General features: G+C 44.4%; 2 long non-coding RNA genes across 2 annotated transcripts in view; both read right to left on the bottom strand.

Annotated features, from left to right (window-relative positions):
* Positions 1–4451: 4451 nt before the first annotated feature.
* On the bottom strand, positions 4452–78213 carry LOC148056945 (uncharacterized). Its single transcript, XR_015702158.1, has 3 exons — positions 78131–78213; positions 5804–5907; positions 4452–4680 (listed from the first exon to the last, which is right to left on the bottom strand). It is a non-coding gene; the product is annotated as an uncharacterized LOC148056945 (long non-coding RNA).
* A 42678-nt stretch (positions 78214–120891) lies between these two features.
* Positions 120892–121896, bottom strand: part of LOC148056944 (uncharacterized) — a 20893-nt gene continuing 19888 nt past the window's right edge. Inside the window, exon 5 of the long non-coding RNA XR_015702203.1 lies at positions 120892–121896. This exon is cut by the window's right edge and continues 954 nt beyond it. This is a non-coding gene — a long non-coding RNA (uncharacterized LOC148056944).

Below are 121896 nucleotides of genomic sequence, written 5' to 3'. Positions count from 1 at the left end.
ATTACAAATGTTTTGCTCAACACATCCTGAAGAGAGGAAATTTTAAAGAACTTTGGAGGATTTGGGTATTTAAGATACATTTAGTGATAAAATTTCATGACAGCGTCAGTTTTATTCCGTCTAAAACCTACTTTGGTCCCTGGGAAAGCCAGCTAAGTACAGCCCCAGCTGTTTTCACCCTGAAAATCAGATCAAGACATCAAAGCAGAGGAAAGGAAGGCTGTTGCAGCCTCGCTGGGAAGGACAAGATATTCGCAGAAATGTATTTCCATTATCAGCAAAACAGGGTCAATGTGGCAAAACTCAAGGAATATTTTTTTTCCCATTTTGTAAATGTGAAGTGGGGCCAGGGGCCGGTGGCTGAATTTCGGTGCATGGAGGGGTCGGACACACACCAGAGACCCCAGGGGCAGACGATGCAGGGATGGTGCCTTCCAGGCACCTGCCCAGCATTAAATAAAACAGCAGCCATCTCCAAAAGGGATTCCTTTGTGAACGGCTTTCTCTCCCCATACCTCATCTGACATTATACAGCTGCCCTCACAAAAAAATGCTGCATGGAGTGAGAATATATATGATGCCTTGATATATAAGGTGTTTACAGAGAGTAGCTCTTTTAATTAAAAGCGATTGCTTGCTTTAAGCACATTATTTTAATAGATTTGCTCAAGGTGTGGGGCGCCGCTTTTCAAACTGCTGAGAAATACTGCATGTTCCCTTTTCACTGTCAGAAAATAAATTGATTTTATTTGTTTTTCTCTTAAATGAAACATAATTAAAGAGTGGGAATGTTCCCAGTCAAGGAAAAAAACCCAACATTCAATTAAAAAACAATCTACTTTATTAAGTTACAATTCAATTTCAGGTTTTCATTACATGCAGCTGCATTGAAGTACAATGCCGATAGTTTACATCTGCTCCGAGATATTTGGATCCTACTTTGCTTTTGTAGATGTAAATTCCTTAGTCTTCAGAGAAAAAGGGTAGACTTTGAAATGTAATTTTATCACCCAATCCATTCTGCGTTGTAACCTCTATCAGCAATTAATGACCTGAAACATAAAAGCAAAATGATGAGCCTATAATGAATTATACCTTATGATGACACTTTCATTATGGAGAACACTACATATATTTACTGCAGACCTTTTGCATTTGTTGGTAGTTGGTATTTCATCAAATTAAGTTCAAATAGTACGCAGGGCTGTACGGTACATTAACTTTTTTTGGTCTTAAAATGCATTAATGCTTTGTGTGTGCATCTGTTGAGCATTTGTGAGAAGTACCGCAGAGCCTTTTTATCGCAGTGAGGAAGGTGGAGAGGAATGTCTTCTCAGGGTGAGAGTTTCCAGCAATGAAGGACTGCTCTACAGACCCTGCTCAAATTATTATAAAGGTGACTTTAAGTTAATTCATTTAATACCTCCTGAGTTCCCAAGTCCAAGGAACATATACACCTTGACGCCACTGCGACCAGGAGCTCAGAGCCTGGATGGGCTTCAAGAAACCAAACAAATCTGTTGCTTCAGACTCAGCACAGGTACGTAGCTGTAAGTTTACTAAAAATAGTGGAGTCTGCATGCACTTCTACATAAAGTACAAGGTGGGATTTATCCATTTTGACTTTCTTCACCAAAAACTAAGCATCTGGTCAAAGTTATTCAACAAACAGGTGGTGGTAAACAGAAGGAGAGAGGCAGCTTCAAAAGGCAACTCATCCCATGCTACAAGAGGATAGCGCAGCATCCCAGGCAGTGCCACGTCATTTCTGCTGACCACCGCAGGGGCTGATGACAAGAGTAGACAGGAGCCACACACAGCTGTATGTTGGGTTAAGCGGGATGAGCGTCTCCCTTGTAGAGTCTCTCCATTTCTTTAATCGCATCCTCTACTCCAAGAAGATACAGAAGATTAATCCCTTCCTAAGGGTCAGTTTTACACTGGTGTAAGCAGCAGCAGCTTCACTGACTTCTGAAACCGAAGCTGATAAAGTCAGCTCAGTATGAAATGATGCAGAGGAGCTTTGGGAAGACAGAGCAGGAGAAAAGCCTTCAGGCTGTAATTCTGTATTTATTTATAGGTGGAAGTCTCTCTCAACCTGTCAGCAGTGCACAGGTTGTTTCGCACCAGAGCTGAAAAACGAAAGGAGGGATTAAAGAGTGAGGTAAAGCTAAAACAAGATTATTTTGCATAGGTTTTAGCCAGAAGAGATGTCAGTAGATGCCTGCGAGCAAAGCTGAAGTATTGGTAAGGATTGGGTGTAGGTAGAAAAGACTGGAGTCACCTTCAAAGCAACGAGGTTTGACCACAGTTGTGGTAGTCACAGAGGGACGTTATTGCCTATTTCAATAAATTGATTGAAACATCTTAACAGAACAGAATGAAACAACTGACAGAGAGATGTAGCAGTCTAAAACAGGTAGAAGAGTAGATACTAATGGCAAAACAGACCTCTGTCATTGAAGGACAATGCTTCTTCAGACCTTTTTTCAAGTACATTAGCAAAATGCTGGATAAACGGATAAAAGCTCCTGACACTCAGGGTCTAAGTCACTATCTACTTTCTAGGCTTGACACAGAAACTTCCCCTAGGGAAAATCTTCCCACACCTGTTTAAGGAAGGTCTCTTTTGGCCATTCCCAAGGCAGCATGCAGGTTGCCAGCAGTCCCTGAGAGGACACAAGCAGGATGGTCCCCATGGTGGTCCCAGCTGCTGTTCCCAGATCTGCATGCTCCCCTGCCAGTGGTCAAAAACCCAACACAAAACCCCTTCTTCATCTGCCCCAAATCACCCAGTACTGGGAACAGCAACCTTCTCTCGGAGCAGCTTCTTAGGAAGTGTTACCGCTAAGAAATGGTAAAATTGGGTATTTCTTTCTCCAAACCTCTGCTCAAAAGCTCACTCTATCACTGGGCTCTTGCAAACCACCAGACATTAACACTGCATTGACTACAGGCTGTGGAGAAGCCACCGAAAAGGTGTGAAATGAGAGAACACACAGACACTAGCATCAAATGTTGCTTTCGGTTGAAAAAAATAATTCAACCAAGAAAAACATGCACAGTTCTTTCGATGGAGAGATGAGAGTCACATTGGGATGGGATAACATGATAACTCTCTGAACTGTCCCAGGGGTAGAAGTTATTGTGGATGATGCTAAGGGGCAAAACAAAGCAAAACAGTATGAAATAAAGCTATGAAAAGTTTAGGCTGATAGGGGGAAAAACCCTCTTCCTGACAGAGATTTATTAGATTAAGGAACAGGCTCCTAAGGGAAATAATAGCAGCACTCACCATTGCTTGGGATATTTAAAGCTCTGCTGTAGGAAAAAAAGGAGCACTGGGAAATGCAGAGCTGGAAAACACAGAGCTGAAGAAAGAAACTAGGCAGGGAACAGTCTATTTGATTAATTTTGCCTCTTTCAGCAGTGGAAAGCACACGAGCAACCTGCAGTTTCTTTGCATGGATTCGTTATTCAAATGCATTCGATGGATAGTCCTTCAAACACACTGCCTCATGGGTCAGTTGCGAATATCCTGAGCAGAAGCTGTGCCTCCCTGGATTTCTGGTACCATCCCAAGGAGCAGTGAAGAAGTTTCCAGGCTGCCTTTTTTGGAGTTGGTGGGTAATGGCCTCGAAAGGCCATCACAGCAGCATCGCAGCCTGTGCCCTCCCTAATTTTGCAAGCTCTCCTACAAGGCAGCCCCAAACGCCCTCCCTGCTCCACCGCGTGGGGCAGAACTGATGGGTTTGTCCCCAGTCTCACTGCATGGGGTAAAACCCAAAAGCCACGCGCTGGGTTCACTGGTTGCTGACAGTGGTGCCTTTTTGAGGAGAGCTACTCATATTAATGATTTAGCCAGCTTCACTAAAGGCATTGTGTTCTTGACATCGGTGGCATTAGCAATTCATTGCATTTCATTTTATGCTCTGTAGGTTGAGAGAATACTGTTGTAAATTGAATTAATGCTTGGTTTTCCTTTGAAATAGTAATACCAAATAAATAATTTAGTCCATGCACAGAGAAAAAAAAAAAAAAAGATAATAGGAAGAAATTGAAGTCAGCTTTAATATGCATTACAAAAAAGGGTGTTCACTTCAGCATTCCTAACTGTGAAAATGTTTTGTGGACTTAATTCAAAGGAAATTAAAACTTTGTCCACAGTAAAAATGTTGTGTTAAAGATATTAAAAGTTTATGCTGTTAAAACAATGTACCATTTAGCCTTCAGTTACAGCATTGGGAAGACAGGAATATTGCTGTGCAGTGGACTGGAGAGAACTTGAATTAGTTCAGTCAATTAAGTCATGATTAATTTATGTTAGATCTTGTTCTCTTGAGTCTATAAAAACAAAGACTTTAGTTAACTGGCAGCATTTAGTTTAATAAAAGTAAAGTCTTTAAAGATTACTTCAGGAGGGGAAAAAAAAACACTGCTGACAAAATCAATAGACAGCAGATCCCTGTTTAATTTGTGTCAATGCAAGTTAAAATAACTTCACAGACTAATACAAAAGGGATACTCCCTTCAAATGGAGAACCAGATTCTCCAGATCTTGATTAGTGCAGCTAATCCAGCAGCTCCACTGGTATGTGTGACAAATCACAAATGCAGAAAACTCCCGCAGCTGCTTTCTTTTCACCGTTCCTCTGACTTTCCTGTTGGGTCACCTGTCTCCTGATTTGGGCAGAGAAAGATGAGTTTCAGTACTAGCAAAATCACACTAACGCAACCCTACACCCATACCCAGGCTGTGATTACCCTAGTGATCCTTCTCTAATGCAGGTAAGTGCATTCTGCACATTTAATTACTCTAAACCAGAGAGTCTTCTGAGAGCCAGATACTGTCTGGTGATTGCTGGAACTGTGCAGATGAAGTCAAGGGGGAAAAAAAACCCTCCATTGCCATCTCTGTAAGCACGGAAAAGATACATATATGTGTGTAAACATATATGTTTATGTATAGATGACAGTATCAATAAAGATTTCAGTATCTCAGGTGAGGACATGGGGATTATGCTGGAGGGGGGCATCAAACCAGATGCCAAGTCCATTCTCCTCACTTAACCGTCTCAGAGGTGGGCATGATCAGCTCTGCCCACGGTGCACAGGTCACCTCCCCAGGTATCAGGGCACCCATCACTTTCTGCAGGCATGTCCAAGAGGTTGGCCTCTGCCTAGTGCAACAGGCACCACTCAGGATTGCTGCCCAAAGACACATCCAAGGCAGAGCACACCACCAGGCTGAGTTTGGAAAGCCATCAAAAAAGTCTCTCTTCCACTCAACAGACAAGAGGTGACATGAGACCTCTGTTCACAGGTTGTTCAGAACCACAGAAGTTTGATTCCAGTTGAAATCAACTGGACTTGAACTCACATACGTGCATATCTCTAAAATCCTCCCCCATGTAGTCTGACCCAGTCTGTAGGCTGAGTGTTAGCCCTTCAGCAAGTCTGTTGCTGCTGTAGGATTAGTGCATACCCTTCAGAAGCCATTGCCAGGAGATGTTCCATCATTACGATGTGGACCATTAAATATCTTTGTATTTAATTGCTATCATTTTGGGTCCACCTTCAAATTAGACAGACAGCAGCAGCGCAGGATTAAATAAACTGAGCAGTCTTAAATTTACACCTGTACTCCAACAACCAAGGATTCAGGGCATGACTCGGGATTTTTCATGCTGGCTATCATTTTGCTCTTGATTAGGGTCCTGCCTCCCTCCCAAGACCAGACAAAGTATCTGCTCCCAGGGAACAAGAGGAAAGCAACATCCTCCACGATATTTACTGCACTCACATTTGTGCTATCCCTTGTGAAGCCCACGCTCCAGGCACGGAGGAAGCCGCGCTCCGTCTTCATGACATGTCTCTTTTCAGCTGCTGGCATGAAAGATTTCCTCCCTGAAAGTCAGCCAGCAGAAAATGATGCAGTAGCTCAAATTACATTATTTTTCAGCAGTAATTGCCACAATTTCCAGTGGTCCAGAAACTCAACAACTTTTTTTTGCCCAGCACATTCAAGCATGAGGCAAACTGCTCCGTAGCGTTGAACAGGTACCTAAAACAGCATGAGGGCTGAAAAGACGAAGCAGGCTTAAGTGGCAAATTCTCAGCCTGAAAGACTTCAGAGTCAGAACAACAGCACAATGAGCTTTGGCTGGTTCACAAGGACTTGAAAGAAAACACAGGCAGGAGCTCAAACATGAGCTGCTGGAGAAAGGGAAATCAGGCTGCCAACAGCAGAGCGAGACAGTGAGAGTCAACAAGCTCACAAGGCCACGCATGCTGAGACAAGCAGGAGGCTGGAGGGAAATTTGGGTGGTCAGTCCCCCACGGTGATCGCAGGTTTTGGCTTTGGTGAGAAAAGCCCACGTCCTGCTCAACAATGGAAATTTCTTGCTTCATCCCACATCTGTGTCTATCCACCCTCCTTTGGGAAGTCTTGTCCCATTGCACAGCATCAGTGAAGGTTTGGGAAATTGTCCTGGTTTCAGCTGGGACAGAGTTAATTTTCTTCTTAGTAGCTGGTATAGTGCTGTGTTTTGGGTTTAGGATGAGAATAATGTTGATAGCACACTGATGTTTTGGTTCTTGCTAAGTAGTGCTTACACCAGTCAAGGACTTTTCAGCTTCCCATGCTCTGCCCAGTGCACAAGAAGCTGGGAGGGGGCACAGCCAGGACAGCTGGCCCAGACTGGCCAAAGGGCTAGTCCATGCCATATGGTGTCATACCCAGTATATAAACTGGGGGAAGAAGGAGGAAGAAGAGGACATTGAGTGACGGCGTTTGTCTTCCCAAGTAACCATTACATGTGATGGAGCCCTGCTTTCCTGGGGATGGCTGAGCACCTGCCTGCCCATGGGAAGTAGTGAATGAATTCCTTGCTTTGCTTTGCTTGTGCATGCGGCTTTTGCTTTCCCTATTAAACTGCCTTTATCTCAGCCCACGAGTTTTCTCACTTTTACTTTTCTGATTCTCTCCCCCATCCCACCGGGGAGGAGTGAGCGAGCGGCTGGGTGGGGCTTAGTTGTTGGCTGGGGTTAAACCACGACAGAAATGTGTACCAGCAGAGCCAATTCTGCAGTCTCAAGGAGCATATCTGTTCCCCTAACTCCGCTTGTCCTCATTACCATTATCCTGAGGGCACCAACAGGGCCTTCATGGTCCTGACCAGCCTCACTGGGACCCCCAATCCAAGCACCCTCTGCTTGGGCACCCAGACCTTGCCGGAGCTGCTCCCTAGGTGTGCCTGTGCCTATCCCTGTCTCCTGGCTTATGGACTGGATTTCCCTGGAGGAATCCCTATGCTGCAGGCAGCTTTTCTGCAGGCCCATCTCCTCTGTTAGCACCACATCTCTCTACTACAAACACTGATTTATGCAATGTGTCACACCTCCAGCTGATTCCTCATCAGTTTTTTTCCTTATCAAAGGGAAAGCTGAGCTGCACCTCTACCACTCGCCTCATATCTCCACTGAGACAGGTTGAATTCCTCAAGTAAAGGTCCAAAATATCCTCCTGCTTCCCCTCCTTGTATCAGCTCAGGCAGCATTTGGCTATCAGCATTACAGGACTCTGAAAACGGTGTTCCCCTCCGCAGTATCTCCAATAAATCATTAGCTAGTAAGAGGTTAATTGTGGGTCATTGCTATTCCGGCTGTGAAGAAGCAGCGAGTGCTTTCCCTGGAGTCAGGGAAGAACAAGGAGCTCGGGCCATTCCTGCACACCAACTGCAGAGCCCTGCACGCTGCCAGCTGCTGCTGACTTCTCCTGACCCCACAAATGCAAATGGTTTTCCTTCCAGAAACCACAGCTGCACCTGCCCTGCACAGCTGGACCGGCAGCAGAGATGCTCAAAGTAGTAGAGAATACAATCAAGGTGAAAAAATATGGTGTGGCATCAACACAACTGGGCTGACCCCAAGATAGCGCACCTCCCCACATCTCCCCTGCCCCACAGGAGTGCCCAAAACACCTCCCAGCCACAGGAGAGAAGCTTCTGCTTGAAGGTGGATGACCACACAGCGGTGAAGAATAATTCAGTTAAAATAAAGGCTCTATACGTCCTATTACTGTGTGCCAGGCTTTAAAAACTTGAATGTTTAAGCCAGTTATTCTCAGAGCAAAATAGTTCATTATTCAGAAGCAGCAGCTAGAGGACTTCTATCTATTTCCAGTTACCTGGCCATGCAGAGCATTTAATTTTGTGACATATCAATCAGAGATATAGTATGAGGTATCAATTATACATCCAGAGGGGGAGGAAGTAAACCGAACAAGCCATGTAATTTGAAATGTAAGGTCAGAGAGGAGAGATTTTTAGGAAAAAACTGAATGGCAGCTCGCCTAGGCTTCTTGTGGGACTTCAGGGAAGCTACAAGCCCAAGGCTTGGGCATCCAGGCACCTAATGCGGATGCTGAGAAACCCGTGGTATCTCCAGCCAGCAGCAGGATTTCTTTATAAATGCCTTTGGACATATTTTTTTTTCTCTGTATGCATTTGGGCATCTATGTCTGCCAACTCAGAAGACCCCAGAAATGGGCAGAGAACCCTGCACTGAATATGTGCTGCCGTGGTGGGTCCCCGTCCCATGCCTGTCCCGCTGCCTCTCCTGCCTGCCTCTGACTGCACAGCTGAGTCACCAGAATAAACACAACCAGGTTCCCTCCCGTTTGCCCACGTTACAGTTTATTTGTTACCAAAACATCTTTACGCTCTCTGCACTAAAATCAATACTTCCCACCTGTGCCCACACAGCAGAGTCTGGTTTTGTGAATAACTGTAAAGAAATTCAGTCTAAACAAATTAAAACACAAATAAACTAGCATTTTCTTCCCAAACATATAGCACAAATCATCTTTATGTGCTTATAAACTAGCCCTTACACAAGGATTTACAAACAAATGTCAACATTTAGTGACTACTTTCTCCCACTGAGTCTCCTGCATCACTCGTTCCTCATTAAGAAAAATTCCTTTCCAAAGAGATGCATCTGAAACACAGTGCTCAGCTGGCTTCTGGCACATTTTGAGCTCCTCTGCACCACCCCGTATTTGAGTGCTCCTCAGAACTCCAGGGAGTCTGAACCACGGGTGTTTTCACATCTGTAAAATTCAGATCTATGCTTTCAGGACTGGTTAAAAATATTCTTTTATTTTCTTAGGGCACCATTGCTTTTCATGCTTATGGTAAAAATGCTTTGCACCCCTAAAAACTGGGGTAAGAGGAGACTGACCTAGGCGCTGTACAAAACATACCAAAAAGTTTGTTCCTTCTCCAAGCATCAGGATAAAACAAGGTGGACACAGACAGAGAAGAGGGCTTTCGCCCCCCTATTACAGGGCAATATTGGCCTCTCCTTTTGCGCAGAGACAGTGGTACCTCCTCCCTACCCAAAACACACAAAGCCTGAACAGCAGTACTGAAGAACAATAAATGAGATTTAAAAGTCCATACCCAAGGGAAGGAGTTGTTATTAAGCAGCAATGCACACAGTTAAATGCAAAACATAACAATGGCTCCAAGGGCTTGCAGAGACGCTGGTTCTTCCATGACAAAAAAATCACAAGGGTCACTGTGCCCCCTGACAGGCTAACAGAGATGGAGGAAAAAGGCTGGGTGTAAAAGAGGCTTGATCCCTGCACTACACAAGGAGAGCTGGTGGCAGCTCCTGCACAAAACTTAGTGAAGAAGCAATAAACAAAAGCCTGACAGCTTCAATGGGAAACCAAATCCGCAGGGACCCCCTGACTTGCTGATTTAACCAACTTCTCAGGCTCGTTAGAACAAAGCTGTATTCACAGGAGAGGGGTACGATTGCACACAGGTGACAAATCACAGCCCTCCCAAACTTCCCAGGTCTTAAAGAGCAAGGCATGAGCACCAGCAGCAGAAACCTCACTGCATCCTAGCCAGGAGCTCGAGCAACAAAGCACTGGGGAAATTTACTGTAAAGATGTTGATGTCTGTAAGTTTTATTCATAGTAAGGGAGTTATGCACTAGCACCAAAGTTTGAAGTAGGTTGTTTTTTTTTTTTTCCTCTCTTACCTCTCTTCTTTGCTTCTCAGTCTAAACTTTGATACAGAATGCAAAATTCCAGTGTTTTTGAGCCAAGATGTCTTGCAGGTGCACGTGCCCCAGTGTTACCAGTGCAGCAATTAAGGATAAGTACTTTTTAAACAGTTCACTTCTGTTCACAAAGTCCCATCCTCTGCCATCACCACTGGTGGGATTATCTACCCCATAAATAGCCATTCTGGGTCAGACCCAAGATCAGAGCCATCTAACCCAAAATCCTGTCCCTAAAACCAGGCTAATGAAACAGAGGCTTCTGCAATTACTGGATAAAATAGGGCAGGTAGAGACCATCCCTGCTTCTGGCCATCTCCTCCCACAATATTCAATCAATACTCTCAAGAAAACATCTTTGAGGGACATAATATTCCCTCTCTGCCTGTGCCTTTTGACTTTATCTATCCAAAAAGAAACTTTCAGAGGAATCTGCTCAACCCCCAACATCAGCCTTCACCAAGTGCCTACTCAGATTATTTCACACCAGCCTCCTCTCCAGGCCTTTTCTCTTTCTGCTTGGTTCAGTCCCACCAGCCCATTCCTCCTGCAAAGAGGTCACCTTGCTTCTCACGCCTTCTCCTTCAAAAGAAGTTGTGATCTCTGCTTGTAAAAGGTGATGGTATGTGTGAAATAGCCAGCGAAAAGGGCAGAAAGAGGACGCGAGGTCAAATTAGTGCCTTTGTTAACCTGCATGGCCTCAGGCACCAGGAGCTACAGCTGGAGGTCCCACCAAGGATTCACCTCCACCTGAGGTGGTCTCTAGAGTCACCTCACGTCAGCAAGGTGGAATGGGCACCCCTGGGACATGCTTAATTGTAGCTTCGCATACATCTGCAAGAGATTGCTGCTCTCTGAGACCTGCATGAGGTGCCCAAGATGAATCTTTGCCCCTTAATGACACGAGTAGCTGATACATTTCACAAGTGCAAGCCATGGACCAAACCAAGTAAGTGTTGCCACAGGAACAGCCTCCTTCATCCCAAATTTGTGCTTCTGGGTCAGACCCTAGGAGGTGCAATACAGAGGAGGAATGCCGTGAATTCAAACCAACAGCTTAAGCAATCATTTGTCCTACCACTTTTCTTTTCCACATAAAAGGCTGAGAGCAATTAGTAAAATCCAAGACCTGCAGCCCAATGTCACCTTGTGACAACTTTCAGGTCTCCAGCAAGACATCCAGATGGCTGCTGGCCCCTCTACTGAGAAGAGGTTTGCCTCTTCAGAAGAAGATTGATGTGACTCAGGATGTTCGGGGGTGAAATGCAGCTGTGTTTGCCTCTTTGCAGTAATACCAACGCAAAGCATATATTCTTTGCTCTCTGCTGCAGTTGAACTCCAGAAGCCTTGCAGGATAATCTCATTGACAGCAGAAACTGAGTGATGGAATTATGCTTAATGAAAGTATATGGGTTATTAAACAAAAGGATTCCTCCAAAACAGGATTATTTCAGATTCAAAAGTGCTGCTTTATTTTCTCCTTCTGCCTTGCTAACTGTCAAGGTCTTTATGAAGCCAGGAGCTGTGCAATACCTGGCTACAGGAATCATTTATAGCAGATTGCTTTTTTGGTTAAGGTAAAAGAATTGGAAAGGGGTTTTATGTATTTATTACATGCTGTCTGGGGGAATAAGAGAAAATATGCTACCTGGTATTACCCTAGACTTGACTTACAGACTTAGTTGTTAAAAGAAGGGATATTATACTTATATTAAAAAAAAAAAAAAAAAGAAAGAAAAAAGAAAGTATGGCATAAAACTCAACATCTCCAACCCCACTCCTAGATTTACTGAATTCACAGGAACAATTTGAAATGCAACAATGAATTAGAACCTGTCTATCATGTCCAAATTCTTGTCTGTGGCTGTGTCAAAAGCCAGATGCTTGGAAAGAATTTATAAAAATTCTGCAGTTGGCAAATGAAGAATAATCACTCTCCATATACATCCTTGTCCAATATCCTAAAAGCAGAGAAACAGCCTGTACAAGCTATGCTAAATAGAGTCTAGTGTATGCCAAATATGCAAAGTAAATTGTACTCAGGACTGCAATTTAAATTTTAATGAAGGATTTTTTTGAAAAATACATATTGCAAAGACAAAACATGAAATATTTACACAGAAGATTCGAACCTGAAACAGCAGGAAATAATAGCCAGAAGGTTCTTTGGGTTTTAAATCTTTCCAGGAAGAAAGGAAAGACGGAAGAGTAGGAAAAGGTACGTATTAATTCAATTATTCTTAACCTTATGTATTTTGTAAATTTTCAGATACTTTTTATAAGTATGAAACAAATCTGGGTATTTATAGCAAAAATATATCACTTGCTTTACAAAACAGAAGTTGCCAGTGTGACCTTTGCACAGTTTAAATGTGTCAGAGTTGCTACCTACCACACTGCAAGCATGCTCCATAACGATGAACGTATTGCATTACAAGAAATAGCACTTCTTATATTGATATCATCATATCAAATAAAGTCATTACAGTAAGCTACGCTCCAAACAAGGTGTGCAATTTACAAAGCTGTAACAGATGCTCAACCACAATAGAAATGTTTTCCTTGAAGGATGACAGATAAGTGATACACATTTTCAGATGCTGCCCTGCAGGGAATGATAAAGCAAACTGGGGTATAGAATCATAGAACAGAATTGTTTAGGTTGGAAAAGACCTTTAAGATCATCGAGTCCAACTGTTAATCCAGCACTGCCAAGCCCATCACTAAACCATGTCCTCAAGCACCTCTTCTACCCATCTTTTAAATACCTCCAGGGATGGAGACTCCACCACTTCCCTGGGCAGCCTGTGCCAGGGCCTGACAGCCCTTTCGGGGAAGAAGTTTTTCCTAATATCCAACCTAAACCTCCCCTGGCGCAGCTTGAGGCCATTTCCTCTTGTCCTATTGCTTGTTACTTGGGAGAAGAGACCAACCCCCACCTCACTACAACCTCCTTTGAGGTAGTTGAATTAATATGTAGTATGAATTAGTATGTAGTATGTCATTAGTATGAATTAATGCATCTGTGTTACCCTTGTTTTTACCAACAGACAGTCCCAGGGGATTTGGGAGGCAGATGGCAGCACCAAGGTGCACAGGCTGATGGTGCCCAACTTGGTACCCAAGACCAGGGGTCTGTGAAGGGCACTTGGCCTTTGGGAGACAAAACCATCCACCCTCATAATTTGGGATCTGCACTGCTGGATGCATCTTATCTTTGCAAGCTGACACCTTTCATTTATGAAGCTGAACTACCTGGGTTCAGGTATAACGTCACTGGTGTTTTATTTAAGTAACAGGAAGCCCGTAACTGCCCAGGTAGGGCAACACTCAGCAATTCCAATAACTGCATGAGCTTAATTGCTCTTGTTCATGATGCATTGGGGGGTACCAGGCTGCCCATCGCAGGCAGGGGACCACCACCATGCAGTCATATTTCTTAACCAACTTGACTGGCAGGTCCTTGCCAGGCTCTAGAGCCACCCAGAGATCAGCTCATACCTCCCCATCTGTCAAAGTTTTCTCTTGTACAAAACCAAAATGTATTTTTGAGAAATGGATCAGGGACAAGCCTTCAGTTTCTGACTCTTCCTTAATCCAAAACTGCAGACCTTGTGCCCATCACACCACATGCCATTGCCAAACTACTAACGCTCCCAGCTCTAGAGGAGCTGTGCTAGTGTATCGTTCCCCAAACCTGGTTCAGGATCACCTTATGGCTCTAGGGCATGATAGGCATTGGTAGGGGAAGGGGGGGGGGGGGAAAGATAATTGAAGGATATTTCACCTCTCCCTAAGTGAAAGTGCATTGGTACTGGCTCCTCATCTCTCCAAATTACTTCAGTTTTTGTCCAGATTATAAAGTGAGTCTCCTGCTCCATAAAAAAGTTCTCTTTTCTAAGGCACAAATTAATGAAAATTACACTCAGTGATGTATATTACAGTCTCCCTTTTGAACAGAAAGAATTGTTTAAAGGTTTCCATTAGAAATGATTGGTTTCTCTGCGTGGTGGAGCTAACATTTTTTGTGAAGCTAATAAATCAACATAATGATAATTTGACAAAGATTCAAGTTATCTGTAAGACTTCCTAGAAATTAAAATCTATTCAATTGGAGGAGAAAATTAAGTTAGTGACCTAGGTACAAAAGAAGAGTATTTCAGATATCTATTCTTTAGTTTTCTTTTCTTGCTATTCATAGTTTCTTTCATTGGCTCTTAACTCCCTTAGTTACAAAGCAAAGCAGGGGCACATAGGCACACCTTCTTACATATATATTGGCATGTATTTGTATGTTTGAGAATATGCATATGATCAATCTTAACTAATTAAATTAATTACAGCTCATTCAAGAAATGAAAATAAAATGCAAGACAAAAGTCTAACTTGCAATAATTTCTTTCTCAGCAAATAAATCCCTTTGCACGAACATGTCCATCTGAAACCCATGCACAAAAGAGGGCACTTTTAGAATTTTTTTTGGCAATCTAATATTTGGGCTGGCAGAGTTTGTTTTCTATAAGACCCAACATAAGTTTAAGCACAGGACGTATGCAATTCAAGCAAACTTTGTTCTCAAAACACCAGAAAAATTCAGTGATATTTTCCTTCTTGTGTTAGAAAAGTCAGAACATAAATTTTCCTCCACTTGAGTATCTAGCAAGGTGATTATTTTAGTTTAGTTGTTTGGACATGATGTTGGAGAGTGTCTGGGCAGGAAAAAGCAAAATACTAATTCCACAGAAAAAAGTCTAGGATAAGAATAAATGAAGGACAACACTGGGAGAAATCTTACCCATGGGAAGGATGGCTTTGGGCAAGGGCTAGAGCAAAGGCAGGGAAAAGGAGAGGTGCATGGGATCTTCTGGGAGAAGACAGCCAACCCAGACTGCTCCCTCCCTTGACCCAAAATTACTTCTCCAGCAGCTGCAGCTGAAAAACTCACGACTCAGCAGCATCCACCCTCACCCCGTGCAAGCCTCAAGCGTGGCTCTGCACCACAGACCTTCCCACGTGCTGCTGATAGCGGGGCCTTTGCAAACCCACAGCACACCGTGAATCTGCCCAGGACTTCAGGTGCTACCTGATAAGTCTTATCAAAGTCAAGCGTCCCTGAGCATGGGTGATTTTACCTGCAGATCTTCACGCTAGACGTTGTTAACTGAAATGGCCTGCCACAGTGATTACGGATCATCTTCCCTGTGTGCCACACGGACAAGGAGAGGGAGAAGGAAACTGTTCTTCACAATTACATTCTTTTCCAGATCATCTCCTCTGGGATGGGTCAGAGGAGCATTTCACCCCAATAAACCTCTGCTTCAGCACTTGGTCTTGCTCACTAATTAAAGTATGTGGTCAGCTTCTAGCCAAAAATGGCCACGTACACGAACGCTATACAGGAAAGAAAAATAGCTATACGTAAAGTAGGATTAAATTCAGTGTTTTGCAGAGAAGCAAAAGGTTATCTCAAGTCCCCATCAAACGTAGTTCATAAGCGATATGACTCTTTTGCTACCGTCCCTTTCTGTACATGCATCTGGGTGTTTGCAAGGCTTTGATATCCATAGCAAGAAATGCTCCCAATTATCAACAAATTCTTATCCTCAAGTGTAATTAACCTCACTATCCTTCCATTTACAATGACACTGAAATCAGAGGCGGGCTGCTGGAGTTCAGCAGCCAAGGTCTCGGTCTATCTGTGATCAAAGCACTCAGAATATTATTTCTGTGATTGTTCTAAATCTCTACCTGCACTCTTACAAGTGATTTGCAGAGAGGGGGTGGACACCAATATGAACAGATTGCTAAAAATTGGGCTATAGGTCCAGTTTACAAAAACATGCAGAGCTACAGCTGGTCTTACATCTCCTGCTATGAGAAAATCAAATAATTCAACATTAAGTTTCCACCGAAATTGAAATAATGAGTCAGAATCTCAACTTTACGGTGAAATGAAGTACTCTGAAAACAGTTTGGTATTGTCCTTATGCTTTCATTTTTTATGAGGTCAGAACATTTCTTGTAGGTCAAAATTTTTAAAGCTTAATTTCATTCTGCTTTTTGCCTTGGCTTTATCATCTTGACTTTTACATAATGCACAGCATCCCTGAAGAGTTAAAATAACAAAGTTGAAGTAAAACATCCTGATGATGCCCTTAGGCACTCTCACAGAATACGAATTTAAAAGCACAGCATCAAAAAATCCTCCATCAGAAAACTGCCAGCCCAGCCCTGCTCACCGGCAGCAGCTCCCAGTAATATTCGCTCAGCTTCACTCATCTGCCACCGTGGGCCTGGTGTTCTCTTGAAAAATTACTAAAAGAAAAATTACTAAAGAAAGAGTTTCTGGAAATCCAGCTTTTTAATGCACTGTGCTGAAACACAGTCTAACGAAGAAAAATCATCTGTTTGAGGAGCAGGTCTAAATAAAAGCAATCAATTATTTCTCTTGTACTTAATAGCATAGATGTCAAAGCAGTACTAACAAGCTCTTAGTATGGCATAAAAAAATAAAAACCACCATATACTAAGGACAATTAGAGCAGCAATGCAAAACTTGGCTGCAATTCAATTTATTTAAAGTTATAAATCCTTGTCTCATGCATGCCCCAACAGTAGAGCTCTAAATTATTTACGGGTGAAATTAAGCACTCTTATCTTTATTTTACATATGGGAAACTGAGCCAGGCATAATTAAAGAGCCAGAAGGCTGGAGGTCAGGGGGGAATCAAGGTTTCCCGAGTCCTAAGTCAGGACTCTGTCCATCAGGAACGGTCTCTCAAGCTGAAAAGGAAGGATGCCCGTAAAACCATGCAGGCTTAAATAACAGGTCTATAGGTGACTACAGGGTCTTTGTGGTCTCTCTCTCTCTTTTTCTATCTCTTTCTTTTTCAATTTTATTTCACAAGAAGAATAAAACTTAAAAATATTCATGTTCCTACAAGGCTCTTCATTACAGTCACATCACAAGACCATTTTTTTGAGAGAAATGCTTAAGAAGCAAGTGCCAGAGAAGAGATATAGAGAAAATGTGGGGAGTTAGTCTGTATTTTATTCTGCCGTATTTTATGCCTTATACCCCACTACACAGACAAATTTCTGTTTCCACGCTCCCAGAGGCTCACTCAGATCCCAAAAATACATGAAGGCAAACTCTCTTGCCTCTATTTTATCATAGTGGTCCACCTCATTTCTGCCGACGTGGCCCAGTTAAGATCAACCTATTTTCTGGAGCTGCCTAAAGCCAGACCTGAATGAGGTGGCACCAGAGATGGTACAAAGCAGTTCAAAAGCCTCTCAAAAGAACAGGGTCTTCTTTCTTTAGCTGAAAGTAGGGAAAAGGGCTGGAAGAGACCATCAGGATCACTGAATTTTCCTGCCATCCAGGCCACGTATTTAGTGCAGAAGATTCTTCAGGAAAATCAGCATCCAGCAGTGAGGAGGTCCTTGGTCTCCATATAGCAGCGCTTAGCAGCATAAAACCAAGCCTCTATCACCCAACAGAGCAGAGTAAAACACAGGTCTGGAAACAAGCAGGACCAGTGGTGACGACATGAAGGGTTGGGTTAGGCTCCCTGTTAAAGCTTGGGAAAGTTGGGATTTGGTGAAGCTGCTGCAGCCCAGGGGTTGGGGATGGGCCACCTCGTCCCCCTTCCAGGCTGCCACATGCCCTGCAGCTCTGAAGACAACGCCATGACCAGGGCCACCAGCAGCGCTGATGGGAAGGAGGTGCATAAGGACAAGGCTATTTTTGGAATAGCCAGGAGGACTGTGAGGAGTTTGCAGATTAAGGCTTGATGTGCAAACAAGATAAAATCTCTGATCAAAAACAATTTAGGGGAGAGTTGTAACATGGCAAGAACTGGCAGCTTAGTGCAGAACTGCATCTCCGCGGGGAAGAAGGCTGACCCCACCTGTGGGTCCTGACCCCTTTATGTTCAGAAAGGCACTTCAGCCCTCTTCAGCCTTCTCTTTGCTGCTATGGAAAATGCTGCAAACGTGTGAAAACACCAGCCACAGATGTTATATCTAAAAGGAACATAATTGTGAGTCTTAGCCACATCAGCCGCTGCTCCTGGTTTGCCTTCCAAGCCATTACTCTTCATTAATCCTGCTGCCCTGTTCATCAGGCTGAGAACTCCTCCAGAGGATTTGAATTAAGTAGGTGGTCTCCTTTAAGGATGGAGTTGGAACTGAATAAATTGAGAAAATGCATTACAAGAGCAGGACCGATGCACAGCGCACCATCCCCATTTATCTGATTCAAAGTTTGTTTAGTGTTTTTTTTTACAGGAGACTCAGCTGTTTAATTCTTTCCCGTGGGCAAACTCCAGAGGTAATGCACAAAATGCCAGAGTGAACACAGAAAAATGATGACATCCCCCAGCAGAATAAATACATTTCTTAAAAAACTAAAGAAATAAATACAATTAGGAATGGCTCTGCAGGCTGCAGACTGGCTCAGCCACCCGAGTGGAAGCAGGCTGGGAATGCTGCACAAAACCTCTCCAGGAGCCAAAAAGCAAGAGTAACAAATGAGTTTGCAGTAGGAAAATCTTTCTGATGCAGCACAATTTTACAGGCATTGACTGTATGTGCGGGATGGGATGGGATAGGATAGAGGAGAGTGTTTTTATAAAGCTCTTTCTGGTGCACCAAAGCACTGGGGAAATGCAGAGGATGCTCTGCCTGTGCCAACACCATACACAGAGCATCGGCATGGGCAATGAGAGGGGAAAAAATGGGGAGGTTATTGCCACAAGGACTTGTACTGCCCCAGGGCACAGGGTGGGTAATTGCCCCAGGCAGATGCGGGGACCTGGGTATGAACAGTGCAAGGATCAGTGCCCAAGGGACACCGGTGCCAATGGCCCTGCCTTGCTGTCACTTGGGGGGGTGGAAGCAGCCCCGTATTCCTGGTGCTCCGTGCAGATGGAATAAGATTACTCCGCCACCCATCACGCTCCTTCACTGAGCTTCCCTGCGTGCAGGATGGATCAAATCAAGCTTGGCTCAGTTTCACACACCTCCCCTGGGTTGTGCGCGGGATGCGCAGAAGGTAGTCCCACCCCCAGGGCACCTGGAGGTCGCTAAATGCTTTAGTGCAATGGGAGGCTGAAAGCCAGCTCCTTCCTGATCCACTCGCACCAACGAGGGGAGGCAGCTCCTGACTGTGGGTCCTTGACTAAACAGCAAGACCCAAAGATGGACACTAAAGCTGCAGATTGAGGGGAAATCAGTGGAAATCAGTGTTTGGGGCTGCGGACGACTCACAAGAGGCAGTGACTCCTTAAGCGTGGAAGCTTGGAAGTCAGAAGTGCCAACCTTTCCAAAAACCACACAGCAGCTCTGCAGGAAAATATGGCCGCAATGCAAAATTTGTGAGTGCAAGTTCATGGCCTCTTTCTTCTATAGAAAGAAGCAAAAATTAACAGATCAAAAGGCAGGGGTTTTCTGAACATGGTGGAAATGGCCACAGAGCAGGGCCAAAGCAGCAGCCAGAAACATCGCTGTCGTTACAAGGAAGGTCTGCACTCTTGCTATCACACTTTCCCTGAGCTCTTGCTATGACAGTTTCCCATCAGGATTGGGATGCTTATGTTTAAGAGCTCTTGGTCCACCCACTCTCTTGACTCCTGGCTCTTGTCCCAGAGCTCAAATACCAAGAAGGAATGACCGAAAAGGGATGCTCTGTGCTCAGCAGCGCGGAACAGAAAACATTGGACTAAAAAACAAACAAAAACTACTGAAAGCATAAGAGATGGCCAACCATTTCTGCATGATGGAGTGCCTAAGTGGAAAGGCTGCTCATACAAGCCTCTGACTAAACCTTAGCCTGAGCCTTAGCAGAAAATAACTTGGATAACTACTGGGTGGGGATGGGGGGAAGGGGAGGGGGTTCTTTCCCCTCTGTAAGGCAAATATATGGGAGCAATCACAGTGACCCCCTCCTGCATTGCTTGGACCATCTTAGACGTCGATTCCTGCCTTGCTCCTCACCACAGAGCCCCTTTTATAGGTCCTGCCCTTTTCAGCTCTCCTGACCCATCTGGCTCCCTCGAGCTGGCTCCTCTAGCCTGCAAGCGAGCAACCCACATTCATACCAGGTCAGTGCAGAGGGAGACCAGAGACTTGCATGGGTGATGGAAAATCACCCAAGCAGCTCTTTGGAGCCCCAGCCCCAGTGCTTGCGGCACAGGGAAGCAGGTTTCACTGGGAAAATACTTTTATATTGTTGTATACAGCGGGTCACTGGTGAACCTTCAGCTTGGTAGGCTATTGCCTGTAAAGCAGTAACTATATTCTTCACAATACTGGGAACCAGGCCATGATTGTTAGGTGATTGGAGAAGCAATTTGCAACCAAAACTGAACATTGCAAATAAATTGGGTAGGGGGCTACAAAGCCAAGGCTCTTCTGGGTAATCTTAATGAGGATGCAGTTACAGCAGGTGAGTGTAGGAATTTTATTTTCCAAGAGCATTTCATTTTCCAAGGATAGCAGACCACAGAGCTGCCTTCCAGATAACAAAGCCGATGCAAATGTCCAGGGGACAGATTTCTAAGGGATGAGGGATCTGACTAAGAGGAAGCACGAGGCAAAAAGTAAAAGAAGCCCTGAGCCACAAGGCCAGATGATGAATCATTCAAAAACTACCTGTTAAAAGCCCAGAGGATGTGTTTACCTGCTGTTCCTGAGAGTTATATAGTGATGTCACCTTGAACTCGGAGGAAACAAGCTACATTAGCAAAAAAAAAAACCCCTTGTTATTTGTCACTGTTAGGTACATCCAGCCTCATCGCTCTGTTCATACCTTTACTTTTACTTTGTAAGATCTAACAGTGCAGACTGCTTAACCAGGTTTTTATTCCCTTCGAATTCCGAGTCTGTGGCACCCAAGAGTCTGACCAAGGTCTCATCTCCCGCGCCGCCCCCTCCGGCACACCTTGGCCATGCTCTGGGGCTGCAGCCACACACGCTCTCCCAGTGTCCTGCTGAGCATTAAGTACCTGCAATTTAAAATCACAAACTGAGGAGTAACAGTACTACGGTGTTGGAAGAGAGTAATTTAAAATACAATGTAGAAAAGCATCCACGTTGTACTGTCTTGTCACACTGCCCATTGGAATTAAATCATTATTTTTATTCCATAGATCATGTACTATTTTACTAAAGCTTTCTGTAAATAAGCCTTTACAAATTCACAGGGAGAGGTCTTATCTTCATTCCTTAAATTAAAAAGAAACAATCTAATGTTATGGCAAACAATGGATAGCTAGTGAAGGAGTTCACTTGTGTAGAGACAGAGACTAATTGGAAACCTCTCCCTTCCAGTTCTGCTTTGCGTGCTAATCAGGATCATAACTCCATACGAGCACGGCTACAGATGAAGAGTGGCTGTGGGATCAGGGCACAAAAGGTTAATTAAAACACTCAGACAAGAATGAGGAAGATGATTGTAAAGCAACCCCAAGCAGCAGAACTACCTTTAGCTGTACGGGATATTCTACAGCTGATCTTTGCTAAATGAAACACTATTTTTACATTGCCATAAATGGCATTTAATTGCTTTGTTCGCCGCAGGATTTGCTGCATTACTGTCTTCTTTCCATTCCAAATTTCACTGGACTTTCTCTAAATTCCTTGCAATGTCTTTTGTTTTTTCCCCTTTTTTGGCTGAGTTTTGCTGAGCTGAATCACTGCAGGGACTATGCCAGCCGCTCACTTTGTGTTTATGGCTACATGCCTCCTACTAAGGACACTGGGCATATTTTGAGATCCTCTTTCAAAAGCCCTAACCAGCTGTCATCTCCGCATTTCTCTTCTCCAACCGATCTCCTTCTCTACCTCCAGACACACAAATTCTCAGACAATCTGTTATAAAACTGTCTCTTGCTCCTCAGCTGCACAGTCCCCATCCCCATCATAGGAAGATGCCACAGTGATGAAAGAAGCTTTTGTTTGATTTTGGTTTACTTTTTCTTTTTTTGCCTTTTTTTTTTTTTTGTTTAATGTTAAAGGCTGTGTAGAAAGCCTGTGACACCCTGGGCTCTCTGCTAACAAAGGGGCCATCACGCTCTCACCATGCCTGGCCAGCACAGGGTGCCAGGGGAGGATCGCACCGACCCTGCGCAGCTGTGTGCCAATCACTTTCAGATGTTTCTCTTTGGGGGTCTCCTTTTTTTTGGCCATCCTGAACCTTAATTTCAGCAACAAAAAGCATAAGCCTTATCACAATTGCACGGTCCCAAAAGAGAAACCTGAAGTGTTTCAGGCACCCAAAAATCAAGTGCTCCATAAGCCACCATTGAATATTGGGATTTAATTACTCCCAGAGTACTGACACCCTACCTAAACCCTGAAGGAATGAGAATTCCCTACACTTATGTTTAATTATGGTATCACTTTTATTGTGTCACGTGAAATTTCCTATGTATAGACACAAACTCAATCCAACAACCAGAAATGTATTGCCTTTACTTTAAGCTATAAACAGGCTTTATTTTTCAATAAAATCGTATGTTGCGATCTGTTGTTAAGCAGGACCTCCCTCTAGACCACATGCAAACAATGCTAAAAAATCTCAATATATCTAAAAATCCCAACATAGCTTGTTTTCAGAAGGAGCGAGAGTCTCTGTGGGATCCCTTCAGCCAGAGGGAGACAGCTACCGTGTGGGCTGAGCCGGGCAGCGAGACTCCAGCAGTGTGGGAGGAATGAGTCCCTTCCAGCACACAGCCCATCTCCACCTGGAGCAGGCATCCAAAGCGGACCAGGTGAATCGTAACCCCAAAACACCTATTCTCTGCTACTGGCATGAAAGGAGCTGGGGCCATCTCAGTGTGGCAGGGAAGTCTGCAGCCCGCGGTTCTGCCAGACACATCCTATGCTCTGGGACAAATTCTTCCTGCTGAATGAAAGCACTAAAGGAGACCACTCCCCAGGTCCACATGGAGCAACAGGGATGCACCGAACCCGCCCACTACAGGATGCTCACACACCTTCGGTGCACCAGTCCAAAAGATGTTTCCTTTTGCTATGCCAACACGTTAGCCAGGGAACAGTAACAAAACCAGAAAAACAGCTAAATACCACGTAAACGGTTCATTCAGCTCCTGCTTTCCAGTGACAGCTACCTGCGTACATTGCGTACGCTGAAATAATTCTACACTTCACTGAATAATGCAAAGGAGGTGTCACAGGGCCAGAGGCAGAGCACTGGGTGATACAGAACAGACTCCAGGAGCAGAAGGAAACCCCATGAAATGCAAACGCATCTGGATCCTAAAGCTCAGAGGGGGTTCAAGCTGATGGGGACCCCCGTGAACTGGGCTGAGGACCAGCCATTTGGCTTTCACTCCCCCGCAGCAGCAGTAACCTTCTTTTCCCCTGAATCCCGCTTCCCCTGAACGCCGAGCAACAGAGGAAACACTTTGCCTTTCTCAGCTTGTCAATGCTGTAAGCACTTCTCCATTTGTCAGAATTTAAAGTTAATCAAAAGATTTTACTCCCTTTTATTTCTTTAAACTGCAGTATCTATTTATAGCTGGCTGGGGTTTTTTGGGTAGGAAAATATGAACCCTTCAACACGTACTTTTCACTTTGATCTTTCCTGATCGATACAAATCCCCTCAGGCCTTACCTCTCTGTTTTGAACAATTCATCACATTCATCATTAAGGCCAAGTCTTATGACATCAACCTGGTTATCCCAGTTGACTTCCTCAACTTTGTCAAAAGCAAACCAACCTGTCAAAGATACCACAAGCATGGTCCTATGCCATGGCAAGTCTGACAAATTACCTTGGCCGAGGTGTTCGGAAGATAAATAGATACGTTATTTTTTCGTGAATGTTTGAACTGCCCTTTTGTTGTCAGAAACCCAAAGCCTTTTCCGATAGGTATACCTGTTTTTTTCCCATCTGCTGGTTAGGAGGACCCTGATGTCCCCAACAACTTCTGTGCTATACAAGGAGCAATTATAGATTATGAAAGGCAATCTCTGAGTGAATTAGGGGGTCGTGGTGATGTGGAGGTTACAAATCAGCTTCTAAACAATGCAGAAGGGTGACTTTGGTACTTCAGGGGAGTGCGGTAGCACGGGCCTCTGTCAATACATCCTTCCTCACCTCCTGCAGTGGGTAAGTACACCCTAATTTGGGGGTAGGAGGAAGGGGGCCTGAAATACCCTCCTGCACCTCCTCATCGATGGTCTGATGTTGACTTCTGTAGAGACCTGCAATTATTTTTGTCTTGTTTGCCATTGTCCCTTTAGCAAAACTTAATCTAGAGACTGGGTAAATCAATCCAGATAGGTCATGTAACCCACATGAGATCATGCAGCAAATCAGCATAAGAACTGGGATTAGGGCTTTTGCTCTCCCACTTTCATATCTAAAAGTGCCTAAAGATAGAGGCTCCACATCAAGCACACTTTTCCGGGGGAACAGGGTCATGATGGTCATATTCATTCCTCAGCTTTCATTTGTATTTCATGGGAGTTTTCCTCTCATTAAAAACAGCGCTGGCATTTTCTTAAACTAACTGAAGTTGTCTTCATTAATAACATAGTCACATCCATGGAGTATCAAGATATGCTACTTGCTCCGTTATTGTCAGTATTGTTTGTTTCATTTGTATGAAAATGTCCATAATTGGCAATATTTCCATAAATTAGTTGATATCGTGCTAACAAAATGTTACAGCTTGGCACAAATGAAAAGATTTATGTCTACAAAGTCTCAATTCATCTTGAAGTTTAATTATAAAAATTTATTGTTAACTTTCTGGGCTTTTTCCTTAGTAAATGCCCCAAGACAAGAAATAATTATCATAAAATGCGAACATGGCTCCCGGAGGTAACCAGCACAAGGGTTATTTATCAGCTAATAGGGTATCTTAGCGTCTGATAGCATGCAAATCCCTCATCATTATGGAGATTTAATTTACATCTTTCATTTCTTTTTCTTTTAGTAATGCTTTACTAAATCCATTTCAGATCCTGAGTGTTATCCGTTATCACAATAATTGTACCTCTGATTTATTCCTTTTTGGACATGTGGTATTGCCAAGAAAATAGCTTATCACTTAATGATATGAAAAGTCCAGGGTTTTGCAATGCTTTCCTGCAATTCAAAAGCCATATTAAATAATAGTTTCCATGACTGAACCATTCTTTCTTGGGCATTTTGATATTTGTGTGAGGGTCTCTGCAGATTATCAGTTCTCACCCCTCCTTCCAGCAGTTCAAAAATCACAGGCTATCAGTTCTCCTTCCCTTGGAGATGGTGCAAAATCCCTGTTCTTCCCTTGCCAACATCATTAACCCCTCCAAGCTGCATAACAGCAATCCCCTTGATATTAGCTGTGGGACTCCCAAAACCCCAAGTAAACTACCCTGAAACTGTGTACCTCGCGTTCTTTTACACCTGAGGACTGAAATGAGGCAACAGGCGTGAAAGCAATCATCTCAGCATGGATTGCCAAAGCCAATCAAAAGATTATTGGGGTTTTGCACTGGCTGATGGCATGAGCATTTCTTCCTTCCCCTATTTCTTCACAGGGAACATTTGGAAAACAGAAAACAGGATGATAATTCAGCTTTAAACAAAAAAAGTCAGCTTTCTCTTCCAGCACATGGCAAGCCTTGCTAAACCCTCACTCATTTGCACCAAAACAGTGATCCCATATGAGCAAATACTGCTCAGTGTGATCATGGTTATATCCCGACCACTGCCAATATGTCACTTAGGAAGACCTGACCTAACTTCGCACCGGTCCAAAATCCCTAAGAGAAACTGAGCTCTGTGCTCACTGCTCGTTGGACCTGCCCAAGCCAAGCAGAGCTAGCTCACGAACATCTGCAGGAGCTTCAGATCCAGCTTTGCTGTGGGCACAGGCAGCACACCAGACTATATGGACCATGAATGGAAGTCTTTCCAGTGCCCAACATGCAAAACCCTGCTTACAGTTCACAAACAGTGCAAGGAAATTCGCGTTGGAGATGAAACTGTTCCCAATGCAGCTCCTCCCCAACTTCTCCCCTCCACATATCCCAGATCATATATATCCAACATTTCCCACTGCCACGTGGAACCTCCACACGGCATCGGCCGATAGAGAAACCAGATGTCCATGGGTAACACACACCACAAACAGCTCGGCCTTTCCCAATATAAAGCTAGTGCCGTTTACATAATTATGTAATAATTATGTATTATAATTATGTAATTATTATGTAATAATTATGTATTATATTAATAATTATTTACATAATTATTTCCAGTCCTTGACCAGAATTAGCTGCAGACGTAAGCGGTACATGCCTCCCATCGGCCATTTTCTAGTTGTGGCGCAGCTGCTCGGACCATATTGTTGTCAGTACAGTTCCCCATCCTGATATTGTATCCTAATGAAGCATATAATGTGCCAATTTACAGTGTGGACGGGCTGACATCTTCATAAGGAGCAGGGCTGCACACCACGGTGCCTGCAACACCGGCCTATGTGCTGACTTGCTGCTCAAAGAGGGGTTTCTTTTCCATTTTTCTCACCAAAAGAGACGGAGCATCCCCCAGGAAGCCCTTGGGACTGCATTTGCCACATCCCAAAGGAGTTTGCCTCACACCTTCCAGTCCACACCAGCAGCACACAGCAGATCAACGCTGCTGTGTTTGCTCTTCAAAACTCTCTTTTAACTGCCGTCTTCAGCAAACCATCCCAGTTATGAACAGACTTTGCTGATGCTTCACTTTTCTGCAGCTGAAGGACATTTTACTACACGTAGCGAGAAGAAATGTGGCTACGGGTTTAACATCAAGAATAGAGGTCAGGACTCCTGGATTTCTATTTCCAGCTCTTACAGAAATTCAGGGTATGCCCTAACCAAGTCATTTGGACCTGATTGTCTGAGAGCCCACACGGGTTCCAAGAGACTTGCGGAGGCTCAGCACTTCTGAAAATCATAACCTTGCTTTGTGCCTCAGTTAATCCAGCCGCACAAGGGCATTGTGCTGCCTCAGCAGGAACACAGAGAGCCTTTTCAAGGCTTGTAAAGCTCCAAGATCATCTTTAAAAAAAGGTGGCATAGAAGTGCAAAGCACTGCTAAGAGCACAGTCGTACTTGCACACTGTATAACCTCCTCAGCACCTTTTTCACATGCTTTCACACTTGGCTCTGCTGTCTAATGCCAACCACAAAGCCATAACGCGGTAGCCACAATCACAAAATACCAATGGTAACTCTATTACTTTTTTTTTTTTTTTTCTGCTTACAAAGCTGAGCAAGTGCTTTTTAATCATGAATGAATATTCATGTCAAATACGGAGGAGTGCCTAGCATTCATGGGTATAATTTTTACGGGATGACAAAGACAACCCTGTGATGGTGATTCATTTTGACACGACTGTAAGTGCACCGCCGGCAGCACCCAAGTTTGGCTTTTGCTAACGCAGAAATGATTCATATTTTTGACGTCGCTATCAGATAGAGGGATATAAGCTTATGCTGTAGGAGAATAAATAGCATGAGTCATCCTTTTGTCTTTCTTTTAGAGGCATTTGTTCAGTGCTTTTAACCTAATTGTGCCTGTATTTCTACGAGTAGTATTCAGAAAGACAGACAGAAGAATTATATTCTCGGAAGAGTAACGCTCTGTCAGTAATGCCTGTGGCTCCTGCCGTGGTGAACTGGAAATGGCACAAGCATGAAACCTACGGGCAGGACAGCGGCTTCTCCTCGAATTTTGTACTTTCATCAGTTCCCTGTACATCTAATGACCTTATATAGCTTAACACTCAAAAATCAATCATCTGTGCCATTTATTCTAGACACCATCACACCACAAAAAATCACTATATGGGAATGTTTGACAAAGCTCTTTTGGGACTGTTGTAAAGACTCCTAAAAACTTAGGATTTTCCACAGTGGGGTTTTTTTCAGGTAGGAGACTGTGGATGGGAAGGTGTAGGTGTACAGCAGAGGCACAGACCTGCCCTGTGTGGGCCTGTGCACTCCACTTTATAGCAGTGTAATTATGCTGCCCGCTTCAGAATAAAGGCTCAGCTCAATGGCCACTGAAACGGACCCGCGGAAACCCCTGTCTCTGCATGTCTGGATGCTCAGACACCTCTGCTTCCAAAAAATACTCAAAACGCAGGAACCAATCCCTTGCAAAGATGTACAGCAGTGCTAGAAGCATCAAACACAGGGAGTAAATCAAGGGAAATGCAAACTACCTAAATGACTCCTTTAGACACTTTTTCTCCAGCCCTAAATTTTCATAACCCAGCGAACAGCAACTCATGCCAGCACTTCCATTAAAAGAGATATCATAAACAAATTTTTGTTTGAGGAAGGTTTTCTCTTTTCTTTCCCTTCTATTTCACTATGATCACTATTCATAGCCCACTTCTCACCTTCAAAGCACATTAATTCTCTGAATATTCTTGTGATGTAAGTGATTATTAGTCTCATTTTATGGATGAGGAAAATGAGGCAGAGAGGTTAACTGACTTGCCCATAGGCCCAGCTCTATAGATACATAAAGAAAGATATAGAGAGATGTTTTACATTTATTAGTTTTAATATCCTCTCAATCCTGCAGAGTTGGACTTGCAGTAATTAAGGCAACTGGCTTTAACAGGCAGTGATGTGCAAGGTAAGGAACTAAGGCAGTTCTTTAAAACTGCTATAAAACACTTCTGAAATAACTTTCTTGTGCTGTACAGGCATGTGCAGGGTGGGAAGCTTTATATCCCTGCTCATTTTGGATTGTGGATACAATCTGCCTGGGTGCTCAGGACCAGCCTCCAACAGGCTTTCTGCAGAGGACGTGGGACAGCTCTGCTCCCTCATGGGAGCCCTGCAGGGAAGCATCTCCTGCACTTCTCAAATGCAAGGGAATGCTCCCCAAAGCAACACTTTTCTGCAGCACTTAGAGATATCTCACCTTATAATTCAGTTAATTCATGTTGTCCCATCCCGAGCTGCGTTGTGTCAGCTAAACCTTGCCATATGAAAAAAATCAGAATTTGCTGCACAGTCTAGTGAGTGAGAGAGAGAGAGAGAGAGAGAGAGAGTGTGTGAGTGTGTGTGTGTGTGTGTGAGCACCTCTACCAAAAAGCACCTGAAGAGCTTCTTAACTTCAGACTCTTAAGAAACAAATTTGTGTTTTAACGTAGAAATTCCCAGAAGGGCAATTGAACAGAGATAACTTCTAAAAAATCAAACTAATCATAAGCTAAAATCAAGTTGTCTTTATGGCTAATTTTCTCCAGCTGCAACCAGTGCATGAGAAATATCATAGAAGACGACTCTGGTTGTTAAAACAACCCATAAACCTCTAACAGTGTCTTTCAGATCCTTGTAATCTTTGGTAAGTATCTCTATGAATACCACTACAACATCGTGCTGGGCCTGCATAAGAAGCCAGGTAGGACACTCAGACCACTACAAATGGATCACTGGGTTGTGGTGTGGTCCTTTACCTTCCTGGGACATGGTTTTTGGACAATTTCAGAAGTGGCACCCCCTCCTGAGCAGGGGAGCTTTGTACATGGTATTGTGTGCACGGTGCTGTACATATTCCCAGGGACACCAGCTGTCCCTTGGAGAGGCACAACTATGTCAACTCTTCACTCCCTCCAGGCAAAAAAGTCACTAGAGAGATCACTTAGTTATTTGTTGTGGTTTAATCCCAGCCAGCAGCTAAGCCCCACACAGCCGCTTGACCACTCCCCTCCGGTGGGATGAGGGAGACAATCAGAAAAATAAAAACGAGAAAACTCATGGGCTGAGATAGACAGTTTAATACATAAAGAAAAAGCCGGGCACACAAGCAAAGCAAAGCAAGGAATTCATTCACTACTTCCCATCAGCAGGCAGGTGCTCAGCCATCCCCAGGAAAGAAGGGCTCCATCACGTGTAACAGTGACTTGGGAAGACAAACGCCATCACTCTAAACATCCCCCCCTTCCTTCTTCTTCCCCAGCTTTATATGCTGAGCATGACACTGTACAGCATGGAATAGCCCTTTGGTCAGCTGGGGTCAGCTGTCCCAGCTGTGTCCCCTCCCAACTTCTTGTGCACCCCCAACCTCCTTGCTGGCAGGGCAGTATGAGAAGCTGAAAACTCCTTGACTTAGTGTAAACACTGCTCAGCAACAACTAAAGCATCAGTGTGCTATCAACATTATTCTCATCCTAAATCCAAAACACGGTACTATACCAGCTACTAGGAAGAAAACTAACTTTATTTCAGCCAAAACCAGGACATTATTAAACACCCAGACACCAATCTTGGGTCAGGAAAGGCCCAAGCAGCAAATTTCTGAAGTCTGGGATAGTATTTGGAGGATACATTTCTACCTGCTTGCCTTATTTCTTTATTCCTGGGGCTCTGCTTTTGATCGCTGTCAGAAACAGGACACTAGGAAAGACTAATTTTTTTCTAATCAGGTGTGTCTGATCTGCTGCTTTTATGTTATATATTACAAAGTCAGTCTGCAAACAGACACCATAAGACACACAAATGGGCAGCCAATGCGTTTGCCACCCATGCTGTATCACCCAAAAATGCTATCACTAGCAAAACCCTTGCTTCAAAAGGAAGAGTTGAAAGTGGCATTCAGACTGAAAAAAATGTAAACTTTCTGAACAAAGCAACCAAAAGCCCTAGGAATAACTGTTCTGGAAAAGCACATGACCCATTTCACCTCCTCTCATGAACACCCTGCATCTCTTCTTGCATGAATAACACAACACGACTGGAGAAACTTGCAGCCTGCCTCTCATCTTTATATTCAGAAACCAAAGTAAAGGATGTGGTGCTTTGCCTCTTCTTAAGCATAGAAATGAAATACAGCTCTCATGTACAGATAATAAGCTACTTGAACTCAGCAACAGCCTCCTGCTGCTCCCCAGACCTCTAAAGCAAAAGCCTGACTGTCCACTGGTGCTAAACAAGTATTTCTGTTACATATCTCTGTTCAAGCCCGTCAAAGGCAAAGTGCCTCTAATTGGACTGCATGACGGAGTTTTAAACACACAATCCCAATAAGATCTGAAGATATCCAAGTGGAAGGAGAATGTCTTCCTCGGGGAGGTCATGTAAGGAAGCATCTTGCACCAGACTAGGTAGCTCAAAGTGACCACAGACAGGATATCACATAAAAGTAGCAGTTTCCTGCAAATGGTCTTGTAAGCCATACTTTTATAATTACGTGGTTTCTAATATACTGCCATCTGATTTCTCAATGCAAGCTCTGGAATAAATTAATTACAAAGTGCTTGACCCACAGCTGCTGGTTTAATCACCCCAATGTCAGCGCTCCCTTGTATTTTGAAGAGGTAGTTGCCATTTGATAAGGATCCTGCTCCCCACTAACTGTCCCTTGTAATAAGCTTTCATGAAATTTAATTTCTTTAATGCATTTCTCTGAACCGGCTGATTTGGACAGTCTGACACTTGGCTTCATGTCAGCATTTATTAGAATGCCTGCTCTGCTTGGCGGTTTCCCTTTTAAAAATAAAAGTAGTAGTAATGTTCAAATGCATATACGACATCGATGAAAACGGTTTGGAGCAAGTCTATAAGAGAGTGACAAATCGGAGTGGGCTCAGTTTGGAGCAAAGCCCTTCTCCACCACAACAGAAGCACTTTTCCAAAACATTCCCACAGCGTACCCCATCTAACCTGACAGATTTGGTTTGCAGTAGATGCAATGATGTCATCGATTAGCACATAGCGTATTAATTAAGCATGTTTCTCCATCTACCTGGCCACGCCGAGCCCCTCTGCTGCATCTCCCGCAATGCCCTGACCACCCAATCGACCCCTGCATCAGCCTGTCCTGTCACACCCCTCATCCCATCAGCACCATCGTTTCATTCACTAGACAAACCAAGGCGGTGAATGCAGAATCCGAGCACTAGATTTGCATTTATACTTTAACTGGAGTGCAGACATGGGGTTGATCGGGTCTGCCAGGTTTCTTTTGGAGCACAAGGGCAGCACGTCTGCCAAGCAGGAGCTTTAGCCTGCCTGCCAGAATACATGACTTTCAAAGACTGTATTTGCTTGAGTCTTAAATTATTAATCCATTCTCTTCAGGTTTGCTATCAAATCATCTCAATTGTTTTGCAGTTTATTAAAAATGTCCTGCACATCTGGTCTAATCAGCCAGAGAAGAATCACCCAATTTGATTGTCAATAGCAATCCCAGGATATCAGCTTGGTAATCACAGCATTTTCCACCTCACCAACTCCTGGGACGGGTGGTTTAATCACCGCTGACGTGGAAAGGACTCTCAAGTGCTATAGGTGCAGCCCAAGCAATCGTGCTGCTCTCTGTAGCACGAAAGCCAGCCTTTTGGGGTGGAAAATATGGCACAGCAGATAGAGCAGCGATCACCATCATCAGCAGTGCCCAAATAAAAGTCCACCCACATCTGCCATCACAGATCAACCCCGGCTCCTCTTCTGGACCGTGGGGTATCGGACAACGCAAGTTGTGGCACTACCTTTCCTACACACCACGAAACGCCTCTGAGTCTGGTGTTTCACGCGCTTACATCTGAAGTCAGACAAGCCCTACAAAGACAGCAACCCAAGACAGCATGTGCCAAGGGTGAGCCATCCCAAGGGGACTTCTCCTGCCCCTTTTCACACCTTAAATGTATGTTAGCACATGGAAAATATGAAAAGGTTATAGCAATACTGGAAAGGTTTGAAACCTTCTGTTCCTTGCTATGCCAGTCTGAGCTGGAAGGAGAGATTTGATGTGGAATGAAGAGCCTAGTCTCTGTACACTCTCTTTGTATTTCTACGTACACTATCTTTGTATTTCTATATATATGTTTACATACACAAATCCTTGAAACTGAGGAGTTTGTAAGAAGTTTAAGAATAATCACTCACACAACCTGCAGCTATTCACAGGAAAGAGGAAAAATAACAGGTTAAAGATATCAGCAAGAAGATTTACTTGTTGTTGTTGTTAGAAGTGCCTCCACCTCTCCAGCAAAACGTATGGGGAAAGCCAGAGCCTCACCATCAACAGCAGAATATTTATCAGCCCATTCTTGAGCCTGCCAGTGCTCCAGCCACCAGTCATTCAGAGCATGGAAACACTCCATCAGTAAACATCCCTAAATGGGTCATAGCCTGTACGTATCTTTTCTTCTCATCTGGGACAACCTTATCTTTTGTTGCATCTTCTCAACCGGTTTCCATATTCAAGAAAAGTTTCCTTGATGCTTTGAAGAGTTCATTTGTGCATTTGCAGGTATAAGGAGTTTTCCCTAGGGAAAATATAAGGGGACATGGTATTCCTGCTTGATGCATTCATGTAGAAACCGAACCACATTACAGTACACGATCCACCTCCCCACGGGAGCTGCAAGTGCGCTGCCTCTGTATGTACCATAGAAAAAGACCTTATTAACGTTTTTGAGAGGCAATGAGTTATCTGTCTGAGGGAACTGAAGCCTTAACAAAGAAATATTAAGAGACATTTGCTTTCTAGTTCAACAAGGAGAAATACAAAGTGCTGCACCGGGGGAAGAACCGTGCCATGCACCAATATATGCTGGGGGCCACCCAGCTGGAAAGCAGCTTGGCAGAAAAGGACCTGGGGATGCTGGTGGACACCAGGCTGAACATGGGCCTGCAATGTGCGCTTGCTGCAAAGAAGAACGATACCCTCAGCTGCATTAGGCAAAGTATTGCCAGCGGGTCAAGACAGGTGATCCTTCCCCTTTATTCAGCACTGGTGAGGCCACACCTGGAGTGCTGTGTCCAGTTCTGGGCTCCCCAGGGCAAGGGAGACATGGGCTTACTGGAGAGATTCCAATGGAGGGCTGCAAAGATGATTAAGGGTCTGGAGCATCTCTCCTATGAGGAAAAGCTGAGAGAGCTGAGACAGTTTAGCCTGGAGAAGAGAAGGCTCAGGGGGATCTTATCAATGTATATAAATACGTGAAGGAGGGTGCAGAGAGGACGGACCCAGGCTCTTTTCAGCGGTGCCCAGTGGCAGGACCAGATGCAACAGGCACAAACTGAAACGTAGGAGGTTCCCTCTGAACTTCAGAAAAAGTTTTTTTACAGAGAGGGGGACTGAGCAATGGAACAGGTTGCCAGAGAGGTTGCAGAGTCTCCATCCTTGCAGATATTCAAAAACCACCTAGACACAGTCCTGGGCAACTGGCTCTAGGTGGCCTTACTTGAGCAGGAGGGTTGGACCAGATGACTTCCAGAGGTCTCTTCCAGCCTCAGCCAGCTGGTAATTCTGTGATTCCACATATGTTTTTGTTGTTAACATGCACAGCAGTTATTCTGCAATAGAGTTAGCATCCAGACAGCTGCACGGGACAGACAAATCAGATGTAGCAAGCACAAAGCAAAAGCAGTGAAGCTTAGAGAAAGCACATGCAGGAGCTGCTCACACCCTGTGCTGATGAAGGGCTACCAGCATCACAAGCAGCCAGTAAGTACCTACAAGTCAGAAATGGGTCATTATTTTTAATGAACAATTTAATTCATTAAACACAGCATTTCCCTTTCTGTTGCTGAATGCTCTGCGATCAGATGATGATGCTTTTAAACATGATTGCTGTTTACGATTGTCCAGAAAGCCTGTTGCTCCTGCACTCCACATTTCTCATTATTTTCCCCGTGCGAGACTCACTTACTGGCAGGGTTATTTTCCCCAGCTGCATATTTTGAGAAAGAGGATTTGTAAAGCACCAAAGACTGGCAATTATGAGCAATTGTAAGGATCTGTTCTAGATCTAAGGTGTAATAAGAGCTGCAAAAATGGCCATAAAAACATATTCAAAGTGACACCTCCTGTGTTATTAAAAGGGCTTTTCTGCAACAGAAAACGTCCCTCACCTGAGCTGTATTTTCCAGGGTCTTTGTACTCCCAGCACAGGGTGAGGGAGCTCGGGGACTAGGGAGGGCGGTGACAGAGACTGCTTAGAGAGGTGGATGAAGAGCTGGTGTCACGCCTGGTGATCTTGAGCTGAGGGATCGGTGTCCATGAGAAGATATCAGAGAGAGCGCCAAGGACTTGATAGGAACAGGGAGACAAGTCTGGACTACAGAGATAGGTGGTCTGAATCAGCATTAAGAGATCTAATGTGCACTGGACAATCATAATTCAGGAACTCATGATCAGAGATCAGCAACACAACCCTCTGAAGACCCAGAAGGAGAAAGATGAGGTCGTGTAGACTCTCAGAGGTATTTGAGAGGCAGAAAGGAAACTGGGAGAGGAAAGTGTCCTGAAAGCAAGGAAAACTTTCAAGAACGACAATCCCCATGCCTTGTGGTCAATCCAGATCTCTCTGTGCTAGGTACTGCAAGGGCTGTCAGAGCTGAGGCAATTCTTGTGCTTTTAGGGTTTTCCTCAGAGTCCCAGACCCAGGTATCACCTAACGCTTAGAAGACCTCCATTGAGCTGGACCAACAGGCAGACTGACCATTGCTGAGAGCGCCCTGTAAAAGCAATCTAAGTGCACTCCAAAGAAAATAGGAAGGCTCTGACATTTATTTGGTGATTATTTTTTTTTTTTTTAACTCTCATTTTTTTCAAAGCAAAGTAGTGACTCAGACGGCCTGAGTAGCTCCCAAATGAAAATTTGACCAGGAACTGAATTTAAGAAATCTAATTAATCAATGGGGATCTTCTGGATTTCTTCAGCTTCTTTGGCTTTGGCCTTCAGAGAACTTATGCTTGTACAAAGTACTTATAAATCAAAGTGAAGGTTGCGAGTACAAAATACCTCTGTCCTCAGCATGTCACCTGTGTCAGGGACAGCCAGGCTGGTAACAGAGACCGGGCCTATCAACTCCAGTCCTTTTAAGGGATTATTCTTTGCAAATTATATCAGATATCCTAGGGGACTGTATGATGAGTAGCCTACCTTAGCAGGGCACAGGGCTCTGACTCAGGAGGTCATTTCCATGAATTTATCTTTTACATTAAGCCAATTAATCATCCACTAAGAATTGCAGCTGCATGCGAGTTGAAAGCACATAGAAAATACTATGGGCAATACAGTCTTTAAAAGAGCACAGGGAGGGCTGAGCTTTTCAGTGCTGCATGCAGGCGCTGAAGAGCAGTGTCATTTTTTGATGAGTGGTATTAAACACTGCACTTCCAATTTGTGGGATTTGGGGTGGGGGAGCAACAGGACAGGATAATCCCACCTGTGCCCTTTGCCTGGTAGAAGCTAGTTCATTCCTCCATACCCAGAGAATCAAATGAGCTCAGCCATATAAGCAAGAGATAATTATCACTTTGCATGATCCAGTGCTTGGACAAGACCAAAAGGAAAAGTTTTCTGGCTCATTTTCAATTAAGGGTGAGGAGCGAAGTTGCACACTGGAAACAGTCAAGCCCTACACTAGATTTCTGTATAATCATTTTTAATTATAATTTCATAACAGCCACCTTGCAAAACAGACCCATCATTCCATCCAAGCACATAAATGTTCCAGTAATGAAGATAAAACTAAGACCCTTAATCCATTTCTTCCTCTTCTCACTGCTGCCCATCCCACCCCCCCCCCCAGGGCTGGAAGTCTGCAGGAGCAGAGGCGGCAGAGTGTTTCGTGGCAGTCTGTCACTTGCTGCTAATCTTCCAATGCTGAAAATCATTTTAAATCCATTCCTGTCTTTTTGCATTTGCATAACTGTCTAGAAAGAAAACTCTAAAAAGGCAGAGTCTGATTTAGTGTGAATGAACATGTCATAAAACATTTCCGACTGTGCAGCACTTGTGTAAATCTTTCATGATTTAAAAGTTGCCACGTTACCAATACCATGAGTATTACAAAGTACTGGGCTGCAGGCTCAGTGTACGCACAAACGACAATTTCAAGTTAGGCTTCCTTTCTCAGGAGCTAAGTTTCCTTCTGAAAGCAAAGATGATATACACCAAAATTATTTATCTTCAGTGCCAAAATAGACTTTGGGAAGGTTAAACATCTGCTGACAGTGTTGGTGAAGAATAAAGATAGTCAAAGTATTTTTCTGTTTGGAGAGGGCTAAGGTTAAAAAAACTTATTTTCTTTTGGTGCATTTAAATCATCTTAAAAACGTGTCTACACTTTCCTCTCCTGAAGGCCCCTGGGTCGCTCTAATGCATGTGGGCAGCCCAGCCTAAGGATGGGGTCACAGCCAGCTGCTGGCCACCATGAGAAGGACCCAAAGCTCTCCTCAACCACAGGTGTCAAAAAAGAAATCCAACTACAAACTAGCATGCAACATCTGTGAATCCTAGCTTGGTTTCCCCTGTTTACCAGGGTCAAGACAGAGTGCTGCACAGCATGCAGGAGAGCCATGCTGCAAGCAAACCTGGACGTATTTACATCACCCAAAGATTCCCCCTGCATGTACCTATGGATCCTAAACACTGAGCAATCCTCACCCTGCAGCAAACCGCACTGGTGCCCATTAAATGCCCAAGTACTGGCACAGAGTGCTACGAATAGAGCAAAACTCAACTTATTGAGTTGGCCTTCCAGCCACAGGCACCCGCCCATGCTGAACATCACACATGACCGTTCAGAGGTGCTGCACACTGTGAACGAGGGGATCTGCTTCACACCACCCCCAAAAGCAAACCCATCTCTATCCCTGAAAGCTTGTAAAAGCATGTTGGCAAACGAGCTCCCTCCCCACCTGGAGGCCAGGAGCAGCCTATTGCCTGAAACAAGAGCCTTAATCTTTCTCCTCATAAACAGAATCACTCAGTATGTTTTATTTCTTATCGCTCTCCGCATTATAGAGGGCTTTTTTCATGTTTACACATACAAGTTTTTCCTCAATGTTCCTCACATTGAGATACTTGCTGCAGGATTTATCAGAACTATTCTTTTCCCTCAGACTGGCAGAAAAGCTGAGAGATCTCAGAAACTGATTTTTCAATGAGATTTTCCATAGCAAGAAATACCTCTGCTCCTGAATGATCACAGTCCCCAAAGTTTCTCTCAGCACTTGCAGCGTGAGTGATAATAGACATTTTTGCTTCATATGCCAGCACAGTAATATCACAAAAATCACTGTAGTCCCCTCTAAGAGAAAAATGTAAACTGCCAGCACTGTTTGTTTCCATTAGCTTTGGAACATTGTCATCGTAGGTCCATCAAACCCCATCACAGGTTTCTAACCCAAACGGCGTTACAGCCTAAAAATCCCCACTCCTCACCCAACACGCATTGAGATGTGCAGAATATCTGCTTTATACCTCTAAAGATTTATTGGACAGACAAGGTTTTCAGAAAGAAGCAGTATCTCGGATTAAATCAACTGGATGCAGCTGAAAGTATAATGAGCACACTCGCAGGCACAGGAGCTTCTTTTCAAGTGTGACACACAAGCTGAAAACCTCAAGCTAAGCACAGATTAAGAACAACTGCTCCAGGTTTAAGTTAATTATATTAACCAATTAGACAATCTGAGGGAAAATGCACCTGTAGTGCACAGAGATGAAGATCATCCTTTTTGTGTTACAGAAACAAAGGCAAGAAGTTAGCATAGGTGAGGGGCAGCAAAAAGCATGCAGTGGGGAAAAAAGAATAGTGTCTTGAAGCCAATATCTCACTTGAATTTAGGACTTTTTATATTCAGAGCTATAAATTTTTACCTTTCTGGCTGCCGTTAGAAGGTTTTATAAGTCGTCTTTGAAGAATGAGTTGCAAGTCCTAGTGTTTGTCTTTCTCTTGTAGGTATTCAGGCTGAATGGGGGTCATCGGGAGGTTTAGTTTAATTTTTATCATACTGTTTTCCAGCACTGTACTGAAGGGAGTCTCTAAATGATGATTCTCTAAGCCTGCTCTTAACGACCTCCCAGCACCTCATGGGAGCGATATGAACCCAGCTGACCGTGCCATGGCATAGGAGGATGGACCAGAGGACTCCGTGCCCCTTCCAGCACTTCCCATTTGCGGGTTTAAGTACTCAGCTGAGAATAGCCATGAGTTTGTTTACTACACGAATGTACACCTCAATTCAGTGCGGTTTAAATATAACCTATAATGTATTTTTTCCACCTGTTGTCAACCTAACAAAGTTCTGTGAAATTCTCCAGGGATTTCTCATATTATAAGTTTATTGACTTTGTGCCAGAAGCACCAGTGAAAACAGAGAGCGGGCTCTGTTTAAGTGAGACAGATTTCACAGCAGAGCTGCTAAAAATAAAACCCAGAGTATGAAACCGAAGTGTTTTTATCAAAAAGGAGTAGGCTTGTTATAAGTATGTTTGAAGGAGGATCCTCTTCACAGCCTGCACTTTGCCTGCTCCCCAGGAGAGTAATTGCAGCATGGACTGGGCTGTGGTTCAGTCCTACAAGGGATCACTCCTCACGAGCAGAGCACTCCGTGAAATGTGATGATCAGCAGCGGCTGCTGCATTTGCTCTGGTGGTACCTGCTCCATGAATAGGCTATGGATACTCCAACCCTGGAGAGCAAGGCTCTTTCTTATAAGTTACCTTTATGGTTTTTTGACAGTATTGCTTTATTCACTTTAAAAAGCCAAGGACTTTAATGCGACAATATAGGCAACTACATCAGCATGCGCAGACAGGACTTGATTTCCCCCAGCATCCCCATCAAGGGCTACATTAAAGACACATTTCCCAGAGCATCGCATCAAGTGAGGTGTGCATTTGCTCCTATTTGCATGTCCTGCTGTCCAATAAAACTGGACTGTTTCAAATTGGGGATCTGCTAGGACCTTGCAAAGCCAGCCTCAGGCATGTGCCACCTCTGCCCTCAGTACATGGTATTTTTATGTGTGGACATAGTCCTGTTAGTGCCGTCCGTGTGCTCGCCTGGTCCCATCACACAAACAGGATCCAGGCTAAGCTGTGGGCAGGCAGGACACTACAGACCATGCTGCTGCCCTGAGGAGGTGCCAGCTATCCTTCTCCAGGGCCAGCTTCTTGTGATGGGTTGGAAAATATTAGGGTTTCAACACCGGGCTCAACAGCACAAGCTCGGCATTTCCTCCTCTCCTTTCCAACAATGAATCAGTGCGCTGCTGGTGCAACAACAAATCGGTGTAATGCAAAAAATTAAGATAAAAAAGGATTCAATAGAACTAGGAAAGGACAAATTCTAACACACAATTCTGGTTTTCTTTTGTAGCTCACAGAAACCAGTGTAAGATCAATAATTATATGTGCTGGCTTAAAGACAGCAGAGCATCACATAGAGTTGTACCCACAGCACTCTTACCCTCCCTCAGAGGTTACCAGCAGCAAAGCTGAGCAGCTGCTGGTCCTTCAAAGCTCCACAGATGCTTTTCTATGTCTCTCCCCCCACCTTAATCCTCCCTCAAGTCTGGCTGCTGCCCGGGTCTCTTCCTTCAGCCATTCCCTTGCTGCTGACCCTGCCATCCTGTTTGCTCCCCCAGAGACTCCTTGCAGACACCCCAATAACCACTGACCCTTCCCAGTTCCCAAACCTCCCAAGCACCACCCTCACTTCCAGCTCATAATCTGTTCTGCCACCATCATAAATTTAATTTTGCTGCCCAAAAGTTTTTAAGTGGACAAAATGCAATTTCCTGATGCTGAGAGGAAACCTTGAGGTGACTCTGAACATACTACCAGATACTATCAGATTCCCAAGACAGGAACAGCCTGGGTTTTAGATATGCCCACACAACACAAGTTAATATGGTACTATTACATGTTGCATTAACAATGATGTAGATACAAACATAGAATTTGGCACAGGTTTGAATCAGCTTCCCTGATTAAGAACTGCAAAGGAAAAAAGAAAAAAGCAGCAGCAATTTTTCCAGCCAAAGGGCAACAGCCAATGCCTGTACTTTCATAATAGGCCTGTTTCTTGTTATATTACATTACTATGGCTGCATGCTGAGACATGTCACATTATATTAAAAACAACAAAACTTGCAATCTGTTTCCAGATCAGACATCAATAAAAACAGCCGCAACAATCGGCACTCCGGGTACCTGTGAGAAAACTGATAATTTAATACCTCCAAGAGCTCTTTCCATTACACGGACACGGTAAAAACAAACAGCATCTCTGAACGTACGCATTTCTGAAAGCCTGTCACAGTACACATGGACAAGACTGACTGAACGGGACTGGAAAGATGGGTGCCAGCCACTGTCCCTGCCAAAGGCATGACAGCCAGCAAGGAAGCAAGCTGTAAGGATGCTGTCGCATTCTTCCAAGTCCTTTCTGAAGGCAGCAGCAGGGAGGTTTTCATTGAGCCACCCTACAAACCTGAGTGCAGGTTCCTCCCCCACCACCATCCAGACCCTGTTGGCTTCAGAAGTACAAAATGGGCTCATGGAGGATGTGCCCCATCATGCCCTATAAGGGGGACTAGGACAGGCCAAGTGAACTGGGTTTACACTGATAAAGGCAACTCAATAACTAGCCCATACTCATACACAATATTGCCTGTACCTAAAGGCAAGCGAAGAGGACCTCTGTCCTACCTCTCAGTCTATCTCCTACCTAACAAGTATTTTCCTGATCAAATTCACTACTTTTGGCCCTTCTGCTGCTCAGCTCACTGCAGATGTCTGCAACGGAGCTACCCAGGTGCCAGTTCTTCTCCAGCAAAGAGTTGTAACAGATCAGCACGGCCACACTGACATAGGTGCAATATGGGATTAGTGCCCTGAAGAAGAAAAAAAGGGGAGGAACAAAAAAAAACCCTTTCATCTCTCAGACTTGGAGCCACACTGGAGAATGATGCTGCAGGAAGTCTCTCATCCATTGGCACCTACCTCAAGGGGACAAAGTTACAAAGACAGAGGATGTCCATTCGATTTGCTGTAGTGTGAGGTGTGATTTACACCTGCCTCAACTCAGTACAGCTCTTCAGAGAGAACATGAGCATGGAGCAATGACACTGCTGCTGGTTGCGATCTATTCCCAGCTGGCCTTCCCATCCTAAAACTTAACCTTTCCTCTTTCAAAGCCATGCAACTCAAAACATTGGGCATTTCCACACTGTTAGTATGCTCCAGGAGGTTCCTTCACAAGTCTTTGATATGCGGCAGTGATAAAGTTCAATATCTAATTGTAAAAGTGTTTCAGCAAGGCAGGCTTACCATGCCCCCACACTCTTATTCTCTTTGCATTACATCCTGATGGGAGAGCTGAAACCTGGACCATGGATAAGAAGTTATCCCCGATAAGACATGGAATGGTTTCCTTCCAGGAACCTCCACACCAATACCCTGAGAAAAGCAGCCTTTCTCCTCCAAGCACATACTGTCCTCCAAACTTTTGGGCCAGAGGCTAATGAACTCAGCTTTCTCAATGGTTAGCACATGAGCTAGCCAGAGTAAAGACCAGGGTAGGCAAAAGCTGAATCCCCTCAACCCAGAGCAGGTATCCTGTGGTCAGGAAGGGCTGCTTCACCACCACCCCTTTGGCTAATGGCTCACGGAGTCCTGTTTTAGCAACTAATTCAAGGCCACATTTGTGCTAATAGCCCTAACCCCAGACACAGGTTTAATTTGTTTAACATTAAATTTAGAGCTTCAGGGGCCATTATAATGAATTTCATTAAACAGAAAAATTCTATAATGTAGTATTTTATGATTAATTAACTGTGCATAAAAATGGTAATTATAATTATGCTCATAATTCCACTCTTGTGTCATTATCATAATAATTGATCAAAATGCTTTACCCCACAAGCATTTTAAAAACTGCAGTGCAAGAGAGAAAAACCCTCTTAAGCCCACACCAAACAGCTTTTGCCGGCAATCCCCGGATACTGTCTCTCCATCCCACGACTTCTAATGCAGAAACCTTTTGAACAGCCAACGCAACTTTACCAACAAAGCTGTTTGTTGGGGGGGGGGGGGGGGGGGAGATAAAAGTCCATTTGTAGACGGAAAAAGTGTCTTTCTGATCAGAACACAGTCAAGGAACAGACCGTAGCTTCGCTTTGAAAATGGCCAGCTGCCCTACTTTCCTGCTTTCTGTGCATGGCTTCTGATCACAGGCTGCATCAAAAGCACCTATCGCCTGGTTTTGAAGATAACGGAGATTAGACTAGTGAGATCAAACAGATTAGATAGGCAGCTGAATAATTATCCCCCCACCATTATGTCTGCATCATATCACAGCCAAGGATTGGAAAGTGCTTTGAAAAGGTGTCAAAGTATTACTGACCCAAACTGCCAGTAGCTCTAGCTCTGGAATAGAGGGATTAGACAACTGCCTATGGCAGCCAAAACCTAAATCTCCTCATTTCAGCTCTCCAAGCCACATAAAAGGTAATGCTCTTGAAGATCTCTGCTGCCCCTGCTCTGGTCCTGGCTCTCAGCAATATTCCCTGACAAGTTTTGATCACGTCATGCTTTCCTTGTGTCCTTCCATACTTCTGCTGGCATCTCTGCTGCCTCTCTGGATGATTTTTACCTGGAAATCCATAATGTTCCCCAGCATCCTTCCCATGGCTTCAGTGGCATGGGTCAGCTGTTCCCTAATTTCCACCAGAGCTCTGGTAACAGAGATGAGGACACTGTATTCACTGGTTTAAATAATCCACAACAGGCAGCAGCACGCTGCAAAAATCCAAATGATGGACATTCACCCTGGGTGACCATAAATACACTAGAAAATAGGCCATTTTTGTGTCCTGACAACCACAGCTTGTTAGGAGCACATAGCATTTTAATTGCATGTTTTGCAGCCAGTGTGATGGCCACTTCAACAAATCCCTTGCTACAGACACAGAAAAGCAAGTTTTGCAAAGCCCACGAGCACCAGCAAAAGCTGAGAGTCATCCAAAACAATCATCAGTGACATCATAGGCCTCTGTGTGGGAGTGGGCCGTGTCACAGGAGCAGACTTGTGCCTGCCAAAGGCTTTGAGAGCAAGCAGAGGAGGCAGGGGGAGCTGATCCGAAGGGGCCACACTCTGAGTGTGCCTCAAAAGCCACGCAGCTTGGCCAGGCATGCCAGGAAGATGTTGCCCTCACGAGCTACCTATTGGCCAGGGAAACTGGGACAAAAAACACAGTGACACACAGCAGGACTTTTTATCTCACTACGTCTTCCTTACTTTGCTTTTCTACTCCTCTCCCTCAGGTATCTGTTTTTCCTCTGACCAGGGCTTTGTATCTCCATCCATCCCAACAGCCAGCTGTGCCAGCCTTGCATTTTCTCCCCCATCTCCCTGGACCTGTCCTCCCTTCCTCTTCTCTAAGCACTCTTTTAGGATCACTCAAACATTTGGGGAGTGCAGTGTAAAAGGGCTGCTCTCCATCACGTTGGTCACCCTTCCAGCCCTGCTCCAAACCACTTACACAGCTCCCCCTCCCACTGGCTTCCAGCGAGCTCTCAGATCACTCTACGATGCTGTGGCTCTTCCCAAAGCCCTCTGCCCATCCCACACCAAAGAGCAACAAAATTGGTGGGATAAACTTCCTCACTGTCTCCGACACATGGCAGAGGTTTGGGATGGGTTCAGCTGCTGGGGTCCCTGTGCAGATCTCATTGGTAAAACCAACCTCCGCAGGTTCAGCTCAGAAAAGGCTTCTTCACCTCCACCATTAGTCACGCTCGTCAACCTCCCTCATCCCCAGCTAATGCCAAGGCACGGGGTGCATTTATATCACTTTCTGGTACGGAGCACGGCTGCCTGCTCGGGAAGGGAGCAAGTCCTCTTTCCAGCACTAACGTGATTGATGAAGCCTCTCTATAGGCTCCAGCTATGCGTGGATAGGACCAACTTATATTTTACCTTTGGTTCAGCTTGGGCAGGGAAATATTAACTGCATTGGTGGGACAGAGAGGCTCAGACACACACCACTGCCCATGCTCAGCGCAACACGGTGCAAAGAGTGCTTTTGTGAAGTCCTGTTCAGGAGTGAGCAAGTTCGTGGTCCTGGATATCAAACTGAAAGAGGAGCCTGAATTTCAGCAAAGGGACAGAATATCACAAGCCCTCACCAATTACAGATTTAACAGTTCTTCTCATATCAACCTTCTCCTGTACTTCCGAATTTACCTCTCCCTCAATGCAGAGTCTACCTTTTCAAAAATAGCTCCCAGACACTTACGTGGGTATCCCAGTTAATTTAGGTCCTGCTGTAGGATCATGGCTCCTTCCATCCACATGCTGAAGTTGATGTGAGTGCTGAGCACTCCTGAAAAGTCAGCCTTCCCCAGCAAGGACACTGCTGGTGGACACTGGGGAACAACTCACCAGTCTCCTACTAGCAGTGTTTTCAATCATAATCTTAAAAGACCAAGCAACGGGATGTGCCTGAGGAATTGCAGGGCCCTGCATGCACTACTGAGACCACAGATGCACTGTGAGCCTCCCTGCAGTTCCTAGTAATGTCAACTCAGCACTAAAGGGGCCATTTCATGTGCATCTGATATAACCCCCCACCACCGCCGCCTTGGCTGCCTCTCGAGGAACTGCAAGAGACGGTAGATTAGCCAGCAAATCTTGCTGCCTTGAGCGCACTCTGATATTTCCCAGAATTAAGGTATCTTCAAATGCACGGGGACTGCAACTGAAAGCCAATGCATCTATCTGCCTCCAGACTTTCTTACCCCTACAAAGCAGTAACCTGCCTTGTCCTGGCAGTTTTCTCAGCAGAGAACCAAGTGGGGCAACTGGCTGTAAGGCAACAGCAAGCTTGATGATTCAGATCTCTGCTCGCACTTTAGGTCAAGCCCTTATGGCAAGTAAATTGTTAAAGTCCAAAATTCAGGCTTTGGTTTTCCCAGATCTGCCTTCAAGACATGTTGTTCCCATCTTCCCCAGCGGTTACACCATCACCTCAGTCTGGAGGGGGATCTTCAGTGGCCTGGGGGCAAGCTGCTCACGGGGAGCAGGCTGGGAGCTTCTCCCACATCCCTGGGGCCTGTTTGCACCAAGATAGCACCTAATCCTTGGCATCACAGCTCACAAATTATCAGATCAATTTTAAAAAGTCTCTACTTTAAAATAATTGTCAGCACGTAGCTGGAAATCAGCAGCAAGGGCCCCTCCTGAGGCTACGCCTGGGGCAGCACCACTAGATTATGTTCATCCATGCTCCAGTAGTCCAAGGCTCAGGAACAGCTTCAGTCAGAGGCAACAACTCTGCATTCAGGCTTTAGCTGAGGCTTCCCTTTATTTTCAATTAAATGTTGGGTGATGCAGGTGCACAAGAGATCACAGGCATACACGGCTGCTGACAGCAGTCCACTAGTCCAACACATTTGGCAGCTATGTCCATAAAGCCTTCTAATGTTTGGATGAATAAGGAATGAGCTGGACAGCCAGAGCTGCCCCCTGCACTGCCAGGACAGCAGTGCCTTTCCTCCCTCACAGGGCAGACCCAAACACTTACCCACAGAGCTCTACTGCTGTGTTAGACTCCCAGAACAATTCTAAGATGTCCAAGACCTTGTTATCCCTGTGAAACTGCCTGAATCAAATACCTGTGGTGGGCTGCATGAAACAAGATATTAATCACTCACCAGGAATTACCAGAATATCTGTCAAGTGGATTGCAAAGGAGTACGGCATGCCGGGACAATCAGCCGGTAACGGTAGCAGATGCTGTAGCTGTGCTCTGCAAGCGCATCTGGCTGTTGTAATCCTCCAGGAGCTGTCAGATTTCAAGAACTAAACTGCAGATTGATTCCAGCCACCATTCAAGAGTATTCAGCAATTTGTTAATATTTTATGTGGCAAAGCTCCCTGCTCCGCGTGTTCACTGCAATTTCTGAAGTGTGACATATCGTTAAAAAACGACAGTTAATACAGAAATATAGAAAGCAAGAACAGTTTAACAGGACTGAAGAACAACCCAGTGCCATGCTGAAGGCAGCAGTTTTGCTCCAGTAAATGTGCTAGGAAAGCTCTCTACTTGTATAACAGGAAAGCAGCCCAAAATGCAGATGCTCATAATCCTTGTACAGCCACTACAAAACCAAAAAGGAGCAAAAACTTTGTATTGACATGAGTTTTCAACCATCAAGTCCTCTTGGTTCCTACAGATTTGCTGTGGGCATGTCCAGGACTACCAGGACTTTGGCAGGACTGAGCAGTTCAGCACGTTCCTGAGCAATGCACAACTAGGGAGGAAGCTGCAGCATCTTCTCCCTCTCTTTCTTGAGCTAATTGCTGCTCTTGCTTAGCCCAGAGCTCAGAGTCAGAGCGCTCTCAGGGAGCTCATCAAAATGGGTTCATTTTCTGGGGCAGCCAGGATTTGCTTCTTCCTCATCACCATGTAAGCATCCTAGGTATTCCAGGGACTGGACTTTCCCCTGCTTTTTTGGAACTGCTGAACCCTTTCTGCTTCACCTAGTTAACCTGGAAGCCTTACACTGAGGGTCTGGCCCAGTGACTTGGGCAGTCATTTAGGCAGGAGGAGACCCTCCCTCTAGTTTCTATATCAATAAATGTCAAAAGAGTTAACACTGGGTAAGTTTAAACAGCTCCTTTCAGCGTGTGTGTCAGTGCCTCATTCAAGGCACTGAATTCCTCAGGATCACAAGGCTGATAAGAGGAGCATCTTCTGCACCTCATGTCCCTGCCTACAAAGGGCAGACCTGTCCTCTATCTGTGCAGGGTGCCAAGAGGGTCACCAAGGAGGGCAAGGCACTCGGGCAACCCAGAGCATCTCTCGCAGATAAATGCTAATCCAAGTCAGACTCCTGGCAAGGCTCCGCCTGCCTGCAATTGACAGGTCTAATTTCTGTTAATGTCTCACAACTACAGCTCTGGAGGGTATTTAAAGATTCAAGGCCTGAAACTCACCCCTCCTCCAATGCAAAGCTAATTTTAGGCCTGAGAAACCGGAGCAAGGTGCCCAGCACAGATGGAAGATGCCCCAAAAGCTCAGTGAGGTACCAGATGGGTGGGAGGGGACAGATACTGAACGTTGAGACTAATGCACATAGTGTCTCCCGTGAGCTTTGATCAGGTGTTTGTAGGAGAGACGCTACACACCACTATTCTGTGTTGCATATAGATTCAACAGCATCATCATGGGCACATCAAATCCATCCGACACTAATCCGGCACGACAGCTGTGCTCAAAGCCAGCAATTCCTCATGCCCGCATAGTCCCTGGCAAATCCACTGGCCAGCACGAACAGGAAATCAGCCGGCGGGTGACTGCCACAAGTGTGTCAGGAACATCATGAATTGCAACCTTCAAGTCTTGAAAAAATAAGTTAAATCAAAATTAGAAAGCTGCTCACTTTTGAGACAGCCTGTTCCAAATAAACAGCAACGTGCTCACGTGCTGCAGAGGAAAACGTGATGAAAGCCAAAGCACAACGCTGCCCTGCCTGGGAAGCCTCACGTCTGGCGAAGAGCTTGCAGCATTGACTGCACAGAGCCCGAAGCAGATGCTGTATGAAAATTGGGGTTTGCATTGTTAAACATCTTCTAGGCCTCCTTATTCCAATTTAAAAGATTGTCTTCTACCTTTTCTTTGTATAACTACACTCAAAACATGAATTGAAATATATCATCTACAGAACAAAACACTGAGGAGGGCAGCTTCCAAAATACCTCCTCTGCCCTCCTCACCCTTGCAGGCGCAGGACAAGTGGGAGAAAACATGCATGTAGGTTGTCAAAGTGTTTTGTTGGCTAACCCAATGCAACTACAGAGAAGGGTCTGCAGTGGAGTTGAGTTGTACAATTGACCGTACAGTTTGACTCCTGCCTGTAGGCTTCCTACTGCATGGGAAGGTACAATTGTTTCCTATCAAGACACAGAGACATCCTATAGACATCTTACTTCAGACTCATTCCATCCATCTTAAATTTTGTACCAGGTCTCTTTGGACTTTGGGGATACAGTTATGTCACCTGGGAAAAATCCCTCCTTGTTCCCCAAACTGCTATGAATACTTACTATAACCTCTCTGGAATGAGGATCACCAGCTCCCCACTTGGCCAACATGAAAACTGGCCTTCTTTCCTGCTGAAGCTACTGGTGGCAGATGAGGCCCAGCTTCAACCCCGGCAAGTAGCAGGCATCCTTGGAAAAGGTGAAGGACTGTCCTACACAGTGCCTTGACATACCAGGATATAGGGGGAGCAACCTCTGAAACAGGCCAGCATGCTTTGTAGTCTGCCCATGGAGATGTGAAACAGGTCATATTTTAGATCCTATAACTGAAGATACCACGAAAATCTCTAAATGACCACAGATAAATTACTGTTCTGAAACCATAAACTTTAGTACATGTAAGTAAATACGCTATTTGACTCGTTCCACAGGCTACTTTCATGAGTAAAGTCAAGTCCAAAATTGAATTCTTGAAAGAGTAAAGATTTATATACTCTTTTTTTCCTCTCCATTAGTCTTACCAACTGTCAAAGTGAGTGACAATTTTAGTGTAGTACAGTATTTGAAACCTGGATGAGCAATAAAAGCCACCAAAGCACTAATACAGCCAGAATTAGTTGAGGGGTTTAGGTCTGAAAGGCATCCTGGACTACAGCTGCAGATTCTCTGAGACTTTGTACCCCCTGACAAGCTGAAAAGAAACAAAAGACACCTCAAACTCATTGCTTTGGGTTAGTCTAACAGCACCCATGCAGGAATGCCCTGCTTTAGGTCAAGTACCATCTAACACATCCATGCTCATCACTGCAGCTGCATTGATTCAACTGTCAGCTTTTCAAGCCATGGAGAAGCTGCAAATCTTACAGTCAAATCTTGATCACATTAGAGGTTAATTGGCTCATTTTGGTTTACTTCTGGTTTGTAAGCTGTGAGAGCTTCTCTACTCAGGGCAGGCACCAATGCCAGATGCTGGCACTCCAGCGGATGCGTGGGAGCGAATGCCTGGGTTTTTGTAATCACTGTGAGTCTGATTGTTTGAAATGGATTTATTTATATCCTATAGTCAATGTATTTCCTGAAATGGGCAGAGGCTTGATAGCTGGGTAACAGTATTGTCTCTGTCAGCAACTCAGATCAAACACAAGACACTTTGAGAAGTACTTGAACTTTAAGAAACCTCTGAAAAAGATTTTGCTGGCATCATTAAGCAACAGGACATTGCCTCTGCTTCTGCCTCATATGCGGGACAGAGCTGGCCAGGAGACCATTAGAGAGGACCTCAGCAACTCAAGCGTATGTGTCTCAGATCAAAAGAAGTGCTATATTTTAGTTGAATACCTGATTCTGTGCCTAATGAGATATTATTTATTGAGATGCCAAAGTCTCACCTCTGCCTCATTTTAACTATAAACCACCACAAATGTTTCTATTGCTTTTCATTATAAAACAGGCAGCCTCGACAAAATCAAAACACCACTAACGGAAAAAAAAAAAAGTATATTTAAAGTATAGAGTGATTCTGGCATAAAAACAAATGGGACAAAATTGACTGTGAATATAGCTAGGCTGGAAATTAAAAGAAAGTTTCTAACCATTAAAGCAGTGAAAATCTGGAACAGCCTTTCTGTGAAGAGTAGTAGAGTCTTAAACTACAGAGCTTGATATTTTTCTGAAAAGGATTATGTGACAGTCTCCTTGGCAGAGATACTGGAGTCAGTGGTCCAGAAGGGAGGGATGTTCCCACGACTTCCCTCTGAATCCCTCCACAGGCAAATGCCAAGTTCATGACAACCATAGGACCAATAGCTGTGCTAAGGCCGCCCGTCAGCCCTACACACTGCATATAAGCAGATATACACAGTATATTATATTTACTCTGTATATCTAACCAGAAAGAGCATCTCATATTACTCTCTCCACATTTCCACTGCCTAAAGAGGGTTAGACATCGATGGCACCTACTTTTTTCCCCTCTACATACCAATGGGAGCCCTGAGTGCCTAGCCCATACGTACTCTCTAAACTATATTCCTCTACAGCTAAGGGAGTCCTCTACTAGTATCCAAAGGGTGCAGGGGCATTTCTGTGCTTCCTGCGGGGTTTGCAAGGCACAGGCCTGCAAATGCCAAATTCAATTAGGCATTTTCATGGGAAGCGCAGAAATCCTAGGGCAGGTATTATAACTTTGGATCCACGAGTAATTTAAGTGAACAAGGTTGTGCAATACATTCTTGTAAGTAGCCTAGTGTCGTGGTTTAACGCCAGCTGACAACTAAGCACCATGCAGCACTCGATCACTCCCCCCCAGTGGGATGGGGGAGAGAATCAGAGGAGCAAAACTGAGAAAACTCATGGCTTCAGATAAAGCTAGTTTAATGCATAAAGCAAAAGCCAGGCAAGCAAGTAAAGCAAAACAAGGAATTCATTCACTACTTTCCATCAGCAGGCAGGTGCTCAGCCATCTCCAGGAAAGCAGGGCTCCATCACGTGTAACTATTACTTGGGAAGGCAAATGCCATCACTCCAAACATCCCCCCCTTCCTTCTTCTTCCCCCAGCTTTATGTGCTGAGCATGACGCCATATGGTATGGGATGTCCCTTTGGTCAGTTGGGGTCAGCTGTCCCGGCTGTGTCCCCTCCCAGCTCCTTGTGCCCCCCAGCCTCCTCGCTGGTGGGGTGGGGTGAGGAGCAGAAAAGGTCTTGACTCCGTGTAAGCGCTGCTCAGCAATAACGAAAACATCCCTGTGTTATCAACACCATCTTCAGTACAAATCAAAACATAGCCCCATACTAGCTACTATGAAGAAAATTATCCCAGCCAAAACCAACGCACCTACAAAAGGGAATCCTTTCAGAATTCGCTTACATAGTGTCATCAGTTCTTCACTTCTAGATGTCTTTAAGATGAGCTAAACACGTTACTTGAACACTCCCTAAAAAAAATCACAAAAGACTGTGCAGAAGGGCCCAGCAGGCATCTACTTGAAATTAATTATGCTTCTACAATAGTCTGATTTCTCACCAAGCTGTCAAAGGGAGCAAAAAGCACAGACTACAAGACTCAAAGGCATGGGAAAACATCACTTCATTCACAGTGGTGTTTGGTCTGGCCACATGTCACGCATGGCAAATCACTCCATGCTTCTTGAGCGTCCTTGAAGGAAAGGGTACAAAAAAAAAAAAAAAAAAAAAAACCAAAACATCAAAAAAACACCAAGATGAAGCTGGTCAAGATCTTCCATTTAACCTGAAATCACAAACTGGTGGGAAAAGCCTATTGCATTTCCTTGAGGACAACTATTATCATAATATTTACATAGCATGATCACCACGTATTTCTCCAAAAAGGAAATGTATTTTAAATAATGTATCATTTGAAGTAGGCAACTAAAAGCTTCCTGACTCTTTTTCTTTCTGCAAATGCTCTGGATATTCTTGCACATTAGGGTAAGGGAGCATGCATTTAATGAAGTGACAGATCTGGGAGCCGAAGACCCCTGGGTACATCCCTAGTGCTATTGCACCTGCAATATGGGGACTGGAGGAGCAACAGACCATGGACCTTCCCCTCCTGAACAGCGGTAACAGAACTGGACTTTCTCCACTTTCCCTCCCAAGAAAAGAGACACCAGAGTCACTTGCCCTTGCAGAGCCTGCCTTAGCTGGCAATATTATGGCTTTAACATATTATTATCCGCTTTGGAGGCACAGCGTGGTGAATATGCCTGAGAACAGAGTTGTCTAGACAGTCTAGTCTGAGTGACAATGATTCCAAAGGGAAAGGCCATAAACACTCTCATCCTAGAAGAAACCATTACTGCAGAAATAAACCCATTCCATATAAATTGGGCCCAATTCTAAACCATCTTGTGCTCCAAACTACAAAGCTCTTCAGACTGAGTAATATCTTCCCTATTCAGGAAACACTGAAACAAAGCACTCGGAACAAAACCACTTTGGCATCTCTACTGTGGAAAAGCTGTTCTCCACGATTCCCTGGTGGGACCCCCCTCTCTGCGGAGAGGCTTCGTGCATTAAGCTGAGCTGCAGAAAGCACTCAGCACACAAACTCACAAGCAAGATGCTGCAAGTGGCTTATTTCAGCTGCTAACAGCAAGTCCATTGTGCAAGAGTGATGCATTAAATCCCAGGGCTGCTGCAGATCAATGCTGTGCACCAAATAACATTTGCACTGAACCCTGTCCACTTCATTCATGCAAGGGTATCCTCAGCATTAGCAAGAGCTGTCCCCACGTGTCCCCAAGCTTCTCCTCCAGAATCTGCAGTCAAAAAGCAGGAGAGCACTTATTCTAAACTACTGAATATTTATTGCTCATAAATGATTGGAAAAATCTGACTGCATCCTTCTTTTCAATGTGCAAATCTGGTACATTGGTAGACTCCATTTTACTAGTGTGCCATTTGGATTTTAATGAGCCAGATCTCAAGCATTAGCTTCTGGGAATGTATATGAAGTCATTATGTATATGGATTTTATATGGAGGCATTGAAGCCAGCCAGCCACAGTAAAGCAAATTGCTGTTCGCATTGTTTGACCTCCAGCAGCGGTAAGATGGACACGTGTGACCGTCGGGAAGGAGCATCCTGTTCTTAGCCACTTGCAGCTTCACAGGACTGAGGCCGTACCATGTCAGGGCACAACCTCACACCCTTCAGGTGTTGGTCAGAGATCGTGTTGGAGAAGCCTTCTCCTATACTGGAATTGCCCTATGATCTCCCACCTAATACCACCGGACTCAGTTTTCTCTACCAGTATTTCCTATCTCTAGCTCTTATCTACTGCTCAGTGAAAATCCATTCTGGCTTCTTTTCCTCCCCTTATATTTCTTCCAAGGGGAAGAATATTCTCTACTGGATAGAGAACTGACATGCAAGCCACAAGTCTTAGATTTTACTCCTGACTAAACTACTAACCTTGGGCAAGTCTGACTCCTCTCCCAACCTTTCGACTCTTTTTGTCCATGTGGACTATCCATTAACATACAAGAATCGGGGTGCTCATCCTAAACAACTCTCTAAAACTCCTTTATTAATGGGGAGAGAAAGATAATTCCGTAAGAGAACTCATGTTCTGCTAGGAATTGCCCTCTGTATGTTCCTTTTATAACCTGTGGAGACAAAAAAAAAATTAATTTGCACTAAAACCTAAACTAAACTAAAGGTGGGTGAGGTGAGCAACATCCTTCTTGGGTATTTTTATGGTACCTGCCCTAATGGGAGTTCCCATTTCAGTTGAAACCTCTGGCTGCTACTGGAGCACAGTAACAAGTGCAAAATTCTGGGCACTCAGCTCCACCTTCCTGCAACCTGTGGAAGCTGCTCTACACAGCAAGGCCTCCTCCCTGCCTCCAAGTCATTTCTTCAGTGATTTCACTAAATACCCTGCTGAGGTGCACATGTGGTAGAGCTCTTTTGTATTAAAAGTATTTTAAAATGCATATTTCTGTTTCCTCTCTCCCAAGCCATGGGAAAGCGTCAGCATCCAAAAGTTCTGGAAACCAGTTCCGAACTCCAGAAAAGTTAAAAATTCACTGATGTCAGCTCCAAAAGTGTGGTAGGCACATTAAAAGTCAGGAATCAGAAAACGTTGTGCTCATGAGAGACTACCTCACCAAGAGCAAAGGCTGTCTGTTCATTAAGATGGTTAGTCTGCCCGCCCTGCTGTTGTTGCTCAGCTGCTTCCCAGAGCCACCTCAGCCCTTTGAGCCTACAGCAAAGCACCTGAGAACTTTTTAATATAAATCTCAACAATTTAATGATGATGCTTGAGCACCTGCTTCCTCAGGCAGCACAGAGCCATTCACCTTTGAAACATCATCTAAAGCTGTCATGTGAAGATGTTTTTCACAAGAGACTTCTATTACACATTTCCTTTTCATCACCAGTTATCTGATGCCTTCTTATCGGTACCAAAAGCAAAAGAGGGCTGAAAGAGGATTTGAGGGACAAGTGACTACTAGATTAGCTATGAAGTGAGGACATTGTAGAAGAAACTACAAGGCCTGTGGAAGAAAGACAAATACACATCGGAAACCAGAGGAGAGAATGGGAGAGGATGATGCACTAGACAAAGACAGGGAAGAGAAAGGGGAGGAAAGCTTTGAAATGACTTGAAAGTAAAGATGGGATGTTTAGAAGCATGATGGAAAGGGGCAGCAGCAGAACGCATTAATATTTTCACGGGGAAGCAGCAAAAGCATCACAAGTGGATCAGGTAGGAGAGGAACACATCAGAGCAGCCACAACACAGCGGTGTAGGGAGGCTGCAATAAAGACAGGAGAGGAGGAACCATGGTAGACATGATGGGAGGAGACCAGATCTGGATCCTCCTGCAGTCAGCATGAGAAAGCAAGACAGGGCATCTGAGGTCAAAAAGAGAGGAAAAAAATATAATCGAATGAGGAAGGGAAGGGTTTAGGAGCCAACATTTGGCCAAGCTCAGTGCACCCTTCTGTGGCTTTTCCAGGCAAGTCTTGAGATGTGCTATAGGAAGAGACAATTCACTAAGAAAAGGCAAGTAAACAAGTGTTTGGCACAAGAACTTAGCAACGTAAGCGGATAAGATGTCCCCCCAGGACAGGGTTAGGGAGAAAACAGTGGGCAAACGGCATTATGTGTTTGTGCGTGTGTATACACACACATATACATGAATATATATGTACATACACATGTGTGTATGTGTCTGTATGAGAAACTTTACATATGTAAAGTTTGAGCAATATATATTATATAATTTTCTATATATATTTAAATATTTAAAGTCCTGAAGCTAGCAGATCTGGGAGGAATTTTGCAATTGCGTCAGCAAGGTCAGGATTTTCCTCACCTGGATACCACACTAGATTTTTCCCTTCTCCTGGGTTTCTCCAAAAGAGAACTAACCTACATAGAAAAAAAAAAAAAAATCATAGAACAGTTTGTTTTGGAAGGGACTTTAAAGCTCATCTGGTTCCAATCCCCCTGCGATGGGCAGGGACATCTTCCACCAGACCAGGTTGCTCAAAGCCCCATCCAACCTGGCCTTGAACGCTTCCAGGGATGGGGCATCCACAACTTCTCTGGGCAACCTGTGCCAGTGCCTCACCACCCTCATAATGAAGAATTTCTTCCTTAGTTCTAATCTAAATCTACTCTCTTTCAGTTCAAAGCCTGTTGGATAGCACTTCTTTGAAAGTCAACACTCATTGAGATCTTCCACCACTGAGTTTCAAGAAATAGCCCTTCAGTGAGCACACACAGCTTTTCCACGCAGCTTTGCCCTGCTCTGCTCGCTCTTCAGTTCAGAGTCTTCGGCCCATGGCAGGTTTGCTGCATCACATGGACACATTGGTTCTGCCCACTCTACCCACCTGCAGGCCAGCAGGACCACAATGGGCTGTGCTCACATCCCTTTTTCTTAGCCCTCAAAGGAATGTACTCCTAAAGTATTGATGCCAGATACATGCCAAATAGTCCATTTTCAAGTATCCATCACCCAAAAGATTGAGGCAGCTTGATTCGTCCTCTTATGCACTTAATTTGATATTCTTTGACAGACCTGCACTTAGAGCAACCTGACAGTCCCGCTCAGACATCTGCTGCAAACTGCAGAATAAAAAAAAAAAAAAAAAAAAAAAAATCTATTGAATATTGCACAGTAATTAAGATCAAGTATGAAGACCAGGGCAACAAGTAGTTACGGCAACCTGATCTTTCCTTACAGTTGGGACCCTCTGCCCAGCCATCAAGAGGAGGGCAGGAGAGGCCATCTCCACACATGTGCAGCCTTAACAAGGGGGATTCCTCCTCATTAGAGAGGAAGAGAGATTTATCTATGTTTGAGAATCTGCCTATGGAAACAACTCTTTTTTTTAGCATCTCCAGAGGGCTAAAACCTATTACACTGATAATGACTTCTGAGACTAGGTAGCGAATACCTATCAACATTTAAGGAGTGAAAAAAAATAAAGTTGTTGGCAGGTTAAATTTGCATCCTTCACCACTCTTGGTGTTAGTAGGAAGTTTCTGGTTTTCTGCTGTGCAAGGATGAAGGAGCCAGGTGGGCTGCTCCGCACAAACTCCAGGCACCACTCCAAGGCTTCCAGGGTAACATAAAAATACCATGCAGGCCTATTTGGTGAACTGATATTCTTAAAAAGAAATTGTTTGCCATCATTGAATAAAAACAAAATCTCCAGAGGCCACAGAACCTAATAGGCAATATTTAGAAATTGAGGCTGAAAATTAAGGCTGTCTTGTGGAAATTATTTCCGTATGGCTTTAACATATTTCTTCATGAAATTTAATGTCACCTATAAGGGCATTCAGTGACTAGATTTTGTTATTATTTACAGCCCATTATCTAAAGTACAACACGCATAATAGCTCCATACAGAATATGAGTATTTAACAGTAGTCAATGAATAAAACTGTCAGCTCACCGTACCTCACCGACATCGGTGTCTTTGCAGAATAATGGGGCATCACAGGGTACAAAAACATTGAGCTTTGTTATCTGAAAGGAGAACGCTTTGAACTTGGCAAGCGATAAAGTGAGAAGTATGACGGTATAAATAACCCTGCTTAATACTACCATCGTAAAACACACCACCCTAATTAGCACCACCACCGGTCCTGCCTGAGCAGCAGCAGCTATGCTGCATGCTGGGGGTGAGCTCCCAGGTTTGAGCGAGGCAAGCGGTGAACGAGATTTGCTTTGTGTACAGTGCATCTGCTCTTATCGTTGTGCTTTTAGCCATCATGTTCTTTTGAACCTTTATAACTTACCCTTGGTTGATACCATCTAGTTTCTCTGTCCCTTCCCCTGTTGCATCCTGCAACCTGGTCCTTTTCTAACCCGTTATCACTGGTGGAGAGTCTCTACATCTCCCATTTCACATATAGACGTGTATGTACATACAAGCTCCTCCACCCAGCCCCTTTCACATCTTGCACTGTGCAGTTATGTCTTCCCTGTAAAGCTCTGGTGTTCAAAAATCCAGGCAACACAACGCACAGAACAGGGAGAGTAATCCATGACAAACCTGAGCCAGAGCCCAAGCAGATCAAAGGGAAGCTTTCCAGCAGTAGCACAAAGTACGGCTTTCTCCCTTCTCAGATGTTATGGCCATTCCATACACAAACTCCTAGGATTGCCCTCTGCTTGCAAAACGATGGAAACTCCTCATGAGAGAGAAAGCAGTACAGCCCCGTGTCTCCACAAGGTTGAAGCCGTGCAGGACACACAGCCCTGTCTACAAGAGGGAGCTCACTTTCACTCCAACATTTTTCGCAAATTCATTAAAGCTCCTACCTACAGGCAGAAAGGCATCTTGACAGAATAAAAGCGACAACAAATAGGAATTCATAGCACTAGCTCCACAGAGGAATTTGGATGTTTCAAGAATAAAAAAAAAAAAAAAAAAAATTTACAAGTCACATTCATAGGAAAGCATCAACATTTCTTTCCTTCCATGTTTCCAGCAAATAACACAAACTTTTAAGTTTAAGTGGAAGCCAGCTTTTTTCCCCACACTGCGCTGCAACTTCCCTTCAATATCTAACTGTGGTTGCCATCATGGCTTCCCCCCCACCCCTGACATTCGCCCAGGGTTCCCCTGAACAGTTCATGCAGGCTGCTGTTCTCAATGGGCTCCATTTGACAAAGAATAGAAGAAACCTCTTCTTAAACATCATTTTCATTCTTCTGCAGTGGCAAATATATTCAAATTGGCTACTGCATTGCCCTACGGTCTAAACTAAGACGTTTTTGAGTACGTTTGCCCTCTCCTGTCCCATCTATGAAACAAACAGTGAACTGTTCTTGAATCTAGGATTTTCATCAGAAGTTACATGTCCCTCCATTTTATTGGAAAATCCAAAATTTCTCAGTGAGACCCTGCTACAAATCATTACTCTATAGGATCACACTAGTCCTGGCTAACAGAGAAACTGAAAGAATATTTTTAGCTATTGTTGTCTGGTATATGAATAAGTTTGCCTAAGAATACATAAATGAAAGCATCCTTTAAAAGTCATCTGAATTGGTATCATCTTTGAGCAGCTGATGGTTAACCCATAGACCCCCAAACACAAGACTCAAATGTGAATCCCTTATGCTTCCGAAATGAAGAATGGAGACAAACTGCAGTATTTATGGGAAAGCTCATGAAAATTTCGCGTGCGTTCCCTCCTTCCCTCAAATTCTCAGGTGACACAGATCAACACCTTTCTTGAGAAAAGAGACCTAGCTGAAAAGCTAGACTGGTAGTGCCTTCCTTCTTTTGTTTTAAACAATGTTGTTTGTTCATCAGGGAAGGAAGGGGTTTCAATCCATAGGCATGTAATTGTTTTGCCTGCACATACTCTTATTTTGCAATTTCTAGCTCCATTCAAGCATTCCAGCTCTGTCTTACCAAGGATTTGCATTCAATGTGGGGAAAAAAAGTTCTCACAGCACTGAATAGTTTAGATTAATCAGATCGTGATTTCTCTATGCTTTCTGATTCTTCAAAATTAAATTATTATTACTTGCTCACTTGCTAACTAAAAGTAGGAGAACTGTTTCTGGAGAACAGAAAGGTTTCCAAAGGATGCAGTCAGAAACTATCAGAAAATTGAACCTGAATTTACTAATATGCTTCAAAAAATTTACTAAACATTTTCAGATCAAAAAAGTAATAGGAGAAGGACTCAAATCCTTCCAACATGAAGGTGTTGACAACAGTCACCATAAACCCCAGTCCTAGATCCAGTAGTTTGGTCACCGAACTGCTTCCTCCAGATTAAGGAAACAAAGCCTAATTCCAGCCTCTGTTTGTGGTGCACACACCAACTCCTACTTTTCCCCCGTCCAAGGCACTTTCCTCCTCCCTTGGCTACCAGGAGCTCAGGGTATAGGTGTGGGTGCATCCAGTTTCCATCCTACCTGCAGGAAACAACCTCCGCTTGAGGTGTTGAATTTTCAGCAAGACAGTCCTACAGCCAGAGAACCCGCAGCCATACCTACAGCTGTACTCCCAGCCGAAATGATTGTTCGGTTCAGGGTCAGCAGAAGAGGCTGAGCACGCACAAGCTCACCAGGTATTTTTGGCAGTGGTTAAAGCCCCATCCTGGGATGCAGGGGCTCAGCTCGGCACAGGCAGCAGAGCGACTTGAACAAGCATCCACGACACCTGGATGAACAGCTCTTGCTGCTAAAACACCATGGGTAAGGATTTGCCCTTTGGCCATTTGCTCACTTTAGTATTCTTGATCCTTTATTAATACTTTTTTTGATCTGCCCAAAACAAAACACTTTTTTATCTGCTGTATGGAAGGATTATGTGATATCAATGCAATTTTTTTCCAAGTCATTTAAAGGGAAAAGATGATCTAAATTAGCTTGGTCTTAAAACTAATCTTGATTTATACCATCTTTTTTTTGAGATGAGAAACTGTACACGAGCAGCAAGTTCCGATCCCTGTGCTCACTGGCATGTTTTACAATCAATGGTACTGCACATGTACACAAGACACTGCTCGTAATCCCAGACCTTATTTCAACAAACCAGCCCTATTCAGAAAGTTAAGTGAATTCCATTCTACCACTCTTTACTGATAAATTTTGTGCTTAAGGTCCTGATCTTGCAAAACAACGTATATGCACATACACACTGATAACATTTTAAATGCAGATAGTAGATACAAATGTCTGCGTTAAGCAGCCCTAGATCCAAAGCCTAAGCACAGGAAACAAAAATAGCAAACCCAGGGGGAGCAAAACAGAGCGCCAAAGGTGAAAAATAAAGATGTGAGTACCTGGTCCATGAATATGCCCCCTGAAGCGAAGAAGATGCTACAGAGAAAAAGTAGGAGTCTTAAGCAACTCTAAACACAAGACCAGATATTTCTGTCCTGCTAATCTGACAGACTCAGAGCCCCTGGGGAACTCCAGGCTGAACTCTATCAGCATTTTCTTGCTCTAACTTGTTTATAACCAAAAGCAATGCATGACTGGTATGCATAATTAGTCATGGTCACAGCAAGATAGTCCCATAGATACATCAAGATTGAGAACACATATATGAACTGATTAAAAACAGCCACTGTAATATCTCCACCTTAGGCTGCATGTAACCAGTTATTTTTTATAAATATCTTTGTTTTAAGCTGAATTTTTTTTTCCTAATTGTTTTCATTTTGCTGTATATTTGCCAAGCCATAAGTGACAAAAATGTAATGGTAGCTGCTCATTAATCCTAAAGAATGGGACACAGATCATACAGTCTGGCATCGCTTAAAGCACTAATTAAGGGAAAGACTGTTTTGAATATACCATGTGCTTGTCTCTCTGGCACCTTCCTGAAAGATTATTCAGCTGTTTTCTCCTAACCCACCCAATGCTCATGTTGAACTTTTCATAGCCACTGGGCCAGACACTGTCGATGCAAATTGGGGCAGCAGCCATGAAGCTCTGCCAGCGTGCACCAGCAGAAGATGTGGCCTTTTGCTTTTCCTCTGCCTGTCACCCAGGAGAAGATGTCACTCACTTACTGGGACCAGAGTGGATTTTTTTTATAACTCCAGAGAAAGGAAATTTAATGATTCACCAGAATAACCATTCCAGCTGGTAAAAGTTCACATCGCATATTTAAGCCTGGAAGGGAGACAGCAGAGAAACCTTAAAGGGTGCATTTCTTATCCTCATTACACCAGCCACAGTCAGAGGTAAACAGTGGCATTCAAAATTTAAAACTGTTACAAGAAATTATGGTGTCCATTAATGAGGTTAACTTTTACATCACTACAACTGCCATCCAGATTTTATCTATATACATGGAAAGAAAGTATTAAGTGCTACCAGTCAGGAATATGGACTCAAATCTCTTCAAAGCTACTGGTAAAGCTGGAGTTTCCACTAGTATTTCCATTAATTTCTCAATTATGGCCAGTTTACACAGGACAACAGCCTGACCTGTATGTATCCCAGTAAAACTGTCGCATGTACTCCAAGATTTAAAACCTCTTCTGTTTTGACTATGGCATTTGATATACAGTTGTTGTTTATCATTCATATCCAATCTCTTCCAGGGAGAGAAAAAAAAAATGCCCTTTCAGATACAGCTGTGTTCACGTCGCCTCTATTCTCATTTGAAAACCTTGATCCCATTACCGTGAATGCAGCTCACCTCAATATTAGATCCCATAAATATTTTGTAGCCGAACTCTGAATGCAGCAAGTACTCCTTATAGCCAAGAAGCCCTGGTAAACAACCCGTGCCCAGCTTGGTTTTAAATGATTGCCACGCAGAGATCCTTAGGCTGTCTCGTTAGTAATTCACAGGTTATTATATTCCCAAATTATGGTGGCCTCAACTTTGCAGCAAAAGCTGAATCTCACAAAGATGATGATTGTGTCATAAAAGTGATCAATGAAAATTAGTATTAGACCATGCGAATTGCATCTCACAACGGCTCAAGTGTTTTAAATTCTGTTTGGTTAGCAGGCAATATCACATTGCTATAAATGCATAATAGAAATGCATTTCCAATTGGACCCTTATCACTGAGGCTTTAAATCTTCATGGCATTTATTTGACATTGAGCCTGATAAGAAGTAGGATGGCAACTGAGGTGGGTTTGGTGCTCTCCCGCACTTCATTTGAAGTCACTGCCAATGACACAAGAAAACTTCAGACCCACAGTTTCCTGTTCCTTCCTCCCTGCACATCTTCCTCAAACTGTTTAATCCCAACAAAGCTTTTCCCAAGTCACAGCTCAAACACAACTGTCTTATCCATCACGTTCATAATGATTATGGCATACTGTATATGACAGCCATTGTTTTAACCTATACTTTATGTCAAGACTTGTCACAAGAAAGCACACATTTGAAAAAAATGCAAGCAAGTTCTTTTTGTCTCTATTAATGCATAGATTTTGTGAATTGCCTCTTGGATATTACCTTAAGAATTTTTTTCCAGTCAGAAAGCTATTTTTCCGTACTTGGAGCTGTAAAATAACATATGCTCCTACAAGCAACATTTAAATTTTCATGTTGGCTTTACCAGGAAACTGGGGATTTAACATTTAAATATCAGAATCACCATTATGTGAATAGCTAGTATAAAGTTAATGAACACATTTCTTACTCAAGTCCTGTTTTGGGGACTTTAATTAAAGCAACATATAAGTTTTACCATACAGCAAAGACATCTAAGCATAAAAGCAAGATTTTTCCTGAGCCCTATATTCACTCACAATATATATTTCACCTATCCCCTACATTTCATCTGTTTGTGTTCCCTAATGAGCTTGCTAAAATAGCAGTATCTGCTGCATGTATCATTCCCAGCATAATGGATCCCTATTTTGACAGGACTCATGCAATCTAAGTAATGGATGCAATTCATAATCATCCTCATCACAATTAGATAAAACTGTACACCAGGAGGCTTTCACTTAGCAGGTGCAATATGCTCTGGGAAAGCATTTCAGAAGCAATCACAACAGGTCTTGTGGTACAGATCCATTTGTCAACTTGAATTCTTGAAATTAAAAGACATCACTTTCAGGACAAGTTGCTAAATCGTAACTCCTGTGTTATCCTTTCCTATCAGTAGGATTCCTGCCATCAAAGCATTCAAGCAAATCAACACACCAATTGACTTCAGTGACCTAGGTCACAGACTTAGGGTTACACATGTTTCTGGGACCCTTCCTGGCACAAATATCCAATAAACATATGCATATATTTATAAAAAACTAGAACAGATGCTGGGCACTGTTTTTTCCATGGATACGTAATTATTAATAAGTTTAAAAAAAGATATAAAATTATTTTTATCCCTTTGATATTTGCTTGTCAAAAATCCACTTTTCAGGACTGCGTCTCTATAAAAAAAGAAGCTTTTTTCCAGACATGTTAAATACTGTTATTACATCCATGGAGCATCCACTAACAATAAACCCCAAGCTAATGCACCTGGAGTTGTAATAGTGACTGTAACCTCCACATGTCCAGAAAAGACACTGGCTAGTTTGCTGATATAGGAATATCTTGATTGGAAAATACACTGGATCGATTTCACACAATATTGACTTATTTTGTGTCATAAGACCCCTGGTGCAGTTCTTCGCTCTTCAGGTTTGTTATGACGGGATCATTCTGCTGAGTTGTGGGCTACGGACACGTCGTGCCGATTACTGACGCTCCCTACAGACAGCCCAAAAATGCATAGAAAAAGTTTGCTTTGAGAAAGAGCACCAAGTTCTGCCTTAATTTACAATGGCACCAGCAGGTACTGAGGTACCAGAGGGGGTCCAGGGAAAGGGATAATTGAGCCCTTGAGTCTTTTTACCTTTGAATGCTCCAAGGTCATTGGATCCATCCCTTTTCCCTGCCCCATCCATCATTGCTACTTTATAATTATCAGGAATTAGCCTATCACGACATTACATTGTAATACATGCTACCGCTTACTGAATATTTTGAGCTCCAAGTCATGATTTCCTACTTAAATCTTTAAAATTAAACTGAAAAAAAACAAACCCTCAAACCCAAGATTACAGGGACTTAACTAATCTTTTTTTCTTGGTCATCACAAGGAAGCACGTCTCAAAAACTTTCATTTAACTTTTTATCTTATCTGGTTCTCATTCAACTTTGTGGGGGGGCTTTGGAGAATTCCTTTTACAAGGGAAATGCTTCATAGTCTCTTAACTGGAAATAACAAGAAACAGGGACACCGGTAACTGTCTTTGACAGAAGCATTGACCATGCCCATCCTTCCTAGATCATATGTGACCTACCAGCCTCAGCCACTCTCTTTTCCAGACAACAACTAATCTTCTACTGCTTTAAATATCTTTTATATCATGCAGTAGCTGAACTTGTTTTGCTGGATGTCACCCAGCTCCTCTGACACCTTTTTGGGGTGCAAGCACATGACAGAGGTGGCCTTCTGACCACATCTGGCTGGGATTGTCCAAGTGATCCTCAGACCTTCACAGGGAGCATTTCCAGAGAGCCAGATGTTGTCACTGGAATCAACCCAGCTTTGGAGGCTACAACACAGAGACAGTGGCTTAGATGCTCCATAACTCTTCCCAGAGTGTTCAGAAAACAAAATGCAATTTTATTGTCCTCAGGCTTCTGTCAGCACTGAGCAGCGAGGTGTGATTGTGCTGAACTGCTCTTCACTTGCACCTTGTTTTTCACACAAGCCAAGCCAGGTACTTTTGTCAGGTCTGTGCAGGGACTAACTTCTTCCTTTCTCACATAATTAGGTTTCTTGGCCACCTACCAGAACAAGCAATTGTACTATAATATCAGCCTGAGCATTAAAACAGGTTTAAACAGCTGGGTTAATGCTAGACTTTGGCTTTCTCCCACTCCTTAGATTTACAAAGGGAATACGCACAAATACAGAAAATATTAGTGAAGAAAACAGTGTAAAAACATTAGTGCCTGCAGTGGCTGGGTGATTTAAAAACATGCTCAGAGCTGAACAGTGATCTTCAAAGCCCATCTCAAGGTCAGGTGCAGTTTTCTTTCAGCTCTGTCATCACAGGGCTGAGTCCAAGCATGAGGCAACCACCGTCAGCCAGCAAGGGAAAGGCAAGCCATCCTCTGAGAGGAGCTGTCAGGGATACACATGGAGCTGTGCAGCAGCAAGCAGGGATAGGCAGTCCCTGGTAGCACGATCTTGGCAACCTACCATCTTGGGAACATGAGGATGCTCCGCTGAAAGGGTACATTCGGCTCTCGATTGCTCCAAGCAAAGAATCCCCTATAGTAATCTTCCTAGTTCTTCCCTTGAGGCTAGTAACGCCTCTGCTTACTCATCACCCAGCTGTTACACTCTTTTCTTCATCTCCTGTATTTCTTAGGAATTTGAATTACTCCATGGCAGCTAATCAGCTCATTCCTTGTTTTGCTCTGGGCTCAATCACAGGTTACTCATGCTCACCATTGCTTACCTCAATTATAGGCTAGGCAGCCCACGGACCAATCTGGTTGAGGAAAAAAAAAAAAAAAAAAAAAGCTTCTACCAAGAAAGAAAAAACACTTTGTTGATGAAGTCTACAGAGAACTCATAAAAGGAGTTTTGTAGAAAGAGGTTTTGACAGGTTTGTTTTTTTTTAAATAATGCTATAAACTTCTGTTCGTGCAAAATGCTACGACATCTGTGATATTTATGGAGTTTATGCAATGGATAAGATACATCTCACTTAATTTCATGTGACCAATAGTTATACATCTAACGGCTGCTCTTCCTCACTCTTGAAGTTCAAAGATAGACACATGCAAAGGGTGATTCATCTGACTTACCTTAGACATCTGCTGGAAGAGGAGGTGAATCACACTTTGAAAGCAAATGTTTCACTCCATTGGCTACAAGTGAGCCCAAGGTGACTAGCCTACACAGAGAGACTAAAATCTTACCTAAGGCAGGGCTGGTGAATCCCACTCTATCTAAGGTTTTAGCTCTGTTCACAGAGAAGTTGAGTGAGGAGGTCCAGGGCTGAGGTAACGATTGTCTTGTCCACATTCCATGGAAAGCTAATTAGGAACATTTACATTTTTACAGAAGTGTTCTCAATTTGACCTACTCACAAAACATCAACAATCATACTTTTGCAAAAAAATGCTTTTAACACAAAGTGAATGCGATACTTTCCATATTTATATAATGCAAAATTGTTGCAGGAGCCATTGGACCATCACCTCCAAAGGGACAATCATGATGCTTTTCAGAAGCAGAAGTTTCTGCACAGAAACTTGCTGAAACAAATTCCTCCAACTTCTGCACAGCTGACTTGACAGCACTCAGCCCTTCTTTAGTTTGGGTGTACAGCCTCTACTTTTTACTTAACCAGGCCCAGACCCAGACCCAAGCGAGATGTCACTACCCTTTGCTAGTATACATCTGAAGCCTCTCTAGAAAGGACCACCAGACCACAGGGCATGTCTGCTCCTCACTGGGGCCTCAGGACAGACCCAGCCCAGGGCACCCCAGCAAGCAAGAATGGGTTGATGCTGAGGTGTCTGAAGGGCTCTGTACTTCCAGCAAGCCCCAGAGCGGGAGGAAAGGCCACCTGCCACTGCAGGTGTGGGGAGCAGCCCCTTGAGCACACACCCAAAGTACTGTTTAAACAGGCACTGCAGGTAACTCCAAAGAAAAATGATACATCCTCCATCTTTCTGAAGTGGCAATAGATACCAATAAATCCCAGTTTGCCTGTGCTTTGCCAAAAACAATTCCATTTTACAGGGCTCAGCCACAACTGCTCTGAGTTTGTTAAGCTGCCATATAGCTACTGAGCTAGGGTGATTTTTCTCATAAGCAGTGTTGACCAATGCCACATGAAAAATAACACCATTGAGCTTATTCTGCACTGGCAGATAATTAAGTGGCATTATTTTGATTTTGCTGCACAGTAAGAACATGCACATAGGCTGTTATCATACCTCAGCTGATGTTTGGTAGTAGGTTACATTATGCTAAGAATATTTTGCCTGTCTTGGGTGCATTATATCCTCTATAAAATCGGCAGGGGCTCCTTTTCCATACAGATCATCACAAAATCAGCAATACACCTTGCTTATGAAAAGCCACTGGCCTGCTGAAGAAGTCACTCAGCCTTCCTCAAGAAAAAAAGATGACCCATCCTGCCCCCCACAACTAAAGGTTTGGCCGCTAAGCTACCGCTTGCTATAAAGCAGAGACTGGGTCAGAACATCTACCTATAGATCAGCCATGGCCCTTTACTTCCTGCGGGACTCACTTAGGATCTGCACAGGTACCAGACACAAGATCCCACTTGGTTGTCTACATTTTTAACCATCTCCCAGGTTTGTGTCTCTCTGGTTTAAAATTACCATTCTTATACTGCTAATCATCATATATGTTTCATGAAGTTCAGATGGGATTACTGAGGTTGGAAAGGACATCTTGGGATCACCTTGTCCAACCCCCTGCTCAAGCAGGGGCAGGTAGAGCAGATCCTCAGAAGAGGGGTCTGCATGCAGTCTTCTTTTTTGTGTCCATCCGTGTCACATGTCCCATTTCTCCCTGCCCCAAGTTTTCCCAGGGCCAGCTCAGAACAGAGGAGAGAGCTCAGCACAGAGTCATACACAGATTCCCACCCAAGGAGATGCAAAGGATGAGAAATGAGAAGCACCGTCACTCTCAGACAAGGTTATTTACAGCACGCAACAGCAGGCAGGGGCATGAACTCTCCAGAAATGTTGAAATATAGATCTGACTCTGAGCATCGTAGTGCCTCACCAACAGTGCACTCAATCAAAATCAAATAAGAAAGATTTCACACCGCTGCTGCCGCTGTTGCTTCTATTTACAGTGGCATTACTGCCTGGCCTGGAGCCTACAAGAAAGATTTCTCTGCTGTGAGCTCTCAGGTAGCAAAGAGTTAAGAAGATAATCTCCAAAAACTAAAAAGCTTTCCTGAAATGGAAAACCAGTGGGGCTTGCAAGGCCAGTAGCCACACTTTTAAAGTGGAAAGTCTGATAGCAAAACAGCTGAATCCAGGGCAAACACCCCGTATAACCCCAAAGGGCACGCCCATCACTTGGCTGGCTGCACTGATGTTGGATGGCCCCCAAGACCCCTCGCTGTCCAGAAGTGACACTTTGCTCATCACATGCTAAGGGATGCCCTTCGCCAGCTGTGGGACAGCCGCTGGCGATGACTGTTGGATCATGGGTTATCCCACGGCAGAGATATGAGACAGAGCTGAATCAAAAGGAAGGTAAAAGCTTTGGCTGGGTAAGAGAAGCATCTTCCAAACCCAATCCTGCAGGAGCACTGGCATTATGGATTTTGTCAAAGTTGCCTCTTTGCACAGACCTGCGGGTCCCTGGCAATAACTCCAGTGCCAGGTGAAGTTTCCAGTTGCTCTTGGAATTAACATTACTCTTTCTAGTACATGTAGCAGGAAGACACACAAACCCTCATCTCCAACCCTCGGGGTCTCAAGGAGGAATTACTTAAAAAAAAAAAAAAAAAGTCCTTCTCTTCTGGGACTGCTCTATTCCCAACAGAAATTTGTCTTTCAAACTGCACTTTTCATGCAAGATATTCTTCTAGAAAGGGTACAACAGCAGTAGGATGAAGGTGCTGAGATTGTATGCAATTGTATGTCCTGTAAAATGCAGAATATGTGGAGAAAAAGTGACTGAACATCCCTAAAAGTTTTGCCAGCTGAAGGAAGAATTAGGCAAAATGCTCAGGAGCTCATGTCCGGCTTTGAACACACTGTCCGAAAAGAGAGGGCAGGGTAAAATCAAGCAGCATGTTCTGCTGCTGGGCAACACAGACATGTCCTTTCTCAGTCAGGGAAGGGTGACAGGAGATTTCTTTGACTCCACAGGGGTGTGGTAGCCAGGGAACCAGGCACACAAACACAGGAACATGGGTCTGCAGCTGGTAGCCGTGAGTTTGCTTATGCACAGCCAGCTCGGAGCCAAGACCAAGGCATTCAGGTCCCACTGTCCCATACGTGTTATCATATGCCTCTTGCCTAGCCTGCCACAACCCACAACAAGTGAGATAATATAAGCCATGCACTTTGGAAGTATAGCCATCCCCTATTACACCAGGATTCAGTCAAAATCAGCAAAAACAAAACCAAAAAATCCAATAGACTCCTTTCTTCAGAGAAAGATCTCATACTGGTCGCTTTTCTTGCCCACCATGGATGATCCCATTCAGCAACAAAAACCTGCTAAATCCAAAGCATCATTCTGCAGTAGCAACAAAACCAAAACTGTTCCGTAACCAAGATTTGTCATGGAGAACCTTAGAGATCCTTCTCCAAGGAAAATGAGCACCTGGTCACATTCTGAGCTTCTGGATACTCAGAGTTGGAGATCATGAGACACACTCGGTGTCCTCCCTTCCCTAACAGTAGGAAACCACCAGAATAACACAGAGGAAAACATTTTAATATACTGAATTAAATACTTTACTGAATGCCTTCTACACCAGCTGGCTAAAAGACCACTGAGCACATAAGCGCAAGATTAACAGAGTTTCCTTTGTTGTTTTCCAGGCCACAAGAAAAACAGCCTTTAAGCTAGTTATTATCCCATGTCTTATACCCAGCTCAAGCAAACACAAGCAGCATTTAATGCCCTACACTTCAGCTGGTAGAAGTCCCTAAATCAGCTTGCGAACAACTGGACTTCAGAGCAGCTTTATTCTCACATTTGTCCTCACGCCACCACTACGTGCACAGGAGCCAAGGATACATCTCCTGTCTCCAGCTCACGTTAGGAAATCCAGGTTCTTTGCTTTCTACAGCACACTTTTGCCAAACAGGGCTGGTTATGCTGTTAAGTAATATATCAACAGAAGGGTGGCCTTTTGATCAGGGTTCACACAAATGCATCATTAAAGCTCTAGTGATCAGCAGGCTGCTTTTCTGATGATGTATTAATGTAATACATCATCAGGACGCAATTTGGGAATGATGAATTAGTGAGATACGCCACCAGAGCTCCCTTGTTGTAGGGATGCATTACCCTCCAGCAGGCCCTGGCAAGTCCAAAAGCACTGCAAATAATGTTTTAAAAGATTTTCTTTAAAAACATATAATTGAGATGTGTGCCAGTGAGAGCAAATTGCACTTAGAGTCAATAATATGCCTGAGGATCCCACATGCCTTTTGTTCCATATTAAGCACTAGCATCTCTCCACTCTGTTCTAATACGAGGCTGATGAGAGATTGCAATAATTTGATCTGCTTCTCTTAATACCCAACCTGGCCTTGCCGTTGGAGCTGCTGAGCATGGACTTGGTTGCAAACCTCAAAGGCAGCTTTGCTTTCCGACCATCACCTCTTCACAGAGCTCAGCTAATAATGAATCTTGGGGATGGCTTAGCATTTTTGCATTATTATTCATTTTTATTTCACTGATTAAGCCCTCTCTCTCTCAGTGCTATGCGGCAGCAGCCCTGGGCTGTTATCCTTTAACACACAGCACTGGGAAGGAGGACAGCACCATCCCGCCAACTTCTTACAGCTGTACTGCCAGGTGCTGACTGGATCCAAAACAGAGAATGTGGAACAACAGGTGGATGCCTGATGTTATAACATATTTTTGGCCCAGATCTCAGTGGCGGGTATCACAAAATCTGTTCCTGCTAGGACAATGCACAAATCTTCCAGATCCCTGAGCCCCGACTAATCACTCAAGCTGTGGGAAGTTATCCAATGGGACCCAGCTCTCAACTAGGCTGTCCAGAGCCCCACTGGAACAGTGAGAAGAGCCAACCAGAGGAGATGCTGGCAGCAGGACAGAGGGATTTTTATTATCATGGTTGTTACTCAAGTCACAGTCCCACCAACTGCTTTTCTGCAGCCAAGGTAGCAATCTCCCATCTGAGACCGGGATCAACCACACCATCAGGCAACAAGATGTGATGGCTCTCCGGGAGGCAGACTCAACCCCACGGGGCTGACATCGACCACCAAGAGACCAAGGAAGACCCCATAATCCCAGGACTCCCACAGGATGGGGAAAATCAAGCAACCTGCCTGGTCCTAGGGTGCTCTCACATGATTGGGAGCTCATTTGGGGTCCAGACACAGCTGATGGGCATGGCCATATTATGTCAGTACCCCGAATGCTACCAATACTTCCCCAAGATAAAAATCAGGGGAGAGGTGAAAATGCAGAAAGTGCTCTGATTAAATGATTTATGTCAAAAATTATTTAAAATAAGTTTTAAAAGGACTAGTACCAAAACTTCATGACAGAGAAAGCTGAGCATCCTTCCCCAGCCCAAATCTTGTTCCAGCTCTCCCAGCACTGAAACCGGTCACCAGCTGCATCCCTGAGAGGTATCGCAAACAGAAAAGAAATCCCTGCCCAAACTTTTGATGACCAGCTGTCCTGGTTTTGGCTAGGATAGAGTTAATTTTCTTCCTAGTAGCTGGCATAGTGCTGTGTTTTGGATTTAGGATGAGAATAATGCTGATAACACACTGATGTTTCAGTTGTTGCTCAGCAGTACTTACACCAGTCAAGGATTTTTCAGCCTCCCATGCTTGGCCCAGTGCACAAGAAGCTGGGAGGGAGCACAGCCAGGGGGGGCTGACCCAGACTGGCCAAAGGGCTAGTCCATACTATATGATGTCATGCCCAGTATAGAAACTGGGGGAAGTTGTCCAGGGGGCAGTGATCACTGCTCAGGGACAGGCTGGGCATCAGTCAGCAGGTGGTGAGTGGTTGCATCACTTGTTTTTCCTGGGTTTTGTTCCTCTCTCCCTCTGTTGTCATTTTCCTTCTCATTGCAATTTTATTGTTTTAGTTATTAAACTGTTTCTATCTCAACCCACGAGTTTTCTCACTTTTGCTCTTCCAATTCTCTCCCCCATCCCACCACAGGCAAGTGAGCGAGCGGCTGGGTGGTGCTTAGTTGCCGGCTGGGATTAAACCCCAACACCAATTCTCCATTTGATGCTGCCCACCAGAAATCCAGGGAGCTACAGAGATTTTCTCCACCCTTTGTTTCAGTTTGATGCCAAAGCAGTCCCATCAAGCTTATGGATGTAACATGGGCTGTGGAGGCACTCACAGCGTTGCAGCTTAACATCCAACCTCTCAAGCACTTCATTTAACTACTATTGAAGAGAAATTAGAGTGAAACAATTTTAATTTTAAAGACTGAGATTACTTACATAGCATTTCTGTCTTAAGCCCATGCCAAGCTCAGCCTCATTAATTGCTTATTTGGTCATTAGTATTAGAACTGATAATCATAATCACATATTAAATGACTTGACAAAGAGTGCGTATCATATTATAAGCCTGCCAAGACTGAGCTTGTTTTCTGAATTTTGAGCCATCCTTGCATGTGAAACTGGAGTCAATTTCTAAGTTTTGATTTTCATAATAGGTTAACATTTATGTTGCTCAATGACTTAATACACAGGCAGAGAGGGAACATTGCCTGTACCACAAAGCAGCTTTCCTAATTAATCTCTTATTGTCATGTAGGACATGCTGGCACCTGTGAGCACAACATTCACAGCTCTGTAATTAAGTTCCTTCTCCAATGGAACAAAGCAAAACACCCATTTTTACAGCTGCGTATGGCAATAATTAGAGATCATCACTACAAGACTGCGTGCGAAATATTGTCTGATGCTCTAGCTAGATCTATGGCAAAAGGAGGAGATATTCCACTATACATTGCAATTAGGGTGACCACGCATTCTTTAGGAATTGGGAAGTCATAAGGAACCAAGCAGAGACAATAATCCCCCCATAGCAGAGCAGCTCACCAGAGGGGGAGTGTAAGGAGGCAATTAAATGAGCAGGAGACACTTATTCTTCCAGTTCAAGTCAATATATCCTCATCTTTGTTAATGGAAAGTACTTAGTTTGAAATCCAGGAACACAGCAGTCAGCACCACCGTCCCCTTATCAAGTCAGACTAAAATTAGCAGCTTAATAGTGCACAGCCGCTAGTGGAAGCTGACTACTATAATTTATGGCCTGCTCTGCTCTCTTAGTATGCCTCTCCAATGGCAGCAGTGCAGCTCAGTCCTCTTCTTTCTAGCCAGTACCAGTTCATTTCAGTATTGAAAGAACTGAAATTGTTGATGGCATCATATAGTCAATGCCATCGACAGGGTACTGATGTACTCGAGGGCTATGCCTAATTACCCTGCCACCACGTGATCTGCTTTTTCTTTCTGTTTCTCTTCAAAGCTTGCAACTTAGACTCTGCTTCTCATAAAGCTAGAGCTACCTCCAGCTCTGTTGGGGTTTTACCACATGCCTTCCAAGCCAATTTCTTTGCAAAACAGAAACTGCACACCAGAGACATGCGAGAAACTTTTCCCCAAAGCTTTTTTGGGGGGGGGGGAATTGATCCAAGAAGCAGACAGCCCTGGAGCAGCTCTGGGAGCAGCATGGCTGGGTCAGGGCAGAGCAAGAGCCACTGTCACATATCCAGGACAAAGGCAGAGCTGTTCAGCCTGGGAACAGCACCGGCCTAAAGCACATCATCCAACTTCAATGGCCGGCAGCATTTCTGCAGAGCACTGCAAAATGCACCAGCTGCGCTGCTGGGTGCAAACACATCTGGCTGCAGTGACATGCCCAGCTGTGGGCCAGCCAGCCCTGCCACCAGCCTCCTCCTTCAGAGAGGGATCTGTCCCTCCAATGCGTTCTGGGCAGAAAAAGTTCTGCTGAAGCCTTTTTCCAGCAGAAAATACTCTTTCTACAAAGACAGAATCAGTCCAATATTAATTACATTTTGCTCTACAAAGAAAGAGCTCAAACTACTACCTTCAAAAGAACTAGTGTCCTATCTTCTGATTTCTCATTTTAAGTGGCATATATAAAATAAACATTTCATACTAAAAGACATTTGAAAAATGGATCAATGATAAGAGACGTATCATAAACCAAGCATTTTTCACTGATGAATTTTTGCTCTTCCCTTTCTGTAAAGTCTTTTAGCTTTCCATTTTAATTTCTATTGACAAAGCAGCCAAATTTCAAAATTCCCTCTCTGTTCCAAAAAACGTTTCACAAAGCTGAACCTATTCTCTGCACAGCTTCAGTCTGGGACTCTAAGTTTCCCTTATATCCCCTTCAATTAATGAAAAATTATTAACCCTCATGAATCAGCCACGTAAAGCTGATTGATAGAAACTCTTATAGCCACAGCTATGTCTTGAGTTTGGCATGAAACACGCACGCCTCAGCCGATTCCAGTACAACCCAGATATTTATTTAGTGATAACTCTCGATGGGTTAAATCAGGATCTGCAAAGGTGAGACACAGTGGGAGAAAGCATCTGGGAGAGAGCAGAATTATCTACAAACCCAAAGCAGTCACAAACACCAAATCCCATCCTTCCTCCAAAACGTATTCAAAGCAATAGTGCCGAGATGCAAGGAAGCTGAAACTGTTTTGCTGAGCCCAAGAGCTACTCAGCTTGTTAAATATGCAACCTACAATAAAGAAATATAGCCCCTATACATCAAATCATAGCCAGATACGGCACACAACTATTTCAAACGAGTATCTGATACAAGAATAAGGATCTGCTTTAGAAAGTGATGAGTGCCCTTGTTTCATAGGATTGAAGAGTACTTCTGAAGAGAGCATGCTGTGCGCATAGGAGGATGTCATGTATAATAGAGCAGCCTGCTGCTGGTGGTGATCTGCTGAATTACCAGGCCTTTGATGTGGGAAGAAAACAAAACAAAAACAAAAAAAAAAAAAGTACTTAACTCCCACAAAACACTGAAGCCTTCGTAAAGAAAGCATCCATTTGAGAAGCAGAGCTGATAAAACACTGGGGGTTTGTGCGGCAAGGTTGTTATTGTACATGAAATACTCACACGAATACCCATCGTGGAGTGGGTGGAGTGGAGGGAAAGTAGTTACAGCTGATCTCAAAAGAGGATTTGAGTAAGCTGCCAACTCTGGCTAGGAAATATCTCCAAGGCCAAGCGATTTTATAATCTCACACTTCTAGCCTCAAATCTTATCCGGCCAAACAAGAAATTAATCTCAAGTACAGGGAAAGCCACGTGATAAGGGTATTTCTGGAGCCATACCTGTCAGAAACAGGAATTAGTAAGAGGGACATCTGCTTCAAATCTTAGACCAAGCAAAGCTGTTCCCCCCGCCCCCAGACACACTGACCCAGACACACATCTGCAACCAAGTTGTGCAGAAAACACCTCAAAAACGGATTGAAATTAGGTGAAGTCCCACAGGCAGCATTCACCCCATCACCTACGCTGGTTTAGGGTTGTGGTGCCTGAGCTGTGCTCTGCCCTTTGCTCTGTTCCAGGAGAGATTTTTTTGTGGTTTTGCAAACAAATATCTTGCCTGTAGACCTAACTGCAGAAAAACCCATTTTGTGTAGGTTCCTGTAAGCTTTCCTCCACCCTCTGCTATCACCATCCCTCTAATGTGCCTTCCCCTCATTATCCAGTAATATATCCAGTGTTATCCCAGTAAAACAATCCTCTCTGTGGGTCATCAATCCAACTCCATAATTTGGCATCACCCAGGACTGGCCAGCATCCTTCCTGGATAGCCCAGTGAGTCCCACCGGGGGGGCACACATTTGCCTTTAGCCACAGCAGCTGGAGTTATTCTGACAAACAATACAAAAAAATCTACTCTTCAAAAGTGCAACTTGTCAGGAACTGTTTCCGATGGCCATCTTTCATTCTTGCTGTTCTGTATAACGCATTTTCCACAAACTGGGGGGTTGGTTTTAGGAATATTTTATATGGGATTGCATTAGAGCAGAAACCAAACCCTGGTATCTTTATTCTGGCAACAAGAAAGTTTTGGGTGCTGCTAATAATGTTCAAACGCTCTGCCTAGGTCTTCTCCACTGTAAACAGGAATAGTAAAACTGATCACAGAGTCAGCCCAGGATATGATTGGCTTTCTGGGCTGTAAGCACACATTGCCAGCTCATATCCAATTTTTTGTCTACCAATATCCCCAAGTTCTTCTCCTCAAGGCTGCTTTCAATCCATTCATCACCCAGTCTGTACCGATACTGGTGACTGCCCTGACCCAGGTGCAGGATCTTGTGCTTGGCCTTGGTGAACTTCATGAGGTTTGCATGGGCCCACTTCTCAAGCCTGTCAAGCTCCCTCTGGATGGCATCCCTTCCCTCAAGTGTATTGACTGCACCACTCAGCTTGGTGTCATCTACAACCTTGCACTCAATCCAACTATGTCATTAATAAAGATATTGAACAGTACCAGTCCCAACATGGACCCCTGATGGACACCACTTGATACTGATCTCCATTTGGACACTGAGCCGTTGACTACAACTCTTTGAATGTGGCCATCAAGCCAATTTCTTATCCATCAAATAGTCCATCCATCTCTCTCCAATTTAGCAACAAGGATGTTGTGGGGGACCATGTCAAAGGCCTTACAGAAGTCAAGATAGATGCCATCAGTCGCTCTTCCCTTATCCACCAACACAGTCACTCTCTTGTAGCAGGCCATCAGTTTTACCCTTTGTAGAGCCATATTGGCTGTCTTTAATCACCTCCCTGTCATCCATATGCCTTACTTGATGTGCTTTATCAAGTACTTTGGGACTGGCAAGATGAAAAGCAATAAAGGGGGACTAGGCAGGAATCATCACTAACAAAAACCAGAACATGTTCAGAGCTGGTCAAGGCATGGGCTCTGGTGGCCAAAGCAATGCTGAAAACAAACAGCACTTCCCAGTAGAAGGGGAGCTCCTACCATATCAGAGAGGTTTGGTTTTAGGCAATTCCCAAATTCTTACAAGATATAGCTGAAGAGATATGGAAAGTTCACATAGGAATTGAAAATCTAATTTTATCTTGTCCTCAGATAAACAGCAACGTTGAGAAAAATTGCTGAGACTTGTTTGGCCAGGAAATCTACATTCTTATTCAAGTCTGTTATTGCAGTCCTCCATTACAAGAGACAAGAGGACATAAAATGCATACGCTAGAAAAATAGATCCTCTTGAATGTGCATGTCAAATCCTTTTTTACAAGATACGGCATATTCAACATAGTATTACACTTGTCCGTGTTTAACCTGTACATTGACAGCTTGTACTTCTGCTTGAAGCAACACTTGAAAAGAAACCTTCAGACAACTTGCAAAAACTTGAGTCTAAGCAATTCCCAATAAAGAAGCTATTACAATATATAGCCACAAGACATCATGATCCCCAGACTAATGGGTTTAAGGAACTACAATAAAGTTATCATCACAATCAGACTCTGGTCTGTGTTCAAAGCTCTGATATTGCACAACAGCTTAAGGAAAGCATGACTTGGCACTCACAGTTAAAACCTGGTCGCAGAAGGGGCCTTTTGTCCTTTCTGCAAGAACAGAGCAACACCCAGAGGCTTTCATTTGCACCGGCCCATGCAGCACAGAGGTACCACCAAGTGACGTAGGGTTTAACCCCTGCCTCCTACTTATAACAGCACAGCATCAAACACTTCTGCACAGAGCCCACAGGCACCTACGGCAGCACCCCAGGGCCACCACAGCTTTGAAGCAGATACCTAGAACATCTCTCTATAGGGAATCCCAAAATTAGAAGTGGGTTTATCAGAATATTAGTGAGGATAAGTAACACTTAAAGCAAAGAAGCACTAAGCAACTGAGTCAATCACAACAGAAATGCAAAGGATTTATAAGTCCATGTTTTCCTACCATGCGTCTCTGCAGGGGAGATGCTTGCTTGTAGGTTTGGTTCCCAGCATCAGCGTAGCTTCCCAAGATGCAGCAAAACCTGCGCAGACATCACTTGCTCTAGAAAGATGCCTAATTTCCCCCTCCTAGCAACCACCCGGGGCAGATAGCCCACCCCGGCAGGGAAGCACACCCACCCAGCTAGCACCGAGTCCTCAGGCCTCTCAATGATGCAAAGCAGCCCAGCTGGGGAAACCCATACCTGCAGCCCAGGCAGAGCATGCTACAGGCACAACAAACTCCTACCAGATAGGAAACCCCTGAAACCAGTTGATACTTTCCCAGTGGGCTGATTCAGAGCCCTTATGCACCTGTGTTTTAGGCACAAACACCCTTTAGGACGTTTTCTCTGGTAGCACCAAATACACATCCATGTGGGTGCTATTTTATGCCCTTTGTTCGTGATCATCTATAGAAACCAAGAAACTGGAGTAATAGCACTTCTGTTTCTTTTTTGGTCTTTATCACAAGAATACATATTTCCCCAATGTGTCCTTTTCTCTGTGTGGTGTGCCAGGTAAAAGAATATGAATTAATAATCAAAAAAAGCATACCAGCTTCTAAAGTTAGCAGCCCACACTTTGAGTCTGCTCAAGACATGACACATAACTGGTTTATTCCACAATCTTATTCACCGTCATTTTCTCTCTTTATAGGCTGCTCTTTTCTTACTGAAGTGTTAAACATGATTTTTGCACTCTGGTGATGCACTTTTCCCTGCTTTCACAGGCTTAATTCCCTGTTACACCCAAAGAGAGTCTCAGAGGAGAGAAAATGGTGAAGAAATATAAGTAGTCCAACCCAAAAAGCATTACCCCTGGAGTTATTGCTTCTCAAGCAAGAAAGCTGGTAATGATACTGAAAGCTCTCTGCACCTTATGACCCCTTCACTCTTACCAGCCATGTCCTCATATATTATTTTGCTGGCTTTATATTACACATTTCAGCATACAAGCAACTCTGTTGCTGTAAATGTATCAGGCATCAAAATACAGAAATCATCATCAGTGGCAGACTGTATCACTCTCTCCCCGTTCTTGACTTTCTTCCCTAACATTTAATAATAACTAATGAAATATAGATATTGGCCCAATAGCAACTGGCAGTATCCGACAAGTTACCTCCTTTAAATCTGTTAAACTACAAATCTTTTGCAGATTATTGTACCATTTTTATTATTTTGTCATGTGCGAGATGTTTTTTTCCTGTCCTTTCAGTGGTGTGTTTAAGAATAAGCTTTGCTATTTTAGTACAAACACAGAATGTCAATAATGAACTCTTAACACTTACCAGCTGCTTGGTGCAGATATGTCAGTACTTACCTGCAATGAGAGAAGGGGATCATCCCAGTATCTTACATTTATATAATTAACATGTCCAGCTTTATAAAAGAAAGGCAGAGTCCTCCCGATGTTCCCAACGACTGCAGGAAGATGCACGACTAAGGTATAAAAACCTGGAGGTGGGTCTAATTAAAGCAAAAAGGAAACTGTGCATTTTTCTATTACAATCTAGATTTTTTTTCCCTAACCTTGAAATGAACACCAACTGCAACAATTCAGCATCCTCCTTAAAACTAGACGGACGCTTAAAAAGTGTTAAAAAAAGGAGTGCAAATATCTAGGAAGACTGGATTAGGGAGAAATTCAAGTAGTCTGAGTACGATTTAAAGTAATTCTCTGTGCTTTGGATGCTTTAGAAAACTCGAAAGCCCACACTGTGTTCGGCAATATCCATTTCAGCCCTTGGAGATTGACTTCACCATGTGATGGAAGAGTCACTGGAACTGCTGTTTTCTCCATCATTGCATGGTCATAAATGTAGCAGACGAGTGAAAAAAACCTGAAATTCTTTCCATTTCATAAACTTTGCAAATAGACTGATTTATCTGGGGGGGAAAAAATATCCTTTTTTTTAAGGAAAAAAGCACACAAGAAACAAATCTGTTGGAGAAATACAAAAAGAACAATTTCTGATAGACGTTTCAATAAAATCTTGTAAGCAATTCACAAAAGAAAATATTCCTTAAATAGCAGCTTGATTGTAATTAGAAGAGTCTGACATTTTTCCAAATTTCCTCCTCAAGAGACTGAGGCTAAAATATTCTGATTGTTCAATGGGGGAATATGCAATCTTAGACGGAGGCTTTGACTGTAGACCTTATGTCCGTTATTCCACATTGCTGCTTCACCAATAAAATCTGATAAAGGATGAACTAAGAAGGACAGGGGTGTAGGAGGACATGGTCATGGTTGCACCATGCCATGGCCTTTCCCAGAGTCCTACCTGGTGGCTTGCAAGGGGACCATGGCACTGGGTGCACAAGCCAGAGAAAATCTCACTCCAAATGGGGCTCATGAAGAGAAATGGAGCCACGGACAAGGGAAGATGAGATCCTTGGGTGCCCACATGCAGAAACAGGCAAAGTTGCAAGCTTGGGGCAGCAAAACACCCTTCACCTTGCTCTCCAGTTTGCACCCACACCCAGTTAGAGAGCAGGATTGGATTCATGGGGATAGACTGCTGTTCTACTATGGAGTTCTGCTGCACGTTATTTGTGCTCAGGACCCCTTACGTCACTTTTGATCTGCCTCGTCCCTGCAAAGACATAGTTTTTAGACTTACCTCTGCCCAGCCACTACCTCTTCATCTCCTTCCTTAGCACCCCTCGGGTGTACAGCACAACACCTTCACTCTGGAGCAACCCTCCAAGAGCACCAGGGCTATCGTCCATTATTGCAGGAGGTAATGAGATTTCTTCCCGAAAGCAGAAAATGACTTGTCAGCTCAGACCTGACAATATCTGTTTAGCTCCAGAGTGAATATAAGTCACTTCAGTGATATCAGCAAGAATGTAATTTTCTGACAATGCACACTAAGAACAATCATTTCAATTACTGAAGGAAAGGCTGCTGCCACCTAAAACCAGATGTCAATCTGCCCAAGTACAAATTGGCTTTCTTTGACACAATGCTTATGACTGGCTCAATAATGCATCAACACAGGCTAGCAAATGGCACGTTGAGCACAGGTCAGCACTGCCCTACTCGGGATCATCCTACTTAGAAAACCTCAAGTGATGTATGTTGTCATCACACACAGTGCTTGGGTAAGGGGCAGATTGACGTAGCAGCTTCGAAGGCTTGAACTGCTTGTGTCAGCAGAGCAGGCACCGTGGCAGGACGGTTTGGGTTGCATTTGCTCTGGGACTGGCCCCCTGGATCTGGAGCTGCCTTGGGCAGGGCACTGCCGGATGATGCTGGGGTGGCAACCCACTGCTGAAGCATTTCTAGTTTAAGGATGGAATTGATCTTATGCTACCTTAGATATTTAAAGGTAGAATTTTAAACTAAGCCAGTTGCCTTCGCTTCCTCCATGGTCAACAGTGTGAGATAACACCTCAAAAGACAACTGCATCTGCCTGAGGTGCCTGAGATGCATGAGAAAATATCAATGTAGTTGGGCTTGAGTATAACTGAATTAACACCATTTTGCGCTAAAGACTCCATTTTGCATAAATGAAATCATGTGCTGCAGCCTCTGCCTCTTATGCTCCCTTTTAATCAACAACACAAAGGAAGGTAGATTAAATCAGACCCTTGGTTACTGTGGATGGGATACTGTGAACAAATAGGCACAAAACAATGCCAAACACTGCTGCGATAGGTACGCTGCCAAACAAGAGCCAAGGAGCTCAGGATGCAGAATTTCATCAGAGAAGTTAAACATAAGAGTAAATATAAACCAACTTTACTTGGATCCCTACACAACAAAGACATTTAAATGTGGTCAGTTAGATGGTAATGATACTGCCGTTTGGAAGCAAAAACCCAATACAATGAGAAGCTGACCACAAGCAAGACAAACCATCCTCTGCATTCCAGGAATGACCCTTGTCTTGCAACTGGAAGCCTGGCCAGGAGCTCAGGGACAAGGAGCTGCTTATGCTGTACGTGAGTTTGATTTAATCCAGCTGTAAACCAGTAAGCCCCATGTAACCAACATGACTGGGGTTCCTAGTAACATCTTCTGTATATGCATCCACAGTTGTTAGTACAACAGTAAGCTGGAAGGAACCACCTTTGCACATGTCTTTTCACCACCTCTTGTTGGAGATCCCAGAGGAGCAACACAGGCAAGACATCAAAGTAGCCTTCATCTAGCTGATGAGATATAAGCCACCATCGTGTCAATTTTTTTGTTTGACAGGAATTACATCACTGCCGTGTCCTTATCAGACAGGTACTGGTTAAGAGTCCCAGTGATCCCATCCACCTTTCCCTTAACTTCTAACAGAGCTATAAAAAGCACCTTGCAAAATTGTAGTTGAGAAGAATTTCTCCTCCCCCACTTACTGAGCCCACAAAGGACTGACTCTTGCGTGACTCTTGTGTTTGTACACATCTTTGTTTCAGACTTGAAGAGATATTTAGTCCCCAAAAATAACCCATAAAGATGATGAATAAACTGCAAACTATCCCATGCTAAGTGTAAGGGATGCTTTCACGTCTAATACATCTATTTGCACACTGATGAATCAGATCCTAGGAAAACTCTCTGTCAGCAGGGATAAAGTATTTGTAGAGGCTGTAAATCTACATTTAAAAATCTCCTGTAAGAGCTACTGCTTTTCCAGACACAGGCTGAAGTGGAAAACACCTCTGAGCTCCCCCAGGGCTAACCCTCAGATACAACCATCCCAGCTGTACCCAGACACGGCTCATCCCATTTTCCCTGTTTTTTCTCAGGATGCAGTACATGACTACTGGCTGCAGCAGCATCAAACTACCCCTTCTCATGCTGAAAAGGTCTGCAAAATCGTGCCCGGCTGCCCAGGGATGCCCCAGCGCTGTTTCATGTACCAGAGTCTCGGAGTCCAGGCCCGACGCATCTTCAGGAAGAGGTGGACGTGTTTTATTTGTCTGTATGGGATGCATCATTTGAATCACAATCCACCCCCAGACGTGTTTTGTATTCAAAGATTTGCTCACAACTGGATTTTTTTAAAGATCTATTATTTGGATCAAGCCAGTCTGCACTTCTTTAATGTTCCTCCATCACGGTCTGCTGCTGTATCCATTAGTTACACCAAGACAAAAATATAAATGGATGTGGTAGCAGAAATCATTTTGTACAGTCAAATCTTTTTACATAAATAAGTTCCCAACAACCAGGTGGATCTGCTCTGAAGATATTAGCTGGCTTCTTTTGTGGATGTTTGTGGAAGCCAGGAATTGTAGGTCTCTGCAATACCCTTCAAGGAGCAGGTTCTTTTTTTTTTTTTTTTTGAAAAAAGCCCTATGTGTGTGTCTATATATGTGTGTCTGTGTGAAGGAACGATTTATCTGGATGACTAAAATTCCAATATGAGTTGACAAAGGATTGACTGCTTGTGTATTTAAAACCATGACAACCCTGACATTTTATAAGTTTTTTGCTCCAGGCATAAGATAATTTACATTACAATTTTAATATTTTGAGAAATGAAGGCCTGAGAGGTTTTCCTGCTCAATTATTTTGTACAAAGTATCTCGGAAAAAACTTGATAGGCTGTGATCATATTTCTTCTACAAAGATCAAGCTCCTGTTTTGTAAAGACGACGCAACGAACTTTGTTCTTGGCTTATGGTGCAATTCCCCACCCTCTTAATGACTGATGGGGCTGGAATGAATATTCGTACCTCATTTGGCCTTACAGACACTACCTTGCTGCGAAATTCAGCTGTTCTGATTAACTACATCTTTAAGGTGCCTGGAGATGAGTTTCCAGCAGAGCTTGCAGGAGCTGTAAGCTCTTCGAGGCTCACTTTCTCACAGGTCTGTATAGCACCAGATGCAATGAGCCCTTCGTCCCGAGGGGTGTCTCTGGCACAACCTCATGCAGTGCGCTAACAAACATGCAGCTCAAAAAGGACTATTCCATATAAGTCTTGCCATTGGCACTTTTTCTCCTTCCTGCTGTAAAACTACAGAGCTGCTAACCTCTACAAGCATGCAGGAGTACAGGAATTACGGGAATACAAGTATTGCCCAGAAGACAATAGTTCATGAGGACTCGTTTTATGTGGACTTACTTCCTCTGGGATCAGCCTCTTCCATGCAACAAAATTGTGCCACCTCCTGTACCATGGCCCCATGGCCGCAGGCAGGGGGGAGCTGGCAACCCCCATCTGCTGCCCAACCAAGCCGGGGCAGCAGATGAGGCTGTGCCTGCCCACCCTCCCAGACCCTGTCAGAAATGGGGTGCTGGATTTTTTATCATTATAGACACTTCTATACATTTTGCACATTTCTGGGTGCTGAACTGGAGTGCTTAAAATCAGCTCAGGTACCTCTACCACGCACTGTAGCAGGGATGCAGACATACACCCATGAGGTTCGTGGGGCTGAGACCTCAATAATAGCAGCAATGCCACGGAGCAGGATGTGGGAACCACTTTACACCCCACCGCTTCCATGCACATCCAGCTTCAGATACTACATGTTACATTTTAATTTCCTCATTCAGTTTGTTTTCAATAATAAACAGATTTCAAAAGGATGCACCTACAAGTTTGCTCCATCTGCTAGAAAACCTGCGATGGGCGGCTCTCACTCTGGGTTTGTGTTGCACATTCCTGTTGATAAAGGCAGATGTGAGGAAAATGAAAGATGCAACACCAGGATTAAGCACATATTTAGAGAACAATACTGGCTTTGTGAAGGGATACAGGGAAAAGAGACCCAACCTAATCTTTTGGTACTCATTAGTTTTATCTGCTGTGATACCAGACACAGAAACCTGCCTATGTTAGGGCTTTTGGTTACTTATACTATGAAAGGTCTGAAAATGGCATTGAACCAAACATCAGAAAAAAGCACTGAAATAATGGATCAAGGACTTGCTGTGGAGTTTCATTTATGATGAAAGTCACGCAAGCAGTGGGCAGTTTTGTGACATGCATGGATCTCAAGAACATCCAAAAAAAAGGACATTTTTCACCTGGCATTGAAGAAAAACAATTGGAGCAAAGACTGGAACAAAACAATTCTCTAAATAGAAGGCTCCAGATGGATCCTGGCTCATAGCATGAGAGAATTTTCATGTTCTACATCATAAATACAAGAAATTTGGACATTCCCACTCCTGACACCCTCCTGTCCAGTCCTCCTCTCCCAGGTCATCTCCGAGGGCTGTTGCTGCTCTTTGCTTTGGTGTGACCGGGTCTTACTGTGGGGAAATCAGGACGGAGACTGCATAGGGTACCATCCAACTCAACCGACCAAAACAAGCACCACTGAAATGAACCAACGTCTTAAAAAGTAATTTGAAATCCCCAGCAATATCTGCCTCAAGCAAATAAAAGCAGATGAAAGAAAATTAATGTTTGAGAAATGCCATGACCATACAACCTAGTCAATGCACTCTGAAGACAACAGCTCAGTGAGAAAATTCATCACCATCACTTGGCTCTCTGCCGGAGCGAGAGCAGAACAAAAAGTTCAACAGCAGCAGCGTGAAATTGCTCACTGAGAGCCACATACCCTCTCTCCATAGCACACTGGTCCCAGACCCAGGGAGCTGCACCAGAGCATCAGTGCAACCCAACCTTATTGAGGTAGGACCACAGGTCCTCAAAACCCTCGGCACAATCTGGCTGTGAAGACACAGCGAAACTCCTTTGTAGATATTGTGATTCTTAAAGTACTTCCAGAAATATAATCCAAAACTGGAACATAGCCCAGACAATTACTGTGGCAGACACCTTGGCATGGTGACTCTTGCCTGACTGAGCCAGAGCACAAAATAAGCAAGAATAAAAGAAATACGTGTGTGTATTAAACAGTTACAACCGGAGTGGGATGTTGAATATTAGGAGAAAATGGCACTAAAAAAGGGTAAAAAAGGCTATAAATGGGAAGCAGCAACAGGAAGGCTGGGCCTGTCCACAACACGGCTAAACACTGGAAGCGGCATCTGTGGGCTTGAGGTTGCTAAACCTGCCCAAGTCTCTCACACTGGTAATCCAATTTTCCTAGCACCAAAAGAGAAGGTTTATGCAGAATACCATAATAGCTGAACTACTGCCAATGGCCTGAAGAGATGATCCAAAGATTTTGCCAAGTGTGACTTTCAGCATCAGTTGCAGATGCAATTTCTGGTACCAAGTCTGTTGTGAATGTGACCTGGGCTGAATGTGACTGAGCTCCTGTGCTTGGGGTCCTTTGGTGTCCTGTAAAATATTTCCTTTTAGTGTCTTTCTCCTACCACTTGCTGTTGCTGTGCTGCTGTTCACCGGGAGCAGAAGCAGAGCCTAATAGTGCCTCTATTTCAATGAGACAAAGTATATAAATGGAAATATGCATATTCAACAAATGAACAAACTAAGGCAATGGCCTCTCTGCAGGAAAGCTCCCAAAACTCAGATGTTCACCATTCCCTGGGAATGTTCCTTTGGAGCAGATGGGGATGGTGGCATGGTCATGCTGTGCGAAGGGAGAGACACATGGGAAAAGGCTGGTCTTGGCCGTTGCCATGGTTTAACCCCAGCCAGCAAATAAGCTTCACCCAGCCGCTTGCTCACTCCCCCCGGTGGGATGGGGGAGAGAATCGGAAGAGCAAAAGTATGAAAACTCATGGGCTGAGATAAAGACAGTTTAATAGGTAAAGCAAAAGCCGGGCACGCAAGCAAAGCGAAGCAAGGAATTCATTCACTACTTCCCACCGGCAGGCAGGTGCTCAGCCATCCCCAGGAAAGCAGGGCTCCATCACGTGTAACGGTTACTTGGGAAGACAAACGCCATCACTCCAAACATCCCCCCCTTCCTTCTTCTTCCCCCAGCTTTATGTGCTGAGCATGATGCTGTATGGTGTGGGATATCCCTTTGGTCAGTTGGGGTCAGCTGTCCAAGCCGTGTCCCCTCCCAGCTTCTTGTGCACCCCCAGCCTCCTCGCTGGTGGGGTGGGGTGAGGAGCAGAAAAGGCCTTGACTCTGTGTAAGCACTGCTCAGCAATAACGAAAACATCCTTGTGTTATCAACACTGTTTCCAGCACAAACCCAAAACACAGCCCCATACTAGCAACTAGGAAGAAAATGAACTCTATCCCAGCCAAAACCAGCACAGCCATGCACTATGAATAAGGAGTAATAACTCCACTGAAAAAAGAAAGGAAGCAAAATAGCAGGAGTGAATAACATGAACAAAACTACAGTTCTGTGAATTTTCATACAGCGATTATTTCCGTGGTATGCTGCATTTGATTGAATGCCATATTTCGTGTCTACAAGCCACCTCAGCAGAACCAAAGTACTCCAGACCCCTCACACCACCCCCAGAGCAGCCACGACCCACGGTTGTGGGAAATACCTGGAGCATGAAGAGTTTTTGAAATTTAGCTCAACTCCTCCTCCATGGGAAACCCAGGTTTCTGCAGGGAAGAACATCTCACATAAGCAAATCGCCCCAGATAAATGGAAAAGTCTCATTTTCACAGAAATTGGAAAAACCATGTCTCACTGCAGTTCTCTATTTTGCCAGCACTGCTTCTAAGGAAATCACCGCAATGCTGTGCAAAATATGCAAGCTGGGTGTTTTGATGTTGACCCTTCAGAGCTGTGAGTTTCCCAGGTGAGATCCTGCGGAAACGGTCAGGTTCTTGCAACATGCTTTGATTTTTTTCTCACCTGCATGTAGGAACAGATACTTGTCTTCCAGAAATGATAATCACATTCAAGAACCAATAACCACTGCGTGTTACAGCCAGTACAGCTACTTTTGGCTGACCCAGACAGCAAAAAACCCTTTATTTTCCATGGCATTGCACCATTTGTGAAGGTCTCAGCAAAGCAGAGAGCTGTCAGGAGATCAGGGTCTCCTCACCTGAGTTCTGGTGGGAATTCAGGGTTAAAAATAAAAATGAAAATTTGGGAAAGAGCTGCGAAATTATCTTTGCGGTGAGCGGGCTGCTGATGTCACTGAACATCTTGTTGTTAGCAGAGTTCCTCTGGGCTCTGTTCGAAGCCCTTTTTTATTTTCTATACAAACGAGCTAGACCTACACTTCCAGAGAGTTAATTTACATTTTTATGGGGATGAAGCCATTTTGTATGCCAGTGGGCCTTCTCCCAATAGCGCTCTGGTTACTTTTTAAAAGGCGTTTAACATAATGAAGGGTAGGTTGATGAATATTAAGCCACGGAGTTTAGTGAAGGAAATGTCAGAGAGTGTGTTTCATCTAGATGCATTAAAAATGGCAAATAACATACCATCCAGTTCCTTATCAAACAAAATACATGCAGTTTTCCTTTCAAATAAGCGGAATATGCAGCCAGGTTTCCAAATTTCAGCCTTTGCAGTGCCTGGGTGTATCGACGTCCTTGCTGAGCAAGAGCTCACCAGCTCCAGAGACCCTCTTTATAAATAAAACTCGGTGTTATTTAGAGAGGGACAAGAAGAAACGAGCAGAAGGGTGGGGACACGGCAGCCCACGGCACTGTGCGCAGGGACTAACTCCCAGCAGTTTTGCAGCTGACTCTCCCACAGCCCTTCTGTCCTCAGGGAAGGTTGCCGGGACATCTTCAGTGTTGCCCCAGACTGCTGGAGAAAGCAAGTCCAGGGCCTCCAAGGGCATGTCGTTCAAGCACCTCCAATGATCAACTTTCTATGTGTATATATATACATATATATTACACACAGTAATGTGCTGCACTATTTTAGTAAGCTAATTGACTATAAAACTGGAGACTAGTTCACAGCTTTTACATTTAAATTCTTATTGCTCTTCAAACTTTTGGTCTTTTTAAATAAAAAGTAGTTACTAAAGCCTTTGAGAAAAAAATAAATACCACCGACAAAAATTCCTCAAATTTCAATTATGTGAAAAAAAAAATATATAAGGATTAATAATCAGTATTCTGGACAAAATGGGGCACTGCCTAAGTGGGTCACGTACTGACAGTTTCCCAGTGTTCAAATCCAGATGAGTTGATATCCTGAAAGAAGAAGAAACAAAAGGACTCTGTTCTTAAACAGAAAATGTTTTTTAAAAGTGTCAAGAAAGCACCACAGAACACAAATATAGCGGATTCCCACGATCTCAGTACTGAGCAGCTCAGTTTGGCACTGGTAACAGGCTGCTGGGCTGTGGTGGCCCAAGCATGGGAAAGGGCCCGATCCCCTCCTCATCCTGCTCAGAAAGCTTAAAGACAAGAGCCTGCTCACAAACACCGGCAGTGAGCACCCGTGCTGCACGGAGACCCTGGGAGCAGAGCCGCTGCCCGCTTGGGACCCCGCTCTGCTGCACGTCCAGTCAGAGCAAAGCGCTGGTGTCCCAGGCCATCGCCTCTCTGGTTTTTACCTTCCTATGTGGGAAGACACCGGAATGCATTTTCTGCATCCATCAGCTCCTGTTTCAAGTAGATGGTACAAACTGGATGATCACATCTTCCTCAGGCCTCTCAAATATATTTCCATTGACTTCAGCAGAACCAGTTATTTACTCCAGGGCAGAGGAGACAAAGACACACCAACAGGCTTTCATTTTTGCCGTGGAGCTCATCGGGATTTTAAACCTGGTGAACAAAAGGGGGGACATTTTCCTCCTGTTCATTGTATCTTACACCCAAGACACACAGTGCCTCAATGCCACAATCAATCACGCATGGATCCCAACAGGAACCCAGGGCCAAAACCTTGCTGTGTACAAGCCAAGTCATACCAGCCCCTCTATTTCCTAGGTTCAGCTGCACAAATCAGACCGCTGCACTTCACACCCAGAAACTTTAACTCAGACCATGAGATTGTTAGAGATGCGAGTTCCCCGCGGACGACAGGCACTGGGAAGAATCTAGATAGATCAGCAAAGAGCAGAGAAGGGCATGAGCCAGAGCTCGGTGGCGTTTGCAGCTCCGACTGGGCACATAGTGCGGTGGAGTGGCACAACCCACTGGCAGAAGCAGGTAACAGGTACATCGCTTTCTTATCTACGGGATTGCTGTGGCACAGTGGAAACAGGGGGCTGGGGGGAGCCCCAGCAGTGCATCAGCCCCGGGGTGTGGGGTGCTGCCTGCCAGAGACGCAACAGGCAGCAGGATCTGAGTATTTGATAGCTGAATATTGGCTGCAAAAACACCCTCTGATGGTACAGACCAGAGTGATACGGGCAATGGGGAATTATCAGCATGGATCGGTTCACCCATGCCTGAGCATGCCAAAATGCCCCCAGGAAACAGACTGTAATAACAAAATAAGTCTTCATTCTTTTAAATTAGCATTGTAGATTGTTCTGTGCGGAGTTAAGCTGGGCATCACCTGCTTCGAGTATGTGCTAGAGGAGCACGAGTACCTCGTTGGGAGAAGCTCACCCCTTGCAGTGGGACAGGATGAAGGCTGCATAACCTGTGGGGTTAACAGGTACCGAGTGCTTCTGCTGGTGCATAGGGATTGATGTCCTCCTCTAGGCACAGAATAAAAATCAAAATTTGAACTCTTATAAAATTGCCAGGAAGTGTCTGCAGAGATTTTCTTGCTGTTCTTGCTTTGCGTTTTTTTGGTACTGTTTTTTTTTAATTAAAGAATTTGGGCTGTTGCACAAGGCAGGGTGGGATGAGACCAGGAGGACCAGCAGCTCTATTCCTGCACGGGTCCTGCATCAGCAGCAAAAGCCAGGCAGGCACCTGCCCCATGGTCAGCCTTAAAGCTGACTCAGCTCCTCTTAAAATACAGGGCACATTGCATAAAGCAGCCATGTCAGGAGCAAACCGTACGGGTTTCCTACAGTTTGTGCTGGGTTTGGGATTCAGTGGAGTATCTCTGGCTCATGCGCTCAGGCCAATGGAGGAAAAGGCACTTGTATTGCCAGCTGAGCAGCAAATGCATGGATGTGCAATGCCGAGGTGGAAACTGGTACTCAATCTATGTCCTAGGGATGAAAAGCTTAGCGGCCACGATTTGCTATGCTTTGCATTTCCACCCTCACAAAGCATGGGAACTTTATAATGCATAAAGTCCTCTCCAGGCTGCTGCAAACATTACCAGCGTGCCAAGACATACGTAATGGTGTTGTGGCTCTGCCTGGCAGCCCCTACTGCAGTCTGCCTCACACCCAACTTCAGCTAACAGCGTAGGCCAAGGAGAAGCGAAGACATCTCCTCCGAGTGGGAAGGCAGCACACACCAAAGCTCATTAAAGGAAAGCCTAATTGCCATCATCACCTTTGCAGCAGGCTTTGATGTATTGCAGGAGCTCAAGGAGGCTGAAGGGTGGCATCCCATGGAAAGGAGGTGGGCGCTTCCCAGCGAAGGGTGTCTTCTCAACACTGATCCTCTCCCTGCCTCTGACAGCAGCTTTTGGGGTGGAATAGCTGCGGTCCCATGCTCAGGGTAGTGCCTGGAAGGCAGAAAGAGAAGGATTGATGCACAACGTTAATATTATACACCACTAAGCAGCGGGCAGGGACCAGGGCAGGAGCAAGGAGACCAAGAGGACACAGGAAGCATGGAAAAGAGGGGCTGAGTGCTGGCTTCCACCTCAACACCCGGCAGGGTTCCGTTCCCAGGGCTTTCCTTTACACAGACATCTAAGTTGAGCAAGACAGATAAGAAATATCATCCTCTTTTCAGCCCGCATTTAATCAAGAGTTTTTCTTGCCCCAAAGGATGGCCTCAGCCATATCCCAAAAATGTGTATATTGCATACCCCAAAAATATAAGTGCCATTAAAATTGAGCAGGTTTTGGGAGCCAGGAGGCAGATGCGGCCCCATCTGTGCCCAGAGATGGGGAAACCAACAAAGATTTTTGGAGAGGTAGAAACCCGGAGGCGGAGGAGACGGTTCATTGCAGGGCTTCGGCAAGGCGGCACCGCACACTGCTCCCCCGGCCACCGGCATGAGGGACCCCGAGCCCTGAGGGAGGAGAGGGACTGTCCTGGAGAGAGACACAGGGCTGGACCGGGGGCTGCAGCTTGCCCAGAAGATGCCACCACCGACAAGCTGCAGCTTTGCAAAAGCGTTGCAGAGCATTGCCTTTCTGTGCATTTCGGCACATCGCTCATTAATTCTCCTTTCTAATGTAGATCAATGAGCATTGCTTTTTCTGCTCTGATGTGTTAATTTCTAGAAAATAGACAAAAGTCTATTTAATTTAAACTCCAGACTTGGTGGATAACTTCTCCTCAAGAACAGAGGAAGGAACAAGAACGCAACAGGAAGCTTCTGTGGGCCCAAAGGTTGTTTGTTTATCTTTGAACTTTGTGCCAAAACAACAAAACACAATTATCCTAATTTTTGTATGCAATTTCCAGCATTGTAAATCCTTTATGTAAGAATACATCAAAACCTTTCTGCCTGCCAATCCCCTCTGTTGCTAAGGAACAGGCAGGCAGAAACCCTGAGCTGGGAGACTTGAAAGTCCTCATTAAAAGGCTTTGTGCATCACTATCAGTGAAATGTTAATTCAGTAAGGCTGATTGATACCCCTGTGTTATCAAGTTCCAGCGACGAGGAAGCCGCTCTGGCTCACCTTCAGTCACTGTTGTTAACAGCAAAAAAAGGTTTCTCACTTAAGCAACTGGAAACATTTTAATCCTAAAAAGCAAGCAAAGTTTTCATGTTCTGCATACCTCATTTCTGCCCAGCTCACACAAGGCTTGGGAAATTATTTACATACATTTTAAATTCACTAGTAACCCAGACTGCACCACTTAATTAAAACATTTCCAGTCGTATAATCATAGGCCAGCCTTTTGAGCATCCTACCAGGCTGATCAGCACTGACACGGAAGGAAAGCTGCTGATCCAGACAGAAACTTTCCGCCAAGCCCATGTCTCCTTCCTCCAGGGCTCCCAGTCTCAACATCAGTGTAAAGTGAATGTTGTTCAGCCATTATTAATTTTAACTTCAGTCTCACACCTCTCTCATAGCTCTCCTGGAACGGGGCTCTGCATGCACAGATATTATTACCATGTTCCAAGACACAATATTTTAGCCTCTTTGTTAAACCTCCTCCTCCATTTTAAACCTGGACCACAGACTTGAATTGCTGTACTTTTAAAGTAAAAATATCTATGTATCAAGGAAACACTATTTAAAATCCATCACTGATCTGCAGGGCAGACAAGGGAGGTGCAGGGTCGTGCTCTCCATGCACACCTAAGGAAAAGACAATTTACCCCAAGTGCTCATATAAAGGACTTTCTTTTTCCACTATAAAAATGAAGGAGCTGCAGCAAGTGGTTTCCAAGCCCAAATACTCCAGCAAGTCAGGATTTATCAGATTTCATGTCCTCTTTGACCTCCTTTTGAAACAGGGAGCGACTGTCACCCTACACCCCCAAGAGGGACAGCAGCAAATCATCACAGACTGTGCGCAATTGGTCATCCCCTTATTAATTTGTAAAGCTAAATTAGGAAGAGAACACTTTGCAGTTTAATCAAAGCTACAACACCGCGATTAGTGCACTGAAAGGTTGGAAAGGATTGACCCAGAAGTTAATTCCCAACAGAGCAGGCATGGTTTCACACCAAAATTAAATGGAAGGACGTGTCAGGGGGAGGAAACAAGCACGTTCAGAAGAGCTCAGGGACATTTTTACACTGATGAGGTAAAGAATCTCACAGCAATGTAGCCAAACAACCCATATTTCACTATCATGCCCTGAGCAGAGGAAGTCATTGTTTTATCTAGGTTTTAAATGAAGCCATAATTTGACTCAGCTCTCAGTGAAAGCAGAGCATTATAGAGCAATTTATCCAGGATTTTTTCAGGCAGTTCAGTTCATCCAGCCAACCTCATAGCCATCCCTGCATCCCCTCTTCAGGTGGCACAAGCCCTGTCCTGCCACGTAGAGATGGGCATCAGACGCACCAGCTTTGTCAGGGACATATCCCTTACTTAAGGAGCAGCAAAGCCATGACCAAGACACCTTTCTTCCCTGCCAAGATGTACAATGAGTTTTCACTCTGGTTTCCATCATAGCAATGCCGTCCAGGTTCTCACCAAACCTATCACAGGAGCTCATTGCCACCTCCAGCACATGCACGTGCTATATGAGGTTAAGTAGGGGTTTGATTTCTAATGAGGCTTCTGTTTGGGGTTTTGGTGACAGGGAATTGAACTAGGAGTTGGCCATGCTGGAAGTGGTCCTTAGATCAGCCCAGATCACCTTATCTCATCCTCTTCTAGGGGGCATTTAAGGTGAGATTGAGTTGGGAAGGGGGATTGTCTACTGCAAACATCAGTCAGGGAACTGATGTGGTGCCGCCATACCCCAGGGGATGCCAAGGGACCCACTTGGCAGGGGCAGGAGGACAAGTGCCCCTGTGACAAAACTGCTGGAAAACACTTCTCCTGGCTCTCGGTGTCACCCAGGGAGTCTTCTACGTCCCACTGTGAGTCCTTTCCACCACTTTGCGTCCAGCTAATGCAGGAAATTCACAGTTCCCACTGGAGTCTGGGTAATCAGAGTTGTGTCAGGCTGCAGAGGTGTCCAGATGATGTCCAAACCTTCCATGCACCCACAGCCGCCCTGCATCCAAAATCCCATGGCAGCTCCCGGGAGAGCTGCATCACCCCCAGCGCAGAGGGGAGGGGAAGGTGTCCTGGCACTGCGCTGCCTGCCGCCACGCTGCTTCAAACTGTTAAGGTTTATTAATATTGCTATTTACCCTGGGTTTTTCCATCATCAGTTCATGCAAAAAGATTAATATTTACCTTGGTGTAAAACCCAGAAAGCTGTTTACACAGCTCTTAATGCACAGCAATAGTTCAGCTGGGAGCTCTGATCTCGGGCGCTGTGCATATATATCTGGGCTGTTCTCCATACACCCGGTGACAGTAGTTTGAGAGGAACAATAAAAAAAAATCAGAGGCAAATATTACCAGCCAACGGCTCGCCGGAGTCGTCTGCTGGAGCTGCAAGTGCCACTGAGCAAATTGCTCATGAGCAACACGCACAAAAGGAAGGTTTATTTGAGGCAATTAAATAACAACAGCAGTTGCGCAGCTCAGGGCCTCAAAATGCGTTTAATTAAACGTTTTTATGTATAAGGAAAAATCAGGTCAAGCACGTACGGGCACAATTCAGAAGCATTACCAGATTTCTGAAGTTTCCCAGTGACCCACTTTTTCGCAGCTCAGACTTGTTGAATAGTTCTTGGGGCTTTTGGCTGTGGGGAGAGAACAAGAGAGAAATGGGGAGCTCGATTTGCTTTTTTTTTCCCTTATACTAATATGTAATTTTGAAATCACTCTGCTTGCAATGGAAGAGTTAGAAAAGTGCAGGAATTTGTCAGCTTTGTGAATTTTTATGAACTCCCAGGACACAGACACAGCAAGAGACCCATCGGAGACCCTGCACAGGGCAGATGTCTCATGGACATCACCCCAAGAGCTTCCAGTTGTGGAAATTTCTTCCCTGAGGAAACAAATACTGCCAAATCCTTCAACCTGCAGTTGAGCCAAGCTACATCTTTCGGAGAGCCAGCATATGACCCATTTTAAGGCTTTAGGTAACGACGCATTTACGACTTCCCTTATAAAGCAATCCATATGATTAATTACTCCCACTTTTTAACTGCTGCCTCCTAACACCAGGTTCAATTTATCTAACTTCAGCTTCCACCTGCTGGAGTGTGCCACATCCCTCCTGTCTAAATGAAGGAGTAACATCATTAGACATGAAGGTACATTAAACTGCCATCAAGTGAATAACCTCACTGAGGAAGCCATTGCATTTTGTCATGCTGTTTCCCTTCGCAGCGGCACGGGGAAACCCTTGCACGCAGAAAAGAAACTCGAGGACTTCTGGAGGCTTCATGAGGTTCTCCATAGATTCATGCAGAGGCACCCCAAAACACTGTAACCTCAGGAACTGCACTGTGCTGCTCTGGCTCAAGGTGGATTAACGGGATGCAACGTTGCGTGAACGTTGTGGTGCAGGTTCAGGACCAGTGTCCTGCATGACACATCTCTGTATGTTTTCATTTTTTCCTCTTGACATATTTCTCAGGATAAAACATCCAGGACTCACTAATGCCTGAGCTTGGCATGGCCTTCCGTCTGGCCCTGCTGGTCTGATTACTGAGGACTCACTCAGGCACATGGAAATATACACACACATATATATGAAATACGGTGCACTTTTCCAAAGCAGGACAATTTATTCTAACAACAATATAGTGATTGGTCCAAACTTCCACAGAAAAAAAAAAAAGTCATGTTCACTAACCTATGACCATCAGGGGACTGCCTTATAAATGCAGAAGCCCAGCTAGCTGTGAGTCCCCGCAACAACCTACCTTCACTGCCTCAGCTGAAAAAAATTCATATAACAAAGTATAAAATGTGAATGCTATAAAGAGGGTAACATATCCTATTAACCAGTTCAAAATCCCAGGAAATAAATGTCTGCCTGTCCCCTAATTACAGTGACCCTGAATCAAATCCAAAGACTAAAACTGGCTCACACACAGGGTCCCCAAGAGACCATACCCTCTCCCATACCCCAAACTGAGCACGTTCAGCTCTCGCTGTTATCAGGCACATTTCTTTCTGGTATATCCTAGAAAAAAAAATCCCTGTAACCATAACCAGGCTCAAACATCAGATCTGAATTCCCTTTGCGTTTTCCTCCTTATGTCAGCTCACCATGAACCTAGGGATTAAGAAACCCACTTTGGAAAGAAATACAACAGTACCAAAAAAGCTGAATAGTTTCATCAAAAGAGGATGGGCAGGGATTAAATATTCCGACCCTAATCCTTGCCTCGTACCTCTTTTCTTCAGGAGCAGAGTCATGGGACTGATCCTAGCTTGCACCAACAAGCTGGACCTCTCACGGCAACCCTCAAGGTCCTTCCCCATAAATGCAGCTCATTGGAGCCCTCACAGCATTTTCGGAGCAGCCAGGGAAGTTTGCACAGATTAATGTCACAGGAGGATAATTCTTCACCTCACGTGAATGTCTTGCTTCAAAACCAAACTATATAGAACATAGTCCCCAAAAATGGAAATGGTGATTTTAAATCATCATTTAAATTTTAAATCTGCTTGGTAGAGTACCATGGGATAAAGCCTTGGAGGGAAGAGGGGCCCAGGAAAGCTGGTTAATATTCAAGGATCAGCTCCTCCAAGCTCAGGAGAGATGCATCCCAACAAAGAGGAAGCCAGGGAAAAACACCAGGAGGCCTGCATGGATGAACAAGGAGCTCCTGGACAAACTCAAACGCAAAAAGGAAGCCTACAGAGGGTTGAAGCAAGGACAGGTAGCCTAGGAGGAATACAGAGAAATTGTCCAGACAGCCAGGGATCAGGTTAGGAAAGCTAAAGCCCTGGTAGAATTAAATCTGGCCAGGGATGTCAAGGGCAACAAGAAAAGCTTCTATATGTAGGTCAATGATAAAGGGAAGACTAGGGGAAGTGTGGGCTCTCTCTGCAAGGAAATGGGAGACCTGGTTACCTGGGCTATGGAGAAGGCCAATGTACTCAACAACTTTTTTGCCTCATTCTTCACCGGCAAGTGCTCAAGCCACACCACCCAAGTCACAGAAGGCAAAGGCAGGGACTGGGAGAATGAAGAATCACCCACTGTGGTGGGTGATCAGGTTCAAGACCATCTAAAGAACCTGAAGGTGCACAAGTCCATGGGACCTGATGAGATGCATCCGCGGGTCCTGAGGGAACTGGCAGATGAAGTTGCTAAGCCACTATTCAGCATATTTGAGAAGTCGTGGCAGTCCAGTCAAGTTCCCACTGACTGGGAAAGGGGAAACATAACACCCATTTTTAAAACATGAAAAAAGGAAGACCTGGGGAACTGCAGGCCAGTCAGTCTCATGTCTATGCCCATCAAGATCATAGAGCAGATCCTCCTGGAAATTATGCTAAGGCACATGGAAAATAAGGAGGTGACTGGTGACAGCCAACGTGGCTTCACTAAGGGCAAATTGTGCCTGACAAATTCGGTGGCCTTCTACGACAGGGTTACAGCGTTGGTGGATAAGGGAAGAGCAACTGACGTCAGCTGCCTGGACTCGTGCAAAGCATTTGACACTGTCCCGCATGACGTCCTTCTCTCTAAATTGGAGAGACACGGATTTGATGGATGGACCACTTGGTGGATAAGGAATTGGCTGGATGGTTGCACTCAAAGAGTTGCGGTCAACGGCTTGATGTCCAAGTGGAGACCTGCGACGAGTGGTGTTCCTCAGGGGTCGGTATTGGGACTGGCACTGCTTAACATCTTTGTTGGCAACACGGACAGTGGGATTGAGTGCACCTTCAACAAGTTTGCTGACAACACCAAGCTGTGTGGTGCAGTCAAGACGCTGGAGGGAAGAGATGCCATCCTGAGGGACCTTGACTGGCTTGAGAGGTGGGCCCGTGAGAACCTCACAGAGTTCAACAAGGCCAAGTGCAAGGTCCTGCACATGGGTTGGGGCGATCCAAAGCACAAATACAGGCTGAGCAGAGAATGGATTGAGTGCAGCCCTGAGGAGACGGACTTGGGAGTGTTGGTTGATGAGAAGCTCAGCGTGACCTGGCAATGTGCGCTTGCAACCCAGAAAGCCAACCATATCCTGGGATGCATCAGAAGAATCGTGGCCAGCAGGTCGAGGGAGGTGATTCTGCCCCTCTACTCCGCTCTTGTGAGACCCCACCTGGAGTACTGCATTCAGCTCTGAGGCCCCCAGCATAAGGAGGACATGGACCTGCTGGAGCGGGTCCAGAGGAGGCCATGAAGATGCTCAGAGGGCTGGAGCACCTCTCCCGTGAGGACAGGCTGAGACAGTTGGGGTTGTTCAGCCTGGAGAAAAGAAGTCTCCGAGGAGACCTTATAGCAGCTTTCCAGTACCTGGAGGAGGCCTACAGGAAAGCTGGAGAGGGACTTTTTACAAGGGCACGTAGTGACAGGACAAGGGGTAACGGCTTTAAACGGAAAGAGGGGAGATTTAGACTAGATATGAGGGAGAAATTGTTTATGCTGAGGGTGGTGAGGCCCTGGCACAGGTTGCCCGGCGAAGCTGTGGATGCCCCCTCCCTGGCAGCGCTCAAGGCCAGGCTGGATGGGGCTTTGGGCAGCCTGGCCTGGTGGAAGGTGTCCCTGCCCGTGGGACATGGAGGCTGGAACCAGATGAGCTTTAAGGTCCCTTCTAACCCAAACCATTCTGTGACTCTGTGATAAATCCAGGTACTGTAAAACAATGAGACACATGGAGATGAAGTTACTTTATAACATTGGCTGAATAAAAGTTTGAGAAGGGGCTCGGCTATTTCTCAAGCCTGTCTGACATTCTTTGTGGAAAAGAAATTATGGCAATGACCACCAGAAGCTGTTCATGATGTATTTGATACTGAGTTAAATAGCAAATTAATATTTTCCCACTTTTCAAAAATTTAGCCTGCCATAATCAGTCTTGCTTCAACTATAAAGGCGGCTCAGGCATTCATTTTCTTCCAATGCAATATATATTTCAGTTTTCCTACCTGAATAGTTAAGTGTCTCAATAGTAAAACTCAAGGAATTTATGGTTTAGTTTAAAAGCCTGTGTAGAATAAGGCAAGAGTCCAGAGCCACAAAGCTTTATTTAGCTAGCTATAGCTTTATTTCCTAGCTATTAAGAAGTCATTCATTATACTCAGCATTATTCTAACATATAGATTTTTCACTAACCTATTTGCAAAGTCACTCTGGAACACGAATTTCAAGATGAATTCAACCAATGAGAAAAGGATGCTCCTGCAGCAGTCAGGCAACGTACCCGAGAAAGGCCTTATGATCATGTCCCATTTCCTAAAACCCCTGTTTTTCACCCAGCCATGAGCAGTTACGATTTAACAAGCTGTTTAGCAAATTCTCCATACTGGAGATTACTTGCCTAAAAACCCATTTCCCAGCTGGGGGATGCTGCAGTTGTGGGGCAGCTTGCAGGAGGAGCACTGTCCGGGTGTGTTGGGGGTCGTTGCTGCCTGTAGCAGCACCTGGGTGCTCACTGGGTTGGTTTTATTCTTGGAAAAGCAAAATAAAATGAAGCACAACCAGAGGTAGATGGTCTTCAAAGACGCATTACCGACTTCCTAAAGCTTACAACTCCACCTTGGTGCAGCAGGTTCTGCAGAGATTACTGCCAACGTGCAGAAAAGTGCGGTTACTTAGCAATTGCAAGTATTTTTCATCTTCAGTGCTATTTATCAGTGTCACCTTCTTAATCCTCATGGCATAAATATTCCCAGTTTATTAATGGGAAGCTGACACAGTGCAGTTGTGAATATGCTCTGCGTGAAGCACAGAGCCTGTAAGAACACCAGCACCAACCCCCGGCTGCGTCAGTCCTCAGGGGGACCAACATTTCCTTTGCTTGGCAATTAGAAAGCAGAGTCATTGGAGAACGCAGAAATGGAAGAAATTAGGGGCGGGGGATCAGTCTTGTGTCTCAGGTTTTCATTTTCAGCATGAATATTTTTCTCAGCTTTTTGGTTAATTGAATGTTTCATCCACTTTTCATCCAAAATTTGTTTATGTATATTTTCAAACTGATATGTCAGAAATCCCCCCAGCTCTCACTAAAAGGCTTTTCTCCAACTTCAACAGTGTCAAAAGCTGACATCTATCAGCAATCAAGCCACATGCACTGCTATTAGAGAGGCTCCTATCAAAAATCCCAGCCTTTACTAATTTACAAGCACTCCCAATCTTTTCTAAATCCTCTCTCGGGTATACAGGTAAGACCACGTAGCCAAAAGAGACATCATCCCAGAGAGGCCAGAGCCTCCCCCCTTGCAGGACACATTGCAGGGACAGGCAGCAGGGCTCCCCACTAACAACTAACAGTAGAAAAACCACATCAGAATACGGCTATAGTGATATAACAGGGCTATAAAGGGACACTGTATGGAGCCTTAATTACTGCACCATGAGTCAGACCACTGTCTTTAATCTGAGTTTAAGTATCTATAAATTGATATATCGCTTCGTGAACATGCCAAGTGAGTGACCACCCAAATGCAGCCCTGAGCTTATGGTTGTCTTATGGTTAGGTTCAGCGGGAGCAGAGAAGAAAGGTAAATCATATTATGCAAGGTGAGTATTCATGACATTAAATTTAGTAATAAAGAAAGAACTCAATAATATTCTCACAGGCTGGCTTTCAAGTTGACTAGTTAATGGATTATTAGATATTTTTTATAGACAGTGGAAGATCTGCCAAAAGCATGTGGATTGTTACAGCCATACAAGATGAATGCTTAGTGTCAGTTAAACCTTCAGATAAATGATCCAAGCCTTTGGGTAATATGCAATTAGACATGTTAGCATAAAAAACATTGCTTCACCTCATAACAGCCATAAATTCCCAATACTTAAAAGCACCTATCACATGTTGGGCAATGACTTTCCTGTTTGCAGATTCCTAACTGCACATTTCCACCTTAAAGCTCCTGTGCCAGGCCCCAAAGACTGCAGACATGTACCAAGAGCAAAGCCCTACCAGCCCAGCTGAACTAATGCATTTGTCTCCCGAAATTTGGCATGAAAATGGATCATTGAATTCAGGGGGAGAGACAGGAAAATTACAGGTTTTCAATGACACTTTTCACAATGGCTTTCTAATCCACCGTGCAGTCTTTTCAGCCTGAACACCGTAAAGTCCATTTAGCTGGAATGGAAGCATTAAATCCTTAATTTTACAGGGAAGCTGCGATCGGATCAAAATATCATGTTTGAACAGAACTTTTAAATTATGTACTTGAACTGGTCGATTTGTTTAATAAAGGTCGCTCGGCACCAAGAACGCAGGTTTGGAGATTTGACAAAGGTGAATGACTGTCAGCGGTGCGGAGTGGGCTGCTGCTGAGCATCCCACAAGCCACCGGCTGCAGGAAACTCACGCTTATTAAAATGGCTGAAGTGACACATGAATTACTCAGGCAAATTTGAACTGCAAGCAAGCGTGCTGTGGCTGGCGCTGGTCCCCAGGCCTTGCCTGCACAGTCACTGCCTGCAGTCATCCTGCCTGCACTCAGCCCCAGTGGCAGGATGCACCCCACAACCACGGGCCTCACAGCTACACACCGTGCAAGACCACCTTCCCCAGCTCCAGCAGGCTCCAAAGCAAATACACAACAATTATTATCCTGTTTCATCCTGCGTTTATGCCATATTTTTGCATCTCAGCATCAGGGTGTCCAGACCTACACAGTTCATGAGTGATGCACCTGCACTTAGTTTTCATGTGTCCCAAAGGGGAGTGCAATGTACAGTCTCAATAGTGTAGAATTTCAGGGAAAATGTAGTTTTGCTTGTCTTTCTTTGCTCTTCTCCTCATTAATATATTTTGCCCCTGCTAACAGGATCACGAGTGACACGTTTAGTACCATACCTGAAAGACCAAACTACCAGCTATGTGAAAAGAGCAGCAGGCTACCAACAAGTAGTCAGAAAATTATTCATCAAAAGTAGCTGGCAGTTGCTTTCAAATAACAAATGAGCACACACAAATTATCAAACCTATGAGGCAGCTATTTCCAAATAACAGAAGAGCATGTAGAAGTTTGCTAATCAGAGAGGACCCTGGGAAACCATTGCAATAAGTCATTCAAATACATACACATGTTGCTCACCATGTTATTAAATGTGTACATTACAGTAGCATATGCAGCCAGTAACCACAGGTGGAGTTCACGTGTACTACAACATTCCAACATCACCAGCACACTACAGGTTATTTTAAGACTTTGCACAATTTCAAGCTTATTACAAGCGTTCAGAGCTCCTGCTTTTGAGCTTTTGAGCCAGACTCATTCAGTGCTGTGTGATTTACTGAGCTTAGCCCCTGACCCACAAATCCAGGATCTCAGCCTTCAGTGGCAATGCATGTTGCATCGTGTTTTGTGTTCAGGAATGCAAGTGTGGAGCAAAGGAGGGTTGCAAAGCTCAGGTGTCCACATCTGGTTTTGGATAGGATTTACAGTCAGCAATCTCAGTCCAAAGTATTAGGTCCTCAGGTGCCAAAGACATTGTTTAAAAATTGCTTAGTATAAACACTGCAAGGCAGAAAGAAAGAAAACCCTTTTGGGGGGGGCTTCTTTAAAGAATATACTGAAGATTAATCCAACCTTTTTTAAGAGAGAAGGGAAATGGATTCCCTGGACCTGAAGATTCAGCTTTGCTCCCAAGCACCCTTCAAAGGGTTATTTAAGCAATAAAATATGGCAAGCCTTTGTGCCTTTAGCACTTCATCCATCACTCACGGAAGATCAGGAGAACCTCTTCCCTGGGAAGCCCAGCCCTGAACTTCCTCCAGAAAGCAGCACTGGGTAAGCAACACACCCCTCTTAGAAGATTTCATCTCCAGGCAGTGGGAATGCATCAGCCATTGAGAGTTAATGGAGAGGGTATTTAGGAAGCACAGACTACTAATGTGCCAAAAAATGGCCTTTCTGTAGGGCATCTCTTTTGCTCTGATGTCAAACCTGAGCTGGCCTTTCTGCTGCAGCCACAGTCATGCAATGTGAGCTGCAGGACATGCCAACAAGGCCAGGCAATGGCAACGGGGTGACCACAAGCCACAGGTGGGTTGGCACTACAGCAATGCACTCTGTGGTCCTACCCTGCTCCTGGGGAGACCTAAATCCAGATTAGATTAAGAAAGAAATTTTTTCCAGTGAGGGTGGTGAAACACTGGAACAGGTTGCCCAGAGAGGTGGTAGATGCCCCTTCCTTGGAAACATTCAAGGTCAGGTTGGATGGGGCTCTGAGCAAGATGAAGTTGTCCCTGCTCATTGCAAAGGGTTTAGACTAGATGATCTTTAAAGGTCCCTTCCAATCGAAAACAGTCTATGATTCTGTGAAATAAATCAGTCAAATACAATCCTCAAGCCCAAAAAACAGCTGGGACCTTTAAAAGACAAAAATAACATTGATAACAATGTTTTTAAAAAAATGCAAATTACTCCAGCTTGTCTGGACTTTAAAAGAGAGCTGCTGTCATTGTGTTTATTTGTTTGCATGCTTTTGGGGGAGAACAAGGTAGATTAGAGATATAAAGAGGAGGTGACTGGAGAGACTGAACAGCAGGCAAACACTTCCCTATCCTCCCAAGTCTTCCAAAACACAGCCCTTGAGATCTCTCTTCAGCTGACATTCAGATGAATCTGATGGATGTGAAGGTTTAAGCAGTATCCACTGCACAGAAATCCCAAGTGCCAGGACACAGGGTAACAATTCCTGCCCAACAACACTTGAGCAAGAGCACCTTGAAGGCAGAAAGACAGGAGCAAAAACCCCAGTGGGATTTAACAGAGGCCAGTATGGATGCCCTATGTGCAGAAACGCTGCTTTGCCACCACGCCATGCCAGCGAAACTAATTAGTGCACTCCAGGAAGCTGTCACTTCTGGGAAGACCACCAAGGTGTCTGGCCTCAAAAGGAAACGCTGAGCTAGGGACCTCCAGGTCAATGGTTCCTCTTCTATGGGCACAGCTCCCCTTGGGGCAACCCAAACATGGCAGCTGGTTGCATGCTTTTCCAGTTCACTTCTCTTGTATGTAGCTGAGGCTGCTGTGAGCGAGCACAGTAGTTGCCCTTGGAGCTGGAGTTTAAGGGGAACAAGGACTCCCAGTCCTTGGTAAGGACTGATGTCCAGGACTGTGGATCATGGGACCTTGGATGCTGGAGCTCTCCTAATCAAGGGCAGTGACGGAGTCCCAAATCTCCTTCCTTACTTTCTGACCTTCCAATATTCAGGGCAAGACACATCAGTATGAAGCTTCCCGGTGTTTCACCTCTGTGCCCAAAGCAATATACTTCCAGCAACAGGGAAAAGGCAGCTGCCCTCCCTTGTACCAAGTGGAGAAAAATTACCATCTTTCTGCTGCTTTAGAGACCAGGACTCTGAATTACCCTATAGCAAAGGAACAATTAGCTAAATCGACATAGGCAGCAGGAGGCTTGTCACGTCCCAAATGTGACTCCAAAAGCTAATGAAATGACTGTAAAGACAAAATTATTCTATTATTTTAAAATTACAGCTGCGCAACCCTATGTGTAAAGAACCCATATATAAAGAGCCTCAAGCAAATCAATAATGCAAGAATTCGCCTACTAAAAGAGCAAAGAAAACTAATATTAAAACATTGAAGCATACACCCTGGGACCCTTCTCAGAGGGCTACTAAGTGGTAAAGAGCTCCTCCAGCCCCATTTCTGATCTTCGTTCCCTGCCCATCAGCCAGAGAAAGGTGTGCAGCCATCCAGGGAAATTATGTACCTGTGTTGAAAACAAGGGCTTGTCTATAAAAGTCATCCCAAACCAGCAAGGATATTAATCTAAAGCACAAAATTATTGCAACTGATTTTCCCAAGCAACAGGCTAATGTCTCACCTCCAGCCCCTTCGGCCAGCTCGGCATGCAGATGTATTATGCATTACCTGGAATTAGTCATTGCAAGTGGTGTATGAGCTCTTAGTCTTAGAAGCGTGCTCGGATATAGTACATTACCCAAGACTGATTGAAGACAATTCCCTGTCCTGAATGTGTTGATGGCCTAATATGTCACACAAGCTCTCCTTTCGAGCATCCTCATGGACTTTCCCTTATCCAAGCTGACACATCCATAATGACACTGTTCTGCTAGAAAAGTCATCCAAGGAAGGAGATTTAGATGTTTTAGAGCCAGCAGAACATGAAGCCATTGCTCAGTCATACCAGGTGTGATGAGCTATCACCTCTCCCCTCTCCTCTGGCCCTGCTCATGCTAGCAAGATCCACAAAACTGAAGGGAATAAATGAGAAACAGCAAATGTTTGTGAAATCCATTTGCAACCAGAGGCACAGCAGGGAAATTATGTTTACCCACTACCTTGTGCAATGTAGTTAGGATTTGTGCATCATTAATGGCTCCTTGTAATCACAGCGTGGGGAATCAGATACATCTTCAATTTACTAAAAATTACCATTGTTGTACTGTCCCTCTGTGCTGGTTCATCCACTGGCCCAGCAGCCTGCTATTGCAATTGCCTTTAGATGGAGCAGCAGAGGTCCGTGTTGCCAATTCATAACCGAGAAACCCAAAAAAGGAAGTTTTTCCTTAGGCACATGTAGTGTTGAAGGACTGCAACACTGCTCTTAGGGATCTCCATCACTGAAAGTTTTTCTGAAACAGTCAAACATCCATCAGGGTCAGTCCAGGATCTTTTCTGGGACAGGGTGATGGGTCAGAGACCTTTCTTCTTTCTGCCGGGAACGCAATGGATTTCACTGTGTTCTGCACCATATACTGCATTTTATGCACTTCTACAACACTGTCTCATCAATCCAACTCAGGAGGTTCCTTCCTCTGTGGTTATGGCAATTTAGCTATTGAGGCTGCACTTTTACTCGAAATCCTTGAGTTCAGCAGTTTAAAAGAAGGAGTACTTTTTAAGGGTTGTTTATTATTACTGAATAACTGCAAAGCTCTGGTTAGCGCATGGCCACAGAAAGGTTGAATAGTCCCAGGGGAGGAGGTAGGAACTTCTAGCTGGGAAGCTGAAGGGGTCCAACTCCCACAGTGCACGCACTCACTGATAGTGCATACTGATGGGTGGACTGGTTTCCAGTATGCATCCCAGCAAGTCTGCAAGGGGAAAGCCTAAGGGAGAAGCTGAGACCAAGGGCAAACAGGGAGGTTGAAGAGGTGAGGAGATTACGTCATTCATCCATAAATCCTCACCCATCTCCAGAGAGAAAATGCTGCGTTGCCAAATAACATCAGCTCCTTTGTGCAAAGACTTTTTTTCAATGTTTTGGTATATAGAATCATAGAATCGTCAAGGTTGGAAAAGACCCTTAAGATCATCGAGTCCAACCGTTAACCTAGCACTGCCAAGTATATAGTTGTTAAGCTGATAAAAAAAATCCTTTTAAATATGACATTGGGATACATTTCCAGAAATATTCCTCAGCAAAGAGAGCAGCAGCAGGGAAGAGCAGGACCCACAGGCAGCCACTGCTAATACCCAGCCCCTGTTTTTCCCTTTTTCCATCCCTGCACCCTCAAGTTTGGACAGTGGAGGGAGGAATGAGGATCAGCAGTTTGCTCCTTGATGATATTTTCCTCACTCGGTCTGTGAGACATCTGTCTAACCTTTCCTTAAAAACCTCCCACTATGGAGATTCCTCTCCTGGCTTGGGCAATCCATCCTGGTGTTGAATCTCACTAAAGAGACTCCAAGGAACTCCAGAGTAACTCAAAACTGCACCCCTGTTTAAGCCTACTGCTTCTTGTCCCATCTAGAGTGGATGTGGAGGATGGGCCATTCCCTTCCCCTCTGCAGCTGCCTCACCTCTTGAGTACATTGATGTCTCTTCAGTCTTTGCTTCTTTAGGTTAAACCATCCCAGGTCTTTCAGGATCTCTGTTTTCTACACGTTGATCATATTAATTGTCCCCTTCTGCGTACCATCCCTTTTGTCCGTGGCTCTCCTGAACCCAATGCCCAGAACTGGATAAGAGACTTCAGTCAAAGCCCCAGAGCTGGGCAGCATGGGAGGACTTGACTGCACACCTTGCAGGGGAGACTGCTGCTCACACACCCCAGGACATGCTTTGTCTTTTTCATGGTACTGGGGTATTACTAATTTGTGTGACTCCCTCACACTCAGGGTCCTTTCTCCAAAACAGCTGGCTGATCCAGCCCTTGTGCAGGACCTGGCATTTCTCCTTATGGAATCGCCCTTTTCTCAAACCATTTCTCTGGTTTGTCCTATCCATACGGTGCATCCCTATTCAGCCTCTGGCAGCATAGTCTCAACTCCAAATATCATAGTCCTTTCTGCTCCATCATCCAGCTCAGTCTTCAAAACCTCTGAATGCTATTGGAGCCAGGAGAGACCTCTTCAGACTTGCAGTTACTATGTTCACCCTGTTTGACAGTGAAACATCACTAATGAATCCAAGGACATACTTTGAGTCAATCTCCACCCACCTCATAACTAGTTTCGCTCCATTGCCTACTCCACCTCTGTATAAAAATGTCAATCAAGACCTGATGGAAACTCCAACCCTGATAAGTGTCCTCATTCATGTAACCTCTCAGTGCTTAAAGGACAAGTTTAAGATGTTGCTGGGCTTCTCAAATGGCCACTGGGAAATAAGCAGAGATCCAGCTCAGCTTTAATGACTGCCAAGAAGCACTAACACAGCAGCAGCACAAAGTTGGGTGAGGGTCAATTCACGGCATGCCACAGAGGTGACACCAAGCGGCAGAGCCTGTGAGGATCACAGTGGTCCCAAGGCTGAGCATGGCTCCCATCCAGCCTCAGGTGTTTTACATCTTCTCTGCAAGCAACCCTTGACACAGGGTTGTGGGAGGCTGCTTCAGTCTTCCTGACTATCACACCACCTTGTCTGATATCTCCAGAATAAGATATAGAAGGAAAAAGCTGCCCTGCTGCCCTCATCAATCTAGTTTTCTTTCAGCATAAATATGATCTGTTCTTATTTAAAATTACTTTGACCTAAAACGTTTATTTTCTCTCAATGTGCTGCAGCTAAAAGCCTTAAAAACACAGTTTCCACTCATTGCATTACCTCCCTTTATGATTGCCACAGAGATGGAAAATACCTTGGATTAGCACTTTTCCAACTGTTTGTGTGTCTCTAGGAGGAGAGGGCTTGTATGAAGCCATGAAACCTCCTTGGCAGCAGTATGGGGAGATCACACTTGAGCGCAGTTGAATCGGAGACAACAAAAGGAGGAAAATTGCAGAACTGAAGGATTGTTCTTGGGAATTGCCTCCATCCATCCCCCAAGCGCCCCAGTTCTGTGCAGGTGTCCTGGCCAATCCCAGCTGCAGAGATGAGAAATCAAGAAAAAGATGCTCAGATCCTTCTGAAGATGAAATAAACAGCTCTAAGTTTTCCCCGGAGTCGATCAAAACCATCATGTCCTACTGAACACAGAGGCCGCTTCTCTCCTGGGAGGGCTGAGGGTGTTCGCTGTGCTCCCCAGCCCAAACATTCCTGACCACAGCCTAAGGCAGGCAAGCTGGAGGGGGGCAATGCAAGAGAAGAGGAAGAGCCCAGGCTAGGTGATGATTTGTCCTTGCCTCACCTTCTCCTCCACTCTTCTCCATGTCGATTTTACCCATCTGCTCTCTTTTGTCTGTGACACAGTCTTGCAGCGCAGAGAACAAATTTTAGTGCCACAACAGAAAATGCTATTTATTAATTTCCACCAAGCACTAAATCTGTGCTGCTTTCTTGTTGAGTTACTTATTTTTAGTATACTTCTATTTCTCTTACAGGGCAAGTAGGTAATTGTTATCTATCTCTATAATTGCAGCAAATGCTCATTAGTCAATACAATGTTGGGCAGAAATTTCCTGATGAAATCCTGTTTTAGTTGACACCTGGGCTTCTGAACGACGACAAGACAAACCTAATTACCTCCTTGGCTAACAGAAACCACACACTTTAAAAATTAAAAGCTCCTTTTTAGTTGAAACCATTTTAACAACGGAAGCTAGCAAGCTGTGATGAAAGACCCAAACACAACACTTCAGACCACATCTTGATGCCTTTTTGGAAGCGAAGCATGGCTTATGCATTTAGCATTTTTAAGCCAAAGAATTGCCCAGCACTGCTAGAAAATACCAGACGGGGTAGGTTCATACTTGAGAGCTGTTTGATGATATTGATAATATACACAGGAGCTTTCTATCACTTTTATAAGCATGAAGTGCCTGGAAGAATTGTGCGTGTATGTCACACACTAAGCTGGAGATTATGGGGCCACTGCAGTAAAAGGGCAGAGAAGCTGAAGTCCCTACAGCAGTCACAAGTTTGCTTTTTTCTCCTTTTCCCTCTTTGTTCCTACGCTGGTGCTGGCTTTTGCTGTTTGTCCTCCCGACGCGCAGGCTGGTCCCCGGTTCACATCCAGGACCTCAGCTGATGCTCCTGCCCAGCGCTCAGGCTGGCACATGCACCTGCCAGGCTCCTACTTCCAAAGCACCCCTGAGATATCCCCGGGCCACTATAGCTTCAACATACCAAGTCCAAAGCCATTGGCGTAGGCAGCGTTTTCACCCCAGTCCATACTGTATAAAAAGACAAGAGAGCAAGAAAGCTTTTCTGCATCCATTTTGCAGGCCAAAGGCAGATGCCTCTGCCCACCTGTGCAAGCTCACGCAAGAAGTCTGTAACAACCAAGAACCGGACTTAGCCCCGACAGCCAGCTCCTGCTTTTACCATGAGATGGCCCACCCTCTCCAGGGGAAAGCTTGCAATAAGCACAGGTTTCTTACAGAACTGAAGACCTTTTGCCTCAGTCATTTAACAAACTGGCAGCTAAATGCAGTCACACGCATTGGGGTGTAAGTGGTTTGCTGCTGTTCCAGCTTATTTTCAGCAAACAAATAAAGTGCACTTCATTATAGCCGAAAATGAAAATGAAGCTGGGTTAGAAAAGCAACAAAATGTTTGCTTGATTTTCTTTAAAGAACAGTCATCATGGCCAAGCAGTAATTTCTTAGCAGCTAATGATTCCTATTTTTGGCTGCAAGTTTGCCTGTGTCCTTTCTGATGGCGACAGGATTGAACTCACAGCAGAGTGAAGTCCAATTGCCACTTTAAAATTGCTGTTAAAAAGGGATATCTATTCCAGCACGGTGTCAGCCAGTTAGTTAAATTGTGCTGCATTTTGTATGAGCAGAAGACAGTTTCATAGTGCTTCTTATTCAAAGTACTATAGGCAGAGTTCAGATATTTGGGCTGTACAGAGAGACTCAAGTCACATCTACAGAAGTGATAAATCATTTGCAAACAAGGCAGAAAAGCTGTAAGTTTTAGGGAAGAGAGTTAGGAATCAGTAACAGAAGCAAAGATGCTCGTGGATTTGAGGAGTTTTTTGAGTATTTGATTATTTTACAATAATAAGGGAGAGGGTGGGACGCAAGAGAGGAAAGGGAAGAGTTGAAGGGAGAAACCATCTCTGTGGAGGGAATAAAGTGCCAGTGCAGGACCCCGAGGCATCTCCTCCGGGGCAGAGATTAACAGACACCTTGTTCCCAGCTGGACACTTACTGAGCTGCAAGTTGGTGATGGCGAAGGCACGAGCACGGATTTGGAGGACAGAGAGCAATGGAGCTGCAAAGCGGAGATGAGCCTGTGAATTCACCCGTGTAACATAAACATGTCTGAGTTCAAGGCAGACGCATCCGTTCCCAGCAAGAGCAGTAGGAATTAGAGTTTTATGCAGTTTGCTCTTTTGACACAATCATATGATGATTCATTTAGTGTGCATTACCTAATACAGATTACTGCAAAGCCTTGATTCATTGATCTAGACAAAAGTAATGAAAGAGCTGAGCCATAGGAGGAGATGCACACTCATTCATCCTCTGCAGAGCTATGACAGGTGAGGACCCATTAGATATGGATGTAGAAAAGAGAAGTGGTGGAAAGAAGAGGGTGAAGAGAGAGCTCCAAGAAACACATTCATTGGAAGCCCCAGCAAAATATAGGTCATTGTTAGCGTACGTAAACTATCAGTCTGGAGAAGCAGGTGTAAATCAATATTGTGCCATTGATTTCAACAGAGATGCAGCAGCTCTGGACAGCTGATAGCTGACAGGAGAGCATGCAGACCCTGCAGCTTCCACAGGTCGTCTTTAGTTGACAAAACAACAAAAGCAGGGAAGTCTTCGAGCAAGAAAAGACAGGGTGATCCAGAGGAGCAGAGGTGCCTAAAGCGGGACTTCTGAAATGTCACCATCCAGACCTCACAGAAGGGGAGTAGAGGTAGGAAAGACATCGGAAAGTGTGCGATATCCTCATTCTGCAGGATAGGGACTCTCCCTACCTCAGCTCTGCAGAAGGTGTGGTTTGGGGGTGGTACGCAGACTCCATCTCCTTGTATTTCCACTCTTGTATTTTCTTCTTGTGTTTCCACTCTTGTATTTCTAAAATAGTATTCTCCTGTTGCAACCTTTACAATTACAGGCACGGTGGGCTGCATAAATCTTAAACCTTTAACAAAGGTAGGAAAGAAGGATACCTGTGCTGAGACCACCTAGTCTCCCCTGTCAAATGGCCTGGCAGTTTTCTTGTGCTTTCCCTAAAGACACACACAGCTGTCAGGACGGTGATCTTCTCAACAGACTGGCGATTCCTAACGACTGCGGCACGAGCGGCAAAGCTGAAGGTGTGATGGATAAGCGATGTCACAGCTTTTAAAGCATCCTTCATTTTTATTGTAGGACAGGGGTCGGATCAATACGCCCCCGTAGTACACTCTCCAACTGATTTCAAAGGGTTTCAAATGAAACTCACAACAGAGAACTGTAAAAGAACAAGCTAAATGCACTTGGAGTACCAGGTTACTTACCCATACACCTATGGAAGAGAAGTACCAAAATAAGGTGTCACAGTGATGGAGCGTGTGCATGACAGAGTTTCCATTCGCCACAAAGAATGTCCTTCAGAGAAACACTAATACTCCCATGATCACTGAAGTTAAGCACTTCTTTCATCTTGGCCTTGTTTCTGCGTTAGGAAATAGCTATGAAAAACAACCTGAGCAAGCCAGCTAATAATTATGCTATCACAGTATATCGATTCTTCACATCTGTAGGAGAAACCGCAGCAGGCTGCAGTAGCTTTCTGAATGAAGTACCACTTCGGTCTTAGGACAGGAGCTGGCTGGGGTTTCCACGTCCTTCTCCATGCTCTCAGGAAATTGTGCAGCAGAAGCTAGGGAAACACTGCTCTAAGGTAATAACAGGGTCTTCTCCCCACCCCAGAACTGTCTCGTTCCACTCAATAAAGAGAAAAGCACAGAAAAGACAAGGACAAAACAGCAGCTGTCAGATGTTCCTGAGGCACCGTAATTACAAAAATATTATTTCATGTTTCGCAATAGTATTTTCCACGAGAGAGACACTTGCTCAGAGCTTTAAAATCTCATCTTATTACAAGAATTTGTGATTGTGATGCACTCCAGGAGGTAGATGAATAAATAAGACCCTCCATAACTTTACATCTTAAATACCTTTCTCATTCCTCTTTTATGTAGCTATGCAACATTACAAGGAGAGCATCATTACACACAGAAAAGCACCTACACAACGTAGCCATTTGTGCTCTGTCTCTTCTTTATCATTTCTCTTTTGTGACATCTAGAGATGTCTATTAGGCACAGAAAACAGTATTCTCCATTACCCAACAAATGAAAATACCCATAACTTTTAAATTACAACTAGATCACGGTGAAGAGTCAGAAAGAGCTTATTTAGGCTAGCTGACAGCCCATTTGTCCTTTTCCAAGCCAGCCACATTACCTGCATGGAGCACAAGAAAGCTGATAGCAGACTAATGACACCTAACACGCACGCTTAACTGTTGCATGCAATGGATTTGATGCTCCAAAGAAGAGATTTAAAATACTCTGTGCATCAGCATCCTCAGCCTCCACCCAACCCAATGGCCAGGCAACATGGTCTCCACACTGGTACCGAACCACAGCATCCAAGCACCCTGGGTGCGCAACAGGGAAGCCCCCTCCATATGGGACCTGAATAAAGAAACCTCGGTCCAACCAGAGCAAGAAAGAGATTTCCAGGCTCTGGTGCTCAGCAGGAAAAACAGCCCCAAAAAGGCCAGTTCAGGTTGGGAAGACAGCTGCAGGACTGAGGCCATGGCTGCTTCTGTGCTGGCCACAACTCTTCACAGCTACACCAGCAGCTTCAGTTGGGGCCCAGCAAAGCTCCAGCTTCCACCAAACCTACCTAAGCCAGCAGAAGATCCCAGCTAGGAAGTGAGGGGAAGACCTTCAGCTTACCTGCAAAGCAGGCAAGGCCAGAAAGGGAGACTGATGGCAGAAGAAATGGAGATACTTGGACAAGGGCACATCTACATAGCCAGGGACTGAGAGTACATGAGCAGGTGGGATACAAACAAAATAATTTCTAAAAACCAGCCCCAGATCATGCCAAGGTTAGCATGCCTGGGGAAGAGCAGGGAGGTCAGCTTGGGCTCAGACCCACAATTCTAGCTGAGCACAAGCAGCTCCATCTTGGGTCTCCCCACACCCTAGCAGAGAAATGCCACACACAAGGTAGCATTACAGGTGCTTCCCAGCCCAATGACGATTCCTCCAATAGCAGATCCAAAACTGATATTCCACAAGAAACCATCCAGCAACAATTTAGCATATACATCATATCTCAGACTTTGTTTTCTGCTACCTGTGAGAGGCTCCCCTAACAATTACATTGCAAATTCAAGGGTGGATGGAGGAGATGAAAAAGGCGCAAGCAAAAAGAGCAACTGGTAGCCTGTAAATACCTCCCAGAAAGAAATATCCTGGTCATCACACATCACGCTCTGCCTGGTTTTTGACGGGATAACCCAACCATAGGGTCAGCCTAGGTAGCCAAGAGCACAAGCAAGAAGCCCAGGTGAGACCCTTCCATATGGTGGTGGAGGGCAGAGGTGCACCCTGGGGGCAGCTGCCTGTCTTGATTGTGGCTGCACCCACGGATGGAGCCCAGGTGAAGCCTCTTCTCATCAACCATATCAGGACTATTTGTGGCAAGAGGCAAATGGCAAGATGATGAGAGTGACACAATTAGAAATAATTAGCTGAGTGGGAAATCCGTTCCCAGACAATTAAGGGTAAGAGGCAAGGACTGCACGATAACAAGTTGGGACTATATTTAGCTGTTCTCAGTGCATCCTGCTTCCAGTAACAAGAAGGCAAGGGAACAAGTTGTTTTTTCATTAAAAATAATTGGATAACAAGTATCGTACCAGCTGTGGGAACCTGAGAGGGGAATTGGACACACATTCCTCTGGACAGCACAAAAAATGCCCTGAAGTGGCTTTTTCCACAGTACAGGGAAGAGGTGTTTGGAGCAGGGGACTGCCTTCAGCTGTCTGCAGAGGAAGGGCACAGATCCCACTGCAGCCCAAGTCAGGAATAGGATTTTGACCCTACTGACTTGTATTATAATGCTATAAAAAGATAGCCAGCCTGGTGGCAAAATACATAAATCACATCTCTAGCAATTGTGCAAGCATATGTTTGGTGAAAGACTCCTGAAACACAGACATTTCTTCAGGCCTTTTTATGGGAGTTACGTCCAACCGTTCAGAGCCTAGCGCAGCCTCAAGAGTCTTGGGGCATCTGATCACCACAAACAGGCCTCTGGAATTGCTTGACATTGGTGTCTTCATGGAGTTCATCATCACAACTGAAGTAAATGTCTTTGTCAAAATATCCAAATACCTTGCTGGATAATTTACACATGGAAAGAGAGACTAAATTCATCAAATAAATTGTCTACAGGGGACAGTTTCCCCTGAGCACGGCTAGAAAAAGCTGCTGGAAACAGAGAACAAAGTGTCAGCATCTCACTTTGAGATGTGGAACTGGAGCTGCCAACACAGTGATTTATGGAGAACCAAGGCCTATTTGGGGATAAAGCAGTTTACAGGAGCTGTGCCAGCAGAGGTGGAAACACAGGACTCGGCTCTGTTCATCATCCAATTGCAAGCGCTAATATTTTATAAGTGTAAGAGATAGGCAATGACCTTCCCCTTCAAAGTCTAAAACTGTTTCTGGGTTGAGCCTTTTAAAAACAAAAAGGTATATATTTGTCTGAGTACAATATGCCTAAGATCTTATCTACAACCTAGTAATTCACTGGGAGAAGACTTGGGTGAAAAGATTTAAGAGCACTGCTCACCTTGTATGAGCCTACACTTACAAATACTCATTTAGGAGCTAAGGGTTCACCTTGACCTAGAATACACAAGCATGATAACAAGAGATGAAATACAAGGCTGCTCCAGCGCACTACACAGCATGCTTCCCCCTTGGATGAGTGTGTTGAATAAAGATATGTTTAATCATCCCACTTGCATGACATATTCCTGAAAATCATAGCTGGTTCCTAAATTCACTAATGTCTCCTCCAAGCTACGGCTGTGCCATCAACATGGCTCTGGTGAGGTCCAACTACAGGGGCTAGATTTTCCTGGAGTAGTCCTGGGGACAAGACTCCCATGAAGACGTTAGCATTGCAATTGCCTCATATCTTTTGTGCCAACCTGTTGTATTAACCAGCCATTTTCTTTGCCAGTGTGGTTTATTCCCAGCTGGGGACATCGTACCTTGACATCACTAAGGCAAAACAAACCACATTCAGACATGATTTTAGTCTGTCAGCACCAGGGGAGGTCTTCAGGGTGAGGAAGTCACAAATCCCACCTGAGGCTTCTTCCAGCTATGGAGGTCCAGAGATTCATCTTGGCTGAGGTGGTCTGGGACATGAGGAACATTTAGATGCCATGGACTTCACTGGAGGAAACTTACGATCCTGAGCACCTACGTGGCTGGACTTCATCTGCACAGGACCGTGGATGCTGGACTAGCACAAAAATGCTGTTCTGGCTGGCTAAAGCATGCTGCTGCAGCAGACACTGGTGTCTCTGGGCCAGCTGTGTCCTTGTAGGAAGGAAGGAAAGGGGTGTTCAAGCAGCCTCTGGCTCCTCAAGGGTGGGAGTCAAAAATCCCATTGCTGGCTCTTTATGTTTGGCTGCTGTTGGAAAACTCACAGATAATGATTTTAAAACCTCAGATTATACCCATGATTAGCTTGTTGTGGTGGCAGTTTCAGTCCCAACCTCCCTCCTGTCCTTCCTGTCTTGTTCTCTGCAGCTTCAGTTCCTGGGCAAAGAAATCTGCGTATGAAACATCATGGTAGAAAAGGTGCGAATCTTGTTCTGGCTTTGCAGAGGGGTTTTCTGTTTGATTCAGCTGGGATGTATCAAGCGTTATGTCAGGGTGAATGGCAAGATATCAATGCCGGGGTATTTTGTGGTGGAAGAGAGACATAGGAGTTCACACGCCATCACACACCATGATGACTAAAGGCAGGGTAGTCCAAGATCAGTGGGGGGAACCCAAATATTCACAGACCATGGAAAGTATATAGAAACCAGGGGATATCATGGTGATCCTGGTAAGATGGTGAGGATGGGCAACATCTCAAAATGCGGGGGACAGAAAATGGATTTGGCCATAACGTGTTGTGCCACCAGGTAGGTAGGGTGCTGTGTGGCCCCGCTGGCTGGTGGCAGGCTCCCACCGTGGCCTGTTCATGGGGCATTTATGGGACATGCTCCAGCCAGGTGGCAGAGGGTTGTCTTTGTCCTGTCCAGACCCCAGCGCTCTTTCTTTTGACCTCATTCTGAGAGGACGATGGACGATCTGACACTTAGATATTTACAAACTAGCTGGGAAACAGTATCACTGTTTCTGGTTCCTTAATCACTTAAGCAGTGACAAGAGTTAATGGTCCCTGAAGCTTTCCTAGCAAATGTTCCTTGACATGCCATTTTCTGCACATCTCAATGATAGATAGGGAGTGAGAAGTCATTTTATGACAAGCCTTCTCAATTATTTAATAAGGCAGATTCTAATAACTTGGGGAAGTCCCCTAGAGAAATGAAAGAATAAATACAGTTTCCCTTTTATTCTGTGAATAGCTGGAGAGGAAAATGGATTGTCCCCTCTCCTGTTGCCTGTCAGGTTTGCTTCTGGGACGGTGATTTTCTGTATTTCTGTCTCCATATTTCTGGCTTTTTGAACTGCAAGTGAAAACAGCAAATGAAAATGAGGGTTTATTTTTTTTTCTATAAACGTGGCCAAGAAAGTTGCTATTGTATCGAGAGCAGGAAGAGGGCTGTGATAAGGCAAAATGCTGGACTGTGAGGGAGCTGGGCTTAGCAAGTCTGATGGACTCTTCCTTCCTTTTGGTGTCTCTCGCTCCAGATTATAGCTTATATGGGTGGTCACTGCTGAGGGTCTGTAAGGCTCCGAGCACAAGAGGATTTGCCAGGTGGAAGCTCTTCTGTCCATTGAATTATGCAGAACTGGACTAGCGCTATAACATTCAGTAGTCTTCCCACGTAAAACCATTGAGTCAAAGGATTATATAAGGGACCCAGGTATTTGACTTCACACCACTAACTTGCACCAGTAGTACAGCCTGCTTTCTGTCACCCGCTACGCTGCATCAAAAAACCACACTGGTTATGGTAGAAGTAGTACGCAGGCACCTCTGTAAGTCACGCAGGTCTTTATGCAGCTACATAACAAGAGATCTGCTCATTTGTGCTAGGAGCAAGGGTCAGACTTGGGCCAGGGCGATTATACTGCTAGAAATGCACATTTTGCTGTCCTTTATTTCTCTTCTCATTCACTTTGGAGTGGGATCCCATTTACAGCAGTAGCGCATGTACAGCAGAGTCACCACTTTCTGCATTGCAAACGTACATGCATATGCATGGTAGAGAAAGTAGACTATGATATATGCTGGTCTCGTTCCAACATATCTGTAACATCCCTCTATATCTCTTGAAAGAAATACCAAGTTGGGCATGCCAAAAACAGAGAACATAAATCTGAGTGTAACAGAAAGTCACTTGCATTAAGCCAAGGACACCTTCAGCCTGTTCCTGATGCCAGTCCAAAAGCCAGTTGCTGCCCAGCCTTCCCCTGCCTATTCAGAAAATAGGAACAGGAGCCGGGAGTGTTAAATGGTTAATCCAGACTGTTTGTTGAAGATATGTCTCCACAAATGTTATACCATCTGGTGCTCTGTGAAAGCTGGAGGAGTGGGTGCTGTATTTTCATAACAATACGCCCTTCTACTCTCATTGATTAATAACATGAAGCTATTTTGTCTTTATTCTTTTGTATTTTAAAATATTTGTATGAAGGCTTTTCAATATGAAATCCAGTAATTATCTTAAGAGCTGAGTCAATAGGTTCTTTGGGCAGAGAAATTACACATTAAACTGAACAGTAAAAAAAAGCTCAATGAAAAGCATTTCTGCACCAGGCCCAAGATCACCAAAGTCCTTTTTTTTTGCCCCGGTACAATTATCCCCATGAGCCTTTTGCCAGACACCGTTTGGCAGCAAGAAGGCTGGATGCCATCATAGAGGAGTTGCTACAGAAAGCTGGGCGCACAGTCAGCTCATGTCCACCCGAAATCATGGGAAGTTGGCTTACACCATCCAATGCCCACGCTGAGGCTGTGGCCACATCAAATCAAGGCGGGTACGTTGCCCTCAGCCAATACCTTTAACCTGCTCCAGGAGGGACAGAAGAGACCCGCTGCTCTGCACCCCTCTGCCTCCTGCCCAAACACCCCCTTTCCCACTCCACTGTCTTCCCGCATCAGCTGGGAGAGCTGCTGCAAAGCCTGGGGCTGTGGGGCATGAAGGGAGCTGAAAACATCTACCTTCAAGCCTCCTCCTTGGGCTGGTGGCTGCAGAGTTGCCCTCCCATGAAAGCGATGTTTCGGAAACGCCAGGGAAGGCAAAGCTGCAGAGCAAACAACACGCACATCCCCGAACCAGGAGATGTTGGTGCTCCACCTACTTCCAGTGGTCCCCAGCCAACAAGGGGATGAAAACTCCTAAATTCAGTGATAATGCAAAAAAAGCAGAGGCAAAAAAAAAAAAAGGTTATTCCTGATATCAACTGAACTGAGAGTCAATCTACGTAATGCCATGTGCTTGCAGGTGTGTTAACAGCGGCTCCCCTTTAGCTATCGATAAATGTAATGTGAGTGAGAGATTTAAACCTAACCACAGACACTTCAGTGTCAAAGGCAAAAATCCCTCTTTAATTTAACATCTAGAAGACCCAGTTCATCGAGGCAGAGCCTTTTTAGTTCCAGTGGATGAACAGCTTATGAACAGGGAGCAAAGCTAAAAATGTGCAACTGGAAGATGACTTAAATAGTGCAGTTTATAGTGGATATAATTAATAGGCAATTTCTCATAAAGTTCCTAGAAAATGTAATTTTTTTTTCCTGCAGTAAGCTTTATTTCACCAAGTGGCTCCAGTTTTACACTGGAAAACCAAATTAAATGCTTTCACCCTTCCAAACTTTTTTTCAGCGGCTGTAAAAGGTAGAAGTTTAATTTCAATGAAAGCAGAGTTTACCCCATGATTGCCCCATGCACCAGCAGAGCCTGGGAGGAGAAACATCAAACACTGGGAAACCTGTGACAAAATTAAGAGCCACCCCCCATCAGCATAACTCGAAATATGCTTTTACCCCCTCACACATGGCTCCCACTAGATTTAAAGCAGAGGGAGGAATTCGTGACAGAGCAGTACATCCAGCATCAAATTTGATCAATGCCTTGTTTTCCATAAAATACACATCCACCTGCCCCTTCAGCAGCCGTCCACCATTTCCAGCCTCAGCAGAATTTCCCCTTTTCTTCAGAGTTTTGTCTCCTTCTTCTACCTTTTGCATCGTGACAAAGTTTCCAAGTACGAACGAAGTGACCCTCATCAAGCAATAAAGAAACAAATCCTCCAACAGCTATTTCCTATCTGACAGTTGGTATGTGAATGCTTCACTGGCTTTACTGTTTAGCCATGAAACCTTCATCATAAGTGTCATTTGGCTTTAACTTTGCAATAAGGTAATTATAGCACCATGCTTATTAAAAACAGACTCCATCACAGCCGACGTTGACTGATGTTGGTTAGAGTTGGAACTTGACAGGCAAGTAGGATGAGCAAGTGCATCAGGGTGCTAACGACATTATATTGCAAATGCTGTTTATTTTCTGTCAGCTCTAAACTATGCAGTAAATAACACATTAAAAAAAAAAAAAAAGAGATCCAGAAATAACATTAGGTTAAAATGGAACCATCAATTATCCCCCTTTCTTCAGCTTTTGGAAGATTTCTCTCCTTTTTTAAATTTTTCTTTTTTTTTTTTCCTCTTGAAGCATTTGTGCAGGTTTTTTTTCTTTATTCATTAATTGCTTTCTTCTGACTCCTCTGTTCTGCTTCAGTGCCCATAAATCAATGTAAAAAAGATAAAATTCTACTATTATGAAATGAGTGTAAAACCATATTTAAATAAATTTCCTTTTGCACACTTTTCCTCCTATCACAGCTCCAAAAACATCCGCTCCCACTGAGAGCGAGACCAGTTTTCCTGCCCCAAATTGGAGCTGGCCTGTCCCATTTCAAAACTCTCCCAGAGCAGCGTGCTGGAGGGCAAGCCACAGTCCCGTAAATCATTTTCTCCCAGCAGTCACAAAGGAGGCTCCGGCACCAACTTTCTCTAGCATCGAATATTGGAAGTATGGTGATGCCCATAGCATGACCATTTGCACCTGCAGCCAGAGACTGCCCTGAATATTCCCTGCCAAAAAAGTGGTTATTTCCAATCAGTTCTTTCCCAGAAGGACATTTGTTGTTGTAAATTTGTGTGATTTTCTCACTTTTTTTTTTGTATTGGGTTTTTTTCACTTTTTGACATTTTGCCTGTGGAAGATGAGGCAGGAGCAGGAGGAACTGGGAAGGAAGCAATGATGAAGGCGAAACACCTTCCCTTCTCCCCAGACATACAGAAAGAGAAAGTACAAATTAATTTTACCTTAAAACCCAAGAGGAAGAGGGTAGGGGGTAGAATTTAGTATTTGTTTGTTCTCGGAGTTTCATAAGAAAAAAAAAAAATAAAGGCTTCACAAATTAAACTGAGGGCAGTGAGGCTCCTTTTGGGCAGCAGGACAGAAGTTGCTTTTGGTGAAACTGAGCCGGAAGGTTTGCATTTTGCAGGACCAGGTGCTGGAAGCATGGGACTGCTTGGAGAAGGAGATGTAAGCACAAGTACAACAGATCTCCCAGCTTTGAGAGATGCCTGTGTTTTCTGGAGGAAGAAAAA

This window comes from Nipponia nippon, unplaced genomic scaffold (genome assembly GCF_047370975.1).
Source record: "Nipponia nippon isolate SJK-2023a ecotype South Korea unplaced genomic scaffold, ASM4737097v1 scaffold_11, whole genome shotgun sequence".
NCBI lineage: Eukaryota > Metazoa > Chordata > Aves > Pelecaniformes > Threskiornithidae > Nipponia > Nipponia nippon.
This window is presented reverse-complemented; position numbering and strand designations above follow the sequence as displayed.